This window comes from Chiloscyllium punctatum, chromosome 46 (genome assembly GCF_047496795.1).
Source record: "Chiloscyllium punctatum isolate Juve2018m chromosome 46, sChiPun1.3, whole genome shotgun sequence".
NCBI lineage: Eukaryota > Metazoa > Chordata > Chondrichthyes > Orectolobiformes > Hemiscylliidae > Chiloscyllium > Chiloscyllium punctatum.
Window position 1 is genome coordinate 46162003 of NC_092784.1, and position 144179 is coordinate 46306181.

Sequence of the window (144179 nt, forward strand, 5' to 3'; positions counted from 1 at the left end):
GTATCGGATATGGGAACGGAGATTATGGGAGTAAAGGACATGGGAGTGTAGGAGATGGGAGAGAAGTTTATCAGTGTTGGGAAATATGGTCGGAGTATCGGATATGGGAACGGAGATTAAGGGACTGGAGGATATGGGAGTGAAGGATATCAGTGCTGGAGAATATGGTAGGAGTTTCGGATATGGGAACGGAGATGATGGGAGTGAAAGATATGGGAGTGTAGGATATGGGAGTGAATGATATCAGTGTTGGGGAATGTGATAGGAGTGTCGGATATGGGAACAGAGATTATGGGAGTGAAGGACATGGGAGTGAAAGATATGGGAGTGAAGGATGTCAGTGTTCGGGAATGTAGGAGGAGTGTCGGATATGGGAATGGAGATTATGGGAGTGACGAACATGGGAGTGAAGGACATGGGAGTGAAGGATATGGGAGTGAAGGATATCAGTGTTGGGGAATGTGGTAGGAGTGTCGGATATGGGAACGGAGATTATGGTAGAGAAGGATAAGGGAGTGTAGGATATGGGAGTGTAGGATATGGGAGTGAAGGAAATCAGTGCTGGGGAATGCGGTAGGAGTGTCGGATATGGAAATGGAGAATATGGGAGTGAAAGATATGGGAGTGTAGGATATGGGAGTGAAGGATATCAGTGTTGGGGAATGTGGTAGGAGTGTCGGATATGGGAACGGAGATTATGGGAGTGAAGGATAAGGGAGTGTAGGATATGTGAGTGTAGGATATGGGAGTGAAGGATATCAGTGCTGGGGAATGTGGTAGGAGTGTCAGATATGGAAATGGAGATTATGGGAGTGAAGGACATGGAAGTGAAGGATATCAGTGCTGGGGAATGTGGTAGGAGTATCGGATATGGGAACGGAGATTATGGGAGTGAAGGACATGGGAGTGTAGGAAATGGGAGAGAAGGATATCAGTGCTGGGGAATGTGGTAGGAGTGTCAGATATGGAAATGGAGATTATGGGAGTGAAGGACATCAGTGTTGGGGAATATGGTAGGAGTGTAGGGTATGGAAATGGAGATTATGGGAGTGAATGACATGGGAGTGTAGGACATGGGAGTGAAGGATATCAGTGTTAGGGAATGTTGTAGGAGTATCAGATATGGGAACGGAGATTTTCGGAGTGAAGGACATGGGAGTGTAAGATATGGGAGTGAAGGATATCATTGTTGGGAAATGTGGTAGGAGTGTCGGATATGGGAGCGGAGATTATGGGAGTGAAAGATATGGGAGTGTAGGATATGGGAGTAAAGGATATCAGTGTTGGGGAATGTTATAGGAGTGTCGGATATGGGAACAGAGATTATGGGAGTGAAGGACATGGGAGTGAAGGATATGGGAGTGTAGGATAGGGGAGTGAAGGATATCAGTGCTGGGGAATGTGGTAGGAGTGTTAGATATGGAAACGGAGGTTATGGGAGTGAAGGACATGGGAGTGTAGCATATGGGAGTGAAGGATATCAGTGTTGGGGAATGTCGCCGGAGTATCAGATATGGGAACGGAGATTATGGGAGTGAAGGATATGGGCGTGTAGGATATGGGAGTGTACGATATGGGAGTGAAGGATATTAGTGTTGGGGAATAGGTTGGAGTGTCGGACATGAGAATGGAGATTATGGGAGTAAAGGTTATGGGAGTGTAGGATATGGGAGTGAAGGATATCAATGTTTGGGAATGTGGTAGGAGTGTCGCATATGGAAACGGAGATTATGGAAGCGAAAGATATGGCAGTGTAGGATATGGGAGTAAAGGATATCATTGTTTGGAAATATGGTAGGAGTATCGGAAAAGGGGAACGGAAATTATGGGAGTGAAGGACATGGGAGTGAAGGATATGGGAGTGTAGGATATGGGAGAGAAGGTTATCAGTGTTGGGAAATATGGTAGTAGTATCGGATATGGGAATGGAGATTCAGGGACTGGAGGATATGGGAGTGAAGGATATCAGTGCTGGAGAATATGGTCAGAGTTTCGGATATGGGAACGGAGATGATGGGAGTGAAAGATATGGGAGTGTAGGATATGGGAGTGAAGGATATCAGTGTTGGGGAATGTGGTAGGAGTGTCGGATAGGGGAACAGAGATTATGGGAGTGAAGAACATGGGAGTGTAGGAGATGGGAGAGAAGGTTATCAGTGTTGGGAAATATGGTAGTAGTATCGGATATGGGAATGGAGATTCAGGGACTGGAGGATATGGGAGTGAAGGATATCAGTGCTGGAGAATATGGTCAGAGTTTCGGATATGGGAACGGAGATGATGGGAGTGAAAGATATGGGAGTGTAGGATATGGGAGTGAAGGATATCAGTGTTGGATAATGTGATAGGAGTGTCGGATATGGGATCAGAGATTATGAGAGTGAAGGACATGGGAGTGAAGGATATGGGAGTGAAGGATGTCAGTGTTCGGTCATGTGGTAGGAGTGTCGGCTATGTGAATGGAGATTATGGGAGTGAAGGATATGGGAGTGTTGGATATGGGAGTGTAGGATATGGGAGTGAAGGATATCAGTGTTGGGGAATAGGTTGGAGTGTCGGACATGAGAATGGAGATTATGGGAGTGAAGGTTTTGGGAGTGTAGGATATAGGAGTGAAGGATATCAATGTTGGGGAATGTGGTAGGAGTGTCGGATATGGAAACGCAGATTATGGAAGCGAAGGATATGGCAGTGTAGGATATGGGAGTGAAGGATATCATTGTTGGGAAATATGGTAGGACTATCGGAAATGGGAACGGAGATTATGGGAGTGAAGGACATGGGAGTGAAGAATATGGGAGTGTAGGATATGGGAGTGAAGCATATGGGAGTGAAGGATATCAGTGCTGGGGAATGTGGTCGGAGTATCGGATATGGGAACGGAGATTATGGGAGTGAAGGACATGGGAGTGTAGGAGATGGGAGAGAAGTTTATCAGTGTTGGGAAATATGGTCGGAGTATCGGATATGGGAACGGAGATGATGGGAGTGAAAGATATGGGAGTGTAGGATATGGGAGTGAAGGATATCAGTGTTGGGGAATGTGATAGGAGTGTCGGATATGGGAACAGAGATTATGGGAGTGAAGGATAAGGGAGTGTAGGATATGTGAGTGTAGGATATGGGAGTGAAGGATATCAGTGCTGGGGAATGTGGTCGGAGTGTCAGATATGGAAATGGAGATTATGGGAGTGAAGGACATCAGTGTTGGGGAATATGGTAGGAGTGTAGGATATGGAAATGGAGATTATGGGAGTGAACGACATGGGAGTGTAGGATATGGGAGTGAAGGATATCAGTGTTAGGGAATGTTGTAGGAGTATCAGATATGGGAACAGAGATTTTCGGAGTGAAGGACATGGGAGTGTAAGATATGGGAGTGAAGGATATCATTGTTGGGAAATGTGGTAGGAGTGTCGGATATGGGAGCGGAGATTATGGGAGTGAAGGATATGGGAGTGCAGGATATGGGATTGTAGAATATGAGAGTGAAGGATATCAGTGCTGGGGAATGTGGTAGGAGTGTCAGATATGGAAATGGAGATTATGGGAGTGAAAGATATGGGAGTGTAGGATATAGGAGTAAAGGGTATCAGTGTTGGGGAATGTTATAGGAGTGTCGGATATGGGAACAGAGATTATGGGAGTGAAGGACATGGGAGTGAAGGATATGGGAGTGAAGGATATCAGTGTTGGGGAATGTGGTAGGAGTGTCGGATATGGGAACTGAGATTATGGGGGTGAAGGATAAGGGAGTGTAGGATATGGGAGTGTACGATAGGGGAGTGAAGGATATCAGTGCTGAGGAATGTGGTAGGAGTGTTGGATATGGAAATGGAGATTATGGGAGTGAAGGACATGGGAGTGAAGGATATCAGTGTTGGGGAATGTGGTAGGAGCGTCGGATATGGGAACGGAGATTATGGGAGTGAAGGACATGGGAGTGAAGGACATCAGTGTTGGGGAATGTGGTTGGAGTGTAGGATATTGAAACGGAGATTATGGGAGTGAAGGACATGGGAGTGTAGGATATGGGAGTGAAGGATATCAGTGATTGAGAATATGGTAGGTGTGTCGGACATTGGAATGGAGATAATGGGAGTGAAGGATGTGGGAGTGTAGGATATCAATGTTGGGGAATGTGGTAGGAGTGTCGGATGTGGGAACGGAGATTATGGGAGTGAAGGACATGGGAGTGTAGGATATGGGAGTGAAGGATATCAGTGTTGGGGAATAGGTAGGAGTGTCGGATATCGGGACGGAGATTATGGGAGTGTAGGATATGGGAGTGTATGATATGGGAGTGAAGGATATCAGTGTTGGGGAATGTGGTAGGAGTGTCGGATATGGAAACGGAGATTATGGGAGTGAAAGATATGGGAGTGTAGGATATGGGAGTGAAGGATATCAGTGCTGGGGAATGTGGTAGGAGTGTTGGATATGGGAATGGAGATTATGGGACTGGAGGATATGGGAGTGAAGGATATCAGTGCTGGAGAATATGGTAGGAGTGTTGGATATGGGACCGGAGATGATGGGAGTGAAAGATATGGGAGTGTAGGATATGGGAGTGAAGGATATCAGTGTTGGGGAATGTGATAGGAGTGTCGAATATGGGAACAGAGATTATGGGAGTGAAGGACATGGGAGTGAAGGATATGGGAGTGAAGGATGTCAGTGTTCAGGAATGTGGTAGGAGTGTTGGATATGGGAACGGACGTTATGGGAGTGAATGACATTGGAGTGAAGGATATGGGAGTGTAGGATAGGGGAGTGAAGGATATCAGCACTGGGGAATGTGGTAGGAGTGTCGGATATGGAAACGGAGATTATGGGAGTTGAAGATATGGGAGTGTAGGATATGGGAGTGAAGGATATCAGTGTTGGGGTATGTGGTCAGAGTGTTGGATATGGGAACGGAGATTATGGGAGTGAAGGACATGGGAGTGTAGGGTATGGGAGTGAAGGCTATCAGTGTTAGGGAATGTTGTAGGAGTATCTTATATGGGAACGGAGATTATGGGAGTGAAGGACATTGGACTGTAGGATATGGGAGGGTATCAGTGTTGGGGACTGTGATAGGAGTGAACAATATGAGAATGGAGGTAATGGGATGAATGATATGTGAGTGGGGGATATGGGAGTAAAAGATCAGTGCTGGGGAATAGAATAGGAATGGACGATATGGGAATCGAGATTATGAGATGAAGGTTATGGGAATAAAGGATATGAGACAAAATGCACCCATGGGTTCACGTTCTAAAATGAAACGTGGCAAATATCAATGGAATTAGAAAGGAGCTTGCAGGAGTTGATTAGAGTAGGTTGTTTGCAGTTCAAGGGACCTCCGGCAAGTGGGGGGCCTTTAAAAGTGAGATAGCTCGATTTCCTGTGAGGGTGAATGGCAGGGTTGACAGGAATAGGGAACCCTGGATGACAAGAGATATTGAGTCTTTGACCAGAACAAAGAAGGAGGTATGTCTCAGGTACAGGCAGCTGGGATGAGGGGAATCCCTGGAGGGGATACAGGAGTTTACTGAAGAAGGAATCAGGAGGGCGAACGGGGGCATGAGGTAGCCTTGGCTGAGAATATTAGGGTGAATCTAAAGAGGTACTTTAAGTATATTAAGGAAAAAGAAGAACTAGAGGGAGAATAGGATCCCTCAAGGATCGAAGTGGATATGTATGTGTCGAACCACAGGAAATGGGTGAGGTCCTCAATGAATATTTCTCCTGCTGTGTTTACCATGGAGAAAGACAGGAAGACTTGGGAACTTGGAGAAGTTAGTGGTGATATCATGGGGACAGTCCATAATCACATCAGAGGAGGTGTTGGATATTTTCAGAATGTATGGAGGTGGTTAAATCTCCTAGTCCTGACCAGATCTTTCCAAGAACACTGAAAGAGAAGAAATTGTGGGGGCCCTGGCTGATATTTTTGCATTATCATTAGCCACAGGTGAGGTCCCGGAAGACTGGAGGGTAGCAAATGTTGTGCACTAATTCAAGAAGGACTGCAAAGAAAAACCTGGGAACTATAGACCAGTAAGCCTAACATCTGTTGTAGATAAGTTACTTGAGAAGATTCTGAGAGATAAGATATATGTGCATTCGGAAAGAAAGGGTTTGATGAGGAATATTCAGCTTGACTGTGCATGGGAGATAATGCCTCACAAATTTGTGAAGTGACCAGTAAGGTTGACAAGGGCAGGGCAGTAGATGTAGTCTATATGGATTTCAGTAAAGCCTTTGGTAAGGTTCCACATGGTAGGCTACTCTGGAAGGTTAAACCACATGGAATCCAGGGTGAGCTGGCAAATTGGATACACAATTGTCTTGGTGATCAGAAGCAGTGGGTAATAGTGGAAGGATACTTGCCAGACTGGAGGCCTGTGGCTGGTGGAGTGTGTCAGTGGTTGATGCTGGGCCTGTTGCTGTTTGTTATCTGTATCAATGATTTGGATGAGAATGTATAAGGCATGGTTAGTAAGTTTGTGGATGACACTAAAACAGGTGATGTCATGGGCAGTGAGGAGGGTTATCAGAAATTGCATCAGGACCTTGATCAGCTGGGGAAGGGGGCTGAGAAATGGAACATGGAGTTTAATATGAATAAGTGTGAGGTCTTGCACTTTGGAAAGTCAAATCAAGGTAGGAGTTTCATGGTGAATGGTAGGGCCTTAAGGAGTGTAGTGGAACAGGGAGTTCAGATGGACAGTTCTCTGAAAGTGGAGTCACAGATAGACAGGACAGTGAAGGCAGCTTTTGGCACACTGGCCTTCATCAGTCAGGGCATTGAGTATAGAAGTTGGGAAGTTATGTTGCAGTTGTACAGGATATTGTTGAGGCTGCAGTTGGAGTATTGTGTTCAGTTTTGGTCACCTTGCTATAGGAGGAATGTTAGAATGGATAGAAAAAGGATTAGAAGGATATGGGCCAAGTGCAGGGAAATGGGGTTAGTGTGGATGGTCGATATGGACCAGTTTGGACCAGTTTGGGCCAAAGGGCCTTTCTCCGTGCTGTAGGACTCTATGACTCTATGATATCAGTGCTAGGAAAGGGAATAGGAGTGGAGGATATGGGAATGGAGGATATGGGAGTGGAGGGTATGGGAGTGGAGGGTATGGGAGTGGAGGATATGGGAGTGGAGGGTATGGGAGTGGAGGGTATGGGAGTGGAGGATATGGGAATGGAGGGTATGGGAATGGAGGGTATGGGAGTGGAGGATATGGGAGTGGAGGATATGGGAGTGGAGGATATGGGAGTGGAGGGCATGGGAGTGGAGGATATGGGAATGGAGGATATGGGAGTGGAGGGCATGGGAGTGGAGGGTATGGGAGTAGAGGATATGGGAGTGGAGGATATAGGAGTGGAGGGTATGGGAGTGGAGGGTATGGGAGTGGAGGGTATGGGAATGGAGGGTATGGGAGTGGAGGATATGGGAGTGGAGGGTATGGGAGTGGAGGGTATGGGAGTGGAGGGTATGGGAATGGAGGGTATGGGAGTGGAGGGTATGGGAGTAGAGGATATGGGAATGGAGGATATGGGAGTGGAGGATATGGGAGTGGAGGATATGGGAGTGGAGGATATGGGAGTGGAGGGCATGGGAGTGGAGGATATGGGAGAGAAGGATGTGGGAATGAAGGATATCGTGATTTGGGAATAGAAACTATCTGAAAAAGGGATCGACATTGTTTCAGTCAGTTCTGTAATCCACCTCAGTGCCCATTGGGAACAGGGATGATTTCACCCTACTATATTAACTTAGATACATAAACTGGTGACTGCATTGACAGCAAACAGTTTAGTGTTCCCCAAATGATTGAGATTGGTTCATTTACCCATTGGGAGCCCAATTGTTTTGACAAGTAATTTATTGGAAGAACTATCATTTTTATGTCGAGGCTGCCAGTGTTTGGCTGCTACATTTACTCAATGCACTCCCATGTACCTTGCTGCCAGGCTGGTTAATGTTGAAATAGGAGCAGCAATATGAAATTTAATATCTTTCTTACTTTCTGACATTTATTCTTAAGTTCTCCGGGATTTTTTTTTAGAAGTTAAATCCTATAAATATTGTTAGTGTGTCAACATGTCAATCAGATCTCTTCTAAAATAGATTCAAACCAGTTTACAAACTAGGTCACTGAAAGGGATACCTTCAGGTTAAATGATCCTATAATCACTCTCATGCCCTCCCATTGAAAGCAGCTTGGTTCAACATTTTCTTTGCTACTCTTCATATTCTCTCTCCAGCACCTTGTACCGTTTCTCACATAAGAGGGAGAGTAGTTAAGTCATTCACAGGCCTGTCCATTCCAGAGTAGTGTTGCCAACCTTGACTGGAGGTCGTCCAGAAAGTTTCATCAGACCCCACCTCCAAAACCCTTCCCTTCCGTCCATTGGCCACCCACCACATCCCCCGTGAGAAAATGAACAAGCTCTGTTAGCTGTAACATAAACCGAACGTACAGCAGATGGTGCAAATCCGAAACAAAGACAGAAATTTCTGGAAAGTCTCAGGAGGCCTGCCAGCATCTGTGGAGAATATTGACAGAAGGTTTTGCTCAGGTAATGCAGGAGAAACAGAGCAGAGGACACAGATGGGAGATTTTTTTGAATTCAATGAGTTTGTCCGGATCTGGGATGCAGGGTCTGAAAGGTTGGTGAAAGTGAGGGCTACCAATGCTAAAGGTGAGAGTTGAGAGTGTGTTGCTGGAAAAACACAGCAGGTCAGGCAGCTTCTGAGGTGCAGGAAAATTGACTTTTGGGCAGAAACCTTTCCTGATGAAGGGCTTATGCCCGAAACGTCGATTTTCCTGCTCTTCGGATGCTGCCTGACCTGCTGTGCTTTTCCAGCACCACTCTAATCTTGACTCTAATCTCCAGCATCTGCAGTCCTCACTTTTGCCTTATTGATAATAGACTATGTGTCTAAGGGAGAGAAATCTCTGTTAGCTAATTGGAGAACTGTGACTTTGGTCAGTCCACCTTTGCTCACTTTGGCTTTGGGACTAGAGTTACATACTTAATAGTGATCATTAATCACCAGAGGTTAAAGGTTGACTTGGCAGTGGCCAAGCTTATGCACTTCCAGTCAGAGTTTTAGTTCAACGTACACATCACAAAACCCCAATACAACTGTTTATTTGTTCCCCCAGACTGACCCGACTTTCCAGATGTCAGTTTTTACCTGATACCAAATCCTGGAGCTATCCTGCAACAGTGATGTCATCATTCTGGATCACCAGTCAATCACATGGAAATAGTCCCACAGGGAGTAGGAAAAAAAACATTGAAATCTTCTACTTTTTAAGATTTTGCAGGCAGAAAAATGGGGAACATAAATAAGATTAAGGTAGAAGCTAATATATCATTTTAAGAAAACCCATGCTGTAGAAATATCTACCATAATTTCACAAATATAAAAATATTCTTTCAGTGTTAATAGGGGGAATTCTGAAGTCGGTCTGTTGTCGAAAATCCAGTGGTGTCTAATTCAACAAGGTGTCAAAGAGTCATAGAGATGTACAGCATGGAAACAGACCATTCGGTTCAACCCGTCCATGCCGACCAGATATCCCAACCCAATCTAATCCCACCTGCCAGCACCCGGCCCATATCCCTCCAAACCCTTCCTATTCATATACCCATCCAAATGCCTTTTAAATGCTGTAATTGTACCAGCCTCCACCACATCCTCTGGCAGCTCATTCCATACACGCACCACCCTCTGCGTGAAAAATTTCCCCTTAGGTCTCTTTTATATCTTTCCCCTCACATCCTAAACCTATGCCCTCTAGTTCTGGACTCCCCCACACCAAGGAAAAGACTTTGTCTATTTATCCTATCCATGCCCCTCATAATTTTGTAAACCTCTATAAAGTCACCCCTCAGCTTCCGACACTCCAGGGAAAACAGCCCCAGCCTGTTCAGCCTCTCCCTACAGCTCAAATCCACCAACCCTGGCAACATCCTTTTAAATCTTTTCTGAACCCTTTCAAGTTTCACAACATCTTTCCGATAGGAAGGAGACCAGAATTACATGCAATATTCCAACAGTGACCTAACCAATGTCCTGTACAGCTGCACCATGACCTCCCAACTCCTGTACTCAATACTCTGACCAATAAAGGAAAACATACCAAACCCCTTCTTCACTATCTTATCTACCTGTGACTCCACTTTCAAGGAGCTATGAACCTGCACTCCAAGGTCTCTTTGTTCAGCAACATTCCCTTAGACCTTACCATTAAGTGTATAAGTCCTGCTAAGATTTGCTTTCCCAAAATGCAGCACCTCACATTTATCTGAATTAAACTCCATCTGCCACTTCTCAGCCCATTGGCCCATCTGATCAAGATCTTGTTGTAATCTGAGGTAACCTTCTTCGCTGTCCACTACACCTCCAATTTTTGTGTCATCTGCAAACTTACTAACTATACCTCTTATGCTCGCATCCAAATCATTTATATAAATAATGAAAAGTAGAGGACTCAACACTAATCCTTGTGGCACATCACTGGTCACAGGCCTCCAGTCTGAAAAACAACCTTCCACCACCACCCTCTGTCTTCTACCTTCGAGCCAGTTCTGTATGTATTTTTTTCTGTCTCCTATCGGGAGAATGTTATGAAGGATGGAACGCCAGAACATTTAAAAATACATAATGTGACCAAGCAGAGTCGGCATGGATTCACAAATCATATCACGTGTATCCTTCGAGGGGGTAATAAGCAGGATAGTTAAAGGGAAACCAGTGGTTGCGATGTACTTGGATTTACAAAAGGTGATGAAATGTCCCATATAAAGCCACTGAATAAGAGGAGAGCTCGTGCTTTTCGGGTTATGTTAGCAGGAGTGGAGGGCTACCTAACAAAGAGTTGGAATAAAGCAGTCGTTTTCAGAATGACAACTTGTAATTAGTGGAATCATTAGCTGTCAGCTAATAATTAGCTATCAGCGCTGTGGCCGCAATTATTTACAATATACGTTAATAACTTGGATGAGAAAACCGATTGCACTTCTGCCAAATTTGCAGATTAAACAAAGATAGGTAGGAAGGCAAGTGGTGAGACTGACTCAGAGTCAGCAGAGCAGTATAGACAGGTTACGCCAGTGGGAAAGCCCTTGGCTAATGTGATACTACGTGGTAAAATGTGAGGTTATGTACTTTGACAGGAAGAAAAGGAGTTTGGAATTAAATTGAAAATGACTGCAGAACGCTGCAGTGGAGAGGGATTTAGGATCTTTACGCATGAGTTATTAAAATAAACCAGCATCCAAATTCAGCGGGTGAAAGGGACGGTAAATGGAATCGTGCCCTTTGTTTCAAAGGGAATGGAATGTAAAAAATAGGATAAGCTTGTTTGAACTATACAAGGCACTAGTTAGACCACACCTAGAATACTGCAAACTGGTTTTTGGTCCCCTTATCTAAGTAAATATATACAAACATTGGAGGCAGTCCAGAGGAAGCTGGCTATGGAGAACCCCATTACCTGATCCCGGCGTTTACCATGGCGAATAGTGAACTTTTCTCTTGAGGAGAGGTTGAGTAGGTTGGGCCAATGTTCATTGGAGGTCAGAAGATTGTGAGGTGATCTTGTTGAATCCACCTAGCCTGCGCATCCCCGGACACTACGGGCAATTTAGCCTGGCCAATCCACCTAGCCTGCGCATCCCCGGACACTACGGGCAATTTAGCCTGGCCAATCCACCTGGCTTACACATCCCTGGACACTATGGGCAATTTAGCATGGCCAATCCACCTGGCCTACACATCCCTGGACATTAAGGCCAATTTAGCATGGCCAATCCATCTGGCCTACACATCCCTGGACACTATGGCCAATTTAGCATGACCAATCCACCTGACCTACACATCTCTGGACACTACGGGCAATTTAGCATGGCCAATCCACCTGGCCTACACATCCCTGGACACTATGGCCAATTTAGCATGGCCAATCCACCTGGCCTACACATCCCTGGACACTATGACCAATTTAGCATGGCTAATCCACCTAGCCTACACATCCCTGGACACCACGGGCAATTTTGCTCGGCCAATCCACCTTAACCTACACATCATTGGGCTGTGAGAGGAAACCGGAGCACCCAGAGAAAACCCATGCAGACATGTAGACAAGTAGATGTGAAGGATTGAGTGGCTCTGTTGTAAAAAAGGGTAAGGATGTTCTTCCTGGCCAATAGTTATCCCCTAACCAATACAACATACATTGCCTGGTCATTATTTAATCTCTGTCTATGAGGTGTTAGAGGGAGCCCTCTGTGACAACAGCTACACATCAATAAATACTCCACTGGCGTACAGCCAGGCAGGATGCTGTGAGATTGAGAGATGCGCTGCAGAAATGCAAGTCTTGTCTCCCACTTGGTTTTGAATGCACTGCATCGTGTTGGGTAGAAGCTAACTCCATGAGCTCAGTGGCAGCTACTGAGGCCCAGCTGAAAGTGTTCCAGCGCTGACATAGCAGGGTGACCAGGCTAAGATAGATGGTAATATGGGTGACTGAAATGAAAACAGCAACTTACATTTCTGCCTTCTCCTCCTCCTCCTCCTCCTGGGTTGATGGCCTGGAGTTGATGAGCGCAGGAAAGTGTGTTAGTCAGATTTTAGCTGGAAAAGGTATGTGACTGATCGAGGAAAGATGGTGTCAAAGGTCACAAGTCAGCGTGTATCCTGGAACCTGGGTTTAGTAGGTGAGAGGGTGATTTTTACATTTTCTGTAGATGTGTGTTGACTAGGCACCTCAGAGCTGAGTGTGTACGAGGCGGTCTTTCTATTTATTCACTTGTGGGAGGTGGGGGTCGCTGGCTGGGCCCAGCATTTATTGCCCGTCCTTAGTTGTCCCTTGAGAAGGTGGGGTTGAGCTGCCTTCTTAAACTGCTGCAGTCCACCTGCTGTGGGTTGACCCACAATGCCATCAGGGAGGGAATTCCAGGATTCTGACCCAGGGACAGTGAAGGAACGGCGATGTATTTCCAAGTCAGGATGGGGAGTGGCTTGGAGGGGAATTTGCAAGGGATGGTGTTCCCATGTATCTGCTGCCCTTGTCCTTCTAGATGGAAGTGGGTGTGGGTGTGGAAGGGGCTGTCTAAGTATCTTTGGTGAATTTCTGCAGCGCATCGTGTAGATGGTACACACTGAGCATCGGTGGTGGAGGGATTGAATTGAATTGAATTGATTGTCCCGTGTACCGAGTCACAGTGAAAAGCTTTGTCTTGTGAGCAATACAGGCAGATCGCAGAGTTAAGGAGCACAGATAAGTAAATAATAGGGAAACAGAGGCAAAAACAAAAACACAGGTACAGGTGAATGTTAAGAGTTTGAGAGTATTCAGTATTCTAACAACAGTAGGGTAGAAACTGTTTCGAAACCGGCTGGTGCGTGTGTTCAGGTTTCTGTACCTTCTCCCCGATGGTAGAGGTTGTAGAAAAACATTACCAGGGTGGGATGGATCTTTGAGAATGCTGGCGGCCTTTCCCTGACAGCGGGCCTGGTAGATAGATTCTGTAGTTGAGAGGTTGGCCTTTGTGATTGTCCGGGCCGCGTTCACCACTCTCTGTAACCGTCTCCCATCTTGAACGGTACAGTTGCCACACCAGGTGGTGGTACACCCAGACAGAATGCTCTCGCTGGCGCACCTATAAAAGTTGTCAAGGGTATTCACCGTCATGCCAAATTTCCTCAGCTGCCTGAGGAAGAAGAGACGTTGTTGGGCCTTTATAATCCAGCTAAGTTTCTGGTCAATGGTAACCCATTGTTGTTGTTGTCTCAGGGAATTAAGGGCTACGGGGAGAATGCGGGTAAGTGGAGTTGAAGTGTCCAGCAGCCATGATTGAATGGCGGAGTGGACTCGATGGGCTGAATGGCCTTACTTCCACTCCTATATCTTAACCCCTAGCACATTGGTAAGGGGGGAGTCCTGACTAAATTGTGGCTGGATTTGGCCACTCCAACACTGAGGAACATGAGAAGCAAAGTAATTATTTTGGGTACCATTATACTGTCCTGTCTTCCACTGCTATCCTGAGACTATTGTTTCCACTTTTCTAATGGGAAAGGCCACAGGGTGAGAGAAGGTTGATGCCAAGGAAGCAACGAGCAAAAGATTTGAAGCCACATCCATGGCTGTGCAACTCGGAGTGATTGTGGAGTTGAGCATTCAGGTTAACCTCCTGGCATCAGGTGTCCTTTAGTCCAAATCGGGCAGGGTTTGTTAATCATTACCCTAGCACAGGCAGGGACTGAATATCAAACAGGGTGAATGACTGAAACTTCCATCGCCGAGGTAATAATACAATAGCCAGGAGGGGTCTAGTGGCGTTCTGGTAGTGTCTCTACCTCTGGGCCAGGAGTTTTGGTTTCCATCCTACTTACTGCAGAGGCATATCGTAACACATCCGCACAGTATAATGGAACCCCTACAGTGTTTATCAGGCCATTCAGCCCTTATCGATCTTTCAAAAAGCATCCCACTCAATCACAGTGGGTCAGGCAGCATCCACGGAGAGAGAGAGTGAGCTAATGTTTTGATGACTGTTCATCAGAGCTGATGTGGAATGTGGAGGGACAGCATTTGTGCGATAGTTTGGTGGCGGGGGGATGGGAGGGGGGGGGAGTAGTGGGTGGAGGGCGCTGGTGGATAAAAGCTATGAGTAGTTTGCATTAAGTGAACAGAATGTGAGGGCGGCTGGACAATGGTGTGTGGCTCCTTGCCAGACTTGAAAGGACAGTAACTGGGATGGGGGGGGAAGGGGAGGACTCGATAACAAGCTGAAAGCAAAGGAAAGAGATGGTTCACAATGTGAAGGCATTGCACTCAATACTGAGCCCAGAAGTCTGTCAAGTGCCCAGTCTGAAGGCTATCACACAAATGCTGTCCCTCCACATTCCACATCAGCTCTGATGAACAGTCATCTCAACTCAAAACGTTAGCTCACTCTCTCTCTCCGTGGGTGCTGCCTGACCCACTGTGATTGAGTGGGATGCTTTTTGGAAGGTCAATAAGGGCTGAATGGCCAGCTTTTCAACGGTAAGGATTCTATGATTCTGTTCAAATTTAACCCTACATTTCCCAACTGTCAATCCAACTAACCTACACATCCCTAGGCGCTATGGGTAGTTTAGCATGGCCAATCCACCCTAAACTACACATCCCTGGGCACTATGGGCAATTTAGCATGGCCATTCCACCCTAACCTACACATCCCTGAACACTATGGGCAATTTAGCATGGCCAATCCACCCTAACCTGCACATCCCTGAACACTATGGGCAATTTAGCATGGCCAATCCACCCTAACCTGCACATCCCTGGGCACTATGGATAATGTAGTCTGGCCAATCCACCCTAACTTGCACATCCCTGGACAATCTGCCTAGCCTGCATATCTTCAGACTGTGGGAGGAAACTGGAACACTGTGAGGAAACCCATGCAGACACGGGGAGAATGTGCAAGTTCCCCACAGTCACCCAAGGCTGGAATCAAACCTGGGTCCCTGACACTGTAAGGCAGCAATGCTAACCACTGTGCCACCCTAGATGTACATTAAACAGGCCAGGAAAGATGAAGGGTCGTCTGTGAAAATGTGACTGAAATTTTCGCATTGTAATAAATGGTAATGATTGCTGATTAGCATCCATAGCATTGAAAATTTATCAAAATGTGAAAATCTCTCTGACTTTAATTCCTTTTAGCAATGTGGAAACATATAAACATAGATCACAGAACAGTTCAGCACAGTACAGACCTTTCAACCCTCGATGTTGTGCTGATCTTTTATCCTACTCTAAGATCAAACTAACCTACATACCCTTCATTTTACTATCACTCATGTGCCTATCTAAGAGTCGCTTTAATGTCCCTAATGTATCTGACTCTACTCCCACTGCAGTGCATTCCACACATCCACCCCTCTCTGTGTGAAGAACCTACCTCTGACATCTCCTCTAAACCTTCCCCCAATCACCTTAAAATGATGTCCCCTTGTGATTGACATTTCCACCCTGGGAAACAGTCTCTGACTATCCACTCTATCTCAGCCTCTCATCATCTTATACATCTCGATCAAGTCACTTGTCATCCTTCTTCGCTCCAATGAGAAAAGCCCTAGCTCCCTCAACCTTTCTTCATAAGACATGCCCTCCAGTCGAGGCAGCATCCTGGTAACTCTATTCTGCACCCTCTCTAAAGCTTCTACATCCTACCTATTATGAGGTGACCAGAACTGAACATAATATTCCAAGTGTGGTCTAATCGGGGCTTTATAGAGCTGCAGCATAACCTCGCGGCTCTTAAATCCAATCCCCCTGCTAATGAAAGCCAACATACCATACACCTTCTGAACAACCCTATCAACTTGGCTGGCAACTTTGAAGGATCTATGGATCTGTTCCCCCACACAGCCAAGAATCCTGCCTTTAACCCTGTATTCTGTCTTCAAGTTCAACCTTTCAAAGTGAATCACTTCACACTTTTTCAGGTTGAACTCCATCTGCCACTTCTCAGCCCAGTTCTGCATCCTATCAATGTCCCATTGCAGCCTACAACAGCCCTCCACACTATCCACCACTCCACTGCCCTTCATGTCATCAGCAAACTTACTAACCCACCCTTCCACCTCCTCATCCAAGTCAGTTATAAAGCTCATAAAGAGCAAAGGTCCCAGAACAAACCCCTGTGGAACACTACTGCTCACCGAGCTCCAGGCTGAACACTTTCCATCTATTACCACCCTCTGTCTTCTATGGACCAGCCAATTCTGTATCCAGACAGCCAAATTCCCCAGTATCCCAGCCTCCTTACTTTCTGAATGAGCCTACCACGGGGAACTTTATCAAATGTCTTGCTATAATTCATGTACACCACATCCACTGCTCTACCTTCATCAATGTGTTTTGTCACATCCTCAAAGAATTCATTAAGGCTTGCGAAGCAAAGAATAGCACCAAATAAATTTTAACTTTTTCTTTGTTTTTCCCAATCTGGTATTTATTTACCTACCTTTATTGTGCTTCCTGTATATCATTTTTACATTGAGTTAAAGATTGTATCTTTACTTCCTGGTCTAATCTTTGCATGACTCAGTTAGGATTGGCTGAGGAGCTTTATTGCTGTTGCCCTATCCTCACAGATACAAGAATTTAGAATGTTGACATAAAGACAAAAAAAAATCTGCCTTTAAAATGTGAATTTTGGTTAGATTACCTACAGTGTGGAAACAGACCCAACCAGTCCACACTGACCCTCTGAACAGTAACACACCCAGACCTGTTTCCCTCTGACTGATGCACTAAACACTATGGGAAATTTAGCATAACCAATTCACATCTTTGGACTGTGGGAGAAAACCCATGCAGACACGGGGAGAATGTGCAAACTCCACACAGACAGTTCCTGAGGCAGTAATTGAATCCAGGTCCCCGGTGCTGTGAGGCAGCAGTGCGAACCACTGAGCCACCATTCTGCCCCATTGTCTTATTGCCTTAAACCTATCCAATGAAGTCACACTCTCTATCTAATTTCATTTCACCTCCAAATTGCACTGGGTGTTAATTCTGCTTGCCTGATCCTCTAGGTCTGTGCTTTTCCAGCACCACACTCTCGACTCTGATCTCCAGCATCTGTGGTCCTCACTTTCTCCTATACTATTATGATAACATCAGACAGTACCACTTTCAAAGGTAGGAGAAAGTGAGGGCTGCAGATGCTGGAGATCAGAGCTGAAAATGTGTTGCTGGAAAAGCGCAGCAGGTCAGGCAGCATCCAAGGAACAGGAGAATCGACGTTTCGGGCATAAGCCCTTCTTCAGGAATGATTCGCTTTTCCAGCAACACATTTTCACCACTTTCAAAGGTGTCAACTGACTCCGAATGAATTGCAATATCCAAATGCTTGAAGGTAGGAGACAGATTGTTTTCCAGACTGGAGACCTGGTGGAGTGCCACAAGGATCGGTGCTGGGTCCACTGATTTTCGTCATTTATATAAATGATTTGGATGCGACCGTAGGAGGAGTGGTTAATAAACTTGCAGATGACACCAAAACGTAGAGGTGAAGAAGGTTACCTCAGGGTACAACAAAATCTTGATCAGATGGGCCAATGGGCTGAGGATTGGCAGGTGGAGTTTAATTTAGATAAATGGGAGGTGCTGCATTTCAATAGGAGAAATCCAGGCAGCACCTGGGAGCGGCACGGTGGCTCAGTGGTTAGCACTGCTGCCTCACAGCACCAGGGACCCAGGTTCGATCCCATCCTCGGCCAACTGTCTGTGTGGAGTTTGCACGTTCTCCCTGTGTCTGCGTGGGTTTCCTCTCACAGTCTGGAGATGGGGTGGCACGGTGGCGCAGTAGTTAGTACTGCTGCCTCACAGCACCAGGGACCGGGTTTGATTCCACCCTCGGGCAACTCTCTGTGCGGAGTTTGCACATTCTCCCTGTGTCTGCATGGGTTTCCTCTTGCAGACTAGGGTGAATTGGCCATGCTAAATTGCCCCTAGTGTCCAGAGATACCTAGTTTAAATGCATTAGTCAGGGGTAAATGTCCGGGAAATGGGTCTGGGTGAGTTACACTGTGGAGAGTCAGTGTGGACTTGTTAGTCTGAAGGGCCTGTTTCCATACTGTAGGAATACTGTAAAAACTTCTAATTAGACAGTTAAGCGTAGAGCCCGAGGGAGTGTTGCCAAACAGAGACCCTGGAGGGCAGGTTCATGGTACCTTGTAAGTGGAGTCACGGGTAGATAGGATAGTGAAGACGCAAGGCCCTGACCTTCCCATAGCCAGTCACCTTAACCCAGCGCCCTGCTCCCATGCCCCACATGTCTCTCTTTGGCATGCTGCAGTGTTCCAGAGAATCACAGCACCAACTGGAGGAACAAAATCTCATTTTCAAACTGGGCACTTGACAGAATTCTGGACTCAGTATTGAGTACAATGCCTTCACATTGTGAACCATTTCTTTCAGCTTGTTATCATGTCCTCCCCTCCCCCTCCCCATCCCACTTACTGTCCGTTCCAGGAGCCACACACCATTGTCCAGCCGTTATCACATTCAGATCACTTAATGTAAACTACTCATAGCTTTTCTCCACCAGCACCCGACACCCACCATCCCCCCACCTCCGAACTACCACATAAATGCTGTCCCTCCACATTCCAATGCAGCTCTGATGAAGATTCAAAATGTTAGCTTGCTCTCTCTCCACGGCTGCCGCCTGACCCACTGTGATCTCCAGCATTTGTCGTTTGCAGTAATGCAGAAGGCATTTGCTATACTTTCTGTTACTGGTCAGTACACTGAGTACAGGAGTTGGGAGGTCATGTTGTGGCTGTACAGGACATTGGTTAGGCCACTGTTGGAATATTGTGTTCAGTTCTGGGCTCCCTGCTGTAGAAAAGATGTTCTTGAACTTGAAAACGTTCAGAAAAGATTTTTGAGGATGTTGCCAAAGTTGGAGGGTTTGAGCGATAGGGAGAGGCTGAATAGGCTGGGGCTGTTTTCCCTGGAGTGTCTGAGACTGAGGGGTGCACATTCTCCCCGTGTCTGTGTGAGTTTCCTCTGGATGCTCTGGTTTCCTCCCACAATCCAAAGGTGTGCAGGTCAGGGTGAATTGGCCATGCTAAATTGCCCATAGTGTTAGGTGCATTAGTCAGAGGGAAATGGGTCTGGGTGGGTTACTCTTCAGAGGGTCAGTGTGGACTGGTTGGGCCGAAGGGCCTGTTTCCACACTATAGGGAGTCTAATCTAATCTTATAGAAGTTTATAAAATCATGAGGGGCATGGATAGGGCGATTAGTCAATGTCTTTTGCCCAAGGTAAGGGAGTCTAAAACTAGAAGGCATAGGTTTAGGGTGAGAGAGGAAAGATTTAAAAGGGACCCAAGGGCCAACTTTTTCACGCAGAGGGTGGTACGTGTATGGAATGAGCTGCCCGAGGAAGTGGTGGAAGAAGTTTCACAACATCTTTCCGATAGGAAGGAGACCAGAATTGCACGCAATATTCCAACAGTGGCCTAACCAATGTCCTGTACAGCCACAACATGACCTCCCAACTCCTGTACTCAATACTCTGACCAATAAAGGAAAGCATACCAAACACCTTCTTCACTATCCTATCGACCTGTGACCCCACTTTCAAGGAGCAATGTGTGGTTTTTGACTTTGTCCATCCGAGTCCAACATTGGCACTTCCACATCACCATTATTGAGGTTTGCTTGTGGTCCAGCAATCCTTGAAGGTCAGTTAGCAGATACCCTGGCCTTTGGCATTAAAAGCTTGTGAGATCAAATCCCACCCGAGAGACTTCAACACAAAATTCAAGCTGCTCTTCTTGAAGCTCAGTTGAGATGAACTGCTGTCTCAGAGGTTGAAATGTTAAAATCTAAACCCTGGGCAACTCTCTCCAGTGGGTGTAACAATCTGGCGATGCCTTTCAAAGTAACGCAGGGGAATCCTGGCCAATGTTAAACTCACAGTGAATACAACTAACCGGCAATTCAGCCATTAGCCAATTGCTGTTTATGGTTACACGGAAGTTGGTGATTGCCTACTGTGCTAGAGCAGACCCCTCACTTCAAAACAAAGCCTTACTGGCTCAAAAGTGCTTTGTGAGGTTGTGAAAACCTCGACATAAATGCCAATTCTTACACTGTAATGTCAAGTCGCTGCAATTATAGATCATAGAATCCCTACAGTGTAGAAACAGGCTCTTCGGCCTAACAAGTCCACAGCGACCCTTCAAAGAGTAACCCACCCAGACCCATTTCCCCTACCCTATTACTCTACATTTACCCCTGACTAATGCACCTAACTTACCCATCCCTGAACACTATGGGCAATTTAGCATGGCCAATCCACCCTAACCTACACATCCCTGAGCACTATGGGTAATTTAGCATGGCCAATCCACCCTAACCTACACATCCCTGAACACTATGGGCAATTTAGCATGGCCAATCCACCCTAACCTACACATCCCTGAACACTATGGGCAATTTAGCATGGCCAATCCACCCTAACCTACACATCCCTGAACACTATGGGACAATTTAGCATGGCCAATCCACCCTAACCCACACCTCTTTGGACTGTGGGAGGAAACCTACGCAAACACAGGGAAAATGTATAAACTCCACACAAACAGTTGCCCCATGGCTGGAATTGAACCCAGGCCCCCTGTTACTGTGAGGCAGCGTGTTAACCACTGAGCCACCGTATACCCACCGTATAGATAGAAAATGAGCACTTATTGCAAGACATATACTGGCAGCTTTAATGAGTACACATGGTGGTGAGAGAGCAGTAAGTTTGCCAGAACAGCTCTGTGTTTGTTGGATAGTGGTTGCAAGAAGATTCTATTCAACTGTTTGATGTGTTATCGGAGGGGTTGTGTGTGTTTGTGTTTGTGTGCTCGCACAGAGCTCAATTCCTAAACGACACACCCATTTCAAATGCATTCTGCTTGCCAGAAGCCTCGGAAGAGTTTCTAATCTACAGGAAACACATTACAGAGAACAGCACAATCGAAAGCACTAACAACCCTTATCCTGCCATTAACATTGTGTCCCAGTGGATATCATCCAGCCAGCCAATAGCAGGCAAAACCCCTCCCATGTCTTAACTTCCACATTGACCTCCAAACCTGGTCTGAGAGAATCCGTCACTTGTATCCCTTGCCTTTTCACTTGGATGCGTTGGGGGTGGGAGAATGTTACCTTTATTCCTGATGAAGGGCTTTTGCCCGAAACGTCGATTTTCCTGCTCCTCGGTTGCTGCCTGAACTGCTGTGCTCTTCCAGCACCACTCTAATCCAGAATCTGGTTTCCAGCTTCTGCAGTCATTGTTTTTACCTACATTTTGAATACAGCATGTTAAATATCATGCTGCCAGGGATGTCCTGTACTCTATTCCAGCATTAACCAGAGTTTGGAAACACAAAGTTCATAAAACACAGGGTCAACAAAACCCATACGATAGAGTTATTCAGGACAACAAACCATTCTTCATCCCCCAGCTCCCTGGTTTGATCACCCAAATCCAACACAGGCAAATGGAGATTCAGCACCGGGTTAGATAAAGCTCTCTCTACACTGTCCCCCATCAAACACACCCAGGACAGGGACAGCACGGGATTAGATACGGAGTAAAGCTTCCTCTACACTGTCCCCATCAAACACCTCCAGGACAGGGACAGCACGGGATTAGATACGGAGTAAAGCTCCCTCTACACTATCCCCATCAAACACTCCCAGGGACAGGGACAGCACAGAGTTAGATACAGAGTAAAGCTCCCTCTACACTATCCCCATCAAACACTCCCAGGACAGGGACAGCATGGGGTTAGATACAGAGTAAAGCTCCCTCTACACTGTCCCCATCAAACACCTCCAGGACAGGGACAGCACGGGGTTAGATACAGAGTAAAGCTCCCTCTACACTGTCCCCATCAAACACTCCCAGGACAGGGACAGCACAGAGTTAGATACAGAGTAAAGCTCCCTCTACACTGTCCCCCATCAAACACTACCAGGGACAGGGACAGCATGGGGTTAGATACAGAGTAAAGCTTCCTCTGCACTGTCCCCGTTAAACACTTCCAGGACAGGGACAGCACGGGAACAAAAGCAGAAATTGCTGGTACAGTTCAGCAGGCCTAGCAGTGTCTGTGAAGAGAAATCAGTGTGAACATTTTGATTCTGGTGACCCTTCCTCAGGGGGTGGCATGGTGGCTCAGTGGTTAGCACTGCCTCCTCACAGCACCAGGGTCCCAGGTTCAATTCCCGCCTTGGATGACTGTCAGTGTGGAGTTTGCACATTCTCCCAGTGTCTGCGTGGGTTTCCTCTGGGTGCTCCGATTTCCTCCCACAATCAAAAATGTGCAGGTTAGGGTGGATTGGTCAGGCTAAATTGCCTGTAGTGTTAGGTGAAGGGGTAAATGTAGGGGAATGGGTCTGGGTGGGTTGCTCTTCGGAGGGTCGGTGTGGACTTGTTGGGCCGAAGGGCCTCTCTCCACATTGTAAGTAACCTAATCTAAAAACTGATGGTAGCTGGGAAAAGGATGATCTTTATGCAGAAGTTAGGCTGGGAGGAAGGGGGTGAGGAGTAAACGAGAGGTGGGGATAGAGCCCAAAGAGAGAGATGAGAGAGTTGGACAGACATAGGAGTGGATGACAATCTGCCTGGGAGGGTGAAAAGCTGTTAATGAGGACTGCTCGTGGGGAATAATAGGTTGTGTGTAATGGTCGACTGTGTGATAACAAGGCAAAAATGAGGACTGCAGATTAGATTAGATTAGATTAGATTCCCTACAGTGTGGAAACAGGCCGTTTGGCCCAACAAGTCCACACAGACCCTCCGAAGAGCAATCCACCCAGTCGCATTTCCCTCTGACTAATAAACCTCACACTATGGGCAATTTAGCATGGCCAATTCACCTAACCTGCACATCTTTGGACTGTGGGAGGAAACCGGAGCACCCGGAGGAAACCCATGCAGACACGGGGAGATGCTGGAGCTTAGAGTCAAGATGAGAGTGGTGCTGGAAAAGCACAGCAGGTCAGACAGCATCCGAGGACCAGAAAAATCAACATTTCGGGCAAAAGGCCTGGTGTGTGGGGCTTGGGATAAGGACATCAAGAGCTGAAGGCCTAAAATTGTTGAGCTCAGTGTTGAGTCCAGTGGGCTGCAGGGTCCCTGAGTGGGAAATGAGGAGCTGTCCTTCCATCTTACGCTGAGATTTGCTGGAACACTGCAGCAAACCTGAGACAGAAACGGTGACCAGGGAACAGGGTGGGCTGTTAACGTGGCAGGCAACTGGAAGCTCAGGTTTTTTTGGGGGGGCCGAATGTAGATGTTCTGGTAAGCCGTCACACAGTCTACGCTTCGTTTCCCCAGTGAAGGGGCAACCCCTTTGTGAACAGTGAATGCAGCCGACTACATTGTGGGAAGTGCAGGTAAAGTGCTCCCAGGATAGCATGGGATTAGATACAGAGTAAAGCCTCCACTACACCATCCCCCCCCCAATCAAACACCCCCAGGATAGGGACAGCATGGAGTTATTGAGGGAGTGCAGCATAGGTTCACGAGGTCAATTCCTGGAATGACGGGATTATCTTACACTGAAAGACTGGAGCGACTGGGCTTGTATACCCTTGAGTTTTGAAGACTGAGAGGGGATCTGATTGAGACGTGTAAGATTATTAAAGTATTGGACACTCTGGAGGCAGGAAACATGTTTCCACTGATGGGTGAGTTCCAAACCAGAGGACACAGCTTAAAAATAAGGGGTAGGCCATTTAGGACAGAGTTGAGGAGAAACTTCTTCACCTAGATAGGGGTGGCTGTGTGGGATGCTCTGCCCCAGAGGGCAGTGGAGGCCCAGTCTCTGGATTCATTTAAGAAAGAGTTCGATAGAGCTTTCAAGGATTGTGGAATCAAGGGTTACGGAGATAAGGCAGGAACAGGATACTGATTGAGGATGATCAGCCATGATCATATTGAATGGTGGTGGAGGCTCGAAGGGCAGAATGGCCTACTCCTGCACCTATTGTCTGTTGTCGAGATACAGAATAAAGCTCGCTCGACACTGTCCCCATCAAACACTCTCAGGGCAGGGACAGTACGGAGTTAGATACTGAGTAAAGCTCTCTCTACACTGTTCCCATCAAACACTGCCAGGACAGGGACAGCACTGGATTAGACACAGAGTAAAGCTCTCTTTACACTGTCCCCCCCCATCAAAAACTCCCAGGAGAGAGACAGCACAGGGTTAGACATAGAGTAAAGCTCCTTCTACACTGTCCCCCATTAAACACTCCCAGAACAGGGACAGCACAGGGTTAGATACAGAGTAAATATCCCTCAACACTGTCTCCATCAAACACTCCCAGGACAGGGACAGCATGGGGTTAGATACAGAGTAAAGCTCACTCTACACTGTCCCCATCAAACACTCCCAGGACAGGGATAGCACGGGGTTAGATACAGAGTAAAGCTTCCTCTACACTGCCACATTAAACACCCCCAGGACAGGGGCAGCATGGGGTTAGATACAGAGAAAAGCTCCCTCTACACTGTCCCCATCAAACACTCCCAGGACAGGGGCAGCATGGGGTTAGATACAGAGTAAAGCTCTCTCTACACTGTCCCCATCAAACACTCCCAGGACAGGGATAGCACGGGGTTAGATATAGAGTAAAGCTTCCTCTACACTGCCATATTAAATACCCCCAGGACAGGGGCAGCATGGGGTTAGATACAGAGTAGAGCTCCCTCTACTTTGCCCCCATCAAACACTCCCAGGACAGGGATAGCATAGGGTTAGATACAGAGTAAAGTTCCCACTACACTGTCCCCAACAAACACTCCCAGGGCAGGGACAGCATGGGTTTAGATGCAGAGTAAAGCTCTCTCTACACTGTCCCCAACAAACACTGCCAGAGCAGGGACAGCACAGGGTTAGACATGGACTAAAATATTTTATCCTAAGTATTTGTCTCACTCCCCAGCATAGATTCTGACACCATATCAGCAAGATTGTTTCATTTCACATTGGTAAAACACTGCAGATGGTGGAGGTCAGAGTCTAGGTCAGAGTGGTGCTGGAAAAGCACAGCAGGTCAGGCAGCATCCGAGGAGCAGGAAAATTGACGTTTCGGGAAAAAGCCCTTCATCAGGAATAGAGGCAGGGAGCTTGCAGGATGGTGAAACAAATGAGAGGGGGGTGGGGCTGGGGAGAAAGTTGCATAGAGTACAATAGGTGAGTGGGGGGTGGGGATGAAGGTGATAGGTCAGAGAGGAGGGTGGGGGAGGGTAGCAAAGAGTACAATAGGTGAATGGGGGTGGGGATGGAGGTGATAGGTCAGAGAGGAGGGTGGGGGAGGGTAGCAAAGAGTACAATAGGTGAATGGGGGTGGGGATGGAGGTGATAGGTCAGAGAGGAGGGTGGAGTGGGTAGGTGGGAAGGGAGATAGGCAGGTAGGACAGATCATGGGGACAGTGCTGAGCTGGAAGGCTGGAGCTGGGGTGAGGTGGGGGAAGGGGAAATGAGGAAACTGGTGAAATCCACATTGATGCCCTGGGGTTGAAGTGTTCCGAGGCGGGAGATGAGGCGTTCTTCCTCCAGGTGTTGGGTGGTGAGGGAGCAGCGGTGAAGGAGGCCCAGGACCTCCATGTCCTCGGCTGAGTGGGAGGGGGAGTTGAAATGTTGGGCCACGGGGCGGTTTGGTTGATTGGTGCGGGTGTCTCGGAGATGTTCCCTAAAGCGCTCTGCTAGGAGGCGCCCAGTCTCCCCAGTGTAGAGGAGACCACATCGGGAGCAACGGATACAATAAATGATATCGGTGGATGTGCAGGTAAAACTTTGATGGATGTGGAAGGCTACTTTGGGACCTTGGATGGAGGTGAGGGAGGAGGTGTGGGCGCAGGTTTTACAGTTCCTGCGGTGGCAGGGGAAGGTGCCAGGACGGGAGGGTGGGTTGTCGGGGGGGCGTGGACCTGACCAGGTAGTCACGGAGGGAACAGTCTTTGCAGAAGGCGGAAAGGGGTGGGGAGGGAAATATATCCCTGGTGATGGGGTCTGTTTGGAGGTGGCGGAAATGTCGGCGGATGATGTGGTTCATGCGACTACTCCACTCTGCCGAGGACATGGAGGTCCTGGGCCTCCTTCAACTGCCGCTCCCTCACCACCAGACACCTGGAGGAAGAACGCCTCATCTTCCGCCTCGGAACACTTCAACCCCAGGGCATCAATGTGGATTTCACCAGTTTCCTCATTTCCCCTTCCCCCACCTCACCCCAGCTCCAGCCTTCCGGCTCAGAACCGCCCTCATGACCTGTCCTACCTGCCTATCTTCCTTTCCACCTATCCACTCCACCTTCCTCTCTGACCTATCACCTCCATCCCCACCCCCATTCACCTATTGTACTCTATGCTACTTTCTCCCCACCCCCATCCCCCTCTCATTTATCTCTCCACCCTGCAGGCACCCTGCCTCTATTCCTGAAGGGCTTTTGCCCGAAACGTCGATTTTCCTGCTCCTCGGATGCTGCCTGACCTGCTGTGCTTTTCCAGCACCACTCTGATCTAGACTCTCATTTCACATTGCTCCAGACCTACTGAAATAATTCCACAGAGGTCGGTATCCCATCACCGAGACACCCTTTATTTACACCTGGCGGGTCCTTGACACTGGTCTGGCTTCCTCAGAGCCCGCTCTCAGAGTGAACAGAACCCCTGACACTCCTGTTTCTATGTGTCAGCCAGGGCACCCTGATGGGACCAGGTCAACAGCCCCAATCAGGGAACTCCTACTCTATGAGGTCCACCTAGCTGACCTCACTCCAATCATCCCACCTCCCTTCGGAAAAATACTCACTGTAGAGTTTGGTGAATTAAGAGCATTGCTGGGCTGTGACCTCACTTCCTTTAGGAATTGGATGGAGACAATCCAAATGCATGTCACCTCCAAGCCTAGTTGGTCTGAACCCAGGCACAGGAAGGAAGCTGCGATAAAAAGTTGCTTTCCCAATGTGAATTCGGCTTATTAAATCAAATACGTCCAAGATTTGTGGGCCAGTCAGTCCTTGTTCTGTGCACAGCCAGCATGAGATGCTATGATACAAATCTTCAGAATGGCCAACTATCTTGGGTTTCTGTCAGGGTATTGTACAGTGGAGCTAAAGTCTGGCACAAGTCTGCATCTGAGGGATAACGTGATGTCTTTATGGAGTCAGCATTAAGTTTGTTAAAATCAGCTCCATGGGATGGAGGGAACAGATTCCCTGGAAACGAAGCATCGCTTAGCAACCAAGGGTGATCGAGCCTTCAGAGGGACATGTTCTCCTTGACTGGGGTGCGCCGAGATGAGGAGAAATGTCTTCACCCAGAGAGTGGGGGAGTTCTCTGCCGTAGAAAGCGATTGAGGCCAGAACATTGAATGTTTTCAAAAAGAGTTTGATACAGTTCTGAGGGCGAAAGGGTAAGAGGCAAAACAGGGGACTTAGTCGGGTGTTCAGTCATGATCGTATTGAATGGGGGAGCAGGCTCGAAGGGCCGAAGGGCCTACTCCTGCTCCTGTTTTCAATGTTTCTGTGCTTCGGAGAGGACAGGGCAGTTGCACCACAGGTTGTCAACCTCTTGAGGTAGGCATGGCAAGGCCCCTTTCAGGCAGGTAGCAGCTCAAAGAGAGGGCTCCGTCAACAAACGTGCCCCTCGCTGTCCATCCGATAAGAGCTGAAGCGGCCTCCCCCTTTACCCGAGGGCCCGACCACAGCTGCCTGTTTCTCCCCTGACTAACACAGCGGCAGCAAACACCTCACAGAGTCAGCACTTTGTGGGAACGTCGTGTGATCGCTCGCAAACACCAGGCCTCAGGCAGCCCCATCTCGGGCCTGCCCTGCTGTCAGCCGTTTCGACTATCTCTCCTGAACCTGTAGTGGTGGGGGGGGGGGTGGAGGCCGCTGTCATCCTGGCCCTGGTGCCTCACAAGATAAACGCTGGTGTCACTTAATCTGCAGTGGCCATCGCGTTCCTGGAACTGCAGCAGCTGAACTTTCCGAAAACTGTTTGTCTCGGCTTTACTCAGCACTGAGGTCCTAGCTGCTCCCTGACAGGGTCACAGTGAGGGTAACAGCCGGCCTCTGCTGAGGTGATGACCGATGTCTCATCGGCTGCTGCCTGGGGAGGAGCCAGTTCCCTTCCTTCCAGGCCAGTGCCCAACAGTCACAAACCCATCGCCAGCTCGGAGTTTGTAAAAATCAACCCTTCTGGGGCTCAGACGGGTTTGAACATGTGACCGTTCAGCTCATCGAGTCTGCTCCGCCATTCAATAGGATCGTGACAGACCTGGTAATCCTCAACCCCACTTTCCTGCCTTTTCCCCCCATAATCCTCGTTACCCTTCCTGATTAAAATCCAACTGACCCAGCCTGGGATATTCTTAATGCCCCAATCTCGACAGCTCTCTGCAGTATAAGATTCCACAGACTCACTTCCCTCTGAGAGAAGAAATTCCTCCTCATCCCTGTCTTCAATGGATGCCCCCTCGTTCTGAGATGATGCCCTCAGACCCTAAACTCCCCTACAAAGGGAAGCAACCTCTCAGTATCTACCTTGTTAAATCCCCCCCAAAATGTTACATGTCTCAACAAGGTCACCTTGTAGCTTCCGAAATGCCAACTAGTGCTGTGATCAGTCCACTCATTCAGCTTGCAGTCCCCATTCCTATCCACACTGCTTACAGGTCGCTTGAAGCTCTTGAACAGTTACCACAGTTCAAGGTTTGTGAGAAGATTTGTAGCTCGGGTGCTCTTTGTTGTGGTTGTGTTCGCCGAGCTGGGAATTTGTGTTGCAGACGTTTCGTCCCCTGTCTAGGTGACATCCTCAGTGCTTGGGAGCCTCCTGTGAAGGGCTTCTGTGATGTTTCCTCCGGCATTTGTAGTGGTTTGAATCTGCCGCTTCCGGTTGTCAGTTCCAGCTGTCCGCTGCAGTGGTGGTATATTGGGTCCAGGTCGATGTGTTTGGTGATAGAGTCTGTGGATGAGTGCTATGTCTTTAGGAATTCCACATGCCACAACCCAAAGGACTAGCCACGCTACCATACATCAAGAGCATTTCTGAACTGACAGCCAGACTACTGCGACCACTAGGACTCATAACAGCACACAAACCAACAGCTACTCTCAGACAACAACTCACCAGAACGAAGGACCCGATACCCAACATGAGCAAAACCAATGTAGTGTACAAAATCCCATGCAAGGACTGCACAAAACACTACATAGGACAAACAGGAAGACAGTTAACGATCCGCATCCATAAACACCAACTAGCCACAAAACGACACGACCAGCTATCCTTTGTAGCTACACACGCGGATGACAAGCAACATGAATTCGACTGGGACAACACTACTATTATAGGACGAACCAAACAGAGAACAGCCAGGGAATTCCTAGAGGCATGGCACTCATCCACAGATTCAATCAATAAGCACATCGACCTGGACCCAATATACCGGCCACTGCAACGGACAGCTCGAACTGACAACCAGAAGCGGCAGAGACAAACCACTATAAATGCCAGAGGAAACATCACAGAAGCCCTTCACAGGAGGCTCCCAAGCACTGAGGATGTCACCTAGACAGGGGACAAAACGTCTGCAACACAAATTCCCAGCTCGGCGAACAGAACCACAACAGTTTCCACAGTGATGGAGATTTTCCCCTTGGCTCCTTACAAATCTGAGGTGCTGCATTTTGGAAAGACAGATCGTAGCAGGACTTTTACACTTAATGGCAAGGTCCTGGGGAGTGTTGCTGAACAACGAGACCTTGGCGTGCAGGTTCATAGCTCCTTGAAAGTGGAATCGCAGGTCGATAGGATAGTGAAGAAGGTGTTTGGTATGCTTTCCTTTATTGGTCAGAGTATTGAGTACAGGAGTTGTGAGGTCCATGTTTCAGGACATTGGCTAGGCCTCTGTTGGAATACTGCGTTCAATTCTGGACTCTCTGCGGGAGGGAAGATGCTGTTAAACTTGAAAGAGGGCAAAAAGGATTTACAAGGATGTTGCCAGGGTTTGAGCTAGAGGGAGAGGTTGAATAGAGTGGGCTGTTTTCCGTGGAATGTTAGAGACTGGGGGGTGACCTTATAGAGGTTAATAACATCATGAGGGACATTGATAGGGTGAATAGTCAAGTTTTTTTTTCCTGAGGTATGAGAGTCCAGAATTAGAGGGCATAAGTTTATAGCGAGAGGGGAAAGATATAAAAAGGACCTCAGCGGCAACGTTTTCACACAGAGGGTGGTGCATGTATGAAGTGAGCTGCCAGAGGAAGTGGTGGAGGCTGGTACAATTACAACATTTAAAAGGCATCTGGATGGGTATATGAATAGGAAGGGTTTGGAGGGATATGGGCCGGGTGCTGGCAGGTGGGACTAGATTGGGTTGGGATATCTAGTCGGCATGGACGGGTTGGACTGAAGGGTCTGTTTCCATGCTGTACATCTCTACGACTCTATGATCTGCACTTAACCCCTTTCACTCTGAGAATGAGAGGAAATAAATACAATAACTATCAAGAGAGAAAAGGGAAAAGGACAGAAAAAAAACAGATAACTACAGGCCAGTTAGTTTCATGTCTCCATATGAGGAAAATATTGGCGGCCGTTGTGAAGGATGTAATAGCGGAAGATTTAGAAATATATACCATAATCAAACAGTCTGCATAGCTTGGAGAGTCATAGAGTGTACAGCATGGAAACAGACCCTTCGGTCCAACTCATCCATGCTAGATATCCCAACCCAATCTGGTCCCACCTGCCAGCACCCGGCCCATATCCCTCCAAACCCTTCCTATTCATATACCCATCCAAATGCCTCTTAAATGTTGCAATTGTACCAGCCTCCACCATAGAATCATAGAGTCATAGAGATGTACAGCATGGAAACAGACCCTTCGGTCCAACCAGTCCATGCCGACCAGATATCCCAAGCCAACCTAGTCCCACCTGCCAGCACACGGCCCTCTGGCAGCTCATTCCATACCATTACCACCCTCTGTGTGAAAAAGTTGTCCCTTAGATCTCTATTATATCTTCCCCCTCTCACCATAAACCTAAGCCCTCTAGTTCTGGACTCCCCGACCCCAGGGAAAAGACCTTGTCTATTTACCCTATCCATGCCCCTCATAATTTTGTAAACCTCTATAAGGTCACCCCTCAGCCTCTGATGCTCCGGGGAAAACAGCCCCAGCCTGTTCAGCCTCTCCCTCTAGCTCAAACTCTCCAACCATGGCAACATCCTTGTAAATCTTTTCTGAACCCTTTTAAGCTTCACAATATCTTTCCGATAGGAAGGAGACCAGAACTGTACGCAATATTCTGAAAGTGGCCTAACCAATGTCCTATCTAGCCGCAACATGACCTCCCAACTCCTGTACTCAATACTCTGACCAATAAAGGAAAGCATACCAAACGCCTTCTTCCCTATCCTATCTACCTGCAACTCCACTTTCAAGGAGCTATGAACCTGCACTCCAAGGTCTCTTTGTTCAGCAACATTCCCTAGGACCTTACCATTAAGTGTATAAGTCCTGCTAAGGTTTGCTTTCCCAAAATGCAGCACCTCGCATTTATCTGAATTAAACTCCATCTGCCACTCCTTGGTCGATTGGCCCAACTGATCAAGATCTTGTTGTAATCTAAGATAAATTTCTTCGCTGTCCACTTTACCTCCAATGTTTGTGTCGTCTGCAAACTTACTAACTATACCTCCTATATTCACATCCAAATCATTTATATAAATGACAAAAAGTAGTGGACCCAGCACCGATCCTTGTGGCAATCCACTGGTCAGAGGCCTCCAGTCTGAAAAACAACCCTCCACCACCACCCTCTGTCTTCTACGTTTAAGCCAGTTCTGTATCCAAATGGCTAGTTCTACCTATATTCCATGCGATCCAACCTTGCTAATCAGTCTACCGTGAGGAATCTTATCGAACGCCTGACTGAAGTCTATATATATATCACGTCCACCACTCTGCCCTCATCAGTCCTCTTTGTTACTTCTTTACAAAACTCAACCAAGCTAGTAAGACATGATTTCCAGAGCTATCACCCCTAACAAATTCATTAGAATTATTTGAGGAAGTAACAAATGGAATAGATAAAGGGGAAGCAGTAGATGTAATATATTTGGATTTCTAGAAGACATTTGATAAGATATGACACGTTAGGCTGCTTAGTAAGAAAATAAACCATGTTGATTGGAGGAAGGATATTATGCATGGGTAGAAGATTGGCTTACTAATAGAAAACAGGGACTTAGGATATAGAGGGCATTTGCAGGATGGTAAAGGTAACTAGTATAGTGTCACTGCTAGGACCATAATTATTGACAATATACATTAATGACTTGGAAGAAGAAAGTGTTGCCAAGTTTGTGGATGACATAAAAATAGGTGGGTAACGAAGTGATGAGGTTGGCTCAAAGAGTTTGCAGAGGGATAGAGACAGGTTCTGTGCATGCGCAAATATTTGACAGATGGCATATAACGTGGTAACATGTGAAGATACGCACTTCGGCAGGAAGAAGAGAGCAGCTGCATATTATTTATATCATAGAGGACAGAAAGCTATAGCACAGAGGGATTTGGGGCATCCTCATGAATAAATCATGAAAAAGACTAGCATACAAGTTCATCAGGTAATCGGAAAGGCAAATGGAATGGGTATTTCAAAAGAAATGGATTATGAAACAAGGGAAGTTTTGCGAAACAATAGTACAAGGCACTAGTCAGATCACAGGTGGAATACTATGAACAGTTTTAGGTCCCTTCTCAAAGAGAAGGTACAATGATACTTAAACAGGCCAGGGAAGGTTCACTCGGCTGATCCTGGGATTGGCGGGCTTTTCTTATGAGAAGAGGTTGAGAGGGTTGGGCCTGCACTCATTCTAGCTTCGAAGACTGTGAGGTAACCTGATCAGGTCATACAAGATTCTTTGGGGACTTCACTTAATAGGTGCAGATTGGTTGTTCCCTCCTATGGGAGAGGTTAGGGCCAGAGGGCATCATCTCAGAGTAAGAGGCTGCCCATTGAAGACGGAGATGAGGAGGAATTTCTTCCCTCAGAGGGGAGTGAGTCTACAGAATTCTTGACCCCAGAGGGCTGTTGAAGTTGGGTCATTCAGTCTATTCAAGGCTGAGAGAGACAGATCTTTAATCAGGAAGGGAATCCAGGGGAAAAGGCAGGAAAGTGGAGTTCAGGATTACCCGATCAACTGGGATCTCATTGAATGGCAGAGCAGACTCGATGGGCTGAATGGCCTGCTCCTGCTCTTTATGGCCCTTTGGTGTTGATCACGGACCGAGTCTGTATGACTTCGCCTGAAGGGTATGACCTCCTCAAGAGTGAAGTGAACAGATCACTTAATTAGAATCCCTACAGTTTGGAGACAGGCCATTTGGCCCAACAACTCCACACCGACCCTCCAAAGAGTATCCCATCCAGACCCCTTCCTCTACATTTACCCCCGACTCATGCACTTAACCTACACATCCTTGAACACTATGGGCAATGTAGCACAGCCTATCCACGCTAACCTGCACACCTTGGGACTATGGGAGGAAACCAGAGCACCCAGAGGAAACCCACACGGGGAGAACGTGCAAACTCTGTACAGACAGCCACCCACAGCTGGAATCGAACCTGGGTCCCTGGTGCTGTGGGGCAGCAGTGCTAACCACTGAGCCACCGTGCCGCCCTTCCTGCTGGGGCACCATGTGAGTCCAGTCCCTCAGCTCAGATCAGGATTTGCTCGAGTTGCCAACACTTGGCCTGGATTCCCCAGAGACTGCCGTTCGTGCTCCAGTCTCATGCTTCAGTGCTCCACTGGGGAAGCGCTGGGCCATCGGAGATACCAGGTGACGGAGTGGATTTTAAATTGAGGCACGGTCATCTTTCTTTTGCAACCTGGAGCAATTGGACGAGGTCCGGGAAAGGCTACTAACCAATGTGCACGAGGGGTTAAAAAAAAACACCACAGAGCAATGGTCCGATCATGTTTTTGGTGATTGCCCTGGAGAGCTCTCCTGCTCTTCATAAAATGAGAAGGACCTTCAGATTCTTTCCAATGGTCGACAGGACTTTGGTTCAATGTGGCTCCTCTGACAGTGCACTGCAGGGTCAGCCTGCAATCTTCTCCATTGGAGCAGAGCTGGATCCCAGCTCCTCATGACCCAGAGGTGAGAGTGTAACTTGCTGAGCCATGGCTGACTCCTGCCCAGTCTGTAGCGATGGGCTGAACGGACTTGCGCACCATTAGCCCCTCAGGCTGGAACTTGCTGGCTGCAGAGAAGATCCACGAAGCTAGAGAGGATTCAGAAGGGATTTACCAGGATGTTGCCAGGTATGGAATATTGGAGTTATAGAGAAAGGCTCGGACAGTTTTCCCTGGAGCACTGGAGGCTGAGAGGTGACCTCATAGAGGTTTATAAAATCGTGAGGGGTTTGGATAGGATTAATGGTAGCTGTCTTTTCCCTAGGGTGGGGGATTTCAAGGTCAAGACTAGAGTGGTGCTGGAAAAGCACAGCACGCCTGATGAAGGGCTTTTGCCCGAAATGTCGATTTTCCTGCTCCTCGGATGCTGCCTGACCTGCTGTGCTTTTCCAGCACCACTCTAATCTTGACTCTGATCCCCAACTTCTGCAGTCCTCACTTTTGCCTGGGGGATTTCAAGACTAGTGGGAGTATTTTTGAGTTGAGAGGACAGAGATTTTAAAAAGACATGAGAGGCAATTTTTTTTCTATAGAGGGTGAAGGTCCTGAGGAAGTGGTGGATGCGGGTGCAGTTAGAATGTTTAAAAGACATTTGGATAAGTACATGAAGGTTTGGAAGGATATGGGCCAGGAGGTGGGACTAGATTAGTTGGGGATTATGGTCAGCTTGGACTGGTTGGACCGAAGGGTCTGTTTCTGTGCTGTATGACTCTATAACGAGGTTAAACTCACAAGGCAATCTGAAAACGTCATGCAAGATGTTAAACAGACATTATGTGAATCGAAAGGTGTGTGGAAAATGTTTCCCATTGCTCACAAACATGTGATCCGATGGAAATGAAGCTGAACACACGATGTTTGTGCAACTGAAGTGCCACAAGGCTTTTCTTTCATTTAAAATCTTTCACAAATCTTTCACAATAGCATCAGTCAATCAGTGGATTAATGTTTTGATCCAAGGTCTCATAACATCGAAAACTGCAAAATAATGTACAGACATGCCCAACTTCCCTTCTGTCTTTAATAAATTAATCATATTTGAAGATGTTACTGCAATGCTGATCTTTAAACTCCTTTTTTTTATTTTTTACATTTATAAATAAAATTTTGTACCTAGACATCCTTGTACCTAAGATGGCGCCAGAAATAGTGACCCTGTACACTTGTTGTATCTCTGTCCTTGAGTTCATGTGACAATTGCAAATTGTAAATTGGAGAGTGTCTGAGAGTGTTTGGGTTGACATGTCCAGGCATATACCGTTCTGCCCAACATTCATTAATAAGGATAGGTGTTAAAACGCAGCTATTCTGGGTAATCGCCAGTTACTTTAATACTTTAATGAAGTTATAAGTGTCCCTTGCCTTTAAGAGAGTTTACTACTAAAGATACTGGGGCTATGTACATACAATGTGACTCTGCCTGGCAATCGGTCCACTTCGGGTCAGTAAGCTGCATACAATTGGTTTGCTGTTAATTCTGCTTCGTAACTTATAACGTGTTTTGCTGTTTTATTGAATTGAATTGATTGTCCCGTGTACCGAGGCACAGTGAAAAGCTTTGTCTTGCGAGCAATACAGGCAGATCGCAGAGTTAAGTAACAAAGGTAAGTAAATAATAGATAAACAGCGGTTAAAAACAAAAACACAGGTACAGGCGAATGTTAAGAGTTTGTGAGTCCATTCAGTATTCTAACAACAATAGGGTAGAAACTGTTTTGAAACCGGCTGGTGCGTGTGTTCAGGCTTCTGTACCTTCTCCCCGATGGTAGAGGTTGTAAAAAAACATTGCCAGGGTGGGATGGATCTTTGAGAATGCTGGCGGCCTTTCCTTGACAGCGGGAATGGTAGATGGATTCTATAGATGGGAGGTTGGTCTTTGTGATTGTCCGGGCCGAGTTCATCACTCTCTGTAACCATCTCCCATCTTGAACGGTACCGTTGCCATCCCAGGTGGTGATACACCCAGAGAGAATGCTCTCAATGGCGCACCTATAAAAGTTGGCAAGGGTATTCGCCATCATGCCAAATTTCCTCAGCTGCCTGAGGAAGAAGAGACGTTGTTGGGCCTTTGTAACCAGTGGGTCTGCATGAAGAGTCCAAGAAAGCTTGTTGTGGATGACCACTTCCAGGAGCTTGACACTCTCCACTCTGTGCTGTTAATGTGTAGGGGGGACATGAATAACATCCCACTGCAAGGCATCCCAAAGAGTTAAGGAATCCATAAGGAGTAATTGGTCATGGGAGTAATGTCATGAATGACATGGTGGTCCAATCATGCTGGTGAAGCCTATCATCCCGATATAGTCAGTAAGCAAGCTAATCCACAGGTAGAATACATGGGTAACTCACGCTAAAGTGCATTAAGCAACTCTCATTGGCTTTGCTTGTGATAGCATTGTGGAGTATTAAGCACACAGCTGGCTGATAAACTGGCAAATCCCTATTGTGGGGTCAGATTTGAGTGAGCCTTGTGAATATTGTGTGTTCGGGATCAGTAATAAGCATGGAAAGGTAAAGGGCATAGTAGAGGAGCGTTTGCAAAATTCCCGAGCTGAATTTAAGATGTCTAAGCAGAGTTCTGAACCAGAAAAGCAAGCCATAAAGATTTGCTTTGCAATTGAGAATGAAGGTCTATATAGATTTGACATGTTAACAGTGAAAAGCGAAAGAATTGCCAAACTGTGTGGACCACATTAAAAACCTATTCAGAGAATGACTAGTCTTCCACATTCACTGACTAGAATTCATGTCACTTAAACAGGAATCCATAGAACTCTATGGTCAGACTCAGAGGCGAACACTCATAGAGTCATTGAGATGTACAACTTAGAAATAGACTCTTCGGTCCCAATCTGACCTAGTCCCACCTGCCAGCACCCGGTCCCATATCCCTCCAAACCCTTCCTCTTCATATACCCAACCAAATGCCTTTTAAATGCTGTAATTGTACCAGCCTCCACCACTTCCTCTGGCAGCTCATTACAAACACGTACCACCCTCTGCATGAAAAAAATTGCCTCTTAGGTCCCTTGGAAATCTTTCCCTGCTCACCTTAAACCTATGCCCTATCGCCTACTGTGAGAAAAAGACCTTGTCTATTTACCCTATCCATGCCCCTCATGATTTTATAAACTTCTATAAGGTCGTCCCTCAGCCTCCAACGCTCCAGGGAAAACAGCCCCAGCCTGTTAAGCCTCTCCCTGTAGCTCAAACCCTCCAACCCTGGCAACATCCTTGTAAATCTTTCTTGAACCCTTTCAAGTTTCACAACATCTTTCCAGTAGTAGGGAGACCAGAATTATTCCAACAGTGGCCTGTACAGCTGCAACATGAGCTCCCAACTCCCATCCTCAATGCACTGACCAATAAAAGCAACTTAAAAAACAAACTGAGGATTGAGCTGGACAAGATGGAGTGAGATCGAATCACGAGAAGAGTGTTGCAGCAGAGAGACCGATATCGCTCAAGAACATGCGAACTGTGGGCTTCAGTATTTTTTATTTATTTACAGTAATAGTGGGAGGCAAAGTCGAAGATTATAACCCACCTTTTCAGACCAAGGGAACCCGGAGGGGAATATTGCTAAGACTTGGTTAAAAATTGGCTGACGTATTTCATTTTCAATAAGAATTCACAGTGTTACTAATGGCAGTATTTGGACAGTGGGTTGATGCTTTGTAGATGGAGTTTAATTCAGATAAATGTGGGTGCTGCATTTTGGGAAAGCAAATCTTAGCAGGACTTATACACTTAATGGTAAGGTCCGAGGGAGTGTTGCTGAACAAAGAGACCTTGGAGTGCAGGTTCTTAGCTCCTTGAAAGTGGAGTCGCAGGTAGATAGGATAGTGAAGAAGGTGTTTGGTATGCTTTCGTTTATTGGTCAGAGTATTGTGTACAGGAGTTGGGAAGTCATGTTGCGGCTAGATAGGAAATTGGTTAGGCCACTGTTGGAATATTGCGTGCAATTCTGGTCTCCTTCCTATTGGAAAGATGTTGTGAAACTTGAAAGGGTTCAGAAAAGATTTGCAAGGATGTTGCCAGGGTTGAAGGATTTGAGCTGTAGGGAGAGGCTGAACAGGCTGGGGCTGTTTTCCCTGGACCGTCGGAGGCTGAGGGGTGACCTTATAGAGGTTTACAAAATCATGAGGGGCGTGGATAGGGTAAATAGACCAAGTCTTTTCCCTGGGTGGGGGAGTCCAGAACTAGAGGGCATAGGCTTAGGGTGAGAGGGGAAAGATATAAAAGGGACCTAAGGGGCAACTTTTTCACTCAGAGGGTGGTACATGTATGGAATGAGCTGCCAGAGGAAGTGGTGGAGGCTGGTACAATTACAGCATTTAAAAGGCATTTGGATGGGTATGTGAATAGGAAGGGTTTGGAGGGATATGGGCCGGGTGCTGGCAGGTGGGACTAGATTGGGTTGGGATATCTGGTCAGCATGGACGGGTTGGACCGAATGGTCTGTTTCAGTGCTGTACATCTCTACGACTCTGACTCTAATTACTGTGAAAGAGCAGGGTGTGAGAGATGACACACGTGTTTAAAGGCCATGCTAGTTACAGAGGTTTAGCTAAAGGTTTGAGGTCTGGATTGAGACCTGTGGGTGGTGATGTGATCCAGGAAGGACACTGAAAACACAACATTCCAGTGCTGTCACAGAAATACACAGACAGAAAGAGATTTGAAAAATTAGAATCGTTCACTTCAGAACAGTAGCAGCGATATGATAGACTAACGTTCAATCTTTTGTAAGTATGGGTCTGTAACATGGATGGGTCGAATAGGACCATTTCCAACAGCAGAGGGTTCAAGCTGGGCCTAGGGAAAACCGATTTAATGTAAGAGGATCCCTTCCCTTCTCCAGGGTGAAAGTGAGGACTGAAGATGCTGGAGATCAGAGTCGAGAGCGTGGTGCTGGAATGAGAGCCGATGATGAAGGGCTTATGCCTGACATGTCGATATTTCTGGTCCTGGGATGCTGCCTGACCTGCTGTGCTTTTCCAGCGCCACACTCTCAACCCTTCCCTGCTATAGGCCAACACCCTATTCACCTCTCTCTCTCTCTGTCTCTCTCTCCCCAACACCCCCTCCCCCCCCAGCCTCTCTCCTCACTCTCTCCTGATGAGTGCTATTTCTATCTGCCAGCACCATTGAACCAGGACTGATCTCTTATTTCCTGGTTTGGTTTAATGATGTTTGTCTACCAAGTCTGGGGGATGAATTCTATGTAAATGTGAAATATGAAATTAATGCTTCACATTTACATCGACTGAGTGGATTTGCTTCGGTTAACCGACATACAAAAGCAGTCCAACGTGTTCTGATATTTTTCAACAGCATGTTCCAAAGCGCTCTGGTGTTTTCTCTGGACGACAGAGGTGTATTGGCGTTGCAGACAACGTGCCATCACTGATTGTAGCGGAGGTCTATCATATGACCTCGCAAACAGTTCAGCCGGAATCGTTTAAAACGCAGTCATCGTTGTAATGTCGGTTGGAGAGAGGGTAAAAACGATGACTGCAGGTGCTGGAAACCAGATTCTGGATTAGAGTGGTGCTGGAAGAGCACAGCAGTTCAGGCAGCATCCGAGGAGCAGGAAAATCGACGTTTCGGGCAAAAGCCCTTCATCAGGAATAAAGGCAGAGAGCCTGAAGGGTGGAGAGATAAACTAGAGGCTGGTGGGGGTGGGGAGAAAGTAGCATAGAGTACAATGGGTGAGTGGGGGAGGGGATGAAGGTGATAGGTCAAGGAGGAGAGGGTGGAGTGGATAGGTGGAAAAGGAGATGGGCACGTAGGACAAGTCCGGACAAGTTATGGGGACAGTTACTGAGCTGGAAGTTTGGAACTGGGGTGAGGTGGGGGAAGGGGAAATGAGGAAACTGTTGAAGTCCACATTGATGCCCTGGGGTTGAAGAGAGGGGCAGCCAATGTAGCTACAGCAGAAATATTGTCAGAAGACACATGACACCAGGTTTATTTGAAATCACAAGCTTTCAGGGAGTTGCTCCTTTGTCAGGTGAAGGCCTCTAACCTGGTGTCATGTAACTTCGGGCCTGGTCCATCCTAGTCCAACCTGGGCACCTCCACGTCAGCTCATTTTGAAGTAATGTGCTTTTCTTTAATTTCAAAAGTATGCTTTATTCATAAAAATCTTTACATAGATACACAGGCACGAGAGCAGTTCGATTCTGTACAGTCTTTACATGTGGAGAATAAACAAACCCAAGACAATATTTACAAACATTTGAGGCACCGGGAGGGTCCGATAACTGAACGGACCCCCATTTAATTTTGGCAGAAAGACCCTAGAGTGTTCCCCATTGCACTTTGGCAGCAGCTGCCCCAGTATGTCCCTCAGCATTGTCCTTGGAATGTGTCAGTCTGCAACACTCAGTCAGGGTCAACTTTTTACACTGGAAGACCAACACGTTTCGGGCAGACCAAAGAGCTTCTTTCACCGAGGTGACTGTCCTCCAGGCACAGTGGATGTTTGTCTTGGTGTGAGTCCCGGGGAGCAGAGACAAACATCAACTGCGCATGGAGGAGCATCAACTCAGTGAAAGACAACAGAACCTCCCTGCACTTTGTCGAAAAACATGGAATCCTTCACTTGATAGAATAGACTGGTCTTCAGTTTGAAAGCTCAATTCAGGGATGGTGACTCTGACTCACAGCCACGGCTGCTATTTGCTGATGTGTAATCACAATCAATCTTTCACGATGACTTTTCTGGTGTCATGGCCATTGCTTTTCAATCAGCCAGCACTGGATTATCTGAATACTTCGGGACATGTGCAAGGTGCTTCTCAAATTTGCATGAATATCAAATGCGATTTCTTTCCTGCAGTACCTCGTGGGTTTTGGATGGCCTGAGGACTCAGAACATTTTGATGAGAACGCAAGTTCGCGTTTCCCTGATCCATACCCACAATCTCCCAGTCTTCTCTACCATTCCCAAGTGGGCACGGTACAAGGACAAACATTGAGCAGATCATTTGCACAGGAGATGGTGACTCAGTGGTTGGCACTGCTGCCTCACAGCGCCAGGGACCCAGGTTCGATTCCAGCCTCGGGTGTAATGTCTGTGTGGAGTATGCACATTGTCCCTGTGTCTGTGTGGGTTTCCTCTGGGTGCTCCGGTTTCCTCCCACAGTCCAAAATTGTGCTGTTTAAGTGAATTGGCCATACTAAATTGTCCATAGTGTTTAGGGATGTGTAAGTTAGGTGCATTAGTCAGGGGTAAATGTACACTAATAGGGTAGGGGAATGGGTCTGAGTGAGTTACACTTCAGAGGGTCAGTGTGGACTTGTTGGGCCAAAGAGCCTGTTTCCACATTGTAGGGATTCTATGACCCTGGCCATATTTGCAATGGGCACTTGCTCACGCTGGCTTGGCTGGTAGATGAGAAAGGAACCCTGCTGTCAAACCCCTTCTCTGTGCCCGCAGTCTCACCTCCCACCCAATGTGGCAGCCGGAGGGTCATAAAACCCCTTTGGAAATGGACCTTCGCAAAACCGGGCCCGGGGACAGACACGATTGGCAGGCGTAGTCCTGACGCAGGACTCTGCATTCCCACGGGCTGTTCCCGGGAACACAATTACCCGGACAGTCATCAAGTGGCTGGACGATTACAAACTGAATCGACCTGCTGCCCTTCCTGCGAATACACGCCCACTGCCGAATGTGACGGACTGGCATATTCCGAGGTGCAGGAATAGCACTGAGGTTTGAGAGCTTAGGGTGGGCAATTCGAAGGCTTTGTAAGGAAAGGCCATTGTCCAAGACACATTAAAGGGTTGAAACCCGTCTGGCTGTCTGAAATGTAAATATGCAATTGCATCGCAGGATTTTAAAAAAAAACCTTGTGCTAACTCGAAGCTCATTGCACTTTCCGCAGTCTGAACCGTTCTGCAATGTATTTCCAGAAATGTTCGGATTTAAGTGCCACTTCGCCAACATTGTGCTCACAGCCTTGCTCATTCTAATGTATGTGATTCATTCCAGGCTGATTTCTCAACCTTGAGGCTATTTGTGGGGAGCGGACCCAGCGTGACCAGCTCAGGGCTTAGTTTCACACAGGCCTGACCTCTATCCAATGATCAGAAAACAGTTTGGCCGCTGTTGGACACCAGGACTCTGAAAGGGTGCAAGGATGTTGCCAGGGTTGGGGAATTTGAGCTACAGGGAGAGGCTGAACAGGCTGGGGCTGTTTTCCCTGGAGCGTCAGAGGCTGAGGGGTGATCTTACAAAGGTTTACAAAATCATGAGGGACATGGATAGGGTGAATAGACAAGGTATTTTCCCTGGGGTGGGGGAGTCCAGAACTAGAGGGTGTCGGTTTAGGGTGAGAGGGGAAAGATATAAAAGAGACCTAAGGGGCAACTTTTTCACGCAGAGGGTGGTGAGCTGCCAGAGGATGTGGTGGAGGTGGGTACAATTACAACGTTTAAAAGGCATCTGGATGGGGACATGAATAGGAAGGGTTTGGAGGGATATGGGCTAAATGCAGGCAAAAGTGATGAGTTTAGGATATCTTCTTGGTGTGGAGTTGGATTTAAGGGTCTGTTTTCATGCTGTACAGCTCTATGACTCTACGTTGCTGTTATGTTGCCATAGAGGCTGTTCTCTCATTCGAGAGAAGCGACTGGTGGTGACTTAACCTGAGAGCCACCAGACCTCAGGCAAGGGAAGAGGTTGAGATGGAGAGCCCTGCAAGTGCTGCAGCACAGGGTGACGACTGCAGAAGCAAGTCTATGTGGAGAGATGTACACCGATGGGGAAAGGAAGAATCACTGGCTCTTGTTGGTGCTGCATTGCATCTGAAAGACAGGGACTCCCAAAGTCAAAGTCAAAATACCAGCCCTAAAGTCAGCTGAAGACTGTCCCTCAATCCATGGGGAATGTCCACACAAGGTTGCAGTCTGCAGCCGTGCCTCTTTAGGTAATGTCGCTAAAATCTGGACTGCCCTGTACGATGAACGACCAGCCAGTCAAACCCAGCCCAGCACCACAACCCCCAGCACCTCACACCCTTTCCCCACATTTACCTGTGCTGTCACTATACATTGGAAACTCTGGCCCCTAATGACGCTGGGTCATTCAGCTCAAAGAACCTGCAAATCCATTGATTGCTCTCCTAACATACAGCAGCCAGCTTTGATCGCAATGGGTTTCCATTAGGTTGGGGGTGGTGATGAGGTGGACAGCTCCTTACTCTAACAACATTAAACTCTCATCTGCACAGTCTCAATGACTCACCGAGACTTCACTCCAGCAGCTCTCCCCTGAAGTGTTGAAAGGTCAAGGTGCAATGTTTGGACGGCACTTCCTGAGTTAGTGAGAAATAGGCCCATTCGGCCCCATCTATTGGGTCTGTATATCAGATGGATTTCTTCCTAAATGACTTCATCGATCAATATGGCCTCCTACTTCTTATTTTTTCTTTAAGTGCATATATGTTCCATGGTTTAGCTACTGCACATAGGCCATTCTAACCGCTCCCTGTGAAACGATGCTTCAACTAAAATTCTTCTTGGTTTTACAGAAATTATTTAATATCTATGTCCTCCGTACACTCACTTAAGGGTAAACATCTTCATTTAGTTAAATCGCTTCACAGTTTGAAAGCTGGTAATCCCTTTCTTGGTTAGCTTGGATGGCTGGTTTGCGCTGCTGACACCAACTGAGTGGGTCCAATTCCCACACTGGCTGAGGGAAGGATTACTCCTCCTCAACCTCTCCCCTCACCTGAGGCCTGGTGACTCTCAGGTCGTCACTGTCTGTAATGAGACAGCAGCCCCATGTTCGGTGAGACTACGGTGACTTTACCGTTACCTTTCGTTCCTGGAGAACAGAGCTCCAACCTATCCAGTCTTCCCTGATTGCCGTGTCCGTTGGGATCTGATATCAGCTTTGGAAATCTATTTTTCATCTTCTGCAGTGATTAACACGAGCGCATTGTTCCTCCCACAGTGGTAATGGGATATACTCACGCTGTGCCAGCTGGGAATGGTTAAGTCAGTTATGGTGATATCGAGTTTGTGACAATGCCTTCCACTAATCCACAGGGACAGGACTATGCTTTGAGGACCCCCACACACAGCAGTTTGTGAAATCCAATGAGTTAACAAATCAGGGATTGGGAGCTTGTCTCAGTCCATAGCAACAGACACTTGTTTTTTTTTTATTTTAAAGAAACCTGGTTCACTTCAGGGAAGGGATTCTGCTATCCTTACCAGATCCGGCCTACACGTGACTCCAGAACCACAGTAACTACCCTCCGGAACCACCCAGCAACTTACTCAGTGTAAGAGCGATCAGGAACGAGCACCAAATCCTTGCTTTGTCAGGGCTGTTCACATTCCCAGAAAGAATGAGCAGGGAGAATTCCACATGAAAAATAAATGTATCGCTGGGATCCGGTTTCTCCAGGAAGGCCAGTGCTTATGGCCCGTCTCTTGTTTCCCTTGGGAAGGTGTTGGTGGGACTACCGTCTATGTGGTGTGGATAACCCCACAGTGTGGTTAGGTAGGGAGTTCCTGGATTTGAGATTAGAGTGGTGCTGGAAAAGCACAGCAGATCAGGCAGCCCTGCTCCTCGGATGCTATCTGACCTGCTGTGCTTTTCCAGCACTACACTAACCTTGACTCTGATCTCCAGCATCTGCAGTCCTCACTTTCGCCTAGTTCCTGGATTTGATCCAGTGGGGATGCAGGAACAGTGATATATTTCCAGGTTGGTGATATACATACAGCCTTGATATTGCCTAATTTCAGTCTTTTTTAAAATTTCCTTTTTTATTGTGCTATCATGGAATGACTGTTACTCTGAAGTTTTTAGTTCTTTATTTTTTTTCTAATCTATTGCTGTTACTGTGTACTTTTGATGCTATGTATTGTTGGACTTTTTATTTCTGTATTTTTCTGATTTTTCTTCCCCTAAGAACTTGTACTCAAGAATTTGAACCCAATACCTTTGTACCAAAGTGGTAACTTATAAACTTTTCACTGTGCTCCTGTGACAATAAAGCGACTTTAATTTATAAATATATAGGCGGTGGTGGTATTCCCATGGATCTGTTGACACTGTCCTTTGAGGTGACAGAGGTCAAGTGTTTGGGAGGAGGGGACTGAGTTGATGATCATGTTGAGTAATAGAGTTAAGCTCGAAGGGGTGAAAAGGCCTACCCCTCTCCCTATTTTCTATGTTTCTCTGTTGCTGTGGGTGAGTTGCTCCTGTGTCTATTCCTGATGAAGGGCTTATGCCTGAAACGTTGATTCTCCTGCTCCTCGGATGCTGCCTGACCTGCCGTGCTTTGTCAACACTATACTCTCGACCCTGTGGCTATGACACATAGCCTGCCGATGGTGGACAGAGTGGATGGTTCAGGGATTAATTTGTTTCGTGCTGATGATAACGGAAGCGATCCCCCTGATTCCGATCACGCGTTGGTGGGCTCTTCTCGCGTGACATCGGACCCGCTTGAACGTGCACCATCAGAGCTCTGAAACGATGGATGGATATTTGGATGAGGGTGTGGAAGAGTTCTTGGTGATCCCGGAACGAAATGGAGGCAAGGCGCCTGGCAGGAGAGGGAGATGGAGAAATCGAAACCATGTTCTATCTACTGCAGGACTAGCAGAGTGTGATTACAAAGACTGCCTGCTAGATTACCCCCCACCAGATTACCTTCCACTAGGTCACCCTCCACTAGATCATCCTCCAGCAGATTACCTTCCACTAGGTCACCCTCCACTAGATCATCCTCTACCAGATTACCTTCCACTAGGTCACCCTCCACTAGATCATCCTCCAGCAGATTACCTTCCACTAGGTCACCCTCCACTAGATCATCCTCCAGCAGATTACCTTCCACTAGGTCACCCTCCACTAGGTCACCCTCCACCAGATCATCCTCTACCAGATTACCTTCCACTAGGTCACCCTCCACTAGGTCACCCTCCACCAGATCATCCTCTACCAGATTACCTTCCACTAGGTCACCCTCCACTAGGTCACCCTCCACCAGATCATCCTCTACCAGATTACCTTCCACTAGGTCACCCTCCACTAGGTCACCCTCCACCAGATCATCCTCTACCAGATTACCTTCCACTAGGTCACCCTCCACTAAGTCACCCTCCACCAGATCATCCTCTACCAGATTACCTTCCACTAGGTCACCCTCCACTAGATCACCTTCCAGCAGATTACCTTCCGCTAGGTCACCCTCCACTAGATCACCCTCCAGCAGATTACCTTCCGCTAGGTCACCCTCCACTAGATCACCCTCCAGCAGATTACCTTCCGCTAGGTCACCCTCCACCAGATCATCCTCAAACTAAATTACCCACAACCAAATCTCCCTCCACCAGATTACTTTCTACCAGATCACCCTCCACCAGATCACCCTCCAACTAAATTACCCTCCACCTGAACTCCCTCCACCAGATTACCATCCACCAGATTATCTTCCATCAGATCACCCTCCACCAGATCACCCCGACTAGTCTGCTGTCCACCAGATCACCATTCATCAGATTAACCTTCACCACCTCACCTCATCAGATTACCCAACCAGATCACCTCCATCAGATTACCCTTCACCAGATCACCAGCCACCAGATCGCCCTCCACTAGATTACCCTTCACTGATCACCCTCCACCAGCTACCTCCCTACAGATTACCCTCTACCAGATCACTGTCCACTGGATTATCTCGGTGTCTTTAGTGAGAATGCTCAGCAGGTAGTTGGCCTCCTGTACTGGTGCATTGTGTCTCCACCAAGCCAATGGGAGATGGAGCTGGGTGCAGAGCTGAACTCGGCCCAACAACCTGCATTTCAGACAAACAGGATCTAATACTGAAACACACAAAAACCACATTGAAATTGATGTTGGGTATGCTTGTCTTTATTGGTCAGTGCACTGAGTACAGGAGTTGGGAGGTCATGTTGCAGCTGTACAGGACATTGGTTAGGCCACTTTTGGAATATTGCATTCAATTCTGGTCTCCATGCTATCGGAAAGATGTTGTGAAACTTGAAAGGGTTCAGAAAAGACTTACAAGGATGTTGCCAGGGTTGGAGGATTTGAGCTACAGGGAGAGGCTGAACAGGCTGGGGCTGTTTTCCCTGGAGCACCAGAGGCTGAGGGGTGACCTCATAGAGGTTTATAAAATGATGATGGGCACAGATAAGGTGAATAGCCAATATACTTTCTAAGGGACCTAAGGGGCAATATTTTCACACAGAGGGTGGTGTGTGTACGGAACGAGCTGCCAGAGGACGTGGTGGAGGCTGGTACAATTACAGCATTTAAAAGGCGTCTGAAATGGGTAGAGGTATAGTGTAGGAGGGCATGCCAGGAGCAGCCCCACACAAACCTAAAAATGGTGAAGCTACCAAACAGGCCAACTTGCGTGCCACACAGCATCACCATTGAGTGATGGACAGAGCTAAGTGTTCCCACAACCAACAGATCTCAGCTCCACAGTCCTGCCACCGCCAGTCGTGATGATCAAACAACTGACTAGAGGTGGAGCATTGCTAAATATTCCCTTCCTCGATGCTGGGAGAGCCCAGCACGTCAATATAACAGAGATGGCTGAAGGATTTGCATCCATCTTCAGCCAGCAGTGCCAAATGGATGATCTATCTTGCCCTCCCTTAGTGACCCTCAGCAACACAGATGCCAATCTTCACAGTTGCATTCACTCCACGTGATATCTAGAAACCATAAGACCATAAGACCATAAGACATAGGAGTGGAAGTAAGGCCATTCGGCCCATCGAGTCCACTCCGCCATTCAATCATGGCTGATGCGCATTTCAGCTCCACTTGCCAGCGTTCTCCCCGTAGCCCTTAATTCCTCTAGACAACAAGAACCTATCAGTCTCGGCCTTGAAGACATTTAGCGTCCCGGCTTCCCCTGCACTCCGTGGCAATGAATTCCACAGGCCCACCACTCTCTGGCTGAAGAAATGTCTCCGCATTTCCGTTCTGAAATGACCCCCTCTAATTCTAAGGCTGTGTCCACGGGTCCTAGTCTCCTCGCCTAACAGAAACAATTTTCTAGCATCCACCTTTTCAAAGCCATGTATTATTTTGTACGTCTCTATTAGATCTCCCCTTAATCTTCTAAACTCCAACGAATACAATCCCAGTATCCTCAGCCGTTCCTCATATGCTAGACCTGTCATTCCAGGGATCATCCGTGTGAATCTCCGCTGGACACGTTCCAGTGCCAGTATGTCCTTCCTGAGGTGTGGGGACCAAAACTGGACACAGTACTCCAAATGGGGCCTAACCAGAGCTTTATAAAGTCTTAGTAGTACATCTCTGCTTTTATATTCCAACCCTCTTGAGATAAGAGACAACATTGCATTCGCTTTCTTAATCACAGACTCAACCTGCATGTTTACCTTTAGAGAATCCTCGACTAGCACTCCCAGATCCCTTTGTGCTTTGGCTTTATTAAGTTTCTCACCATTTAGAAAGTAGTCCATTCCTATATTCTTTTTGCCAAAGTGCAAGACCTCGCACTTGCTCACGTTAAATTCCATCAGCCATTTCCTGGACCACTCTCCCAACCTGTCTAGATCCTTCTGTAGCCTCCCCACTTCCTCAGTACTACCTGCCTGTCTACCTAACTTTGTATCATCGGCAAACTTCGCTAGAATGCCCCCGGTTCCCTCATCCAAATCATTAATATATAATGCGAACAGCTGTGGCCCCAGCACCGAACCCTGCGGGACACCGCTCGTCACCGGCTGCCATTCTGAAAAAACAGCTGAGGGCACCAGATATTGCAAAGTGTGTCGGTCCTGACAACATTCCAGCAATAGCACTGAAGACTTGTGCTCCAGACTTAGCCACACCCTTAGTCAAGCTTTTCCAGTACAGCTGCTGTGCACAAAAAGGCATACAAATCCATTCCGATGAATAGCTGGTCTATCAATCTACTTTGGAACATCAGCATGGTTTTTGATGAGTTTTGAGAAGATTTGTAGCTCAGGTTGAGGTTCTGGCTGTAGGTTTGCTTGAAAATGAGCTGGAAGGTTCATTTTCAGATGTTTCGTCATCATACTAGGTATCATCATCAGTGAGCCTCCGGATGAAGCACTACTGGTGTTTCCTGCTTTCCTTTTATATTCTATTTATAATGACATGGCCCTCTGTCATATCCTTTCATACAGATGAGGAAGGACACCACTTCAACTGGGACAACATATCCATCCTAGGACAAGCCAAACAGAGGCACGCACGAGAACTCCTAGAAGCATGGCATTTCAACCAGAACTCTATCAACAAACCATTTACCACCTCCTGAGAAAAAGAACAGAAAATGACAGCACCACAGGAAATTACATCACCATTGGAAATAACATCACCAACCTAAGGAAACCCAAATGTATAAGTGGAAAGCAGGAAACACCAGTAGTACTTCATCCAGAGTCTCACTGAAGATGTTACCTAGTATGGTGACAAAACGTCTGAAAATGAACCTTCCAGCTCAGCAAGCAAATCTACATCCACATCAGCATGGTCTGTGGTACCTCTAAAAGGAATGGCCATCTCACTGATATATTAGTTGGATTTCAACCCACATTCAGGCGAAACCCACCTCCTGGCCTCATTACAGCCTTTGTCAGAAAACGTCTGGTTGCCCGTGTCATCAAAACAACATTGGTGCAAACTCTGCTCCACTGGGGGTTGGAATCGTACCTGGCACGGAGGAAGTTGGTCGTGGTTGTTGGAGGTCAGTCATCTCAGTTCTTGGGACATCTCTGCAGGGGTTCCTCAGGGTAGTGTCCTAGGTTCGGTTGTCTTCAGCTGCTTCATCGATGACCCTCCCTCCATTGTAAGGTCTGAATTGGTGATGTTGGCCAATGATTGCACAATGTTCAGCACCACTTGCGACTCCTCAGGTACTAAAGCAGTCCATGTTCAAATGCAGCAAGATCTAGACAATAAACAGGCTTGGGCTGAATTGAATTAAATTTATTGTCAGATGTACCGCGGCCCAGTGAAAAGCTTTGTCTTGTGAGCAATACAGGCAGATCACAGAGTTAAGGAGCATAGATAAGTAAATAACAGGTAAACAGCAGCAAAAACAAAAACATAGGTACAGGCAAATGTTAAGAGCTTGTGAGTCCATTCAGTATTCTTACAAAAGTGGGGTAGAAACAGTTTCAAAACCGGCTGGTGCGTGTGTTCGGGCTTCTGTGCCTTCTCCCCAATGGTATACGTTGTAGAAAAACATTGCCAGGGTGGGATGGATCTTTGGAAAGTGGCAAATAACACTCAGGCCACACAAGTGCCAGGTAATGACCATCTCCAGCAAGAGAGAATCTACCATGGCCTCTTGATGTTCAAGGGCATTATCATTGCTGAATCTCCCACTGTTAACATTGTGGGGGGAGTATCTTTAACCAAAATCAGGGACTAGACCTGCCATATAAACACCAAACCCAACCTGCTCCTGTTCCTCGGATACCGCCTGACCGGCTGTGCTTTTCCAGCACCACACACTTCGACTCTGACCTCCAGCATCTGCAGTGCTCACTTTCACCATATAAATGACATGGCTGTGTGAACAGATCAGAGGCTAGGAATTCTGCACAGAGTAACTCACTCCCTGTCTCCCCGCTCCAACATCTAGAAGGAATAATCAGGATTGCAATAAAGTACTCCCCCACTTCCCTAGATGAGCACAGCTCCAACAATTCCCAAAATGTTTGACAGAAACCCACTTGATAGACATAATCTCCCCCATGGAAACATTCCCCCCCATCATCATTGACGCACAGTGCCAGGAGTGTGTACCATCTGCAAGGCAGTCACATAGTAACTCACAAAGCTTCCTTCAGAATCACCTTCCAATACCAGGTCTACCGAGCAGAATGAGAGCAGCAGAAGACTATAAGTTGCCTCCAAGACACGATCTATTCTGACTTACGCTATCCTTGAGTGCCGCTGGGTCAGAATCCTGGAATTCTCTCCCTGACTGGTCAAGAGCAGTTCAATACCACCTTCCCCAGGGTAATTAGGGATGAGTACTAATTACTGGGCCCGGCTAGTGATCCCCACGTGCAAATAAAACGACTCAGGAGCTGACAGTGAGGGATAGAATGTAGGGAAATCGATAGTGACATCTTGGAAAAATGTCCATATTGCAGAGGAGGAAGTGCTGGATATCTTGAAATACATAAAGGTGGATAAATCCCCAGGACCTGATCAGGTGTACCCGAGAACTCTGTGGGAAGCTACGGAAGTGATTGCTGGGCCTCTTCCTGAGATATTTGTATCATCGATAGTCACAGATGAGGTGCCGGAAGACTGGAGGTTGGCAAATGTGGTGCCACTGTTTAAGAAGGGCGGTAAAGACAAGTCAGGGAACTATAGACCAGTGAGCCTGACCTCGGTGGTGGACAGGTTGTTGGAGGGAATCCTGAGGGACAGGATGTACATGTATTTGGAAAGGCAAGGACTGATTAGGGATAGTCAACATGGCTTTGTGCGTGGGAAATCATGTCTCACAAACTTGAATGTTACTTCATCAAAAAACTCAGGATTGATGAGGGCAGAGTGGTAGATGTAGTCTATATGGACTTCAGTAAGACGTTCAACAAGGTTCCCCATGGGAGACTGATTAGCAAGGTTAGATCTCATGGAACACATGGAGAACTAGCCATTTGGATACAGATTTAGCTCGAAGGTAGAAGACAGAGGGTGGTGGTGGAGGGTTGTTTTTCAGACTGCAGGCCAGTGACCAGTGGAGTGCCACAAGGATCGGTGCTGGGTCCTCTACTTTTAGTCATTTACATAAATGATTCGGATGTGAACTTAAGAGGTATGGTTAGTAAGTTTTCAGATGACACCAAAATTGGAGGTGTAGTGGACAGCGAAGAAGGTTACCTCAGATTACAATAAGATCTGGACCAGATGGGCCAATGGGCTGAGAACTGGCAGATGGAGATTAATTTAGATAAATGTGAGGTGCTGCATTTTGGGAAAGCAAATCTTAGTAGGACTTATACACTTAATGGTAAGGTCCTGGGAGTGTTGCTGAACAAAGAGACCTTGGAGTGCAGGTTCGTAGCTCCTTGAAAGTGGAGTCGCAGGTAGATAGGATAGTGAAGAAGCATTTGGAATGCTTTCCTTTATTGGTCAGAGTATTGAGTACAGGAGTTGGGAGGTCATGTTGCGACTGTAAAGGACATTGGTTAGGCCACTGTTGGAATATTGCGTGCAATTCTGGACTCCTTCCTATCGGAAAGATGTTGTAAAACTTGAAAGGGTTCAGAAAAGATTTACAAGGATGTTGCCAGGGTTGGAGGATTTGAGCGATTGGGAGAAGTCGAACAGGCTGAGGCTGTTTTCGCTGGAGCGTCGGAGGCTGAGGGGTGACCTTATAGAGATTTATCAAATCATGAGGGGCATTCGATAGGGTAAATAGACAAGGTCTTTTTCCTGGGGTAGTGGTGTCCAGAGCTAGAGGGTATAGGTTTGGGGGAAAGATATAAAACAGACCTAAAAGGCAACTTTTTCACTCAGAGGGTGGTACGTGTATGGAATGAGCTGCCAGAGGAAGTGGTGGAGGCTGGTACAATTACAGCATTTAAAAGGCATCTGGATGGGTATATGAATAGGAAGGGTTTGGAGGGATATGGGCTGGGTGCTGGCAGGTGGGACTGGATTGGGTTGGGATATCTGGCTGGCATGGACGGGTTGGACTGAAGGGTCTGTTTCCATGCTGTACATCTCTATGACTCTATGACTCTATATGGTCAGGGTGAATCATACAGTGGGGGTGGCATGGTGGCTCAGTGGTTAGCACTTCTGCCTCACAGTGCTAAGTCCGCCTTCAGGTGACTCTCTGTGTGGAGTTTGCACATTCTCCCTCTGTCTGTATGGGTTTTCTCCCAAATCTGAAGATGTGCAGGTTAGGTGAATTGGTAAATTGCCCACGGTGATCAGGGATGGGTAGGCTAGGTGCATTAGTCAGGGGTAAATGTAGGGGAATGGGTCTGGTTGGGTTGCTCTTCAGAGGGTCAGTGTGGGCTTGTTGGGCTGAAGGGCCTGTTTCCACACTGTAGGGATTCTAATTCTAAATGTGATTTATGTAGAATTTCAAAAACTGAATGTGGAATCAGTGGATATTCCAGGAAAGGATTGACAGTGCATTGGAGGAAACACAAATGTACACACGGAAACTCGAAACAGGAGGAGGCCATTCAGCCCTTCAGGTCTGCAACACCATTCAGTACAATCAGGCCTCATCATCCAACTCAGGTTTCTGTTCCCATGCCCTTTAGATCCCTTTTGTCCCAAGAACTGTATCTAATAGAGATCCTAAAAACTCTGAAAGGTTTGACTGCGCGATTACAGATTTTACTGTTGGAGGAAGTCCCAACTCGAGACCACATTATAATCTAGACGCCAAGGAACTCAAGAAATGCAGAAGAATCTTCTTTACCTAGTGAGAGATAAAGAGGTGAGCTTATTAAATACTTTGAAGGCAGAAATAGATGGGCTTTGGTTAGGCAATGCCAGGATGGGGGGCAGTCAAAGGTTACTGGGGATGGATGGGAATGTGGACTTCGGATCGTATTGAATTATAGGCCAATTAGCCTAACCTTGGTTGTTGGTAAAATTCTAGAATCCATCATTAAGGATGGGGTTTCTAAATTCTTGGAAGAGCAGGGTCGGATTAGAACAAGTCAACATGGATTTAGTAAGGGGAGGTCATGCCTGACAAACCTGTTGGAATTCTTTGAAGAGGTGACAAGTAGGTTAGACCAGGGAAACCCAGTGGATGTGGTCTATCTAGACTTCCAAAAGGCCTTTGATAAGGTGCCACACGGGAGGCTGAGCAAGGTGAGGGCCCATGGTGTTCGAGGTGAGCTACTGGCATGGATTGAGGATTGGCTGTCTGACAGAAGGCAGAAAGTTGGGATAAAAGGTTCTTTTTCGGAATGGCAGCCGAATGACAAGTGGTGTCCCACAGGGTTCAGTTTTGGGACCGCAGCTGTTCACGTTATATATTAATGATCTGGATAAAGGGACTGGGGGCATTCTAGCGAAGTTTGCCGATGATACGAAGTTAGGTGGACAGGCAGATAGTACTGAGGAAGTGGGGAGGCTGCAGAAGGATCTAGACAGTTTGGGAGAGTGGTCCAGGAAACGGCTGATGGAATTCAATGTGAGCAAATGCGAGGTCTTGCACTTTGGAAAAAAGAATACAAGCACAGACTACTTTCTAAACGGTGAGAAAATTCATAAAGCCAAAGTACAAAGGGATCTGGGAGTGCTAGTCGAGGATTCTCTAAAGGTAAACATGCAGGTTGAGTCTGTGATTAAGAAAGCGAATGCAATGTTGTCACTTATCTCAAGAGGGTTGGAATATAAAAGCTCTGTTGTGCTACTGAGACTTTGGTTAGGCCCCAAAGCTCTGGTTAGGGCCCATTTGGAGTACTGTGTCCAGTTTTGGGCCCCACACCTCAGGAAGGACATACTGGCACTGGAACGTGTCCAGCAGAGATTCACACGGATGATCCCTGGAATGGTAGGTCTAACATCTGAGGAACGGCTGAGGATCCTGGAATTGTATTCATTGGAGTTTAGAAGATTAAGGGGAGATCTAATAGAAACTTACAAGATAATACATGGCTTGGAAAGGGTGGACGCTAGGAAATTGTTTCCGTTAGGCGAGGTGACTAGGACCCGTGGACACAGCCTTAGAATTAGAGGGGGTCAATTCAGAACAGAAATGCGGAGACATTTCTTCAGCCAGAGAGTGGTGGGCCTGTGGAATTCATTGCCGCAGAGTGCAGTGGAGGCCGGGACGCTAAATGTCTTCAAGGCAGAGATTGATAGATTCTTGTTGTCTCGAGGAATTAAGGGCTACGGGGAGAATGCGGGTAAGTGGAGTTGAAATGCCCATCAGCCATGATTGAATGGCGGAGTGGACTAGATGGGCTGAATGGCATTATTTCTGCTCCTATGTCTTATGGTCTTATGGAATTGTGGATCAGGCTTGAAGGCCCATTCCTGGCCTCCTAATTCGTCCTTTGGTGTGTATAGTTTGTAAGAGATGGTTATGATGGTAGATTTAGGTGAGAGAGGTTGGGAGGAGAGTTGAGTGGATTATAAATGATATCATTCACTGCTTGAGCCAAGTAGGATTTTGAGTGGCAATTCCTGTCCAGTGGGTGTGCTGCACATGCAGAGGAGACAACACTGAGAAACACGGTTGTACAGTATCAGGAGCTATTGACTCGAGTTATGTTAATTGTTGTGTATTGAACGTGTTCAGGAGCTCACATAACACTTCCCCACAGCAGATACGAATGAAGCATTCCCTTGCGTCCACTGTGTACTGTAGGAGGGATTTGGAGAGCCCTGTTTCAAATGGGTGACCTTTGCCCTTTGTGCAGCAGCACCAGCCGCCAATTTATAACGTGAACACTTGTGTTTACAAAAGGTGTGGGTGACCTAAATTAGCAAACATGGCTTTTAGGAGGCTTTGGCAAAGATATTTCTTGGAGAGAGTAACCACAGTCTGAGGGCCTCAGTTTTAATCGAGAGAGACCCATCATTTTTTTGACCAAAACCTTTAATGCTGGTTACCAACATTTAATGGGACAGAACAGGGGCCAGAATTGACTTGCACCCTTTCCCATGATGCAACGGCCGCTCCATGAGCAAAAGGATCAGATCGAAGTTTCATTTGTTTCTTCCCAGTTGTCTGTTTGCGTCCATGTGAAGCCATTAGCTGCTTCCCGTGGGCAACATCACTGACTCTCATCTTGCTCTCTCTGCCCTGCTCCCTCCTCAACCGCTCGCCCCTTTTTGAAGGGGGAGGGGGGGGGGGGCGGGGTTGGTGGGTTGCTGAATGATTTACATTTCAGAGTCAGTATCAGCCAAGGCCAATACAGGATATGTGTTCCAGTTCAGTTAAAGGCAATCAGAGGGCAAGCAGCCAGGATAGAGTACAGAAGGACAGAGCTGATAAAGGTAGTTGACAACAGCTCTTTCATCAATTATTTGGAATGGGAGGGAAAGACATGAGATTGTTTGTTCGGGGGGGTGGGGGGGAGGGGGGTGGAATTGCCAGAAGATGGAGGAATGGCCTCCGATGACAGAATTAAACAGAAAATGAATGTTCCTCCTCTGACTGATCTCTGCATTGAGTCATTCAGTTTCAATATTTTACATTTTCAACTACTTCAGTGCAGTTCTCTAACCAAACACTTTCTGCCCAATGCTGAAGGCAGGACCTTCTTCGACCTTTCAAAGGACTTTATAGAAGGGGAAACACCGGTCTGACCACTTCTACCTCAGAGCAGTACGACAAAGTCATAGAATCCCTACGATGTGGGATTTGTCCCACCGAGTCCACACTGACCATTCAAGAAGCATCCCACCCAATACTCCCCCACCTGGCCTGACATCGCTGGGGAAGCTAGCATGGCCAATCCATCTAACTGGACTCTGGGAGGAAACCCACACAGAGAGAATGTACAACTCCATACAGACAGTCGCCTGAGCGTGGAATCGAACACTGGTCCCCTGCACCATGAGGCAGCAGTGCTAACCACAGAGCCACCATGTCACCCAGTACACTGCCTCCTGAGCACTAACTGTTCTTTTACTGGTTTCTCACCAGAGCGGTTTCTGTCAGAGTGTCAGCACAGCTGTGTCACAGGCAGTGTGAGGCAGTCCAATTATGCACAGCAAGATCCCATTAACAATAATGAGCTAATGACCAGATGGGTATTAGATGTTGGGTAAAGGCCCAGTCAACATGTTTTGTGGCACGGTGGTAGTGACCCTGCCTCTGAGCCAGGCGGAACTGAGTACAGGCCGTATCTTCCTTAGGACAGGTCACAGAGTCATAGAGATGTACAGCATAGAAACAGACCCTTCGGTCCAACCCATCCATGCCGACTAGATATCCCAACCCAATCTAGTCCCACCTGTCAGCACCCGGCCCATATCCCTCCAAACCCTTCCTATTCATATACCCATCCAGATGCCTTTTAAATGTTGCAATTGTACCAGCCTCCACCACTTCCTCTGGCAGCTCATTCCAAACACGTACCACCCTCTGTGTGAAAAAGTTGCCCCTTAGGTTCATTTTAAATCTTTCCCCTCTCACTTTAAACCTATGCCCTCTAGTTCTAGACTCCCCCGCCCCAAGGAAATATTTGTTAACATCCATTGCAAGTAGAATCATAGAATCCCTAGAGTGTGGAAGCAGGCCATTCGGCCCATCAAATCTTCACCAATCCTTCGGAGAGCAAACTCCCCCCACAACCCTATCCACGTAATCCTGCATTTCCCATGGCTAACCCACCTAATCCGTGCATCCCTGGCCAATTTACTATGCCAAATTCACCCTAATCTGCTTGCCATTGGACTGTGGGAGGAAACCGGAGCACCCAGAGGAAACCCACACAGACTCAGGGAGATTGTGTAAACTCCACACAGACAGTCGCCCAAGGCTGGAATCGAACCCGTGTCCCTGGTGCTGTGAGGCAGCAGTGCTAACCACCGAGCCATGCAATTACTTGCCCTGTACGCGCTCAATGACCCAAGGGCCCCATATCTTATCCTGCATCAAACATCACTCACCAAACTCCCTTCATCTTCCTGCTCGAGTTTGGCTCCATTTCTCCAAGTGCGGTGACTTCCAGCCTGAGCTGGTGTGTTTCCGTCGTTCTCCGCCACCCAGGGATTTCTGACCGGGATTGTTTAGCAGCGGGTCCTGCCAGCGAGCTTCCCCAGGAAGCTCCACTCCGACTGCTGCCTACTCGAACAGCGTTCCAAAATTAGGAGTCGGGTTGTGCACAGGAAGTGAAAAAATAGCCATGGTATAAAATAGCTAGAAGCAGAGAGAAGCTGTGGTCAGAATCTGTGTGTGAGATTGACCGCATTGCTGCCTGGAAACTGAGTGAAAACCTGAAATCCCTTTCCTGACCTCGACATCATCCTCTGTTTTCCAAATCCCCCAGACTCTGACTATCCTCCGTCGAAATCATGACCTTCTTTGACCTCTCAAAGGACTTTATAGAAGGGGAAACACCGGTCTGACCACTTCTACCTCAGAGCAGTACGACAAAGTCATAGAATCCCTACAATGTGGGATTTGTCCCGTCTCCAAACATGGCTTTCGTTTGGTTATTGGATCAGTTTTGTCAAGAGCTCCCTGGGTCGTCCCAACTCAGACAGTCAGATCAATAGTTTTTGCCATGATCAGATAGCCTAGTCAAAACATCAGGCAGTAGATGAGACCACTATAGCTGTGGCAGGACCTGAAAAGCACCCTATTATCCTCACTCCCTGCAAACCTTTTCCCATTTCACTATTGGGATGAGGTTGTAACACTCTTCCAGCCTCTTATATCTCTAATAAAACTCCAGATAATGATAAATTAATCTCCAGACATTATGCATGTTTCCTACTGACCCAGTTCCGCAGGGAATAAGGGCTGAGTTTAATTCAGATAAATGCGAGGTTTTGGGAAAGCAAATCTTAGCAGGACTTATACACATAATGGTAAGGTCCTAGGGAGTGTTGCTGAACAAAGAGACCTTGAAGTGCAGATTTATAGCTCCTTGACAGTGGAGTCGCAGGTAGATAGGATAGTGAAGAAGGCGTTTGGTATGCTTTCCTTTATCGGTCAGAGTATTGAGTACAGGAGTTGGGAGGTCATGTTGCGGCTGTACAGGACATTGGTTAGGCCACTGTTGGAATATTGCGTGCAATTCTGGTCTCCTTCCTATCAGAAGGATGTTGTGAAACTTGAAAGGGTTCGGAAAAGATTTACAAGATTTACAAAAGATTTACAAAGATTTACAGGGTTGGAGGATTTGAGCTAGAGGGAGAGGCTGAACAGGCTGGGGCTGTTTTCCCTGGAGCGTCGGAGGCTGAGGGGTGACCTTATAGAGGTTTACAAAATTATGAGGGGCATGGATAGGGTGAATAGACAAGGTCTTTTCCCTGGGGTGGGGGAGTCCAGAACTAGAGGGCATAGGTTTAGGGTGAGAGGGGAAAGATATAAAAGAGACCTAAGGGGCAACTTTTTCACGCAGAGAGTGGTACGGGTATGGAATGAGCTGCCAGAGGATGTGGTGGAGGCTGGTACAATTGCAACATTTAAGAGGCATTTGGATGGGTATATGAATAGGAAGGGTTTGGAGGGATTTGGGCCAGATGCTGGCAGGTAGGAATAGATTGAGTTGGGATATCTGGTCGGCATGGACGGGTTGGACCGAAGGGTCTGTTTCCATCTCGATGACTCGACGAAAGTGTTTGCTCTTGCATTCATCAGGCGGAGGTTCATCAGGATGTTGCCTGGTCTGGCGCTAGCTATGAAGAGAGGTTGAGTAGATTAGGATTATTGTCATTAGAAAGACGGAGATCGAAGGGGGATCTGATTGAGGTCTACAAAATCAGGTATAGACAGGATGGGTAGCAAGAAGCTTTTTTCCAGAGTGGGGACTCAATTAGTAGGGGCCACGAGTTCAAGAGGAGAGGGGAAAGGTTTAGGGGAGATATGCGTTGGAAGTTCTTTATGCAGATGGTGGTGGGTGCCTGGAATGCGTTGCCAGTGGAGGTGGTAGGGGCAAGAATGATAGCATCATTGAAGATGACTCTGGAGAGACACATGAATGGGCAGGGAGCACAGGGATACAGATCCTTAGAAAATAGGTGACAGGTTTAGATCGAGGATCAGGATCAGCACAGGCTTGAAGGGCTGAAGGGCATCTTCCTGTGCTGTAATTTTCTTTGTTCTTTGTATTAATAAGGCCTCACAAATGGCTGGAATATGGACCATCGATCTTCCATCGACTAGTTTCGTATCAGGGACTGAATTGATTTGGAAAAGAGATAAAGTTACTGAGTTAAAGTGGTCCCAAGCATCACCTGATGCACACAGCCTGGCCAGGATTCATGAAACCAATGTGGATTGGAATAAAGACATCCTCAACTGAAATTATCATCCTACCCCCAAAGGCATTGACATCAGACACCACTCTGTGCTAAAAAAAACTTGATTTGTGTTCAATAGAGGAAATTAAAAAAAGAGAAGTGCCAATTAACTCCCCCCTCCCTCACAATCCCCACTCTCCTGGTCACTACAAGAGGCAAAACGATGTGTGGGTACACCAGTTTTTCTTCATTTGTTCATTGGTTGTGGGTGTCACTGGCTAGGCCAGCATTTATTGCCCATCCCTAGTTACCCAGAGGGCAGTTAAGAGACAACCACATTGCTGTGGGTCTGGAGTCACATGTAGGCCAGACCAGGTAAAGATGGCAGTTCCCTACCCTAAAGGACATGAGTGAACTGGATGGTGGTTTTACAACAATTGATAGTGGTTACGTGGTCATCTTTAGGCTAGCTCCTTTTTTCATCATTTCCAGAGATGTTTTTAATCAAATTCAGATGTCACCATGTTCCCAGAACACTGGCCTGGCCCACTGAGAGTACCATATACCACTGTTTCCCAAATAGGGTAGGGCTCTTACATTAGAATTCCAACGTATCAATTGCTATTTTATTCAAGAGGATCTGATTCACTGGAGAGTGAGAAAATTGAGCTTCACTTTCTCAGACAGGGGCTGGAGAGCTTTCTCAACAAGGACTGACTTTGGTAGTGACTGAATCTTCCAACTGTTGTAAATAAGCATAAAAGTAGAGTTACACAGCATGGAAACAATCCCTTTGTCCCAGTTTGTCCATGCCAACCAGGCTTCCTCATCTGAACTAGTCCCATTTACCTGCATTTGGCCCATATTGCTCTAAACCTTTCCAATTCATGTACCTATCCAAATGCTGTAATTGTACCAGCCTCCACCACTTCCTCTGGCAGCTCATTCCTTACAATGCACCACCCGCTGTGTGAAAAAGTTGACTCTCAGGCCCCTCTTAAATCTTTCCCCTCTCACCTTAAACCTATGCCCTTGAGTTTTGGACTCCCCTCCCCTGGGAAAAAGACCTCAGCTTTTCACCTTACCATGTTTGTAGAACCCTCTTTAAAGTCATCCCTCAGCTTGCTACACTCTAAGGAAAAAACAGGTTCTGGCCTATCCAGCCTCTCCTTATAAATTAAACCTTCGAGTCTCAGTAACATCCTTATAAATCATTTTTTTCACCTTTTCCATTTTAATAGCATCCCTCCTATAGCAGGGCGACCAGGAATTGCACGCAGTACGCCAAATGTGGCCTCACCCATGTCTTGGACAGCTGTCACATGACATCCCAACTCCTGTATTCAATGCTGACCGATGAAGGCAAGCATGCTAAACGCCTTCAGCTCTACCCTGTCCGTTTGTAATGCCACTTTCAAGGAACTCTGTGCTTGTACCTCTCGGTCTCTCTGTTCAACAACACACCCCAGGGCCCTACCATTAATTGTGTAAGCCCTGGGGTTGGTTACTAAAGTAGTCAGGATTAACAAACTCTCCGCAGACAACAATTTGGGAACAAGTCGAAAGTAATACAGCAGGCAGCGAAGAGTCAAAGTGAGCCTCACACTGTACAACATACGCTATCAGCCACTGTGCAACCAGCAAGAACATTAATCTCACACATCAGAAGAGTGCAAGGCTTTGACAGATAACAAGGAAGCTTGGATTTGGAACATCTCTCAGCGTGCAAACCACGGCTGAATGGTCTGTTCGGAGCTTCTGTCCGGAAACCTCTCTCACGAAACGCAATGGCAATTTTCTGGGGTTAGATAAAGCAGCGTGCGTTATCGCGTCGCAAGGTTTATTTCAGAATGTCCTTTCCAGCCAGCCTTGTCAGCTTTCCATCGCTGTGACTCTGCTTGGGGTATAATTCAACACTCACCCAAAGCGAGTGTTCATGACGTTGGCAAGATATTGAACGGCAGACAAACATCGTGACGCTCCCACCGTGCTGTATCCCCACCAGATCTTGACCCATGTACCAAAGCCTGACCCTCTCTCCTTCCCGTCCAGCAACTTCCCGTCAGTTCCCCAGCATGCCTCCCTTTACAAGTACAGACATTGGAAGAGGGGTGAGCGCCTCATTCCTGAGTTCAGCAAACAGCATTATCCAGAAGGAAATCACCCTGCAACCCACACAGCCTGTGATCAGACAAGAGTGTGTCAAAAATAGTGAACATGGGAGAGCTTGTGACCCACTTGATGGATTTTCAACAGGATATTTTGGGGAGAAATGTAAGGATAGAGTGCATTAAGAGTCAATTATGGTGCCTATAGAGCATAACCATCATTCAGAGGCTAAAGGTGAACAGAGTAGGGGATGTAGGAGAGAATGGGCATGTCTTCCGGCACTGTATATATTTTGTGAATCATAGAACCCTTACAGTGTGCAAATAGGCCCTTCAGCCCAACAAGTCTACACTAACTCTCCAAAGAGTATCCCACCCAAACCCACTCCCCATTACTCATGCACCTAACCTGCACAGGAGAAAGTGGGGACTGCAGATACTGGAGATCAGAGTCCAGAGTGTGGTGCTGGAAAAGCACAGCAGGTCAGGCAGCATCCGAGGAGCAGGAGAATCAGCATTTCAGGCATAAGCCCTTCACCAGGAATTCCTGATGAAGGGTTTATGCTCGAAACCTTGATTCTCCTGCTCCTCGGATGCTGCCTGACCTGCTGTGCTTTTCCAGCCCCATACATGCAAGCCTAACCTACACATCCCTGAATACTATGGACAATTTAGCGTGGCCAATTAATCTAACCTGCACATCTTTGGACTGTGGGAGGAAACCAGAGCACCTGGAGGAAACCCATACAGACACGGGGAGAATGTGCAAACTCCACACAGACAGTCACCCAAGGCTGGAATTGAACCTGGGTCCTTGGTGCTGTGAGGCAGCAGTGCTAACCACTCCACTGCTACTGCAGTGCTGAGGTGCATAGACCTCCATCTTTATTGGCTTGACAGGCATATACTGTACTGCAAAAGAAATCAGTGAGGGAAGCCCTCTCAGTGAGGGGTCACAGTCACAACATTTCGGCCTTTAACACAGAATTCCTGGGCCTCAAATTTTTTAAGCGGGGAGTGGATATGCCCAGAAAATATAACTCCCAGCGATGAGGCGGTGTCGCACCCCGTTCCTAGTGTCAGCCATTTTGGAGACGGCACATTTTGGGCCACCCGCTCGAGTGAGATGGGCAACCAATTGGATTCATTGGTTAGGGTGGGTCAAGGGGAGCCGATCTAGGTTTAGTAACAGGCCGCAAGTGGGTCAACTCTGTATATCCATCAGGACCACTGTATTTAGGAATGGGACTTCGGGTTGGTCAATTTCTAAGCTAGGGGTCAACCCTAAAATGGTAAGGTCCAATATTTCACTTTCATTTGGACTACTCAAACTGAGGAGCCCAACAGTGGAGGCCTTCGTGGGGAATGAACTTCCTGAGGAAGTGGTGGATGTGAGTACAATTACAACGTTTAAAAGACATTTGGATAAGGACATGAATAGGAAAGATATTGGAGGGATATGGGCCAGGAGCAGGCTGGTTTAGTTTGGGATTATGGCCAACATGGACTGGTCTTGCAAGGATGCCTGCCTTGAAGAAGTTTTCCTCCTCTCTCTACAAGAATCTCAGGGAGTCCCTCTCCCACTGCAACTCCCAGGTCATTTCCTCTGCTCTGAAGCTATGCTACTCTCTCCCCACCCCCACCCTCCTCTAGCGTATCTCTCCACGCTTCAGGCTCACTGCCTTTATTCCTGATGAAGGGCTTTTGCCCGAAACGTCAATTTCGCTGCTCGTTGGATGCTGCCTGAACTGCTGTGCTCTTCCAGCACCACTAATCCAGTATTTGGTTTTCAGCATCTGCAGTCATTGTTTTTACCTGGTTGTGTCAAAGGGTCTGTTTCCGTGCTGGATAAGACTATGTAAGAGAAGACAGCTCAGGGGCATTGGAGGCCATGGGAGGTCAAAGTTCAGACTTGGAGATGATCTGGACAATCCAGGAGGAGAGGATTGGGAGGCCGTGGGGGAAATCACAGTCCAAGGGATTTGCGAGGCTCAGAGCTCATGGCAGTCAGACGATACATTGGGGAAACAGGGACTGGGGCAAGGGATTGGAATCTGGGAGTGTTGGGAACAGAGAGTGGAATTCTGTGACCCCACTTCTTTCATTCTTTCACAAGGTGGGGGGTGTCACTGGCTGGCTCAACGTTTATTGCTAATCCCCTCATTGCCCTTTGAGAAGGTGGTGGGGAGCTGCCATCTTGAACCTCTGCAATCCATTCCGGGTGACAGACAATAATGTCAGAGGGTGGATTTGGTGACAGTGAAGAACTGGCATCATGCAGTAGTTCCAAGTCCAGAAGATGTGTGAAATGGAGATCTGTGGGCAGCAAGTTTCCTGAGTGCGACTGGTCATCATTTTGTACATCCTGAAGCTCTTTGCCCCTGGTGGGCTTCCTTTCGAACCTCAGAAACTAGTGGGCACAGCAGAGTGGACCTGGACCTTGGCTACTGACTTAACCTTGTGACAGACGTTCCTGATGAAGGGCTTATGCTTGAAACGTCGACTCTCCTGCTCCTCGGATGCTGCCTGGCCCGGCTGTGCATTCCCAGTGCCACACTTTTTGACACAGGCAGGAGCCTGTTGAAAACCCTGAATGAATTTTAACAGCGCCATAGCTCACCGATGATGAATCACCCACATCTGTGCAAATTTAACAGGAAAAATTCAGTTTGCAAAATAGCATGGAGAAACCTTCCAAATTTCCATGAATCTGGCTAATGTTTGGGTTACAGAGGTAGACTTTAGCATCAGTTTAAAGTTGGGAACACACCGTCTTCCACCACACTGGGTGACCCAGTCAGACAGAGACAACATTCTAAAGTGAAAGGTAGGGAAATCCAGGAGGGATTTGAGGAAAAATATTTTCCCTAAGAGGCTGGGAATCTGGAATGTACAGACTGGAAAAGTAGCAGGAACCTTCACGATCTTTAAAAAGTACTTGGATTGGCACTTGAAATCTCATAACCTTCCAGGCTATTAGCCTGGAGTAGGGAAGGGCGTAAGTGTAATATATGTTTGGGTCAAAGGGCCTCCTCTGTTCTGAACGATCCTATCATCTTTGAGCTGCACTGACCCAGGCCTTAAATAGGGCGGAGAGCATCCAGAGAGCCCATGTAACTGTCTCAGGGAGACTGAGGGCTGAGGAAGAGATCAGTCAGCTAACAATCACGCTCCAGTGATTGCGTGTGTGTGGATTTGTCAGAATGCTGTGTGTGACATCCTGTACTGGAGGAGGGAAAACAAAATCCCTCCAATTAAAGGCTGGCAAGTCTCGGACCATTGTTTTGGGGTCTTTCTGAGCAGCTCCAATCCCTGGTTGTTGTGTCTGTCCCGGACAGCTCTCCGAAGTGGAGTGAGAGTGATTACAGCCTCAGTGTTATGTCTGACCCCAAGCTGAGCTTCTATCCACACCCGTGCTGCTCCATCACCCAGACTGACTGTTTCTCCCGTCTGTCACATTGCATGACTAGGCCCATCTGCAGCAGGAGACCAGAATTGCTCGCAATATTCCAACAGTGCCCTAACCAATGTCCTGTAAAGATGCAACATAACCTCCCAACTCCTGTACTCAGTACTCTGACCAATAAAGAAAAGCATACTAAATGCCTTCTTCACTATCCTATCTACCTGTGACTCCACTTTCAAGGAGCTATGAACCTGCACTCCAAGGTCTCTTTGTTCAGTAACATTCCCTTGGACCTTGCCATTAAAGGTATGAGGCCTGCCCTGATTTCTTTTACCAAAATGCAGCACCTTGCATTTATCTGAATTAAACTCCACCTGCCACTCCTCGGCCCATCTGAGTAAGGTCCTGTTGTACTCTATTGATCTTCTCCACTGTCCAGTAATCAAGCAACAACTGAATTTTAAATCCTCGTCCTTGCTTTAAGGTCCTTCTGTCATCTCACTCCTTGAGTTCCCAGTAGATTAGATTCCCTACAGTCTGGAAACAGGCCCTATGGCCCACCCAGTCCATATCGATCCGCTGAAGACTCAGACCCATTCCACTACCTGTATTTCCCTCTGACTAATACACCTCACACTATGGGCAATTTAGCATGGCCAATTCACCCTAACCTGCACATCTTTGGACTGTGGCAGGAAACCGGAGCACCCAGAGGAAACTCACGCAGACACTGGGAGAATGTGCAAACTCCACACTGTTACCCGAGGCTGGAACTGAACCTGGGTCCTGTGAGGCAGCAGTGCTCACTACTGAGCCACCCTGCCACCCATAACCTCCCTTCAGCCCTCCAATCCATTGCAGTCTCCATCCTCCTCCCATTCTGACCTTTTGCACATTCTAAATTTCCATTGCTTGGGGAGTCTGAAGCTCCCCCCAAACCCCCACACCCAATGTCAAACCTTTTCAGAAATTGGTGTACTCAAATAAAATGTATCCTAAAATCTTTCAATTCAACTAAGCTGTGGGTCACCTATCCTGACGTCCCGAGTATGGCTCAGTGTCGAGCATTGGAGAACATCATATATGATGTACGTTGAAGGTGCTACATTAATATAAGGTGTTTATATTACCTTCCTGCTCTTGTGCAACAATATATGACCATGTGCACCCTAATCCTGTAACAATCTCCACATGCTGCTGAGAGCTCATGTGATAATAGTGGAATTGAAATGAGCCCTGCATTTATATAGTGCCTTTTACGAACTCAGGACATTCTAACATCCTTTATGGACGGTGAAGCACTTTTTGAAATATATTCACTGCATCGACACAGGAAATGCAACAACTAAATTGTGCACAGCAACCTGCCACAAATCGTAAAGAAATACACGACCTTATCATTTATCTTCAGGTGTTGCTTGAGGGTTAAATATCGTCAGAACACAGAGATTCCTCTGCTGTTCTTTTCCTGCTCCCTGCGGAGAGAGCAGAGGGGCCCTCAGTTTTACAGCGCAGCCAATGTGGCATTCCTTCAGCACTGCAAACAGCAGTTTAGATCAGACGATGACCGTGAGTCATTTAAAAGGAACTTCAGGGGCAGAGGGTGGTGCGTGTACGGAATGAGCTGCCAGAGGAAGTGGTAGAGCCTGGTATAATTACAGCATTTAACAGGCATCTGGATGGGTATATGAATAGGAAGGGTTTGGAGGGACATGGGCCAAGTGCTGGCAAATGGGACTAGATTAGGTTAGGATATCTAGTCAGCATGGACGAGTTGGGCCGAAGGGTCTGTTTCCGTGCTGTACATCTCTATGACTCTACAAGCGTTTGGCGTGTGACATGAACATTAATGCTTCTGTGTGCGAGGGAAGAGCACCCATAACAATGGCATAAAACTGGTGCCACACAGCTCAATTCTGAATCGCTATGGCAACATGCATGGAATACTGTAACTTGGAGCTATGGATAATGGTGGGAGAGGCACCAATATCCACTCCCCCCCATCACAGGAATCTTTCCCATCCTTATTGCCCGTCACTGGGGGTGTATGGAAAGATTGGCCATTTGAGATTTGTGTTACCCACTGTGTCACACAGCCTCTACACTTTCAATACAACTGGATTAAATGGGATTCCCAAAGTTCCCTGCCACAATCCCAGGAATACACCCACTTCCTGGAGTAGATGCCACACCGTTTCCCGAAAAGCAGTGACTGTGATGGAGATTCGATTTATTATTGTCACATGTACTGAGGCACAGTGAAAATTATTGTTTGCGTGCTAACCAGGCAAATCACCCCGTACACAAGTGCATCAGGGTAACAGAACAGAGTGTTACAGCTGCAGAGAAGGGGCAGGGAAAGATCAATTCTAAAATGCGAGAGGTCCGTTCTTAAGTCTGAAGCTGTTCTTGACTCTGAGGGCACATGTTTCAAACTTTTGTATCTGCTGCCCGATGGAAGAGGGTGGAAGAGATTATAATCAGGGTGGGAGGGATCTTTGATTATAATGGCTACTCTCCCAAGGCAGTGGGAAGTATAGATGGAGTCAGTGGATGGTTTGCGTGATGGACTGGGCTGCATTCACGACTCTCTGTAGTTTCTTGCGGGTCTTGGGCAGAGCAGTTGCTATACCAACCCATGATGCATTGGATAGGAAGCTTTCAATGGTACATCAATGAAAGTTGGGTAGGGGTCATTGAGGACATGCTGAATTTCCTTAGCCTCCTGAGGAATTAGAGGCGTTGGTGCGCTTTCTTAACTGCAGCTTCAATGTGGATGGACTGAGACAGATTGTTGGTGGGAACCACTTCAGATGTACTTCACCACTACAGTTAGACTCCTGACGTGGGATTGATTTTGGAAACTATGATCATTGAGGGGATTCGGAGGGAGCTACAGTGAAGACTAACCTGAATATATCCATGTTCTTAGGGTGGGACAAGTTACGAGAGGAGTTTAGAATTTAGAGGGTTTTCAGGAGATGGGGGATTACTTTGTCTGTAACCTGAGGTACTCACAGTAGGAAATTGGCAAAAGTTTGTTGGCTGACCAGAGGATATTTACAAGAAAACAAATGAAGTGCGCTGGCAAAGAGGAATTGGCAATACATGTGGCTTTCCATCTAGAAAGACAAGTGCAACAAGTACATGGGATCACTCTGAGCATTCCCCCTACAGGTGCCCTCCAAAGCCCCTCACTCTGCCTCAGTCTCCTTCACCCTTTCACAGCGTGGATAGACCCATCCCGAATTACCCAGGGGGCAACAAAGAGTCAACCATGTTGCTTTGGGTATGGAATCACATATAGACCAGACTGGTTTAAGGTGGCTGTTTCCCTTCTCTCAGTGATGTTTGTGACCTAGGTGCATTTTTACAACCATCTCTAATGGTTACTTGGATTAGATTCCCTACAGTGTGGAAACAGGCCCTTTGGCCCCACACCGACCCTCCACAAAGCAACCCACCCAGACCCACTTCCCTCTGATGAATGCACCTAACACTGCGGTTTATTTAGCATGGCCAATCCACCCTAACCTACACATCCTTGGATTGTGGGAGGAAACCGGTGCACCCAGAGGAAACCCACGCAGACACGGGGAGAATGTGCAAACTCCACACAGTCAGTCGCCCGAGGCTGGAATCAAGCCCAGGTCCATGGTGCTGTGAGGCAGCAGTGCCAACCACTGAGCCACTGTGCCGCCCCATTGTCAGCATGACTCTAGTTTTTAGTAATAAAAAAGATCAAGATTGTTATCAATTCAAATTCCACCATAAGCAGGATTTGAACCCAGAATGTTGGCTTCAGCACATAAGCTTATTAATGTGGTAACATGACCATGGCACCACTGCCTCCTGCTTGAAAACATATCACTTTTCGGCCAATGTGCCTGGGTGAAAATCCGTCCCTAACTGCACAGTGGGTCTACCCACACCACACGGACTGCAGTGATTCAACAAGACAGGTTAAAAAACATCTTCTGCAGGACAATGAGAGACTGGCATGGGCCCTCTTGTCGCACAGTGGTAGTGTCCCTGCTGTAGACCGGGGAGGCCATATTCCCGCCTGCTCCCGAGGTGCGACACAAAATCTCCAAACAAATTGCTTAGAAAAACATATGGGAGACTGGCCGGTTGGTACAGGGGTGTGATTCCTGCATTAATCCCTATGTGGTATAGGGGTGTGAGAGGTTCCCAGGCGAGCCCTTGCTGTTTACAGGGGTAAAGCAGTGCTGCCTCTGACCTATAACAGTCCCAGTGCTGTACTTGAGGGAGCACTGCACTGCCCAGGGAGGTACTGTTTTTAACACAGTGCTGTGATGTTAATGCGAATATCCATGAGCCCAGACCAATGTTTGATGCCAATGAACAGGAACTTGAATCTGATAACCATTTACACACCTGGACCGAGCCAGTGAAACCCATGAAGCAAGGAGGATTGTAAATGGAAGGAAGCAGGGCCGTGGGGGGGGGGGGGGGGGGGGGGGGACTGGGGCCACTGTGAAAAGTTTGGCAGACTCAGAAAGTTAATTCAACTTTTCAAAGCAAAAGGAGTTGTCAGGACAGGCACCGCCCTGCGCGTCAGTAAAATTAAACATGTATTTAAATCAGGTGGATGAATATTAATCGGAGGGATTAGGCTAGCTCTTCCCCGTTTACACACGGGATGGGGGGGGGGAGAGAAACAGAGCGAGAGAGGTTTTGTTTTTGCAGAAGGCGAGTGAGCAGGGAGACAGCACACACCCACAGACAGACAGACACACAGAGAGAGAGAGACTGAAGTTGTTCAGGCTCCCAGTGACTGGGAAGGTGGACTAGAGCTGGTCAGCAATGGCTCTAGCAGATGCTGTCCTGCCCTCGATCAGCTCCTTCTCCACTTGCAGCAACTTCCAGGAGAAACAGAACGCCATCCTCAAGGTAAAACGAGTCGCTTCGCCTCTTTCCCCCCCACCTTCTGTGAGGAGACTCACCGTGTCCCTCAGTGTGGTCTGATTTGCCTGGTCTGGGAGGGGGTGCTCTGGAGGGGGACAGTGAGTGTGCCAGCCGGCTAATCCCACACTGTTGGAGGCTGGCTTTCCGTGTCATCTGGGGAATTTAGTGCCAATTGCGATTTTAAAACAAATCCAAGGTGTAAAGGGGAATGGGAGGGTCTGGGGAATCTCCATGGGAGATCTGGGGTGGGGTTTGAATTCTCTGAGAATTAAAGGGTCTGGGGAAGGGTGTGGGTGGGTGTGTGTGTCAATATTCAACTGGGTTTGGGGAAGGGTGGGGAAAAGTCACCCCACAGTCAAGAGTGAGGAATGAGCTGGGAGGCAACTTGGGAAAGTCACAGTGTGTTTTGCATCAGTAATTTTGCTTTTAGGAGGATTTCAGTTTTGCATTTTACAGGGATTGTGGAGAGAGAGAGAGAGGTTGAAACTTGTCCAAACGGCACAGGTTCCCCGCTGCGGGAGCAAATGCAGTTGACATTCTGCGCACAGCAAGATCCCACAGACACCCAGGGGTCCCTGCTTTTCTCTTGGGGGGGGGGGGCGTTGTCTGAGGGAACCTGGGTGGGAGGAGAATGGGGTGCAGGGTAAGAGGGGATGGGGGGGGGGGGATGCTAGGCAAGGTTTCCTGCAAAGGTAGGATTTGGGGGTAACCATCTTTGAGGGGGGAGGTGGAGGGGTGGTGGGTATGACCTCTGAGTGGGTGAGAGTGGCACTATGAGTGCTAAACCCTCTGTTTGTGGGTGAGGACCCTCTCACAGTGTGATTTGCTCAGGGATTTCCCCAACCCCTCCCCTACCTGGGGGTAGCTGTAATGGTTGGGTTGGGGGGGGGGGGGTGCTGGAGGGGGGCAGAGTCATTGCAACAATAGTCTACAAATTATTGTATAGCTGTGGTGGGATATTTAATGTAACACCCTCCCCCCCCCCCCCCCAAAACAAATATTGTGTGCAATTCTGGTCTCCTTCTTATCAGAAGGATGTTGTGAAACGTAAAAGGGTTCAGAAAAGATTTACAAGGATGTTGCCAGGGTTGGAGGGTTTGAGCTACAGGGAGAGGCTGAACAGGCTGGGGCTGTTTTCCCTGGAGCGTTGGAGGCTGAGGGGTGACCTTATAGAGGTTTACAAAATTATGAGGGGCATGGATAGGATAAATAGACAAGGTCTTTTCCTTGGGATCGGGGCGTCCAGAACTAGAGGGGATAGGTTTAGGGTGAGAGGGGAAAGATATAAAAGAGACCTAAGGGGCAACTTTTTCACACAGAGGGTGGTACGTGTATGGAATGAGCTGCCAGAGGAAGTGGTGGAGGCTGGTACAATTGCAACATTTAAAAGGCATCTGGATGGGTATATGAATAGGAAGGGTTTGGAGGGATATGGGCCGGGTGCTGACAAGTGGGACTAGATTGGGTTTGGATATCTGGTCGGCATGGATGAGTTGGACCGAAGGGTCTGTTTCCATGCTGTACGCCTCTATGACCACAGGAGCTCGGTTTAACATCTCTCCAGCAAGGGTAACCCTGCCAATGCTGCACTCCCTTGGTACTGCATTGCCCAGGGTCCTGTCTGAGAGGTCACTCAGCGTGGCCGTCCCTGTGTCCTGGATGCTGATTTCCCTTGAATCCGAAGGCTCCTCTCAGTGATTCCAGTAATCTCCAGCGATCGCTAGCAGCAGGAATCTGGCTGGAGGATCTGAAGAGAACAGCCCTGAAAAGAGCTGGAAAGTGCGATTGGTGCAGACTTGAAGGGCCTCTTCTTTCTGTATGATTCCATGACTTTGGGATTTCTCCTCTTGACCAGTTGAAGTCAGTCACTTCTGACAAGTTGGGAGGAGTGACGGTGACCATTTTCAATGTGGCCAACTCTCCCAACCAGCGTTGAAGTAATCATAGTCACAGTATAGCTCAGTGATGCTGGTTGAGGGATAAATGTTGGCCTGAACTCATGCCATAGCAAGTTCTACATTTACCTGAGAGGCAGGAAGGACATCATTTCCTGTGAGAGGTGTCACCTCTGACAGTGCTGCACTCCCTCAGTACCTGCACCTGGTGTGCTAGCCTGGATTATCTTTTCTGGAAAGGTTCTAGAACATTCTACATTCTGCCTCGGAGGCCTCCTGCCAAACCAACGGTGTACAACAACAACAACTTGGATTTGTGTGACTCCTTTTGTGCACTGAAGTGGCATTAGAAAGACAAACTACCATCTCAAATGGACCCGAGAGAGGGATTTAATCTCTCTCAGAAAGGCATTCAAATGTTCTGTGGAATGAGTGCGAATTTTGTGCAAGGCTTCCTCATTGTAAAGAGGGCCTCCTCTTCAGGAGGTGATGATGTGGAAGTGCTGGCAGTTGGACTGGGGTGGACAAAATTTAAAAATTGCACAACACCCAAAGCCTGTTGGGCTTTAACCTGGTGTCGTGTGTGACCTTTCACTTCGTCAGGAGGTGAAATTGAGACGATGGGAACTCGCGGGGGATATCGGAATTTGAGGAGGGTACTCTCTGTGGTCCTACCAACCAAAGGAAAATCAGAGAATACCACCCGCAGGATTCAAAAACATTTCTGGGAAGATTTTCCCTTCCCTTCCGGTGACCACAGAGTGAGGAGTGCACTTGTTTTTATGTTTAAATTCACTTAATCTGCCCCGCACAGCTCAAGGTAGACTCTTGGCACAAGGGGTTAAGACTGGAATCTCTGGTGGCTCAGTGGTTAGCACTGCTGCTTCACAGCGCCAGGGACCCGGGTTCGATCCCAGCCTCGGGCGACTGTCTGTGTGGAGTTTGCACATTCTCCCCGTGTCGGCGTGGGTTTGCTCCGGATTCCTCCCACAGTCACAAAGATGTGCAGGTGAATTGGCCGTGCTAAATTACCCGTAGTGTTAGGTGGTAAATATAGGGTAGGGGGGGTGGGTTACTCTTCGGGGGGTTGGTGTGGATCTGTTGGGCCGAAGGATCTGTTTCCATACTGTAGGGAATCTAATCTACAACAGCAAACAAGTTTTCCATTGGTGGGAGCTCAGTGACCACATCCCAGGAGATATCAGATGAAGTGGTTGCTGGGGAGGTTTGTATTGCGTGAGTTTGGGTGGCAGGGGGTGGGGGAAACGTGTGGTGTTGAAGATCTACTTCAGAAGGGAAGGAACTAACAGCATCCTTCCCCAACCCCCCCCATACTTGCTCATTAACATTGGTTCCTTGTTTTTCAAAGTTTTGCGTTAAAAAGCACAGGGTCATAGAATCATAGAGACGTACAGCATGGAAACAGACCCTTCGGTCCAACCTGTCCATGCCGACCAGATATCCCAACGCAATCTAGTCCCACCTGCCAGCACTTAGCCCATATCCCTCCAAACCCTTCCTATTCATATACCCATCCAAATGCCTTTTAAAGGTTAAAAATCACACAACACCAGGTTAGTGTCCAACAGGTTGGACTATAACCTGGTGTTGTGTGAATTTTAACTTTGTACACCCCAGTCCAACACCGGTATCTCCAAATCGTGACTTTTAAATGCTGCAATTGTACCAGTCTCCACCACTTCTTCTGGCAGCTCATTCCATACACATACCACCCTCTGTGTGAAACAGTTGCCCCTTACGTCTCTCATATCTTTCCCCTCTCACCCTAAACCTATGCCCTCTAGTTCTGGACTCCCTCCTCCCCAGGGAAAAAACTTTGTCTATTTGTCCTCTCCATAATTTTGTAAACCTCTATAAGGTCGCCCCTCAGCCCCCAACGCTCCAGGGAAAACAGCCTCAGCCTGTTCAGTCTCTCCCTGTAGCTCAAATCGTCCAACCCTGGCAACATCCTTGTAAATCTTTTCTGAACCTTTTCAACCGCTATCACCCTCCGATTTAAAATCTTCGTCATTTCTGGATTCTTCAGTTCAGTCGCTCTCGTTCAGGGGTGGCTGTGCCTTCAGCTGTCTGAACACTAACAGACTTTCCCTAAACATCGCTGGCTCTTCACCCCTCTGAATGTACCACACTGAGCAAGCTATTGGCTAGCTGTCTTAATGTCTCTTTATGTTGTTCAGTATTAAGCTATGTTCAATAACAGTCATTAGTATAAAAGATGCTTCATATATACAAGTTGTTTATTCTTGCTGTCTGCTCTGTTTAACAATAGTACTATTTTTTTTATCATGCTTGCATGGCCAGCATTTATTGTACATTCCTAATTGCCATTGTAAGGTGCTTGTTAGATAGAGCAGGCCTGTGCAAATCTATAGCCTTTTTATCATAGAATCCCTACAGTGTGGAAACAGGTGCTTCAGCCCAACAAGTCCACAGCGACCCTCCGAAGAGTAGCCCACCCAGACCCATTCCCCGACCCTATTATCCTATATTTATCCCTGACCAATGCATCTAACCTACATATCCCTGGGCACTATGGGTAATTTAGCATGGCCAATTCATCCTGACCTACACATCCATGGGCACTATGGGTAATTTAGCATGGACAATCCATCCTAACCTGCACACCCCTGAGCGCTATGGGCAATTTAGCATGGCCAATCCACCCTAACCTGCACATCCCTGAGCACTATGGGTAATTTGGCATGGCCAATCCACCCTAACCTGCACATCCCTGAGCACTATGGGAAATTTGGCATGGCCAATCCACCCTAATCTGCACATCCCTGAGCACTATGGGTAATTTAACATGGCCAATCCACCCTAACCTGCATATCATTGAATTGTCAGCTCAAGTTCATTTATCAGTCACTTTCCGTTAGCCAAGTACCTGATGAAAGGTCTCCACCTGAGATGCAGGTTAAACTGTTTTCCTTGATGTGAATAGACCACTGTGCTTTTCCAAGTTCATTTTGTATATTTAACTACAGAAATTCCAGGATTTGTTTGGAGGTTACTAAGGGCTCTTGGATAGGCCCACTAACCAGCTTTTAGCATTCACTTGCTTTGTTTTTAAAATTTGGGCTTTCATTCATTTCATTTCCTCTGCTTCATAACAATTAGGAACCAAGTTATTTTGTTCTCTGATCAATCCTTCGTGAGGTGGGAAGGCTATGCTTTACTCAACGCTAGTTACCCCTTGAGGAGGTGCTGACAGCTAGTGAGTTGCAAGGGTGTCGCCCTGCATTTAAAAAGTGCCTTTTAATGTTGTAAAACACTCTCAGGGCTTCCAAGTGTAATTTAGCGATATTAAGATGGAATGGGAACTGGTTGTCACCAAGAACATGTTTAAAGAGGTTTTTACAAAGTCTCTTAAAGGGACCAAAGACCTGAGAAGGTTTATGGTAGTTGTTTCGATCTCAGCCAACCCAATGTATGGTCATGTGTAAATTGGAGGCAGAATTTGTTTGAGTATCAGCAAGATTTATCGATTAAGGCATTGTCTGTAACGTCCTGTAAGCTAAGACTAATTAACCTCTGAGAACAAAGTGCTAGCGGACCAGGCAGAATCCATGGACAGAGAGCAAGCTGTCGTTTCGAGTTCAGATGACTCTTAATGTTAACTCGTTCTCTCTCTGTCGACATCAGTTTGGAACAAGCCAGCCATCAATGTCAGTCTCTTTTAACACTTCAAAATGGGATCTTTGACACAAGACTTTTTTGTTTTGAATTGAAAGATTAGATTTGTGCATCAGAAGCAGGTAGTACTGTCTTTCAGCTGAATCTTAAGCCAAATCCCCAACTATCAGCTCAGCTTAAATGTGAGAGAGAGCCCAGGGTCACTATTTTGAGGAACAGCTCTTCCCAATGTTCTGGCCATACTTTTCCCTTGACCAATTCCACTGGGACAGATTGTATGGGTTTTATGAATTTGCTGCTTAGGAGATCTTTGTGTGAATTTGCTGTGGTTATTCCAGTGTTAAAACAATGCTGGCCCTTCAGAAGTATTTAATTAATTGTGCAGTGCTGCGCAAATATAAATTTAAGCCTGTTTGATTATATGTATGTTTGGGATTATATACATGCACACACATATATATATATATATATATAGAAGGCTGTTGTAATCCTACCAGACCCATGTGGCTATGCTCTCGTTAGAATGAAGCAGTTAGTACTGGATTAACTCAAGGGTCACCGCACCTCGGGCAAAGGGAGAGGCTGAGAAGGTGGTAACATCAGCTGGTGTGGGAATTGAGTCCACACTGTTGGCATCACTCTACATTAAGAGCCAGCTGTCCAGCCAACTGAGCTAACCATTTGATGCTGACGTCAGTGGTGATAAAGACAGTTGCATTAATGTGAAACTATCTTGAAATAAATATTGCTTGTCTCTCAAATGCCCTGACTTGGACAAATTTGACAATCCTTCCTTCCTTGTGTTGACCCAGTGCCCTATATTTTCTCACTATGTGCCACTATGGAAGGTGTGACTTGACACGGACTTCTGCGAGTCAAGGGGTTGGTCCATGACCGCCTTCAGATGCCCAACCTTACTTGGCATCAAAAGCTGGTACTGCCTGATCAGCCACATCCCAAAGACATGAGTCACTGGTGAAGAGAGAAGGGTGAGAGGGGATGAGCACCCTCCTGCTAAACCTTCCACTATGGCTTCTCGCTGCCAATGGGAATCAAAGAGCCAGCTCCACCCACGTCTGCACGCCCGACACCTCCCACATTAGCAGCGGTGAGATGGGATTTCCACAAGCTGCTTCCGATCCATATACTGTCAGCTGCTCAATCCCTCTGTGCCATGTTGGGGGCTGACAATATCCACTCAGCTGGACTGGGTGTTCCATCGCTGCAGTTCCACTGGGCAGTTTAGGTGCAGGCAACATTTAGATTTGTGGGGGCGAGTGTGAGGGAAACTGTACATCGACATCTTACTGAATCTGACCTGCTGTCTAAACAGTGACAATTGGCATTAATACAAGTGCCTAGAATCCCCAAAGTATGGAAACAGGCCATTCAGCCCAACAAGTCCACACCAACCCTCCAAAAAGAGTAAACCACCCAGACCCATTCCCCTACATTTCCCCTGACTAATGCACCTAACCTACACATCCCTGGGCACTATGGGGTAATTTAGCATGGCCAATTCACCCTAACCTGCAGATCCCTGTACACTATGGGGTAATTTAGCGTGGCCAATTCACCCGACCTGCACATCTTTGGATGGTGGGAGGAAACCCGAGCAAACCCACCCAGACACGGGGAGAATGTACAAACTTCACACGGACAGTCGCCCAAGGCTGGGGTCAAACCAGGGTCCCCTGGCACTGGGAGGCAGTGATGCTAACCACTGGGCCACTGGGCCGCCCCATTATCCAGCAATATTTGAGAGAAACAGAATCCTGAGGAAGGCTGGAAGTGTTCCTCTGTCTTTGGTGGCTGAGTTTCCCCAGTGTTTGTCTCACATTTGAAGTAAATGTGTTTAACCCCCCCTGTGACCATCACCGGGTGCCCACAATGAACCACGCCAAGACATTTGGATCTTTGATTATAAACTGTTCTTAAATAAGTCATTGTGATGTCCCCACAAATGAAGTGAAACTAATGTAAATTGTGCTATTTACAAGCGCAGAGATTAGATTCTCTATAGTGTGGAAGCTTCAATGTCATTGTATGGCACCTTTGGGGTCCCCATAGAACATTCCAGTGCAGTACAGGCCCTTCGGCCCTCTGTTGCATCGACATGTGGAACCAATCGGAAGCCCATCTAACCTACACTATTCCGTTCTCATCCATGTGTTTGTGAATGGCAGTGTATTTGGGCGGGAATGTTTTACGCTGTGATTCAGAGCCTCATTGTCCGAGCTGGAGGGACCTCTGTAACCCTCCCGAGAGCTGGAGCAGCGATTAGCCAAAAAAAATCTTCCCTCGCGGAATTGCATGTGTCTCCCGTGGGGTCCTTTTCGGGGCTTGGAGCTCCCGGGTCGGAATCGTGCAGGGAAACGAGGGAGCAGGATTGGAATGTCTCTGTCGGGAACGGCACCTGGCCGATAAAACTCTGTGCCCCCCACCATGAGAGCTCGAGGGAGGGGTCCCCGGGGGGGGGGGGGGCGTTCAATCCCAGTGCTGCTGAAAAGGAGATTGCAAATGGTGGACTGGTGACATGTTGGGCTCTGGAAGTGGGCCAGAACCCGTTGGCTGAGGGGGGGGGGGGGGGGGGGGGGGGGTGGTGAGTCAGGCTGTGGAGTGGAAGTGTTGGAGGGCTGGATGAGGTTTGAGAGGAGTTGCACAAGGTATTAAGAACATGTTTAATTGAACTGTCATTGAGTAATTCTAAACAGAGACTTTGCTCACCTCCCCACACCCCCCCATAAATCATAATCCTTCACCCTCAAAACAACAATCAAACATCATTCAATCAGAATTAATGGAAGTGAAATTTTTAAATCTCATCCTCCATCCCTTTTCAATATACAAAAATAAAATGGATGGTAAGTTTTTGTTTCAGTTGTGAAATATACACATGATGGGGTATGTGGTTCCAGTGTCACCCAGAACCCACTCTGGCCCATTAACTTTAACAAGATCATCTGCTCAGGACACAATCCTGAACTCTTAATTCTCTCTGTTCATTTCATTCCCTCTCTCCAACCCATTCCCACCTCACTCCAGCTGTTCCCGCTAATCATCCCAGGTTAAAATGAAAAGGAGAGAGAGCATCACCAGCCAAAACATCCCCCACACCCAATTAGATTTACAACTTGAAACTGACAGTTCTCTCTGAACTGTTGAACTGCAACACCTGACCTGGGCGATATTCAGGTTTGGGCTGTTAAGTGGCAGACGACATGTGTGCCACACGAATGCCAGTCAACGACCATCCCCCGACAGGGGAGAATCAAACCATCGCTCTGTGACATTCAACGGCATGACCATTGCTGAATCGCACGTGATCGTCATTCTCGAACTTACCACTAGAGAAGGTGAGGGCTGCAGATCAGAGTCGAGAGTGTGTGGTGCTGGAAAAGCGCAGCAGGTCAGGCAGCATCTGAGGAGCAGGAGAATCGACGTTTCGGGCATAAGCCCTTCATCAGGAGGCTTATGACTGCCGTGAAACTGAACTGGGTCAGCTTTATAAATACTGCAGCTACAAGGGCAGGTCAGAGGTGGTGACTCCTGCGCTGAGTAATTCAGCTGCTGCCTCCCATATGCCTTCCTGATGAAGGGCTTTTACCCGAAATGTTGATTCTCCCGCTCCTTGGATGCTGCCTGACCTGCTGTGCTTTTCCAGGGCCGCACTCTCGACTCTGATCTCCAGCGTCTGCAGTCCTCCCTTTCGCCCTGCTGCCTCTCCATAGTCTGTCCACCATCTGCAAGACACAAATCAGGAATGTGACGAAATATTCCCCTCTTGCCCAGGATAGGTCTAGCTCTGTCAGTAAGTTCAGCACCGTCCAGGGTAAAGCGGCACACTTTTACCCATCCACGGCCTTAAACATTCACTCCCTCCACCACCGATACATGGTGACAACACTGTGTTTCATATACTGCAACTCCCCAAGGGATTTTGACATTGACATTGGAAGTTAAGTTCAACTCCCTTCAGCCCATGCACCATCCTGGCTTGTAGCTAACCTGTAGCTCTCACGGCAGTGCTGTCTCTGGACCACAAGAGTGTTAGAGAGGCAATACCCATGGGTATTCTATAGATTGTACTTTGGGAATTATACTGCATAGAGTCGTGGAGCCACAGACATAGACTCGTACAGCATGGAAACAGAACCTTTTGGTCCAACCAATCCATGCCGACCATAATTGAATTGAATTGATTGTCCCGTGTACCGAGGCCCAGTGAAAAGCTTTGTCTTGTGAGCAATACAGGCAGATTGCAGAGTTAAGGAGCACAGATAAGTATAGATAGGTAAGCAGCAGCAAAAACCAACACACAAAACAGGCCAATGTAATCCCAAACTAGACTAGACCCACCTGCCTGCCCTGTCCCTTATCCAAACCTTTCCTATTCATGTCCTTCTCCAAATGCCTTTTAAATGTTGTAATTTGTACTCCCAGTCCACCACTTCCTCAGGAAGTTCATTCCACACGCGAGCCACCCTCCGTGTAAAAGATTCGCCCCCATGTCTTTTTTCAATCTCTCCCCTCTCACGGACTGTGTGTTATACGTGATGTGCTATATCTATAATGTATCAAATGTTATATACAGTATACTGGATTTTATATCTTCACATGGTAAAGTTTGTACATTGGATTGGATCATTATATCCATAATATATTGCACAGTTTCTATATTGTGCATGGGAGTGTTCTACCTGGAATGTATAGCGAATGCTAAATCTTGTATGTAGAGGCACGCCCCTATCATGCATGTCCTATATTGTATGCAGAAATGTTGTAGAGCTCAGTCTGTTGATTATAAATGGAGTGCTGTATCTAGTTATAATCTCCCTCCTAATATTTGTACTTCATATAGAGGTGAGGCTGTGTGTTTGTGTGTATTTGTAACCATCTATGAGCCAATCGTTTTCTGCACATGGGTGTGTGTTTGTATGAGTTTCTGTGTGTCACAGTAATGTTTGTATGTACCTCATGGTCAGCCTGGGTCTACAGTGGGTCACAAGAGTGCCAGACTCCCCAGTTGGTATGGAAGGTGGGGTACAGAGGGCCACACGTGGGCAGGAACAGCACATAGCTGCACCCCGACTGTCTCAAATCCAGGACCCACTCTCTCTTGCTCTCACTGTCCAAAAGATGAACCTTCACTGTCAGTCAGTTGGATTAACTTCCCCCTGCTATGGCTCTTTCACTCTGATTTGCATAAAATATATAGAAATGGGAACAGAGCTGAACCAGTTTCCTTGTCTCAAAGCCAGGTCTTCTTCCTTCATTCCAGTGTCTCACTTTACTCCCTTTGTTCTGTTTAATGATATCAACCTGGAATATGTTCAATGAATGAATAGTCTGGGTGAGAGAATCCCAAAATAAAAACCTGCCATAGGCAAACTTTTCTCCTTTTCTCAGCCACGTTGGTGGGGACATTGTCTCACAGGCTCTTGAGTTGACTCAAGTATCTTTCTATTGTGTATAGTCCCTGGTCGCCATATTTCGGGAAGGATGTGGAAGCATTGGAAAAGGTGCAGAGGAGATTTACCAGGATGCTGCCTGGTCTGGAGGGAAGGTCTTATGAGGAAAGGCTGAGGGACTTGGGTCTGTTCTCATTGGAAAGAAGAAGGCTAAGAGGGGATTTGATAGAGACATACAAGATGATCAGAGGATTAGATAGGGAGACAGTGAAAGTCTTTTTTCTGAGGATGATGATGTCAGCTTGTATGGAGGGGGCATAGCTGCAAATTGAGGGGTGATAGATTTCAGACAGATGTCGGAGGCAGGTTCTTTTCTCAGAGAGTGGTAAGGGTGTGGAATGCCCTGCCTGCCGATGTAGGTAACTCGGCCACATTAGGGAGATTTAAACAATCCTTGGATAAGCACATGGATGATGATGGGATAGTGTAGGGGAATGGGCTCAGGTTAGTTCACAGGTCGGCGCAACATAGAGGGCCGAAAGGGCCTGTTCTGCGCTGTATTGTTCTGTGTTCATGACCCTGCTTTTCCAGCACGGTGCCTTGCCCCATCTACTTAACATAAAGGGGGTGAACTGAGTGCTTGGTGGAGCTTGGTGGACAGTGAGCTAGCAGAACACAGTATGGCCTCCAGACCCCCTGTGTGAAAGCTGCCCCTAAGCAAACAGCATCCGAGTGTCCATTTTAATGGCCGGGCCTGCCTCCTACATTCCTGAGCTGAACCCAGGGGCTGGAGAAGCTGAGGAGAAACTTTTGCAAACTGACCTTGTGAATCTGTCTCTGGGCAGCGTTGACCCAGCTGTGCTGACACCCAGGGGGAGTGGGGTGGGGTGGAGCTAGGGGGTGCTGCTGGGGTTAACAAGATAACAAAGTCATTCAGTGCTGAGGACAGCATTTGTGAAGCGGTGTGCTTCAGTCTGCTGATGCATTAACTCTCTCGGCCCTTCCTCAGGGCCACACTTGGCCGGTTAACTGACCCACCTTTCTCCTTATTCTCCCACACGGAATGTTGGCGGGACCAGGCTAGATTTCCCTGGAGCAGCTGGTACTGAATCAGTGAGATGGAGGGCTGCGGTTCACTAGTAGAAAAGAGTTGCATTTATATAGCACCTTTCACAACATCCCCCCCAAAGCACTCTTTTCGAGGTGGTGATAAATTCAGAAATGCCGCAGTTGGTTCATGCACAACAAGCTGCGATGTGATAGTGTGTACACTATCTGCCTGAATGATGTTGGTTATGGGATAAATATCAGACAGGGCACTATCTGTCCTCCATCAGAAATGTGCACCTTCCCACAATGCAGCGCTAACACAGTCCAATGTCAGTATTGAATGTTGTGTGGGAATGGGATTGCTGCTCTCTCTGGTGCGGACTGTTACCTACTCCCAGCCGCCCCTGGCTTTAGTTTCACACTTTCAAATTCTTTGAGATTTTTGTTTCGGTCTGCACACATGTGCAGTTGTCAGAGGGTCTCGGAATCTGAATGAACTTTACTGTGTAGATTCCAGACCGCACAGAGACAGACCCTTCGGCCTATGCTGAGCATAATCCCCAAATTAAACCAGTCCCACTTGCCTGCTCCTGGCCCATATCCCTCCAAACCTTTCCTATTCATGTATCCATCTAAATGTCGTTACCGTACCCACATCCCTCACTTCCTCAGGACGTTCATTCCACACGCAAACCACCCGATGTGTAAACAAAATGCCCCTCGTGTCTTTTTCAAATCTCTCTCCTCTCACCTTAACAATATGCCTCCTCGTCTTGAAAAGCCCCATTCGGGGTAAAAGACAACTACCATTAACTCTGTCTATACCCCTCACTATTTTATAAACCTCTATAAGGTCACTCGTCAACCTCCAACACTCCCGTTAAAAAAAAAGTCCCAGTCTATCCAGCCTCTCCTTTATAGCTCAAACTCTCCATTCCCGGCAACATCCTGATAAATCTCTTCTGAACCCTCTCCAGCTTAATAAAATCCTCCCTATAACAGGGTGACCAGAACTGGACACAGTACTCCAGAACAGGACTCACCACTGTCCTGTACAACCTCAACATAACATCCCAACTCCTGTACATTAATGTTCTGCTGTGCACAGGATCAGCAGTAGGGCTGGAGTCAAACTGCGGCTCCTTGTTTCAAATATTTCCTCTTCTACATCCTGTTTCTGATGAATGTCAGCAAACAGACTACATAATGAGCTGAGGTTGCTCAATATATGAATACAATGCTGTCTAACCTGTCAGGTAGAAGGAGCGAGAGCTAGTTTGAGTCATCGCTGACAATGTTCACAGTGAACGCTGTAATCACTCCTTCAAAGTTGTTCCCAGTTCCTACAACAGAACGACCAACCCTTTTAAACCTCCTAAATTAGTTCAATCAAACTTAAACTAGAACAGATCATATTAAAGGGTGTCTTTGCACATCCAGAATTTAAGTGAGCAGAATTCCAGAAAGGGTTCTGAATGAATTTATAAGGATGGTGCCGAGTGTTTAAGCTATAGAGGGAGAGGCTGAATCTGGGGGGAAAAAAAACCTGGATGCTGTAAATCAGAAGTATAAACAGAGATTGCTGGGAAAGCTCAGCAGGTCTGGCAGCCGAAGTGGGGAGAGAAATCAGAGTTAATGCTTCAGCTCGAGTGACGCTTCCTCAAGTTAACTCTGATTTCTCTCCCACAGATGCTGCCAGACCTGCCGAGCTTTTCCAGCAATTTCTGGTTCTGCTCCTGAACAGGCTGGGGCTGTTTTCCCTGGAGCGTTGGAGGCTGAGGGGGTGACCTTACAGAGGTTTATATAATCATGGGGGGCATGCAGAGGGTAAATAGACCCCCCTGGGGTGGAGGAGTCCAGAACTAGAGGGTATAGGTTTAGGGCGAGAGGGGAAAAGATACAAAAGGGACCGAAGGGGCAACTTGTTCACGCGGCGGTGGTGCTTGTACAGAACGAGCTGCCAGAGGAAGTGGTGGAGGCTGGTACAATTACAGCATTTAAAAGGCATCTGGATGGGTACATGAATAGGAAGGGTTTGGAGGGATATGGGCCGGGTGCTGGCAGATGATTAGATTAGGTTAGGTTCCCTAGAGTGTGGAAACAGGCCCTTCAGCCCAACAAGTCCACACTGACCCTCCAAAATGGGACTAGATTAGGTTAGGATATCTGGTCGGCATGGACGGGTTGGACTGAAAGGTCTGTTTCCCTGCTGTATGACTCTGACTTCAAATCAAAATGCCATTTTTGAGATTGATAATGCTTTCCAGGCTCTGAAGTACCATAGAAGGGTCTAACCAACTGATGGGACGTACACACTTAACTGATTAAACACCACTATCTAATTCATTTGTTAAACATCGCCGACTAACTTGAGTGGGTGAGACCTCAGCAGTAACATCTCAGCTGGGAGGTTTCACGAGGTGTTGGCAGCCTCTGTGGAGAGAGAGAAACCGAGTTGATGTTTTGGGTCCAGTGACCCGTTTTCAAAAGTAACATCTCTCTGACGCGGCAAGCTTGCAGCCTTGTCTTCTCAGTTAAAGGTGTCATCTCTCTGGTCAGAACTACCAGCCTGAAGGTAAAAGATGCTGTGATCTAATGTACAAAGGGCAGTGTCCTGGGCCACACTAATCCCTCAATCAACACCCCAAAGTCAGCCTTTCTGGTCATTATCACCTCGTGGCAGTGGGAGCTTGCTGTGTATAAACGGATTCGCCAGGTTATGACAGTGACCACACTTCCAAAGCTGCTTATTGACTGCAAAGTGCTTTGAGACGTCCCGTGGTGATGGAAGTTGCTATATAAATGCAAGTTCCCATCTTTCCCCTTCCGCTGCCCCCTTTGGTCTGCATTTCTGTGTTCTGTGCCCTAGAGTTTGTCACTGTCAATATCCTTTTATTGGAGGAAGGGGTTTGTACCCCTCACATGTCTCCGAGTCAGTGCAGGGTGGTGTAATTCCAGTAAATGCCTTGTGGGGTCAGTAGTGACTGATTCCGGTCAATGTGAAGTAACTGCAGAAAGAGCCAGGTTGACACACCTTCCACCTGTTAGACACAGGACTCCTCAGAACACATCTCTCTCTCTCTTTCATGCTTTCTCTCCCTTTCACTTTCTCTGTTTTACTTTCTCTCTATGTGTCTCTGTCTGTCTCTCTGTCTTTCTCTGTCTCTCTCTCTGTTTGTCTCTGTCTGTCTTTTTCTCTGTTTGACTTTCTCTCTCTCTCTCTGTCTCTCTATCTCTCTCTCTCTCTGTCTCTCTCCGCATCTCTGTCTCTCTCTCTCTGCATCTCTCTCTGTCTTTCTCTCTCTGTATCTCTGTCTCTGTCTCTCTGTCTGTCTGTGTCTCTCTCTCTCTCTCTCTTTGTCTCTCTGTCTTTCTCTCTCTGTTTGACTTTCTCTGTATCTCTGTCTCTCTCTCTCTCTCTCTCTCTCTCTGTCTCTCTCTCTCTCTCTCTCTGTCTCTCTCTCTCTCTCTGTCTCTCTCTCTCTGTCTGTCTTTCTCTGTCTGTCTCTCTCTCTGTCTTTCTGTCAGTTTTTCTCTCTCTCTGTCTCTCTCTCTCTCTCTCTGTCTCTCTGTCTGTCTCTCTCTCTGTCTTTCTGTCAGTTTTTCTCTCTCTCTCTCTGTCTCTCTCTCTCTCTCTCTCTGTCTCTCTGTCTGTCTCTCTCTCTGTCTTTCTGTCAGTTTTTCTCTCTCTCTCTCTCTCTCTCGCTGTCGCTTTCCTCCTCTCTGTGTTTTCCAGACCCTGTATGGTGAGATGATGTCCTCAGACATTGTTTAAACACGGGCACATAGGCAGGTGTGTTTGAAATGGTATCACTGTTATAGAAACCCTGGCTGTGCATTTACACACAGGAAGCTCCCCGCAGTAGTGGCATCAGAGTGACATGATTGACCGACTGCTGACTGGAGGTTGTCGGGTTAGGAGTAAATCCTGGGCAGCGCAAATTGGGGGGGGGAGGAGGGGGGAGGGAGAGTCCCTTTTATAACCCAGTGAATAGACAGTGCCCCTGACAGTGCAGCACTGCAACACTCTGACATGGGCAGTGTGGGTCTGGGTTATACACTGAAGTGGAGTGTTCCAGATCACCTGGAGCTAATGTCCAAGGACAAGCAGGTCCTGGGCCTCCTCCATCGCCAAACCCTAACCACCCGACGCCTGGAGGAAGAACGCCTCATCTTCCACCTCGGAAGCCTTCAACCCCAGGGCATCAGTGTGGACTTCACCAGGGAGGTGGGATCTAATGGAACTGGGCGAGGGGGCAGTGAGGGGAATAGGTGGTGTTGACTGCTCCCTGTCCCGTTAAAGCCTGTTGGCATGGCTTCTGCCCAGAGTGCCCACCCTCACCTTTGCCATGCACCCCTTGTCTGTGTGGACCCGAGAGCAGAACCTCCCTGGTGGGGGCGCACGTCCGATCCTGGGGCGAGTCTGAGCAGGAGCCGCTGACAGTGTGACACGCCCACAGCGGAGCAAGTAAAGCTCGTGCGATGACACGTTTCGGAGGGAGAGCACGCTCCGAATGCTTCACTTAGGCCAGGCCCCTTCTCCCTTCTCAGGCTGGGAGGCTTTCCCAACGGAGGTAGAGGGAGCATGACAGGACTCTGTGTAGCAGCTTCCCAACTGGAATGGGGGATCCCACACACCAGACGTTGGGGAGGGAGGGTCTGGGAAGGATGTTATTGATTTTATGTGGGGATGGGGGGGGGTGAAGGGCGATTTCACTGGGTTTGACTCCCCCACCCCCGCAGCCCGGTCAGCGACTCTGAGAGTTCACCCCCTTGGAAAGTGAGGAGTGGGAGGCTTGCTCGAACATACGGCAAAGGTGAGGGGAGAGATGACACAGGCCTGCATTCATATGGAGCCTTTCCCGACCCTTTTGGGCATGGCGTGGCAAAGCTGAGGGAGGATGTCTCACTGTTCGCCCACCTCCCCTGCCCCCACCCTCGGCCTGAGAATGGGTTAACCTTCCACTCTCCACCCCCCCCCCCCCACCCAGGGGCCAATGGGGGTCCTCTTACAGCGGGAAGCTTCCATATTGGTCACAGGAAGCATGACTACCATCCGGTACACAGCAAGATCCCAGTCCAGCAAGGTGACCATGGCCAGATGCTATCTCCTTGCAATGGAGGGGTGGGGGGAGTCACTGGGAGGAGGGGAGAGCTTGCATGGTCCCCTTTCTGGGGGAGGAGGAGGGCTGGGTGTTGGGCACATGTTCAAATCCATTCGAGATGTTAGAAGGAGTTGGATGGGGTGGTGGAATGGGAAGGGGGTGGGGTGGGGTGGTCTCACTGAGGGTTTAAAGTCTCATCCAAAGGCACCTGCAACACTGCAGCATTCCCTCAGCTGTGCCCTGCATTTCTAGTTTCCGATCCCAGCCTATGGATCGGGATAAAGACTATAAAATACGTGATAGCTTAAAAGACCAATGAATTGGCTGAGAGAGAGTCATAGAGATGCATAGCATGGAAACAGACCCTTCGGTCCAACCCGTCCATGCCAACCAGATATCCCAACCCAATCTAGTCCCACCTGCCAGCACCCGGCCCATATCCCTCCAAACCCTTCCTATTCATATACCCATCCAGATGCCTTTTAAATGTTGTAATTGTACCAGCCTCCACCACTTCCTCTGGCAGCTCATTCCATACACGTACCACCCTCTGCGTGAAAACGTTGCCCCTTAGGTCCCTTTTATATCTTTCCCCTCTCACCTTAAACCTATGCCCTCTAGTTCTGGACTCCCCCACCCCAGGGAAAAGACCTTGTCTATTTACCCTATCCGTGCCCCTCATGATTTTATAAATCTCTATAAGGTCACCCCTCAGCCTCTGACGTTCCAGGGAAAACAGCCCCAGCCTGTTCAGCCTCTCCCTGTAGCTCAAATCCTCCAACCCTGGCAACATCCTTGTAAATCTTTTCTGAACCCTTTCAAGTTTCATAACGTATTTCCGATAGGAAGGACACCAGTTGTTGGTGTGGGTCTGGGTGTGGGTCTGTGTGTGGGTGTGGGTCTCTCTGTCTGTGTGTGTGGGGGTGGGTCTGTGGGTGTGTGTCAGTGGGTCTGTATCTGTGTGTGAGTGGGTCTGTGTGTGAATCTGTGTGTCTGTGTGCGTGTGTGGGTCTGTGTGTCTGTGTGTCAGTATGTCTGTGTGTGTGAGGTATTTGTGTGCGTGTGTGGGTCTGTGTGTCTGTGTGTGTTTTGTGTCAAGCAGTCAGCTGTATCAGTGTCATTGATCTAACCCCGTGGAACCCACACGCCTGGCCACTCTCACTGTGGACTCTGTGTAGACAGTGTTGTCTCAGGGGAAAAGCTCTGCACCTCACTCTCAGCAACTGAGGGCTCTGCTCAAGTCTCTTGAACTTCACAGTTTGCAGCTTATCCAAATGCGAGGGATATTTGACATTATTGGAGTGTATGTAAAGACCTGCTGAGGTTGTGTGTAAGGTAGTGAACTCTGCCTGAACTAGTAATAAATTTTTTTTATTACGGGGAACAAAGTTGGGAAGAAAGGAATCCGCCTGGATTTTGTGTGACTCACAATAACAGAGATTATATCAGCTTTCTGAAAGATAGTTTTAGTGGGAAAAGTGAATAGTAACTTTTTGTTTTGCTATATTTCAACATACCTGTGATTGCCACATGCCAGTGATGAATCTGAAGGCAAAGTGGGCTAAGGGTGTCAGTTGGAGTGTGAGAAGTGCAAGTGGCCAGTTAGAACTGGACTCAAGGATGGGCATTATCATATTGGACACTGGGTACGACCCAGGGATAGATTGCTGGCGTCAAACCTCCTTTTACTGTTATTTTTAATTTGAAAAATGACCGAAACGTTAGCCTCTGGGGGGACACGATGCCACAAATCGAAAACTGACGAATTCAAATTGTTTTGCGCGCGTTGATGATGCCCTCCAGCCCCCGGCGGTGCCCACTGGGTGTGGATGGCAGGCAGGCATATGCCAACAGAAAGCCTGGGTACTCCCTGTCCGAGGTCACCCCTTCAGAGAGAGAGGTAGGCCTCAGGCCCCGTCTGTGGCCCACTCGCATGACCCTGACAGGAGCATCCTGGGCCACAGCTGGGAGCGGTGGCTGGAGGGAGGCCTTCAATTTACTTGCCTCCCTGCGACCTCACATTCCTGACAAAGAGCTTGTGCTCGAAACGTTGACTCTCCTGCTCCTCGGATGCTGCCTGACCGGCCGTGCTTTTCCAGTGCCACGGTTTTTGACTCCCTCCGCCCTTGGGTGTCCGAGGAACAGGAGTGTGGGGTCTGCATGGGCAGGCTGTAATTTATCAGTGGCCCCTTTTTTAAGTAACGAAAGAGGCTCTGAAACCCACTGTCATCTGTACGTACACCCATGGCTCAACCACTGCCCTGGGAGTCTGTGAACCCGCTGAGTTTCTGTTTGATCCTGGGCCTCCTGAAAATGGAGGAGCTGGAGTCAGGATGGGGAGGTCAATTGGAGTCGCACACCTTGACCGAGTCCCTCCACTTCCCCACGAGGCCAGCCCTCTGCCTGACGTTGAGGCGAGGGGATTCTCTGCCCCCCTCACCCCCCACTCCCTCCTCGCCACTCCAGGTTCATTTCCCAGAATGTTGTGGCTTTCCTACGGGAAGCACTGCCCGTGCTCGGGTGTCCGGAAGGAGCGAGAGGTTTGGAAGACCGTGCCGGGCCTGTCCGCTGTGGAGTGCCTGAGTAGGGAGTCCTGACCAGGACGGAGGCTTCAGCTCCCTGGAGAGCTCTGGGCGGAAGGCGAGCCAACTGCGGGGAGGGGGCCTTTCTGGGGCTGGTTTGGGCGGGCGAGGTGAGGGGAGTTAGGGAGGGCCTGGGAAAGGCCTAGGCCTGAGGCCTCTGACTTCCTGCTGGTTTTGTTTCCTCAGTGGTGGGAGGTAGACAGCGGCTCAGCGAAGGTGGACTCAGCGATGGGCAAGAGCTCGACGGAGGAGAGGGCCAGTTCACTGCTCGCTCCCGACCAGATCAAACGCGAGGAGGATGACGACTTTGGCTCCTACCTGGACCTGGACCTCTTCCTGTCAGACCTGACCGGTGTGGAGACTGGCACTGCCACAGCAGGCTACCCCTTGGCCGACGGCAAGGCCAGGCGGGAGTCTGAGAATGAAGCGGACTGGCGCGGCCCAGAGACCCCACGGACCAGCCTGGTGGCTGAACTCCTGTCCCCCGACGTCCAGTCCAGCCGCCTGGCCAATCCGGCCGCCTGCGCTGACCCCCGCAGCAAGATCTACACCAACCTGGGGGGCATCGAGCGCATTGCACCAGCCCCGGCGATGGATAAGCCGGTCGATCAGCCGCACGGGCTGGCGGGGTTCCAGAAGCCGGTTGCCATGGCCGCTCCCCCGGCCGATCCCCTGCCCAGCGACAAGCCTGTTCTGATGCCGACGGGTCACGTGCCAAACCCCCTGGGCCACCTGTACTACCCTCCTGCCCAGATGGACCACCGCCCGGCAGATCTGAGATTGCAAGGCCGCGGTCAGCAGCTCGCCCAGTTACAGATGGCCCAGCGCTATCGGTATTGCCAGCTCCAACAGCCGCTGTCCCTCAGCTACCAGGTGCTGTCCCGGTACCCATCATACTACCCGCGCCAGCCGCCTGCCCACCAGTATCAGGGACAGGTCCACTTCTACACCTCTGACTTCAAGGCTGCCCATGCCGCGCAGGGCACAGTCCTGCCGCCACTTCCTCCCTCCTCCCCCTCCTCGATGTTGGCAATGGTGCCACCCGCACCAGAGGAGGCGAAGGTGAAGCGGGGCCGGAGGGTGTGGTCTCGGAAGCGTGCCACCAGCCACACCTGCGACTACCCTGGCTGCGGCAAGATCTACACCAAGAGCTCCCACCTGAAGGCGCACCTCCGTACCCACACAGGTAACCCACCGCGGCGGGACGGGGGTGGGGGCAGAGTGCCAGTGTGAGGTTGTGCTCGGCAACGTGGCGGCTAAGTTAGACCTAGCCCCGCGCCCACTCATTGGAAGCGGGCGCTAGGTCGGTTCAGTCAGTATTAGTGAGGGAACACTGACAGGAGCCTCCAGCTGATCTAAAACACTTGTTCTATTATTTTTAAATTAAAAAGTTTGTTCACCAGATGTGGGCATCGCTGGCGAGACCAGCCCACCTTGAGTTGCCCCTTGAGAATGTGGCAGGTGAGCTGCCATCTTGAACCCACCTGCTGTGGGTTGACCCACAATGCACTTGGGGACAGGGAATTCCAGGATTTTGACCCAGTGAAGGAACGGCGATTATATTTCCAAGCCAGGGTTGGGAGTGGCTCGGAGGGGAACAGGGACGGTGTTCCTCTGCATCTGTTGCCCTTGTCCTTCCGGGTGGGAAGTGGTCGTGGGTTTTGGAAGGTGCCGTCGGAGGATATCTGTTTCCACCCCCCCCCATTGGGGCTGACCCACGTTTGTCCCCATCTTTCAGTGTCTACTCTGAAAGGCCATTCCTCTGATGGTGCAGTGGGGAGTCAGCATGTCCTCTGACCTCTAGAGGTCAGTGGGTGGTCTTGAACACCCAACCTCCTGCTATTCAGAGTGACACTGACTGGGCTAACCTGACACGCTGGAACCAGGTTCTTCCAATGTGCTTTCCTCTTTCCACTGAGTGGAAGGGAGCGCCCTCTTGTGGCACAGTGTCAGTATCCATGCTCCCTGGACTGGAAGGGCGTGGGCTCAAGTCCTGCCTGCTCCACAGCCATGTCCAAAATATCTATGATTCAGCCTGACTTGGGGAAATAACACTGAGCAGGGCTCTTGTGGGCAGCAGTGGGTAGTGTCCCTGCCTCCGAGTTAGAAGCTCTGGATTCCAGTCCCACTCCAGCACTTGATGGTCAAGGAAGGTGTGGCCAACAGGTTGAGTGTGGACCTGCAAACACGCACAGCGCCAAGGGGTCAGAATGAAAGCGGGAAGGTCTGATTGGTGTTCAGCTTTGTGGGCCTCCATGTCCCAAGCAGGGAAGGGGTAGTGCCCTCCCACTGTCTCTCCTCCCTAATGGAGGGTCACTGACTGCCGTGTCCAAACCCACGATCGCTTCCCACCCAGAAGGACAGGGGCAGCAGATACAGGGGAACACCAGCCCCACCCCTGCCCCTGTTCCCCTCTGAGCCACTCGCCATCCTGATTTGGAAGTATTTTGCCGTTCCTTCACTGTCGCTGGGTCAAAATCCTGGAATTCCCTCCCCAAGGGCATTGTGGGTCAACCCACAGCGGGTGGACAGCATCGGTTCAAGATGGCGGCTCCCCCCTCACCTCCTCAAGGGGCAACTAGGGACGGGGCAATAAATGCTGGGCCCAGCCGATGGTCCCCACACACCACAAATGAATAAAATAAAAATATAGGGGATGGGTTGAGGATGGATTGGTGACCTGATTTATTTTACATGACCCCTGCCCCCCCCTCCCCCCCACCCCCCCCTCCACCCCACCTCACCACCCCCCCCCCCCCCCACCCCCCCCCCCACCCGCCTCCCTGGTTAACAGAGAGCTGTCTGGGATACATCTACATGCAACAACAACCACTTACATTTGTATAGGAGCTTCAGTGCACTCCATCCTCTCAAAGTGCTTCACAGGGTCATTTTACAACAAAGACCATCAAACAGAGGAACAGCAATGGGCCCTTCAGCCCATTGAGTCTCCTCAGCCATTCACGGCTGATCTGATAATTCTCAACTTCTCCATAACCCGTGATTCCTTCACCGATTTAAGGTCCATCTGTTTCAGCCTTGGATATATGTAATTACCTCAGCCTCGACAGTCCTTTTGCAGTAAAGAATTCCCCAGACTCGCTCCTTTCTGACAGAAGAAATTCCTCTTCATCCCTGTCACCAATGGGTGACCCCTCGTTCTGAGATGACACCCTCAGATCCTAAACTCTCCCACCAGGGGAAACAACTCCTCCACGTGCACCCAGTGAGCTCTCCGAGGATCTTTGTTTCAACAAACACCAATGAGTACAGGCCCAACCTACTCAACCTCTCCTCATAAGACAGTCCCTCCATATCTAGGATAACCTTCTGTAGACTGCCTTCCAATGACATCCACTTTCCCTAACAAAAGAGGTGTAAACCTGAATACAGTGTTCTAGCTGTGGTTTTAGCAATTCCTCCTGAAATCTCTACTCCCCTTTTTAATAAAAACCAACTTATCCCTTTGGCCTTGTCCACTTGCTGTAAACCTGGATGTTTAGCTTTTTGTGATTTACGCACAAGGACTGCCAAATCCCAGCATCCTGCAGTTTTCTGGAGTCATTTTCCGTTGAATAATGTTCAGTTTCTCTGTTGTTGCTGAACCTCCCTGTTATCTGCTGGGATTTTGACCATGGGGCAATGTTTGAGAGCTGACCAAAAGTGAAAGAGGGTAGGCTTTGTGGAGGTGAAAGGGAAATTGAGGAGTCTCCAGGATAAATACAAGAGTGCAGGGCCTTGGCTGTTGAGGTAAGACTACCAGTGGCAGAGGGAGTAAAATTAGATCTGGAGTGGGAAGAGGACAGGACTGTTGAAGGGAATGATTTCTAACTTCCCGTAACTCCGTAAGGGCTCCATAATCGATCCTTTACATTAGCTCAGTGCCCTGATCTCAGGGGTCGCCTTGTTAGCGGCTCCCCTGCTCAGGACATTGGTGACTGCCACAGGGTCACACTCCAATGGAGCTCCGAGGAATGGTGCTGGAGGTGAATACAGAGGTCGGGAGAGCTGTGGTCTTTGGAGGGAATTGAAAACTGGGACCGGTATTGAGGTTTGAATTGTCCGGGAGGCGGATAAGGCTTGGAGGCAGCGGGGAGCTGGATGGGGTGTGTGTCAGGATACAGGTGGCTTGTGGAGGGTAGAACAGGGGACTTTTGGGCAGCTCTAGATTGGTATCGTCTGGTCTAAAGGGCAGTAGTTGTGGGTTTGCTAATCCCACGCCAGGACTGGGCACTCCACACAGTACACCACAGGTAGCAATTCCCACATTATTACTAAAATCCGGTCATTCCCACGTTTCTGATTGTGGGAGCTTGCTATGTACAAATCGACCGCGGTGTTTCCTATGTTTAAGCTCCACAGGAATGATTCATTGAATGTCAAGGAGTGTGGGATGTGCTGGGGTCGTGCAAGGCGCTATGGAAATGCGATTCTTTTAGCACCTGGCCCATATCTCTCAAACCCTTCCTGTTCATATACCCATCCAGATGCCATTTAAATGTTGTAACTGTACCAGCCTCCACCACTTCCTCTGGCAGCTCATTCCATACACGTACCTCTGTGTGAAAAAGTTGCCCCTTAGGTCCCTTTTATATCTTTCCCCTCTCACCCTAAACCTATGCCCTCTAATGTTGGACTCCCACACCCCAGGGAAAAGACCTTGGTTATTCAGGAGAAAGTGGGTACTGCAGATGCTGGGGATCAGAGCTGAAAATGTGTTGCTGGAAAAGCACAGCAGGTCAGGCAGCATCCGAGGAGCAGGAGAATCGACGTTTCGGGCATTCCTGATGATGATGGGCCTATGCCCGCAAAGTGGACTCTCCTGCTCCTCGGATGCTGCCTGACCTGCTGTGCTTTTCCAGCACCACACTGTTCGACCTTGGCTAATCACCCTGTCCATGCCTGTCATGATTTTGTAACCTTCTATAAAGGCACCCCTCCGAAAATAGCCCCAGCCTCTCCCTATAGCTCAAACCCTGCAACCCTGGCAACATCCTTGGAAATGGTTTTTACTTGCTTTGGCAGCACATATACTCAAACTGGAATGATACAGAGATCAGCATGGCACTTGCACAATGTGGCCAACTCACACTTACCAAAAGCAACATTTATTCATTTGCAGCGTAAGTCATAAAGTCATACAGCACAAAAACAGACCCTTCGGTCTAACCAGTCCACGCTGACCATAATCCCCAAACTAAACTAGTCCCACCCTCCTGCCCCTGGCCCATATCCTTCCAAACCTTTCCTGTTCATGGACTTATCTAAATGTCTTTTAAACATTGTAAGTGTACCCCATCTAGCAGGCGGAACGGTGGCTCAGTGGTTAGCACTGCTGCCTCACAGCGCCAGAGACCCGGGTTCGATTCCTGCCTTGGGTGACTGTGTGGAGTTTGCACGTTCTCCCCGTGTCTGCGTGGGTTTCCTCCGGGTGCTCTGGTTTCCTCCCACAGTCCAAAGATGTGCTGGTCAGGGTGGATTGGCCCTGCCAAATTGCCCATAGTGTTAGGTGCATTAGTTAGGGGAATGGGTCTGGGTGGGTTGCTCTTCGGAGGGTTGGTGTGGACTTGTGGGGCCGAAGGGCCTGTTTCCACACTGTAGGGAATCTAATCTAATCAAACTTCTTCCGGAAGTTTATTTTGTACCCTCTGTGTAAAATGTTGCCCCTTAAAATCTCTCTCCTCTCACCTCAAATATGTGCCCCTTAGTCCCCCACCCTAGGGAAAAGACAGCTACCATTACCTCTATCTATTCCATCATTTGGAGGTACTGGTGTTGGACTGGGGTGGACAACCTTCTGCGTTCCAGTGAATAGAGTCCCAGCCTAACCAACCTTTCTTTATAACTCAAACCTCCATACCCGGCAACCTCCTGGTAAATCTCTGCTGAACCCTCTGTGGTTTAATCATCTCCTTCCTATAACAGGGCGACCTGAACTGGACCCAGTACTCCAGAAGAGGCCTCACCAATGTCCTGTCCAATCTCAACATCACGCTCCAGTGCACCTTTCTGAATTTTTAAAACATTTTGTTTCTGGCCCAGCCTGAAGAAGGGCTTATGCCCAAAACGTCGATTCTCCTGCTCCTTGGACGCTGCCTGACCTGCTGTGCTTTTCCAGCAACACATTTTCAGCGCTGGCCCAGCCAGCCCAGAGTCAGTCCCCTAAACTGAGGAGATTCTAAATTTCCTGGCTATATTTTCTTTTCTCTGCACATTTCTGAATTGAACAAAAGCGCAGGACAGGACTGTACTTGCCGGGTGCAATCTCCATAGCAACACCTCATCCGGTCAAAACAGATTGGTGAACCAATCAGTGCCCGTTTCTGATGGAGGGTAAATTGTTGCTCCCTTTCAAATTTGGCATTCTTGCGTGTGTCCTGATGAGGTCAAGCTTCTCGATGCCTGTTTTTGTTGTCGTCAGGGAATGGCCGTGCCGTTGACTGATCAAACCTGACTTTGTGCATTTCTTGCAGGTGAGAAGCCGTATCATTGTACCTGGGAAGGCTGCAGCTGGAAGTTTGCTCGTTCCGATGAACTGACCCGCCATTACCGCAAGCACACCGGCCACCGGCCCTTCCAGTGCCATCTGTGCGAGCGGGCGTTCTCCAGGTCGGACCACCTGGCTCTTCACATGAAGAGGCACATGTGACCCTCGCCAACCAACCCCACACCCCCCCCCCCCCCCCATTCCCCACCACCCCGATCCCCCCCTCACCCAGGCGGGGTGCGGCTTGCACGGGCCATCTCCTCCCAAGCCCCTCCCATTCCTGGGAGCAGTGACTCCCATCTTGCCACGAGGAGAGGGGCAACACGGTGCTGATTCAACCATGAGGGGGTGAGGTTGTGCCACTCGGGGAGGGTGGGTGAAAGAGTCAACTGTGGAGGAGATTGTATGAAAATAAAATCGCAATGTAAGCGAGACTTCCCGCGCCTTAAGCAACCCCCCCCCCCCCCCCCCCAAGAATATGAATGCCCCGGGTTGAAAGAGCATGTGCCTTTTTTTTTTTTGGGTGTTTGATTAGGGGAAAGGGCAGGCTCACCTCTCCTCATCATGTAGACACTCTGCTGGGTTAGCCCAGGGCGCTGTCCACAGTGTTCCCCCCCCCCCCCCCCCTGCCCTGCCACAGTCTGGTTAATCTTCCACCCGTCTGGAGGTTAGGGTCACGTCTGGGAGGTGGGTACGCTATTCTCGACACCTTGTGATGTAGAAACAGCCTCTGATGAATGGACCCACTGAAATTGCCCTGGGTGCCATTCTCCAACGTACCAGTCAGTGCCTGGGGTAAACGGGGCTGAGAGTCTTTGCCTCCCACCCTCCCAGTGACTGCACATCTCCTGCCTCTGGGTGGTTACAATCCCTCCCCACCCCCACCCATCTCGCTCCCCCACCCCCACATGTTTCGGACTGAACGCTTTCTGCTCGGTGTTAGCAATCGCCCGCCTCGTGTTCAAAAGCGGAGTGCCCCTCCAAAGCATGTGTTGCCCAAGTAGTGGTGACCCCGCTTGGGAAATGTGCGGTGCAGAGGCCGAGCAGGGGCGGTGTCAGGGGTAGGGGGCAGTGTGATTTCCTGCCAATACTCACGCTCACCCGTCGCGATGGACCATTGAGCCCTGGTTCCAGTTCCTGGCGCAGTGAACCTAGCTCAGGAGCTGGCATGGGCAGGGAACGTTGTTTCAGATTGACATTCAGCTGGGCACCCAGGACGCGGGCCTGTGTTTTGGATGTGTTGAGTGCTGGATTGCCATGACGATCCAGTCTCCATTGTGTTAGCCAATGCCTGACAAGATGGCCGCCCTTCCAGAGAGCCTGTTCACTAGCAACGATGAGCTCTTCCGGGTCAGAAGAGACGTGTTTGAGGAGCAGTGGAAGTTGATCTTAAGAAGATTTCAGTGAAGCAACTGAGAAGGTCATTGTCGGAATCTTACCCTGGATTTACATTCCTGTATCGCATTGTAGACCTTTGACCTACTGCATTGACGGTCCAATGGATCTGTGCCTCTGGTCAAACTTCCAAATCCCAATCCCACACCTTCTTCCACACACCCTTCCAAATCCCAATCCCACACCTCCTTCCACACATCCTTCCAAATCCCAATCCCACACCTTTTTCAACACCCTTCCAAATCCCAATCCCACACCTTTTTCAACACCCTTCCAAATCCCAATCCCACACCTTCTTCCACACCCTTCCAAATCCCAATCCTACACCTTCTTCCACACCCTTCCAAATCCCAATCCCACACCTTTTCCAACACCCTTCCAAATCCCAACCACCCACTATCTCCCCAAACCCACTTTCACAATGTCTCCTTAAACTCTCATTTCCCCCAATCCCATCTACCTTTCCCATCATCCCAGATCTCCCCAAACCCAGTTCCTCCCATCCCACGTACCCTCCTCCTCCTTCCAGCCCACTTCCTCCAGCCTCCTCTACCTTGCCTCCAGCTATCCCTCTGTCCCGTTCCAAAAACTCCCACTTCCCTCCTGTTCCCCTTTCTGTCATGCAGCACTGATGCTCTGTGGCGCTTTGTCCCACAATTTGGAGTTGGAAGAATTGAAAGGGATTTCCTTGTTGCCGATATTTTAGTAGGTTCGGACCTCTTGTGTTGTGGTTTGCAGGAGATCAGTTTGTAGTTTCACTGTAACTAAGAGAGAACTATGTGAGATAGACTAATACAGAGTACCTTGTTAAGGGCAGGAGTTGAGGGTGAATATTTTGTAATTTTGTTCTGGTGGTTATGTTGAAATAAAATGTACAGATTAAATCCTTTCACGGTGCTCCTCAACGTATTCGGTGTAATCTTTCTGTCCTGCACAATGCATCTTTTGACAGAAACGTGTTCCAACGTTCTGTTTGCACTGTTCTCTCCTGGGGAGGAGGTTCTGGTTGAGTTGTTTGCAGCCCCAGTGAATTTAATGTGTTCTTCACTGTAATCCCACACCGTAATAAATCCCAGTGAGACTCAACCTTGATGCAATTGGCAAGAGACTCCGAGACAGTCGGAGTAAATGTGCAGTGTGTTGGTTGAAGATTTGTTGGACACAGAAACTGACAGTCTGTGCTGCAAACCACAATAACTAATGCTTTGTGACATTGTCACCTGACCATACGTGGATTTGTGGTCATCCAGCACGGAAATAGACCCTTCGGCCCAACTTATCCATGCTAATCAGGTCTTCCAAACAAAACTGCACTTGACCCGTATTGCACTTGACCCCTACCCCTCCAAATCCTCCCTATTCAGGTACCTGTCCAAATGTGGTTTGGATGAAGACAGAGCAGGAGATGTGATCTATTTGGACTTCAGTAAGGCATTTGACAAGGTTCCCCATGGGAGACTGATTAGCAAGGTTAGATCTCATGAATACAGGGAGAACTAGCCATTTGGATACAGAACTGGCTCAAAGGTAGAAGACAGAGGGTGGTGGTGGAGGGTTAATTTTCAGACTGGAGGCCTGTGACCAGTGGAGTGCCACTAGGATCGGTGCTGGGTCATCTACTTTTCATCATTTATATAAATGATTTGGATGCGAGCATAAGAGGTATAGTTAGTAAGTTTGCAGATGACACCAAAATTGGAGGTGTAGTGGACAGCGAAGAGGGTTACCTCAGATTACAACAGGATCTGGACCAGATGGGCCAATGGGCTGAGAAGTGGCAGATGGAGTTTAATTCAGATAAATGTGAAGTGCTGCATTTTGGGAAAGCAAATCTTAGCAGGACTTATACACTTTATGGTAAGGTCCTGGGGAGTGTTGCTGAACAAAGAGACCTTGGAGTGCAGGTTCATAGCTCCTTGAAAATGGAGTCGCAGGTAGATAGGATAGTGAAGAAGGCGATTGGTATGCTTTCCTTTATTGGTCAGAGTACTGAGTACAGTAGTTGGGAGGTCATGTTGCAGCTGTACAGGACATTGGTTAGGCCACTGTTGGAATATTGCGTGCAATTCTGGTCTCCCTCCGATAGGAAGGATGAAACTTGAAAGGGTTCAGAAAAGATGTACAAGGATGTTGCCAGGGTTAGAAGGTTTGAGCTATAGGGAGAGGCTGAACAGGCTGGGGCTGTTTTCCCTGGAGCATCATAGGCTAAGGGGTGACCTTATAGAGATTTATAAAATCATGGGGGGTATGGATAGGGTAAATAGACAAAATCTTTTCCCTGGGGTGTGGGAGTCCAACATTAGAGGGCATAGGTTTAGGGTAAGAGGGGAAAGATATAAAAGAGACCTAAGGGGCAACTTTTTCACACAGAGGGTGGTATGTGTATGGAATGAGCTGCCAGAGGAAGTGGTGGAGGCTGGCACAATTACAACATTTTAAAAGGTATCTAGGTGGGTATATGAATAGGAAGGGTTTGGAGGAATATGGGCCAAATGCAGGCAAATGGGACTAGATTAATTTAGGATATCTGGTCGGCATGGACGGGTTGGACCGAAGGGTCTGTTTCCGTGCTGTACATTTCTATGACTCTAGAAATACTGTAATTGTACCAGCCTCCACCACTTCCTCTGGCAGCTCATTCCATACCCGCACCACCCTCTGTGTGAAAACATTGCCCCTCGGGTCCCTTTGAAATCTTTCCCCTCTCACCCTGAATCTTTGCCCTTGAGTTTTGGACTACTCTACCCTGGAGAAAAGACCCTTGTCATCCACCTTATCTGTGCCCCTCGTGATTATATAAATCTCGTTAAGGTCACTCCTCTACCTCCTGCACTCCAGGGGGAGAAATGTCCCAACCTCTCCTTATAACTCCAACCCTCCAGTCTCGCTAACATCCTGATAAATCCCTTTCTAAATCTGTCCTAAATCAGGGAGACCAGAACTGTATGGGGTTCTCCAATAGTGGCCCAACTAATGTCCTGTAAAGCTGCAGCATAACGCCTCAACTCCCTTACTCAATGAACTGACTGAGTATGGCCAATGTACCAAACACCACTTTCACCATCCTGTCTACCTCTGACACCCTTTGCAAGGAACTATATACCTGAACCCCTAGGTCTCTGTGTTTGACAGCACTCCCCAGAGCCCTACCATTAACTGTGTAAGTCCTGCCCTGGTTTGCTTTACCAAAGTGCAAACTTCACATTTATCTAAATTAAACTCCATCTGCCACACCTCAGCCCATTGGCCCATCTGATCAAGATCCCCTTGTATTCTGAGGTAACCTGTTTCACGATATAATTCTTTTGGCTGTACCAGCATCAGTGTAGTGGGAAGGTGGCTGGATCAGTAATCCAAGATGGAGGTTTATAACCCCCACCTCTAACAGCCAAGTCACATTTGCATTCAAGCAATTAATTGCAAGGCTCAGTAGCCATTGTTAAAACCTGACATGGAGATCATAGAATCCTGACAGCGTGGAAACAGGCCATTTGGCCCATCGAGTCCATACTAACCCTGCCAAAGAACATCTCAGCCAGGCCCACCTCCCTACCCTCCCATGGCTAATCCACCTAATTTACACAGCTTTATGGACTGTGGGAGGAAACCTGCACTACCCGGGGAGAACGTGCAAACTCCACACGGTCGGCCGAGGGTGGAATCGAACCCGAGTCCCCTACTAACCGTGAGCCACTGTGAGGAGTCAAACAGAGGGACCTCCGGGTTCAGGTACATAGTTCCTTGATCAGCCTGTCATTCAGTGTAAATAATCCCAGATCCAATTCTGAGGGAAAGAAAGGTCAAGAAAACAAATCCTTTCGGAAATGAAATTTGCAGCCTTTACTGTAGTCTGGCCTACGTGTGACTCCAGACTCACTGCAATAGGGAGGAACACTTAACTAGCTTCTGGATTGATCTGCCAAAGCCCTCGGTTCCATTTAAGGGATGGACAATGACTGTTCGTGTTGCCAAGGCTGTCCACATCTCGGCAAAAGAGTGTGCATAAAATAGACAGCGCAGAAAGCAGATAAAAAGAGCTGAAAGAATCGTGGATGCTGGAAACCTGAAACAAAATCAGAAATTGCTGGAAAAGCTCAGCGTTTGTGGGAGAGAAAGTAGTTAACGTTTCAGGTTCGGACTACCCTTACTCAGAATTGCCCTTCTGAGGAAGGGTCACTGGACCCGAAACGCTAACTCTGATTTCTCTCCCCACGGGTGCTGCCAGACCTGCTGAGACTTTCCGGCAATTTCCGTTTAGGTTCAGGGATCGGCCCGTGATGAGGAAACATGTCTTCGCTTCTGAGGGTCTCCAACCTGTGGAATTCCTGACCACAGGAAATTGTGGAGGACCGGGTCACCGAATAAACGCAAGAAAGAGAGAGAGAAAAATTCCTCCGATATGAAAGGAGAAATGGGGAGAAAATGGGAAAGCGACATTGAGAGAGAGCAACCATGATTGTAGAGAATGGTCAAGTATTAATGAAGGGCTAAGTGATCTAATCCTACTCCTATCAGCCAGTGGTTGGGAAAGAGAAATCCCAAGATGAATGACTTTCTGACAGAAAAATGTCCTCTTCGGCATCACTTTGATGTTGATTTTTTTTTCAAGCAGTGTTTTCCCCCCTCTCACAAAGCCGGACTCTCCAATGACTGCCCTCTTAGCATTCACCCCCCCCCCCCCTTCAAATCACAAACCTTACAATAAGTTCCTCTCCCATTCCTCCAAACACCAATGAGTCCAGGCCCAACCCATTCCTCGTCCCAGGCGAACTCCTCATCCCGGGAATCAGTCGAGTGAATTTTATCAGAATACTACTTGATGCAAAAGTTCCAGAGGGATCTAAAGGGTGGCCAAAGTAGACATAAGGCCTTCATTGGCTGGGGCATGGAGTACAAGAGTTGCAGTGGCAGAAAGCCCTTGTTAGGCCGCATTTGCCATATTGTGCGCAGTTTTGGTCGCTAGGTGGACGTGGAAGCTTTGGACAGGATGCAGAGAAGGTTCACCAGGATGTTGCCTGGTCGAGACGGCATGGGCTATGAGGGAAGGTCAAAAAAGACTAGGATTGTTTTCAGTGGGAAGATGGCGGCTGGGAGGAGATCTGATGGAGGCCTACACAATTACGAGAGTCATAGTCAGAGGCTGTTTCCCAGGGTCGAAGTTTCAATTACAAGGGGACACAGGTTCAAGGTGAGAGAGGGGGAACATTTAAGGGAGATGTGCGAGGGAGGTTTTTCATGGAACGCACTACCAGAAGAGGTGGGGGATGTAGACACATTGGTGACATTGAAGAGGTATCTGGGAGGGAATAGAGGGATACAGCCCGAATAGGGCAGAATGTTTGTTTTTTAGATTAGTTAGGGCATGATGATCAGCACAGGCTTGGAGGGCCGAAGGGCCTGTTCCTGTGCTGGGTTTCTCTTTTGTTTTTTGTTCCTGTAAATGCAGAACAAAGAGAGATTATTAGGAGTGTGGAAATCTGGAACATTCGCTCCCAAATGGCTGAGGGTAATCTGGGGTTTCCCAGCATGATGTCCTTTGGGTGTCAAGGGATCGTGAGCAAAAATGGAACATCAATGCAAATTATTGTTGGTGTTGCGAACGGTGATCAGAATGGTACAGAAGGTTTGAGGGGGCTGAATGACCCTCCCCCAGCTTCAGAGTCTGACTCAGGGCCAACACATTTATACAGCGTGAGGGAGCATCTGAACTGTCCCCATCCCCAGGGCAACCTGTTCCATTGTCGAAGGTGGCCTAGTGGTTAGCACTGCTGATTCACAGCGGCAGGGACCCGGGTTCGATCCCAACCTCAGGTGACTGCCTGTGTGGGGTCTGCACATTCACCCCGTGTCTGTCTGGGTTCCCTCCCAAAGATGAGCAGGTTAGGGTGGATTGGCTACGGTAAATGCAGGTTCACAGGAATGGGTTCGGCCTGGGTGGGATGTTCTTCAGAGAGTTAGTGTGGACTTGATGAGCTGAATGGCCTGCTTCTGCACTCTAGAGGATTCTACTAATACCTACCCACATTAAAAACAGATATAATCCCAACTTCCCCCCTCCATTATCGAGTCCACATCATCTAGTAGCATCTAAACTTTGCTGAGTTCAGCTCCTGTCCAACACCTTGGTGGTGCTACAGAAAGACAGGTTATTGTTGAGTGTTAAATTTCGAGATTACTTTCTGAAGTCAAACTGTTCAGCGATAGTATTAGAAGCCTCAGGAGCAGGTGGGTCTTGTATCCAGGTCTCCTGGCTCCAAGGTACCACTGTGCTATAATCCCTCTTAAGGTACATGACTGATATTTGCTAATTAACCTGTTTGGGGCAAGTTACTACACCCCTCAGGAGCAGGTGGTGAGAATGCGTATCGGGCAAAAGCAGGCTAGGAAAGAGTTCAGTTCTGAGTTTTGTGAAATGAGAGGTTCAGCTGAGCATGACTCAGATCAGATAAGAACTTACAGTTAACAATGGGGTGCTGGAGGCAAGGGGAATGGGTTAGCAAGGGGGAAAAGCATTCATTATGTAGAACCATTTAACAATATTGGAAGCATTCAGTATGTAAGGTCAGTTAACAAGGGGGAAAGATTTTTTTTCTTATTTTTCCCCCAGCACCCATGGTGTGTGTGTGCAGGTGTGAGACACAGTGAGAGACACAAGGTGCATAAATTCGGTTTCCACCACCAGGAAGATAGGAAACAAGCAGTGCCCTTCACATCAAAGGGCAATGCTGTGTGATCAAAACAGTGAAGGGGACGGCAGCGATTAAATCAAAATAGAGTTGGAGAGGGAAATAATGCACTCCACTCCCTGCGGCGTCCACCTCTCCCTGAACAACTCCAGGGTGTTGGTGGACACCGCGTGCTCCTTCTCCAAGGACACCCGGGCCCTAACGTAACCCCGGAAGAGGGGCAGGCAGTCGGCCCTAACGACCCCCTCCACGGCCCGCTGCCTGGACCTGTTGATGGCCAGTTTGGCCAGGCCCAGGAGCAGACCCACGAGGAGGTCTTCAGACCTGCCCTCCCTCCTCCGTACCGGGTGCCCGAAGATCAGGAGCGTGGGACTGAAGTGCAACCAGAAACAGAGGAGAAGGTTTGTGAGAAAATCAAAAAGGGAGTGCAAATGCCCAATATAAGGGGGAAAGTATTCATTGTATGAATCCAGTTAACAAGGTTAAGAGCATTCATTGTATAACAGTAAAGGACTTTGTCTCTGCTATTGACACTCGTTAATTGTAACGGTAACCCAATTAATATGTATGCTGCCTTATCTGGACACTCCTCCCTGTTTGGAGGAGAAAGTGAGGACTGCAGATGCTGGAGATCAGAGCTGAAAATGTGTTGCTGGAAAAGCGCAGCATGAGCCCTTCTTCCTGAAACGTTGATTCTCCTGCTCCTCAGATGCTGCCTGACTCGCTGCGCTTTTCCAGCAACACATTTTCAGCTCCTTCCTGTAAAATGACTATATCGTTCATTAAGAAACTGCTGTTCCAGAGAAGTGCATGAACCAATGTCTCTGTGCACATGGATGATCGTTCTCTCTCCCCTCCAGGACCTGGAATAAAGATGAACAAGGTAAAGCCACACTGTGTCTCTGTGCGTTTTGCTTTGTCTGAGGTGGGGGTTGAGGGGAGGGAGCGGGACGACAGTGGGACTTGAAGCTGGGTTCCAGTTTCGACCTCATGTCTCAGTCCCCAGCCAGACCCACTCCCTTCCCGAGTTCAGGCGATTGTCTTCGCAACAAAATATCCGTCAATTTTTTTTGGCTGGTGTGGGGGTGCAGGGGTCAAACAGCAGGGGATTGGGTGGAGAGGGGAGAGGTAGGGAGGATTGATTCAGGCACTCAGCCAGCCACCTACAAATGGACATGGTGTCCCCCAGCATCCCCCCCCCACCCCACCCCACCCTGTCTCCGTGATGGAGGATGGGTCCTTCCTGTCTGTCTGTAACTCACCCATACCCCATTTTGCTCTGCCCTGACTCCACATCTGCCCCCTCGCCCCTCACTGAGGGGCTCGAGAGATGCCCCATGTGAGTAGAGGCATGCATCACTGTGAGGGTCTCCCTGGTGGAACAGCCAACTAGGGGCGAGCAGTAAGGAATAGGAGCAGGCCTAGTCCATTGGGCCCATCGAACTGCTGTGATATCCCACAAGGTCACTAGCTCCATTTACCTTCAGGAATTGGCCCCGGGGGAAGATCTGCCCCTCCCATCAACACCCTCTCAGCATCCACCCTGTGCCAGGCCCTTGGGATCTTACCCACTCCTGTAACATCGCCCCCTTCAGTCTTCTAGATGCCAATGACTCTTCCAATGCTGATCCTTTTCCTCAGAGGAAAATCCCCACCTCACACCTCATCCTGGGAATTTGTGAACCGCTTCTGATGTGAAAGCAGTCCCCCTTAAAGAAGACCGGCAGGAGGCCATTCACCCCACAGTGACTGTACGAGCTCTCTGCCTGAGAGATAAATAATTGCTCTCACACACAGACATACACAGACAGATAAACTGACACACTGACACACAAACACACACACACACACAAGCACACACACAGACACACACACACACACAAACACAGACAAACACACACAGACACACACACACAGACACACACACACAAACACACACACACACACAAGCACACACACACAGACACACACACACAAACACAGACAAACACACACACAGACACACAAACACAAACACACACAGACACACAAACACACACACAGACACACACACACACAAACACACACAGACACACACACCGAAACACACACGCCGACACACAGACAGACACACACACACACTCAAATACACAGACACAGACACACACACACACACACAGACAAACACACACAAACACACAGACACACAAACACACACAGACACACACACACAGACACAGACACACACACACAAACACATACACAGACGCACACACACACACAAAGACACACACCGACACACAGACACACGCACAGACACAAACACACACACACACAAGCACACACACACAGACACACACACACACACACACACACACAAACACACAGACACACACACACACACAGACACACACACACACACAAACACACACACAGACACACACACACAAACACACACACACAGACACACACACATACAGTCTTCCAGGTTCAGTGTCACCAATGTGGTAAAAACAATGACTGCAGATGCTGAAAACCAAATACTGGATTAATGGTGCTGGAAGAGCACAGCAGTTCAGGCAGCATCCAACGAGCAGCGAAATCGACGTTTCGGGTAAAAGCCCTTCATCAGGAATAAAGGCAGTGAGCCTGAAGCGTGGAGAGCTCACTGCCTTTATTCCTGATGAAGGGCTTTTGCCTGAAACGTCGATTTCGCTGCTCGTTGGATGCTGCCTGAACTGCTGTGCTCTTCCAGCACCACTAATCCAGTAGTCAGTGTCACCAATGCCCTGTGCTGCAGAAGGGACAGATAGCTCTCCATTTTTATACCGTAACCCCTCTGAATAAAGGACTCCATTCCGCGTGAGAGGGGAAAGATTTAAAAGGATTCTGAGAGTTAACTGTTTCACGCAGAGGGTGGTGTGTGTATGGAATGAGCTGCCAGAGGAAGTGGTGGAGGCTGGTACAATGACAGCATTTAAAAGGCATCTGGATGGGGATGTGAATAGGAAGGGTTTGGAGGGATAGGGGCCGGGTACTGGCAGGTGGGACTAGATTAATTTTAGGTCAGCACGGACTGGTTGGACCGAAGGGTCTGTTTCCGTGCTGTACGTCTCCATGACAACATCAAGTGGGGTGCCACATTAGCAAATCGCCAAGTGAGTGGGCACACACTCCCTTGACCCTGGCACTGAAGGGTTGGCCTGGATTGTGGTGATGGGACATGATCTCCAACTGAGCCGTCTTCACTGGAATGTCAAAGATGTTGCTCCTGGTTATAAAACTCTCCGGGGAAAATGTGGGGGACGGATTTGGAAGGGTCCATGACTCTTCAGGGTCATGTGGACAAGGTTGCCCTCTTGTGGCCCAGTGTGGAATGAGGCCTGAGATACATGTGTTGGTGACAAAGGGAGTGGAGTTAGAGCTCTTGTGGTGCAGTGGTAGTGTCCCCTACCTCTGAGCCAGGAGGCCCTGTAGTCAAGTCCTCCCAGCTCCAGATGACAGGAGGATTCAGAAATCGGAAGGCGGTGGGGAATGTTGAATTGTGCTGGGTGGGATTGGCCTAACAGGGTCAATGTGGATTTCACCAGTTTCCTCATCTCCCCTCCCCCCTCATTATCTCAGTCCCAACCTTCGGCACCGCCCTCATGACCTGTCCTACCTGGCCATCTTCCTCCTCTCTGATCTATCACCATCAGCCCCACCTTCATCCCCCTATTGCACTCCCAGCTACCTCTCCCCCAGCCCCACCCCCTCCCATTTATCTCTCAGCCCCCTTGGGCCCTGATGAAGGGCTTATGCCCGAAATGTCGATTCGCCTGCCCCTCGGATGCTGCCTGACCTGCTGTGCTTTTCCAGCACCACATTCTTCAACTGGGGATGATCATGCTAACCTGGGGCTGGAGTTGGACTGAGGATCAGTGTAGATCTGTGGGTGGGTGAGTGGGTGGGTGTCAATGAAGAGAGACTTACGCAGCGTTAGGGGAGCGGCCGTGAAGGATTGGATGAGAATCAGGGAGACACCTCTGGTTATTGGTTGAAATTCTAATCCTTCAGAAACAAGCCTCCTCATCAGACACACTGCGGTACATATACCTGAACAGAGGGGAACTCATCCGCATCACATGCTCACCACGCTGACATCACATGGTCACCACACTGACACCACATGGCCCCCAAACTGACATCACATGCTCACCACACTGACACCAAATGGTCACCACACTGACATCACATGGAGGCCACACTGGTATAACATGGCCACCACACTGACATCACATGGTCATCACACTGACACCACATTGCCACCACACTGACATCACATGGTCACCACATTGACATCAACTGGTGATAACACTGACATCACATGGTCGCCACAATGATATCACATGGTGACCACACTGACATCACATGGTCACCACAGTAACATCACATGGTCAACACACTGGTACCACATGGTCACCACACTGACATCACTTGGCAGCCACACAATAATCACATAGTTATTACACTGATATCACATGGTCATCACACTGACATCACATCGCCCACAAACTGGCATCACATGGTCACCACACTGACACCACATGGCCACCACACTGACATCAATGGTCACCACACTGACATCACATGGCCCCCACACTGACATCACATGGTCACAACACTGACATCACATGGTCACCATACTGACACCACATGGTGACCACACTGACATCACCTGGCGGCCACAGTGACATAACATGGCCAGCACACAGACATCACATGGTCACCACACTGACATCACATGGCCACCACACTGACATCACATGGCCACCACACGACATCACATGGCCACCACACTGACAGCACATGGTCACCACACTGACACCACATGGTCACCACACTGACATCACATGGTCGCCACACTGACATCATATGGCCACCACACTGACATCACATGGTCACCACACTGACATCACATGGTCACCACACTGACATCACATGGTCGCCACACTGACATCATATGGCCACCACATGGTCACCACATGGTCACCACACTGACAGCACATTCTCACCACACTGACATCACACTGTCACCAAACTGACATCACATGCTCATCACAATGACATCATAAGGCTATCACACTGACATCACATGTTGACCACACTGACACCACATGGTCAACACACTGACTTCACATGGTCACCACACTGACATCACATGGTCGCCACACTGACATCACATAGTCACTACACGGACATCACATGGTCACCACACTGACATCACATGGCCACCACACTGACATCACATGGTGACCACACTAATATCACATAGTGAGCACACTGACACCACACGGTCAACACATTGACATCACATGGTCAACACACTGACACCAGATGGCGACCACACTGACACCAAATGGCCACCACACTGGCAGCACATGGCGACGCACTGGCACCACATGGTCACCACACTGACATCACATTCTCATCACACTGACATCACATTCTCACCACACTGACATCACATGTTGGCCATCCTGACACCACATGGTCACCACACTGACATCACATGGCCACCACACTGGCATCACATGGCCACCACACTGAGATCACATGGTCACCACAGTGATATCTCATGGCCACCACACTGGCACCACATGGTCACCATACTGACATCACAAGGCCACCACACTGACACCACATGGCCAGCACACTGACATCACATGGCCACCACACTGAGATCACATGGTCACCACAGTGATATCTCATGGCCACCACACTGGCACCACATGGTCACCATACTGACATCACATAGTCACCACACTGACACCACATGGTGACCACACTGGCTCCACATGCTCACCACACTGGCATCACATGGCCACCACACTGACATCACATTCTCACCACACTGAAATCACATGGTAACAACACTGATATCACATGGTCACCATACTGACATCACATGACCACCACACTGACAGCACATGGTCACCACACTGACACCACATGGTCACCACACTGACATCACATGGTCATCACACTGGCATCACATGGCGACCACACTGAGATCACATGGTCACCACCCTGATCTCTAATGGTCACCACACTGACACCACATAGCAGCCACACTGACATCACATGGCCAGCAGACTGACATCACATAGCCACCACACTGACATCACATGGCAGCCACACTGACATCACATGGCAGCCACACTGACATCACATGGCCAGCACACTGGCACCACATGGCGACCACACTGGCACCACATGGTGACCACACTGGCACCACATGGTCACCGCACTGACATCACATCGTCACCATACTGACACTACATGGTGACCACACTGACACCACATAGTGATCACACTGACATCACATGGCCACAACACTGACATCACATGGCCACCACACTGACATCACATGGCCACCACACTGACATCACATGGTCACTACACTGTCGTCACATGGTTACCATACTGGCATCACATGGCGACCACACTGAGATCACATGGCCACCACACTGACATCACATGGCCACCACACTGACATCACATGGCCACCACACTGGCATCACATGGCGACCACACTGAGATCACATGGTCTCCACACTGATATCTCATGGCCACCACACTGGCACCACGTGGTCACCATACAGACATCACATGGCCACTACACCGACATCACATGGCAGCCACACTGACATCACATGGCAGCAACACTGACATCACATGGCCACCACACTGGCACCACATGGCCACCACACTGACATCACATGGCAGCCATACTGACATCACATAGTCACCACACTGACACCACGTGGTGACCACACTGACATCACACGGTCAACACACTGACACCACACGGTCAACACACTGACACCACATGGTCAACACACTGACACCACATGGTCAACACACTGACACCAGATGGTGACCACACTGACACCACATGGCCACCACACTGGCAGCACCTGGCGACGCTCTGGCACCACATGGTCACCACACTGACATCACATTCTCATCACACTGACATCACATGGTGACCACACTGACACCACATGATCACCACACAAACAGCACATGGCGACCGCCCTGGCACCACATGGTGACGACACTGATATCACATGGTCACCACACTGACATCACATGGCCACCACACTGGCACCACATGGCAACCACACTGGCACCACATGGTCACCACACTGACATCACATGGTCACCATACTGACACCACATGGTGACCACACTGACACCACATAGTGATCACACTGATATCACATGGTCACCACACAGACATCACATGGCCACCACACTGACATCACATGGCCACCACACTGGCATCACATGACCACCACACTGACATCACATGTTCACCACACTGACATCACATGGTCACCATACTGACACTACATGGTGACCACAGTGACACCACATAGCGACCACACTGACACCACATAGTGATCACACTGACATCACATGGCCACCACACTGACATCACATGGTCACTACACTGTCATCACATGGTTACCATACTGACATCACATGGCCACCACACTGGCATCACATGACCACCACACTGACATCACATGACCACCACACTGACATCACATGTTCACCACACTGTCATCACATGGTCACCATACTGACATCACATGACCACCACACTGACAGCACATGGTCACCACACTGACACCACATGGTCACCACACTGACATCACATGGTCGCCACACTGACATCACATGGTCGCCACACTGACATCATATGGCGACCACACTGAGATCACATGGTCACCACATTGATCCCTCATCGCCACCACACTGGCACGACATGGCGGCCACAATGATATCACATGGCCAGCACACTGACATCACATGGCAGCAACACTGACATCACATGGTCACCATACTGACACTACATGGTGACCACACTGACATCACATGGTCACCACACTGACACCACATGGTCACCACACTGACATCACATAGTCACCACACTGACATCACATGGTGACCACACTGAGATCACATGGTCACCACACTGATATCTCATGGCCACCACACTGGCACCACATGGCGGCCACACTGACATAACATGGCCAGCACACTGACATCACATGGTCACCACACTGACATCACATGGCCACCACACTGACATCACATGCTGGCCACACTGACATCAAATGGCAGCCACACTGACATCACATCCTCACTATACTGACATCACATGGGCATCACACTGAAATCATATGGCCACCATCCTGACATCACATTGCCACCACACTGGCACCACATGACCACACTGACACCACATGGTCACCACACTGACATCACATGGCCACCATCCTGACATCACATGGCCACCACACTGGCACCACATGATGACCACACTGACATCACATGGTTATTACACTGACATCACATGGTCTCCACACTGATATCACATGGTCACTACGCTGACATCACATGGTCTCCACACTGACACCACATGGTGACCACACTGACACCACATAGTGATCACACTGACATCACATGGTCACCAAACTGACATCACATGGCCACCACACTGACATCACATGGCCACCACACTGGCATCACATGACAACCACACTGACATCACATGGTCACCACACTGACATCACATGACCACCACACTGACACCACATGGTCACCACACTGACATCACATGGCGACCGCACCGAGATCACATGGTCACCACACTGATATCACATGGCCACCACACTGGCACCACATGGCGGCCACACTGACGTAACACGGCCAGCACACTGACATCACAAGGCAGCCACACTGACATCACATGGCCACCACACTGATATCACATGGCCACCACACTGACATCACATGACCACACGGACACCACATGGTGACCACACTGACACTGCATGGTCACCTCACTGACATCACATGGACATCACACTGACATCAATTGGCAGCCACACTGGCACCACATGGTGACCACACTGGCATCACATGGTCACCACACTGAAATCACATGGTCTCCACACTGACATCACATGGTCACCACACTGATATCACATGGTGACCACACTGACATCACATGGCCACCACACGGTCACCACACTGACATCACATGACCACCACACTGATATCACATGGTTATCACACTGACATCACATGGCCACCACACTGGCACCATATGGACACCACACGGACATCACGTGGTCGCCACACTGACATCATATGGCCACCACAATGACAACACATGGTCACCACACTGACATCACATGGTCATCACAATGACATCGTATGGTGACCATACTGACACCACATGGTCACCACACTGACATCATGTGGTCACCACACTGACACCACATGGCCACCACACTGACATCACAGAGTCACCACACTGGCACCACAAGGTGACCACACTGACATCACATGGTCATCACACTGACACCACATGGTCATCACACTGATATCACATGGTCACCACACTGGCATCACATGGTCACCATACTGACATCACATAGCCACCACACTGGCATCACATGGTCACCATACTGACATCACATAGCCACCACACTGACAGCACATGGTCACCACACTGACACCACATGGTCGCCACACTGACATCACATGGTCGCCACACTGACATCACATGGTCGCCACACTGACATCACATTGCGGCCACACTGACATCACATGGCCACCAGACTGACATCACATGGCAGCAACACTGACATCACATGGTGACCACACTGACATCACATGGCCACCACACTGACATCACATGGCCACCACACTGACATCACATATTGGCCACACTGACACCACATGGCATCACATCGTCACTATACTGACATCACATGGACATCACACTGACATCACATGGCAGCCACACTGACATCACATGGTCACCACGCTGACATCATATGGCCACTACACTGGCACCACATGACCACACTGACACCACATGGTGACCACACTGACACCGCATGGTCACCACACTGACATCACATGGTCACCACACTGACATCACATGGTCACCACACTGACATCACATGGCTACCACAATGGCACCACATGGTGACCACACTGACATCCCATGGTCACCACACTGACATCACATTGTCACCGCACTGACATCACATGGCCACCACACGGTCACCACACTGACACCACACGGTCACCACACTGACACCACATGGTGACCACACTGACATCACATGGTCACCACACTAACATCACATGGCCACCACACTGGCACCACAGGGTGACCACACTGACATCACACGGTCACCACACTGACACCACATGGTCACCACACTGACATCACATGACCACCACACTGATATCACATGGTCACCACACTGTCATCACATGGCCACCACACTGACAACACATGGTCACCACACTGACATCACATGACCACCACACTGATATCACATGGTCACCACACTGACATCACATGGTCACCGCACTGACATCACATGGTGACCACACTGACATCACATGGCCACCACACGGTCACCACACTTACACCACATGGTCACCACACTGGCACCACATGGTGACCACACTGATATCACATGGTCACCACACTGACATCACATGGTGACCACACTGGCACCACATGGTGACCACACTGACATCACATGGTCACCACACTGACATCATGTGGTCACCACACTGACACCACATGGCCACCACACTGACATCACAGAGTCACCACACTGGCACCACAAGGTGACCACACTGACATCACATGGTCATCACACTGACACCACATGGTCATCACACTGATATCACATGGTCACCACACTGATATCTCATGGCCACCACACTGGCACCACATGGCGGCCACACTGACATAACATGGCCAGCACACTGACATCACATGGTCACCACACTGACATCACATGGCCACCACACTGACATCACATGCTGGCCACACTGACATCAAATGGCAGCCACACTGACATCACATCCTCACTATACTGACATCACATGGGCATCACACTGAAATCATATGGCCACCATCCTGACATCACATTGCCACCACACTGGCACCACATGACCACACTGACACCACATGGTCACCACACTGACATCACATGGCCACCATCCTGACATCACATGGCCACCACACTGGCACCACATGATGACCACACTGACATCACATGGTTATTACACTGACATCACATGGTCTCCACACTGATATCACATGGTCACTACGCTGACATCACATGGTCTCCACACTGACACCACATGGTGACCACACTGACACCACATAGTGATCACACTGACATCACATGGTCACCAAACTGACATCACATGGCCACCACACTGACATCACATGGCCACCACACTGGCATCACATGACAACCACACTGACATCACATGGTCACCACACTGACATCACATGACCACCACACTGACACCACATGGTCACCACACTGACATCACATGGCGACCGCACCGAGATCACATGGTCACCACACTGGTATCTCATGGCCACCACACTGGCACCACATGGCGGCCACACTGACGTAACACGGCCAGCACACTGACATCACAAGGCAGCCACACTGACATCACATGGCCACCACACTGATATCACATGGCCACCACACTGACATCACATGACCACACGGACACCACATGGTGACCACACTGACACTGCATGGTCACCTCACTGACATCACATGGACATCACACTGACATCAAATGGCAGCCACACTGGCACCACATGGTGACCACACTGGCATCACATGGTCACCACACTGAAATCACATGGTCTCCACACTGACATCACATGGTCACCACACTGATATCACATGGTGACCACACTGACATCACATGGCCACCACACGGTCACCACACTGACATCACATGACCACCACACTGATATCACATGGTTATCACACTGACATCACATGGCCACCACACTGGCACCATATGGACACCACACGGACATCACGTGGTCGCCACACTGACATCATATGGCCACCACAATGACAACACATGGTCACCACACTGACATCACATGGTCATCACAATGACATCGTATGGTGACCATACTGACACCACATGGTCACCACACTGACATCATGTGGTCACCACACTGACACCACATGGCCACCACACTGACATCACAGAGTCACCACACTGGCACCACAAGGTGACCACACTGACATCACATGGTCATCACACTGACACCACATGGTCATCACACTGATATCACATGGTCACCACACTGATATCACATGGTCACCACACTGGCATCACATGGTCACCATACTGACATCACATAGCCACCACACTGACAGCACATGGTCACCACACTGACACCACATGGTCGCCACACTGACATCACATGGTCGCCACACTGACATCACATGGTCGCCACACTGACATCACATTGCGGCCACACTGACATCACATGGCCACCAGACTGACATCACATGGCAGCAACACTGACATCACATGGTGACCACACTGACATCACATGGCCACCACACTGACATCACATGGCCACCACACTGACATCACATATTGGCCACACTGACACCACATGGCATCACATCGTCACTATACTGACATCACATGGACATCACACTGACATCACATGGCAGCCACACTGACATCACATGGTCACCACGCTGACATCATATGGCCACTACACTGGCACCACATGACCACACTGACACCACATGGTGACCACACTGACACCGCATGGTCACCACACTGACATCACATGGTCACCACACTGACATCACATGGTCACCACACTGACATCACATGGCTACCACAATGGCACCACATGGTGACCACACTGACATCCCATGGTCACCACACTGAAATCACATGGTCTCCACACTGACATCACATTGTCACCGCACTGACATCACATGGTGACCACACTGACATCACATGGCCACCACACGGTCACCACACTGACACCACACGGTCACCACACTGACACCACATGGTGACCACACTGACATCACATGGTCACCACACTAACATCACATGGCCACCACACTGGCACCACAGGGTGACCACACTGACATCACACGGTCACCACACTGACACCACATGGTCACCACACTGACATCACATGACCACCACACTGATATCACATGGTCACCACACTGTCATCACATGGCCACCACACTGTCATCACATGGCCACCACACTGACAACACATGGTCACCACACTGACATCACATGACCACCACACTGATATCACATGGTCACCACACTGACATCACATGGTCACCGCACTGACATCACATGGTGACCACACTGACATCACATGGCCACCACACGGTCACCACACTTACACCACATGGTCACCACACTGGCACCACATGGTGACCACACTGATATCACATGGTCACCACACTGACATCACATGGTGACCACACTGGCACCACATGGTGACCACACTGACATCACATGGTCACCACACTGACATCATGTGGTCACCACACTGACACCACATGGCCACCACACTGACATCACAGAGTCACCACACTGGCACCACAAGGTGACCACACTGACATCACATGGTCATCACACTGACACCACATGGTCATCACACTGATATCACATGGTCACCACACTGATATCTCATGGCCACCACACTGGCACCACATGGCGGCCACACTGACATAACATGGCCAGCACACTGACATCACATGGTCACCACACTGACATCACATGGCCACCACACTGACATAACATGGCCAGCACACTGACATCACATGGTCACCACACTGACATCACATGGCCACCACACTGACATCACATGCTGGCCACACTGACATCAAATGGCAGCCACACTGACATCACATCCTCACTATACTGACATCACATGGGCATCACACTGAAATCATATGGCCACCATCCTGACATCACATTGCCACCACACTGGCACCACATGACCACACTGACACCACATGGTCACCACACTGACATCACATGGCCACCATCCTGACATCACATGGCCACCACACTGGCACCACATGATGACCACACTGACATCACATGGTTATTACACTGACATCACATGGTCTCCACACTGATATCACATGGTCACTACGCTGACATCACATGGTCTCCACACTGACACCACATGGTGACCACACTGACACCACATAGTGATCACACTGACATCACATGGTCACCAAACTGACATCACATGGCCACCACACTGACATCACATGGCCACCACACTGGCATCACATGACAACCACACTGACATCACATGGTCACCACACTGACATCACATGACCACCACACTGACACCACATGGTCACCACACTGACATCACATGGCGACCGCACCGAGATCACATGGTCACCACACTGATATCTCATGGCCACCACACTGGCACCACATGGCGGCCACACTGACGTAACACGGCCAGCACACTGACATCACAAGGCAGCCACACTGACATCACATGGCCACCACACTGATATCACATGGCCACCACACTGACATCACATGACCACACGGACACCACATGGTGACCACACTGACACTGCATGGTCACCTCACTGACATCACATGGACATCACACTGACATCAAATGGCAGCCACACTGGCACCACATGGTGACCACACTGGCATCACATGGTCACCACACTGAAATCACATGGTCTCCACACTGACATCACATGGTCACCACACTGATATCACATGGTGACCACACTGACATCACATGGCCACCACACGGTCACCACACTGACATCACATGACCACCACACTGATATCACATGGTTATCACACTGACATCACATGGCCACCACACTGGCACCATATGGACACCACACGGACATCACGTGGTCGCCACACTGACAACATATGGCCACCACAATGACAACACATGGTCACCACACTGACATCACATGGTCATCACAATGACATCGTATGGTGACCATACTGACACCACATGGTCACCACACTGACATCATGTGGTCACCACACTGACACCACATGGCCACCACACTGACATCACAGAGTCACCACACTGGCATCACAAGGTGACCACACTGACATCACATGGTCATCACACTGACACCACATGGTCATCACACTGATATCACATGGTCACCACACTGATATCACATGGTCACCACACTGGCATCACATGGTCACCATACTGACATCACATAGCCACCACACTGACAGCACATGGTCACCACACTGACATCACATTGCGGCCACACTGACATCACATGGCCACCAGACTGACATCACATGGCAGCAACACTGACATCACATGGTGACCACACTGACATCACATGGCCACCACACTGACATCACATGGCCACCACACTGACATCACATATTGGCCACACTGACACCACATGGCATCACATCATCACTATACTGACATCACATGGACATCACACTGACATCACATGGCAGCCACACTGACATCACATGGTCACCACGCTGACATCATATGGCCACTACACTGGCACCACATGACCACACTGACACCACATGGTGATCACACTGACACCGCATGGTCACCACACTGACATCACATGGTCACCACACTGACATCACATGGTCACCACACTGACATCACATGGCTACCACAATGGCACCACATGGTGACCACACTGACATCCCATGGTCACCACACTGAAATCACATGGTCTCCACACTGACATCACATTGTCACCGCACTGACATCACATGGTGACCACACTGACATCACATGGCCACCACACGGTCACCACACTGACACCACACGGTCACCACACTGACACCACATGGTGACCACACTGACATCACATGGTCACCACACTAACATCACATGGCCACCACACTGGCACCACAGGGTGACCACACTGACATCACACGGTCACCACACTGACACCACATGGTCACCACACTGACATCACATGACCACCACACTGATATCACATGGTCACCACACTGTCATCACATGGCCACCACACTGACAACACATGGTCACCACACTGACATCACATGACCACCACACTGATATCACATGGTCACCACACTGACATCACATGGTCACCGCACTGACATCACATGGTGACCACACAGACATCACATGGCCACCACACGGTCACCACACTTACACCACATGGTCACCACACTGGCACCACATGGTGACCACACTGATATCACATGGTCACCACACTGACATCACATGGTGACCACACTGGCACCACATGGTGACCACACTGACATCACATGGTCACCACACTGACATCATGTGGTCACCACACTGACATCACAGGGTCACCACACTGGCACCACAAGGTGACCACACTGACATCACATGGTCATCACACTGACACCACATGGTCATCACACTGATATCACATGGTCACCACACTGATATCACATGGTCACCACACTGGCATCACATGGTCACCATACTGACATCACATAGCCACCACACTGACAGCACATGGTCACCACACTGACACCACATAGTCACCACACTGACATCACATGGTCGCCACACTGACATCACATGGTCGCCACACTGATATCTCATGGCCACCACACTGACACCATATTGCGGCCACACTGACATCACATGGCCACCAGACTGACATCACATGGCAGCAACACTGACATCACATGGTGACCACACAGACATCACATGGCCACCACACTGACATCACATGGCCACCACACTGACATCACATGGCCACCACACTGACATCACATATTGGCCACACTGACACCACATGGCATCACATCGTCACTATACTGACATCACATGGACATCACACTGACATCACATGGCAGCCACACTGACATCACATGGTCACCACGCTGACATCATATGGCCACTACACTGGCACCACATGACCACACTGACACCACATGGTGACCACACTGACACCGCATGGTCACCACACTGACATCACATGGTCACCACACTGACATCACATGGCTACCACAATGGCACCACATGGTGACCACACTGACATCCCATGGTCACCACACTGAAATCACATGGTCTCCACACTGACATCACATTGTCACCGCACTGACATCACATGGTGACCAGACTGACATCACATGGCCACCACACGGTCACCACACTGACACCACATGGTCACCACACTGACATCACATGACCACCACACTGATATCACATGGTCACCACACTGACATCACATGGTGACCACACTGACATTACATGGTCACCACACTAACATCACATGGCCACCACACTGGCACCACATGGTGACCACACTGACATCACACGGTCACCACACTGACACCACATGGTCACCACACTGACATCACATGGCCACCACACTGATATCACATGGTCACCACACTGTCATCACATGGCCACCACACTGACAACACATGGTCACCACACTGACATCACATGACCACCACACTGATATCACATGGTCACCACACTGACATCACATGGTCACCGCACTGACATCACATGGTGACCACACTGACATCACATGGCCACCACACGGTCACCACACTGACACCACATGGTCACCACACTGGCACCACATGGTGACCACACTGATATCACATGGTCACCACACTGACATCACATGGTGACCTCACTGACATCACATGGTCACCACACTGACATCATATAGCCACCACACTGGTACCACATGACCACATTGACACCACATGGTGATCACACTGACACCACATGGTGACCATACTGACATCACATGGTCACCACACTGACATCACATGGTCACCACACTGACATCACATGGCTACCACAATGGCACCACATGGTGACCACACTGACATCCCATGGTCACCACACTGAAATCACATGGTCTCCACACTGACATCACATTGTCACCGCACTGACATCACATGGTGACCACACTGACATCACATGGCCACCACACGGTCACCACACTGACACCACACGGTCACCACACTGACACCACATGGTGACCACACTGACATCACATGGTCACCACACTAACATCACATGGCCATCACACTGACATCACATGGTGACCACACTGACATCACATGGTCACCACACTGACATCATATAGCCACCACACTGGTACCACATGACCACATTGACACCACATGGTGATCACACTGACACCACATGGTGACCATACTGACATCACATGGTCACCACACTGACATCACATGGTCACCACACTGACATCACATGGCTACCACAATGGCACCACATGGTGACCACACTGACATCCCATGGTCACCACACTGAAATCACATGGTCTCCACACTGACATCACATTGTCACCGCACTGACATCACATGGTGACCACACTGACATCACATGGCCACCACACGGTCACCACACTGACACCACACGGTCACCACACTGACACCACATGGTGACCACACTGACATCACATGGTCACCACACTAACATCACATGGCCACCACACTGGCACCACAGGGTGACCACACTGACATCACACGGTCACCACACTGACACCACATGGTCACCACACTGACATCACATGACCACCACACTGATATCACATGGTCACCACACTGTCATCACATGGCCACCACACTGACAACACATGGTCACCACACTGACATCACATGACCACCACACTGATATCACATGGTCACCACACTGACATCACATGGTCACCGCACTGACATCACATGGTGACCACACAGACATCACATGGCCACCACACGGTCACCACACTTACACCACATGGTCACCACACTGGCACCACATGGTGACCACACTGATATCACATGGTCACCACACTGACATCACATGGTGACCACACTGGCACCACATGGTGACCACACTGACATCACATGGTCACCACACTGACATCATGTGGTCACCACACTGACACCACATGGCCACCACACTGACATCACAGGGTCACCACACTGGCACCACAAGGTGACCACACTGACATCACATGGTCATCACACTGACACCACATGGTCATCACACTGATATCACATGGTCACCACACTGATATCACATGGTCACCACACTGGCATCACATGGTCACCATACTGACATCACATAGCCACCACACTGACAGCACATGGTCACCACACTGACACCACATGGTCACCACACTGACATCACATGGTTGCCACACTGACATCACATGGTCGCCACACTGATATCTCATGGCCACCACACTGACACCATATTGCGGCCACACTGACATCACATGGCCACCAGACTGACATCACATGGCAGCAACACTGACATCACATGGTGACCACACTGACATCACATGGCCACCACACTGACATCACATGGCCACCACACTGACATCACATGGCCACCACACTGACATCACATATTGGCCACACTGACACCACATGGCATCACATCGTCACTATACTGACATCACATGGACATCACACTGACATCACATGGCAGCCACACTGACATCACATGGTCACCACGCTGACATCATATGGCCACTACACTGGCACCACATGACCACACTGACACCACATGGTGACCACACTGACACCGCATGGTCACCACACTGACATCACATGGTCACCACACTGACATCACATGGCTACCACAATGGCACCACATGGTGACCACACTGACATCCCATGGTCACCACACTGAAATCACATGGTCTCCACACTGACATCACATTGTCACCGCACTGACATCACATGGTGACCAGACTGACATCACATGGCCACCACACGGTCACCACACTGACACCACATGGTCACCACACTGACATCACATGACCACCACACTGATATCACATGGTCACCACACTGACATCACATGGTGACCACACTGACATTACATGGTCACCACACTAACATCACATGGCCACCACACTGGCACCACATGGTGACCACACTGACATCACACGGTCACCACACTGACACCACATGGTCACCACACTGACATCACATGGCCACCACACTGATATCACATGGTCACCACACTGTCATCACATGGCCACCACACTGACAACACATGGTCACCACACTGACATCACATGACCACCACACTGATATCACATGGTCACCACACTGACATCACATGGTCACCGCACTGACATCACATGGTGACCACACTGACATCACATGGCCACCACACGGTCACCACACTTACACCACATGGTCACCACACTGGCACCACATGGTGACCACACTGATATCACATGGTCACCACACTGACATCACATGGTGACCACACTGACATCACATGGTCACCACACTGACATCATATAGCCACCACACTGGTACCACATGACCACATTGACACCACATGGTGATCACACTGACACCACATGGTGACCATACTGACATCACATGGTCACCACACTAACATCACATGGCCACCACACTGACATCACATGGTGACCACACTGACATCACATGGTCACCACACTGACATCACATGGTCACCGCATTGACATCACATGGTGACCACACTGACATCACATGGCCACCACACGGTCACCACACTTACACCACATGGTCACCACACTGGCACCACATGGTGACCACACTGATATCACATGGTCACCACACTGACATCACATGGTGACCACACTGACATCACATGGTCACCACACTGACATCATATAGCCACCACACTGGTACCACATGACCACATTGACACCACATGGTGATCACACTGACACCACATGGTCACCACACTGACATCACATGGTCACCACACTAACATCACATGGCCACCACACTGGCACCACATGGTGACCACACTGACATCACATGGTCACCACACTGACATCACATGGTCACCGCACTGACATCACATGGTGACCACAATGACATCACATGGCCACCACACGGTCACCACACTGGCACCACATGGTGACCACACTGATATCACATGGTCACCACACTGACATCACATGGTGACCACACTGACATCACATGGTCACCACACTGACATCATATAGCCACCACACTGGTACCACATGACCACATTGACACCACATGGTGACCACACTGACATCACATGGTCACCACACTGACATCACATGGTCACCGCACTGACATCACATGGTGACCACACTGACATCACATGGCCACCACACGGTCACCACACTGACACCACATGGTCACCGCACTGACATCACATGGTCACCGCACTGACATCACATGGCCACCACACGGTCACCACACTGACACCACATGGTCACCACACTGGCACCACATGGTGACCACACTGATATCACATGGTCACCACACTGACATCACATGGCCACCAGACTGACACCACATGGTCACCACACTGACATCAACATGGCCACCACACTGACACCTTATGGACACCACCCTGACATCACATGGTCGCCACACTGACATTATATGGCCACCACAGTGACAACACATGGTCACCACACTGACACCACATGGTCACCACAATGACACCAAATGGTCACCACACTGACATCACAGAGTCACCAAACTGGCACCACAAGGTGACCACACTGACATCACATGGTCACCACACTGACACCACATGATCACCACACTAGCACCACATGGTGACCACACTGGCATCACATGGTGACCACACTGGCATCACATGGTGACCACACTGACACCACATGGTCACCACACTGGCACCACATGGTGACCATACTGACGTCACATGGTCACCACACTGACATCACTTGGCCACCACATGGGCATCACATGGTGAACACACTGACATCACATGGTCACCACACTGATATCACATGGCCACCACACTGGCACCACATGGTGACCACACTGACATCACATGACCACCACACTGATATCACATGGTCACCACACTGACATCACATGGTCACCACACTGATATCACATGGCCACCACACTGGCACCACATGGTGACCACACTGACATCACATGGTCACCACACTGACATCACATGGTCACCGCACTGAAATCACATGGTCTCCACACTGACATCACATGGTCACCACACTGATATCACATGGTGACCACACTGACATCACATGGCCACCACACGGTCACCACACTGACATCACATGACCACCACACTGATATCACATGGTTATCACACTGACATCACATGGCCACCACACTGGCACCATATGGACACCACACGGACATCACGTGGTCGCCACACTGACATCATATGGCCACCACAATGACAACACATGGTCACCACACTGACATCACATGGTCACCACACTGACATCACATGGTCACCACAATGACATCGTATGGTGACCATACTGACACCACATGGTCACCACACTGACATCATGTGGTCACCACACTGACACCACATGGCCCCCACATTGACATCACAGAGTCACCACACTGGCACCACAAGGTGACCACATTGACATCACATGGTCATCGCACTGACACCACATGGTTATCACACTGATATCACATGGTCACCACACTGGCATCACATGGTCACCACACTGGCATCACATGGTCACCATACTGACATCACATAGCCACCACACTGACAGCACATGGTCACCACACTGACACCACATGGTCACCACACTGACATCACATGGTCGCCACACTGACATCACATGGTCGCCACACTGATATCTCATGGCCACCACACTGACACCACATTGCGGCCACACTGACATCACATGGCAGCAACACTGACATCACATGGTGACCACACTGACATCACATGGCCACCACACTGACATCACATATTGGCCACACTGACACCACATGGCATCACATCGTCACTATACTGACATCACATGGACATCACACTGACATCACATGGCAGCCACACTGACATCACATGGTCACCACGCTGACATCATATGGCCACTACACTGGCACCACATGACCACACTGACACCACATGGTGACCACACTGACACCGCATGGTCACCACACTGACATCACATGGTCACCACACTGACATCACATGGCTACCACAATGGCACCACATGGTGACCACACTGACATCCCATGGTCACCACACTGAAATCACATGGTCTCCACACTGACATCACATTGTCACCGCACTGACATCACATGGCGACCACACTGACATCACATGGCCACCACACGGTCACCACACTGACACCACATGGTCACCACACTGACATCACATGACCACCACACTGACATCACACGGTCACCACACTGACACCACATGGTCACCACACTGACATCACATGACCACCACACTGATATCACATGGTCACCACACTGACATCATATAGCCACCACACTGGTACCACATGACCACATTGACACCACATGGTGATCACACTGACACCACATGGTCACCACACTGACATCACATGGTCACCACACTAACATCACATGGCCACCGCACTGACATCACATGGTGACCACACTGACATCACATGGCCACCACACGGTCACCACACTGACACCACATGGTCACCACACTGGCACCACATGGTGACAACACTGATATCACATGGTCACCACACTGACATCACATGGTCACCACACTGACATCACATGGTCACCACACTGACATCATATAGCCACCACACTGGTACCACATGACCACATTGACACCACATGGTGACCACACTGACATCACATGGTCACCACACTGACATCACATGGTCACCGCACTGACATCACATGGTGACCACACTGACATCACATGGCCACCACACGGTCACCATACTGACACCACATGGTCACCACACTGACATCATGTGGTCACCACACTGACACCACATGGCCCCCACACTGACATCACAGAGTCACCACACTGGCACCACAAGGTGACCACATTGACATCACATGGTCATCGCACTGACACCACATGGTTATCACACTGATATCACATGGTCACCACACTGGCATCACATGGTCACCACACTGGCATCACATGGTCACCATACTGACATCACATAGCCACCACACTGACAGGACATGGTCACCACACTGACACCACATGGTCACCACACTGACATCACATGGTCGCCACACTGACATCACATGGTCGCCACACTGATATCTCATGGCCACCACACTGACACCACATTGCGGCCACACTGACATCACATGGCCACCAGACTGACATCACATGGCAGCAACACTGACATCACATGGTGACCACACTGACATCACATGGCCACCACACTGACATCACATATTGGCCACACTGACACCACATGGCATCACATCGTCACTATACTGACATCACATGGACATCACACTGACATCACATGGCAGCCACACTGACATCACATGGTCACCACGCTGACATCATATGGCCACTACACTGGCACCACATGACCACACTGACACCACATGGTGACCACACTGACACCGCATGGTCACCACACTGACATCACATGGTCACCACACTGACATCACATGGCTACCACAATGGCACCACATGGTGACCACACTGACATCCCATGGTCACCACACTGAAATCACATGGTCTCCACACTGACATCACATTGTCACCGCACTGACATCACATGGTGACCACACTGACATCACATGGCCACCACACGGTCACCACACTGACACCACATGGTCACCACACTGACATCACATGACCACCACACTGACATCACACGGTCACCACACTGACACCACATGGTCACCACACTGACATCACATGACCACCACACTGATATCACATGGTCACCACACTGACATCACATGGTCACCGCACTGACATCACATGGTGACCACACTGACATCACATGGCCACCACACGGTCACCACACTGACACCACATGGTCACCACACTGGCACCACATGGTGACCACACTGATATCACATGGTCACCACACTGACATCACATGGTGACCACACTGACATCACATGGTCACCACACTGACATCATATAGCCACCACACTGGTACCACATGACCACATTGACACCACATGGTGATCACACTGACACCACATGGTCACCACACTGACATCACATGGTCACCACACTAACATCACATGGCCACCACACTGGCACCACATGGTGACCACACTGACATCACATGGTCACCACACTGACATCACATGGTCACCGCACTGACATCACATGGTGACCACACTGACATCACATGGCCACCACACGGTCACCACACTGACACCACATGGTCACCACACTGGCACCACATGGTGACAACACTGATATCACATGGTCACCACACTGACATCACATGGTGACCACGCTGACATCACATGGTCACCGCACTGACATCACATGGTGACCACACTGACATCACATGGTCACCACACTGATATCACATGGTGACCACACTGATATCACATGGTCACCACACTGACATCAACATGGCCACCACACTGACACCTTATGGACACCACCCGGACATCACATGGTCGCCACACTGTCATCAGTGGTTAGCACTGCTCCCTCACAGCGCCAGAGTCCCGGGTTCAATTCCCACCTCAGGCGACTGACTGTGTGGAGTTTGCACGTTCTCCCTGTGTCTGCGTGGGTTTCCTCCGGGTGCTCCGGTTTCCTCCCACAGTCCAAAGATGTGCAGGTTAGGTGAATTGGCCATGCTAAATTGCCCCTAGTGTTAGGTAAGGGGTAGATGTAGGGGTATGGGTGGGTTACGCTTCGGCGGGGCGGTGTGGACTTGTTGGGCCGAAGGGCCTGTTTCCACACTGTAAGTAATCTAATCTAATCTAATCTAATATGGCCACTACAGTGACAACACATGGTCACCACACTGACACCACATGGTCACCACACTGACATCACAGAGTCACCAAACTGGCACCACAAGGTGACCACACTGACATCAAATGGTCACCACATTGACACCACATGATCACCACACTAGCACCACATGGTGACCACACTGGCATCACATGGTGACCACACTGACACCACATGGTCACCACACTGGCACCACATGGTGACCATACTGACGTCACATGGTCACCACACTGACATCACTTGGCCACCACATGGGCATCACATGGTGACCACACTGACATCACATGGTCACCACACTGATATCATATGGCCACCACACTGGCACCACATGGTGACCACACTGACATCACATGAGCACCACACTGATATCACATGGTCACCACACTGACATCACATGGTCACCACACTAACATCACATGGCCACCACACTGGCACCACATGGTGACCACACTGACATCACATGGTCACCACACTGACATCACATGGTCTCCACACTGACATCACATGGTCACCACACTGACATCACATGGTCACCACACTGATATCACATGGTGACCACACTGACATCACATGGCCACCACACGGTCACCACACTGACATCACATGACCACCACACTGATATCACATGGTTATCACACTGACATCACATGGCCACCACACTGGCACCATATGGACACCACACGGACATCACGTGGTCGCCACACGGACATCATATGGCCACCACAATGACAACACATGGTCACCACACTGACATCACATGGTCACCACAATGACATCGTATGGTGACCATACTGACACCACATGGTCACCACACTGACATCATGTGGTCACCACACTGACACCACATGGCCACCACACTGACACCACATGGTCATCACACTGATATCACATGGTCACCACACTGATATCACATGGTCACCACACTGGCATCACATGGTCACCATACTGACATCACATAGCCACCACACTGACAGCACATGGTCACCACACTGACACCACATGGTCGCCACACTGACATCACATGGTCTCCATACTGACATCACATGGTCGCCACACTGACATCACATTGCGGCCACACTGACATCACATGGCCACCAGACTGACATCACATGGCAGCAACACTGACATCACATGGTGAACACACTGACATCACATGGCCACCACACTGACATCACATGGCCACCACACTGACATCACATATTGGCCACACTGACACCACATGGCATCACATCGTCACTATACTGACATCACATGGACATCACACTGACATCACATGGCAGCCACACTGACATCACATGGTCACCACGCTGACATCATATGGCCACTACACTGGCACCACATGGTGACCACACTGACACCGCATGGTCACCACACTGACATCACATGGTCACCACACTGACATCACATGGTCACCACACTGACATCACATGGCTACCACAATGGCACCACATGGTGACCACACTGACATCCCATGGTCACCACACTGAAATCACATGGTCTCCACACTGACATCACATTGTCACCGCACTGACATCACATGGTGACCACACTGACATCACATGGCCACCACACGGTCACCACACTGACACCACACGGTCACCACACTGACACCACATGGTGACCACACTGACATCACATGGTCACCACACTAACATCACATGGCCACCACACTGGCACCACAGGGTGACCACACTGACATCACACGGTCACCACACTGACACCACATGGTCACCACGCTGACATCACATGACCACCACACTGATATCACATGGTCACCACACTGTCATCACATGGCCACCACACTGACAACACATGGTCACCACACTGACATCACATGACCACCACACTGATATCACATGGTCACCACACTGACATCACATGGTCACCGCACTGACATCACATGGTGACCACACTGACATCACATGGCCACCACACGGTCACCACACTGACACCACATGGTCACCACACTGGCACCACATGGTGACCACACTGATATCACATGGTCACCACACTGACATCACATGGTGACCACACTGGCACCACATGGTGACCACACTGACATCACATGGTCACCACACTGACATCATGTGGTCACCACACTGGCACCACATGGCCACCACACTGACATCACAGAGTCACCACACTGGCACCACAAGGTGACCACACTGACATCACATGGTCATCACACTGACACCACATGGTCATCACACTGATATCACATGGTCACCACACTGACATCACATGGTCGCCACACTGACATCACATGGTCGCCACACTGATATCTCATGGCCACCACACTGACACCAAATTGCGGCCACACTGACATCACATGGCCACCAGACTGACATCACATGGCAGCAACACTGACATCACATGGTGACCACACTGACATCACATGGCCACCACACTGACATCACATGGCCACCACACTGACATCACATGGCCACCACACTGACATCACATATTGGCCACACTGACACCACATGGCCTCACATCGTCACTATACTGACATCACATGGACATCACACTGACATCACATGGCAGCCACACTGACATCACATGGTCACCACGCTGACATCATATGGCCACTACACTGGCACCACATGACCACACTGACACCACATGGTGACCACACTGACACCGCATGGTCACCACACTGACATCACATGGTCACCACACTGACATCACATGGCTACCACAATGGCACCACATGGTGACCACACTGACATCCCATGGTCACCACACTGAAATCACATGGTCTCCACACTGACATAACATTGTCACCGCACTGACATCACATGGTGACCACACTGACATCACATGGCCACCACACGGTCACCACACTGACACCACATGGTCACCACACTGACATCACATGACCACCACACTGATATCACATGGTCACCACACTGACATCACATGGTGACCACACTGACATTACATGGTCACCACACTAACATCACATGGCCACCACACTGGCACCACATGGTGACCACACTGACATCACACGGTCACCACACTGACACCACATGGTCACCACACTGACATCACATGGCCACCACACTGATATCACATGGTCACCACACTGTCATCACATGGCCACCACACTGACAACACATGGTCACCACACTGACATCACATGACCACCACACTGATATCACATGGTCACCACACTGACATCACATGGTCACCGCACTGACATCACATGGTGACCACACTGACATCACATGGCCACCACACGGTCACCACACTGACACCACATGATCACCACACTGGCACCACATGGTGACCACACTGATATCACATGGTCACCACACTGACATCACATGGTGACCACACTGACATCACATGGTCACCACACTGACATCATATAGCCACCACACTGGTACCACATGACCACATTGACACCACATGGTGATCACACTGACACCACATGGTCACCATACTGACATCACATGGTCACCACACTAACATCACATGGCCATCACACTGACATCACATGGTGACCACACTGACATCACATGGTCACCACACTGACATCACATGGTCACCGCACTGACATCACATGGTGACCACACTGACATCACATGGCCACCACACGGTCACCACACTGACACCACATGGTCACCACACTGGCACCACATGGTGACCACACTGATATCACATGGTCACCACACTGACATCACATGGTGACCACACTGACATCACATGGTCACCACACTGACATCATATAGCCACCACACTGGTACCACATGACCACATTGACACCACATGGTGATCACACTGACACCACATGGTCACCACACTGACATCACATGGTCACCACACTAACATCACATGGCCACCACACTGGCACCACATGGTGACCACACTGACATCACATGGTCACCACACTGACATCACATGGTCACCGCACTGACATCACATGGTGACCACACTGACATCACATGGCCACCACACGGTCACCACACTGACACCACATGGTCACCACACTGGCACCACATGGTGACAACACTGATATCACATGGTCACCACACTGACATCACATGGTGACCACGCTGACATCACATGGTCACCGCACTGACATCACATGGTGACCACACTGACATCACATGGTCACCACACTGATATCACATGGTGACCACACTGATATCACATGGTCACCACACTGACATCACATGGTCACCGCACTGACATCACATGGTGACCACACTGACATCACATGGCCACCACACGGTCACCACACTGACATCACATGGTCACCGCACTGACATCACATGGTGACCACACTGACATCACATGGCCACCACACTGGCACCACATGGTGACCACACTGATATCACATGGTCACCACACTGACATCACATGGTGACCACACTGACATCACATGGTCACCACACTGACATCATATAGCCACCACACTGGTACCACATGACCACATTGACACCACATGGTGACCACACTGACATCACATGGTCACCACACTGACATCACATGGTCACCGCACTGACATCACATGGTGACCACACTGACATCACATGGCCACCACACGGTCACCACACTGACACCACATGGTCACCGCACTGACATCACATGGTGACCACACTGACATCACATGGCCACCACACGGTCACCACACTGACACCACATGGTCACCACACTGGCACCACATGGTGACCACACTGATATCACATGGTCACCACACTGACATCACATGGCCACCACACTGACACCACATGGTCACCACACTGACATCAACATGGCCACCACACTGACACCTTATGGACACCACCCTGACATCACATGGTCGCCACACTGACATCATATGGCCACCACAGTGACAACACATGGTCACCACACTGACACCACATGGTCACCACAATGACACCAAATGGTCACCACACTGACATCACAGAGTCACCAAACTGGCACCACAAGGTGACCACACTGACATCACATGGTCACCACACTGACACCACATGATCACCACACTAGCACCACATGGTGACCACACTGGCATCACATGGTGACCACACTGGCATCACATGGTGACCACACTGACACCACATGGTCACCACACTGGCACCATATGGTGACCATACTGACGTCACATGGTCACCACACTGACATCACTTGGCCACCACATGGGCATCACATGGTGACCACACTGACATCACATGGTCACCACACTGATATCACATGGCCACCACACTGGCACCACATGGTGACCACACTGACAAAACATGACCACCACACTGATATCACATGGTCACCACACTGACATCACATGGTCACCACACTGACATCACATGGCCACCACACTGGCACCACATGGTGACCACACTGACATCACATGGTCACCACACTGACATCACATGGTCACCGCACTGAAATCACATGGTCTCCACACTGACATCACATGGTCACCACACTGATATCACATGGTGACCACACTGACATCACATGGCCACCACACGGTCACCACACTGATATCACATGGTCACCACACTGACATCACATGGTCACCACACTGACATCACATGGCCACCACACTGGCACCACATGGTGACCACACTGACATCACATGGTCACCACACTGACATCACATGGTCACCGCACTGACATCACATGGTCACCACACTGACATCACATGGCCACCACACTGGCACCACATGGTGACCACACTGACATCACATGGTCACCACACTGACATCACATGGTCACCGCACTGAAATCACATGGTCACCACACTGATATCACATGGCCACCACACTGGCACCACATGGTGACCACACTGACATCACATGACCACCACACTGATATCACATGGTCACCACACTGACATCACATGGTCACCACACTGACATCACATGGCCACCACACTGGCACCACATGGCCACCACACTGGCACCATATGGACACCACACGGACATCACGTGGTCGCCACACTGACATCATATGGCCACCACAATGACAACACATGGTCACCACACTGACATCACATGGTCACCACACTGACATCACATGGTCACCACAATGACATCGTATGGTGACCATACTGACACCACATGGTCACCACACTGACATCATGTGGTCACCACACTGACACCACATGGCCCCCACACTGACATCACAGAGTCACCACACTGGCACCACAAGGTGACCACACTGACATCACATGGTCATCGCACTGACACCACATGGTTATCACACTGATATCACATGGTCACCACACTGGCATCACATGGTCACCACACTGGCATCACATGGTCACCATACTGACATCACATAGCCACCACACTGACAGCACATGGTCACCACACTGACACCACATGGTCACCACACTGACATCACATGGTCGCCACACTGACATCACATGGTCGCCACACTGATATCTCATGGCCACCACTCTGACACCACATTGCGGCCACACTGACATCACATGGCCACCAGACTGACATCACATGGCAGCAACACTGACATCACATGGTGACCACACTGACATCACATGGCCACCACACTGACATCACATATTGGCCACACTGACACCACATGGCATCACATCGTCACTATACTGACATCACATGGACATCACACTGACATCACATGGCAGCCACACTGACATCACATGGTCACCACGCTGACATCATATGGCCACTACACTGGCACCACATGACCACACTGACACCACATGGTGACCACACTGACACCGCATGGTCACCACACTGACATCACATGGTCACCACACTGACATCACATGGCTACCACAATGGCACCACATGGTGACCACACTGACATCCCATGGTCACCACACTGAAATCACATGGTCTCCACACTGACATCACATTGTCACCGCACTGACATCACATGGTGACCACACTGACATCACATGGCCACCACACGGTCACCACACTGACACCACATGGTCACCACACTGACATCACATGACCACCACACTGACATCACACGGTCACCACACTGACACCACATGGTCACCACACTGACATCACATGACCACCACACTGATATCACATGGTCACCACACTGACATCACATGGTCACCGCACTGACATCACATGGTGGCCACACTGACATCACATGGCCACCACACGGTCACCACACTGACACCACATGGTCACCACACTGACATCACATGACCACCACACTGACATCACACGGTCACCACACTGACACCACATGGTCACCACACTGACACCACATGGTCACCACACTGGCACCACATGGTGACCACACTGATATCACATGGTCACCACACTGACATCACATGGCCACCACACTGACACCACATGGTCACCACACTGACATCAACATGGCCACCACACTGACACCTTATGGACACCACCCTGACATCACATGGTCGCCACACTGACATCATATGGCCACCACAGTGACAACACATGGTCACCACACTGACACCACATGGTCACCACAATGACACCAAATGGTCACCACACTGACATCACAGAGTCACCAAACTGGCACCACAAGGTGACCACACTGACATCACATGGTCACCACACTGACACCACATGATCACCACACTAGCACCACATGGTGACCACACTGGCATCACATGGTGACCACACTGGCATCACATGGTGACCACACTGACACCACATGGTCACCACACTGGCACCATATGGTGACCATACTGACGTCACATGGTCACCACACTGACATCACTTGGCCACCACATGGGCATCACATGGTGACCACACTGACATCACATGGTCACCACACTGATATCACATGGCCACCACACTGGCACCACATGGTGACCACACTGACAAAACATGACCACCACACTGATATCACATGGTCACCACACTGACATCACATGGTCACCACACTGACATCACATGGCCACCACACTGGCACCACATGGTGACCACACTGACATCACATGGTCACCACACTGACATCACATGGTCACCGCACTGAAATCACATGGTCTCCACACTGACATCACATGGTCACCACACTGATATCACATGGTGACCACACTGACATCACATGGCCACCACACGGTCACCACACTGATATCACATGGTCACCACACTGACATCACATGGTCACCACACTGACATCACATGGCCACCACACTGGCACCACATGGTGACCACACTGACATCACATGGTCACCACACTGACATCACATGGTCACCGCACTGACATCACATGGTCACCACACTGACATCACATGGCCACCACACTGGCACCACATGGTGACCACACTGACATCACATGGTCACCACACTGACATCACATGGTCACCGCACTGAAATCACATGGTCACCACACTGATATCACATGGCCACCACACTGGCACCACATGGTGACCACACTGACATCACATGACCACCACACTGATATCACATGGTCACCACACTGACATCACATGGTCACCACACTGACATCACATGGCCACCACACTGGCACCACATGGCCACCACACTGGCACCATATGGACACCACACGGACATCACGTGGTCGCCACACTGACATCATATGGCCACCACAATGACAACACATGGTCACCACACTGACATCACATGGTCACCACACTGACATCACATGGTCACCACAATGACATCGTATGGTGACCATACTGACACCACATGGTCACCACACTGACATCATGTGGTCACCACACTGACACCACATGGCCCCCACACTGACATCACAGAGTCACCACACTGGCACCACAAGGTGACCACACTGACATCACATGGTCATCGCACTGACACCACATGGTTATCACACTGATATCACATGGTCACCACACTGGCATCACATGGTCACCACACTGGCATCACATGGTCACCATACTGACATCACATAGCCACCACACTGACAGCACATGGTCACCACACTGACACCACATGGTCACCACACTGACATCACATGGTCGCCACACTGACATCACATGGTCGCCACACTGATATCTCATGGCCACCACTCTGACACCACATTGCGGCCACACTGACATCACATGGCCACCAGACTGACATCACATGGCAGCAACACTGACATCACATGGTGACCACACTGACATCACATGGCCACCACACTGACATCACATATTGGCCACACTGACACCACATGGCATCACATCGTCACTATACTGACATCACATGGACATCACACTGACATCACATGGCAGCCACACTGACATCACATGGTCACCACGCTGACATCATATGGCCACTACACTGGCACCACATGACCACACTGACACCACATGGTGACCACACTGACACCGCATGGTCACCACACTGACATCACATGGTCACCACACTGACATCACATGGCTACCACAATGGCACCACATGGTGACCACACTGACATCCCATGGTCACCACACTGAAATCACATGGTCTCCACACTGACATCACATTGTCACCGCACTGACATCACATGGTGACCACACTGACATCACATGGCCACCACACGGTCACCACACTGACACCACATGGTCACCACACTGACATCACATGACCACCACACTGACATCACACGGTCACCACACTGACACCACATGGTCACCACACTGACATCACATGACCACCACACTGATATCACATGGTCACCACACTGACATCACATGGTCACCGCACTGACATCACATGGTGGCCACACTGACATCACATGGCCACCACACGGTCACCACACTAACACCACATGGTCACCACACTGGCACCACATGGTGACCACACTGATATCACATGGTCACCACACTGACATCACATGGTCACCACACTGACATCACATGGTCACCACAATGACATCGTATGGTGACCATACTGACACCACATGGTCACCACACTGACATCATGTGGTCACCACACTGACACCACATGGCCCCCACACTGACATCACAGAGTCACCACACTGGCACCACAAGGTGACCACACTGACATCACATGGTCATCGCACTGACACCACATGGTTATCACACTGATATCACATGGTCACCACACTGGCATCACATGGTCACCACACTGGCATCACATGGTCACCATACTGACATCACATAGCCACCACACTGACAGCACATGGTCACCACACTGACACCACATGGTCACCACACTGACATCACATGGTCGCCACACTGACATCACATGGTCGCCACACTGATATCTCATGGCCACCACTCTGACACCACATTGCGGCCACACTGACATCACATGGCCACCAGACTGACATCACATGGCAGCAACACTGACATCACATGGTGACCACACTGACATCACATGGCCACCACACTGACATCACATATTGGCCACACTGACACCACATGGCATCACATCGTCACTATACTGACATCACATGGACATCACACTGACATCACATGGCAGCCACACTGACATCACATGGTCACCACGCTGACATCATATGGCCACTACACTGGCACCACATGACCACACTGACACCACATGGTGACCACACTGACACCGCATGGTCACCACACTGACATCACATGGTCACCACGCTGACATCACATGGCTACCACAATGGCACCACATGGTGACCACACTGACATCCCATGGTCACCACACTGAAATCACATGGTCTCCACACTGACATCACATTGTCACCGCACTGACATCACATGGTGACCACACTGACATCACATGGCCACCACACGGTCACCACACTGACACCACATGGTCACCACACTGACATCACATGACCACCACACTGACATCACACGGTCACCACACTGACACCACATGGTCACCACACTGACATCACATGACCACCACACTGATATCACATGGTCACCACACTGACATCACATGGTCACCGCACTGACATCACATGGTGGCCACACTGACATCACATGGCCACCACACGGTCACCACACTGACACCACATGGTCACCACACTGGCACCACATGGTGACCACACTGATATCACATGGTCACCACACTGACATCACATGGTGACCACACTGACATCACATGGTCACCACGCTGACATCATATGGCCACTACACTGGCACCACATGACCACACTGACACCACATGGTGACCACACTAACACCGCATGGTCACCACACTGACATCACATGGTCACCACACTGACATCACATGGCTACCACAATGGCACCACATGGTGACCACACTGACATCCCATGGTCACCACACTGAAATCACATGGTCTCCACACTGACATCACATTGTCACCGCACTGACATCACATGGCCACCACACGGTCACCACACTGACACCACATGGTCACCACACTGGCACCACATGGTGACCACACTGATATCACATGGTCACCACACTGACATCACATGGTGACCACACTGACATCACATGGTCACCACACTGACATCATATAGCCACCACACTGGTACCACATGACCACATTGACACCACATGGTGACCACACTGACATCACATGGTCACCACACTGACATCACATGGTCACCGCACTGACATCACATGGTGACCACACTGACATCACATGGCCACCACACGGTCACCACACTGACACCACATGGTCATCACACTGGCGGCCACCACACGGTCACCACACTGACACCACATGGTCACCACACTGGCACCACATGGTGACCACACTGACATCACATGGTCACCACACTGACATCACATGGTCACCGCACTGACATCACATGGTGACCACACTGACATCACATGGTCACCACACTGATATCACATGGTGACCACACTGATATCACATGGTCACCACACTGACATCAACATGGCCACCACACTGACACCTTATGGACACCACCCGGACATCACATGGTCGCCACACTGACATCATATGGCCACCACAGTGACAACACATGGTCACCACACTGACACCACATGGTCACCACAATGACACCACATGGTCACCACACTGACATCACAGAGTCACCAAACTGGCACCACAAGGTGACCACACTGACATCACATGGTCACCACACTGACACCACATGATCACCACACTAGCACCACATGGTGACCACACTGGCATCACATGGTGACCACACTGACACCACATGGTCACCACACTGGCACCACATGGTGACCATACTGACGTCACATGGTCACCACACTGACATCACTTGGCCACCACATGGGCATCACATGGTGACCACACTGACATCACATGGTCACCACACTGATATCACATGGCCACTACACTGGCACCACATGGTGACCACACTGACATCACATGACCACCACACTGATATCACATGGTCACCACACTGACATCACATGGTCACCACACTAACATCACATGGCCACCACACTGACACCACATGGTGACCACACTGACATCACATGGTCACCGCACTGAAATCACATGGTCTCCACACTGACATCACATGGTCACCACACTGATATCACATGGTGACCACACTGACATCACATGGCCACCACACGGTCACCACACTGACATCACATGACCACCACACTGATATCACATGGTTATCATACTGACATCACATGGCCACCACACTGGCACCATATGGACACCACACGGACATCACGTGGTCGCCACACTGACATCATATGGCCACCACAATGACAACACATGGTCACCACACTGACATCACATGGTCACCACAATGACATCGTATGGTGACCATACTGACACCACATGGTCACCACACTGACATCATGTGGTCACCACACTGACACCACATGGCCACCACACTGACATCACAGAGTCACCACACTGGCACCACAAGGTGACCACACTGACATCACATGGTCATCACACTGACACCACATGGTCATCACACTGATATCACATGGTCACCACACTGATATCACATGGTCACCACACTGGCATCACATGGTCACCATACTGACATCACATAGCCACCACACTGACAGCACATGGTCACCACACTGACACCACATGGTCGCCACACTGACATCACATGGTCGCCACACTGACATCACATGGTCGCCACACTGACATCTCATGGCCACCACACTGACACCACATTGCGGCCACACTGACATCACATGGCCACCAGACTGACATCACATGGCAGCAACACTGACATCACATGGTGACCACACTGACATC

At 49.1% G+C, this 144179-nt stretch overlaps 1 protein-coding gene and 1 pseudogene across 1 annotated transcript; both read left to right on the forward strand.

Annotated features, from left to right (window-relative positions):
* The first annotated feature begins 70846 nt into the window (after positions 1 to 70846).
* On the forward strand, positions 70847 to 97574 carry LOC140467992 (Krueppel-like factor 1). The gene is made up of 3 exons (XM_072564116.1): positions 70847 to 71180; positions 91082 to 92081; positions 97369 to 97574. Exons 1-3 carry the CDS (start codon positions 71094 to 71096, stop codon positions 97542 to 97544), a joined length of 1263 nt encoding a protein of 420 aa, XP_072420217.1. The 5' UTR covers positions 70847 to 71093; the 3' UTR covers positions 97545 to 97574.
* LOC140468249 (U6 spliceosomal RNA) lies at positions 95909 to 96009 on the forward strand (annotated as a pseudogene).
* Positions 97575 to 144179: the final 46605 nt, after the last annotated feature.

What these genes read in the sequence shown, in the direction of transcription:
- LOC140467992 (XM_072564116.1), top strand. Translation starts at nt 71,094, where the DNA reads ATGGCTCTAGCAGATGCTGTCCTGCCCTCGATCAGCTCCTTCTCCACT. An exon ending in AACAGAACGCCATCCTCAAG is followed by an intron (nt 71,181 to 91,081) that starts GTAAAACGAGTC and finishes TTGTTTCCTCAG; the next exon opens with TGGTGGGAGGTAGACAGCGG. An exon ending in GCACCTCCGTACCCACACAG is followed by an intron (nt 92,082 to 97,368) that starts GTAACCCACCGC and finishes CATTTCTTGCAG; the next exon opens with GTGAGAAGCCGTATCATTGT.